At 39.2% G+C, this 144,179-nt stretch overlaps 2 protein-coding genes and 1 long non-coding RNA gene across 10 annotated transcripts; 1 reads left to right on the top strand and 2 right to left on the bottom strand.

Annotated features, from left to right (window-relative positions):
• The first annotated feature begins 38,563 nt into the window (after positions 1–38,563).
• LOC131254048 (uncharacterized) lies at positions 38,564–42,182 on the top strand. 2 transcript variants are annotated; one of them, XR_009175457.1, is made up of 5 exons: positions 38,564–38,683; positions 38,840–38,930; positions 40,985–41,162; positions 41,341–41,416; positions 41,960–42,182. It is a non-coding gene; the product is annotated as an uncharacterized LOC131254048 (long non-coding RNA). The 2 variants fall into 2 exon arrangements; XR_009175456.1 differs by having other exon boundaries at positions 38,568–38,679.
• A 17,452-nt stretch (positions 42,183–59,634) lies between these two features.
• Positions 59,635–110,605, bottom strand: LOC131253410 (LRR repeats and ubiquitin-like domain-containing protein At2g30105). 4 transcript variants are annotated; one of them, XM_058254391.1, is made up of 10 exons: positions 110,366–110,604; positions 97,948–98,042; positions 82,502–82,663; positions 81,270–81,377; positions 80,659–80,759; positions 79,185–79,322; positions 67,321–67,369; positions 66,722–66,787; positions 60,839–60,958; positions 59,635–60,348 (listed from the first exon to the last, which is right to left on the bottom strand). In XM_058254391.1, the coding sequence occupies exons 1-10, from the start codon at positions 110,532–110,534 to the stop codon at positions 60,229–60,231; spliced, it is 1,128 nt and encodes a 375-aa protein (XP_058110374.1). In that variant the 5' UTR covers positions 110,535–110,604; the 3' UTR covers positions 59,635–60,228. The 4 variants fall into 4 exon arrangements, with proteins under 4 accessions (XP_058110374.1, XP_058110377.1, XP_058110376.1 ...); XM_058254394.1 differs by lacking the exon at positions 82,502–82,663 and having other exon boundaries at positions 110,366–110,605; XM_058254393.1 differs by lacking the exon at positions 66,722–66,787.
• Positions 110,606–129,628: 19,023 nt separating this feature from the next.
• LOC131253409 (DExH-box ATP-dependent RNA helicase DExH12-like) lies at positions 129,629–139,888 on the bottom strand. 4 transcript variants are annotated; one of them, XR_009175152.1, is made up of 5 exons: positions 136,772–139,888; positions 134,369–134,758; positions 131,349–134,222; positions 130,784–131,245; positions 129,629–129,917 (listed from the first exon to the last, which is right to left on the bottom strand). XR_009175152.1 is itself a non-coding variant. In XM_058254390.1 (4 exons), the coding sequence occupies exons 1-4, from the start codon at positions 139,715–139,717 to the stop codon at positions 130,937–130,939; spliced, it is 6,519 nt and encodes a 2,172-aa protein (XP_058110373.1). In that variant the 5' UTR covers positions 139,718–139,888; the 3' UTR covers positions 130,685–130,936. The 4 variants fall into 4 exon arrangements, 1 of the variants encoding a protein (XP_058110373.1); XR_009175151.1 differs by having other exon boundaries at positions 129,629–129,866; XR_009175153.1 differs by having other exon boundaries at positions 129,629–129,866; positions 130,825–131,245.
• Positions 139,889–144,179: the final 4,291 nt, after the last annotated feature.

The following is a 144,179-nucleotide window of genomic DNA, read 5'->3' as shown; positions in this document are numbered from 1 at the left end:
GGGCGGTGAGATTAGAAGGGATTAGGTGGGTTGGGATTCAAAAAATATGTGGCCTCAAAGAAGTTTCCAATGATAAGTATTCAATCCCCATTGCTTTCTATGGTGGGGTCCACTTGAGCTTTAGATTTACCTGATTTTTTTGCCCATGCTCTAAAATAATCTCAAAAATGGGTGGACGGTGTGGATATAGCCCACACATCATGGTGGGACCTACACAACTTACTGACCTTGAGTGAAATTGGCACGGGATCCAATGCAATTCATCTACACCATTCCATTCTTCCCAAACATGGAGTGGAATTGGCACAGGACCAGATGCAATTCCATCCCACCCAATCCCTTCTACTCCCACTGCCCAAACACGCCCTAATCTTTTAGGGTTGGATCTATTGCAAATGTTTGTACGGTAAGTTTATCTTACAGATAATTATATGTATGGCATCGTGAGTCGGTTTTTAAATCCAATCCGTTCATCATATGCATCCCTCAAAGTTTTCCCTAAATGTAAGAAATAAATCTAATTCAGATCTCGGGTGGGCCACCCCACAATGGAAATCTTCCCCACCCTTCTTTAGATTTAGGTGGCCCTTAGGTCATATTGATAAAAAGAAGAATAACCTTGACTGGTACATACGGTCAACTCCTACACGCACAATGACAATGACAATGGATATTTCCTATGGAATTGGATTGCTTCCTACTCGTATCGGAACGATAATCTGTCGACAGGGCCCACCATGACGTACGAGTTTTATCTACTACATACATTTTCTTTATTTGGAAGAACTTTCGCGGGAACTTCTTTTCACCTAAAGCTAGTTAGGGCCTGCCCGGATGTTTTTTTGGAACGGCTTCTTCCCCTTGAAATCAGTGTCATCACCAAAGCGATGGGACGTGACAGGGTAACGGATTTTCATAGTGAGTAAACTCAACGGAGCCCACCATGTTTACTGTATTTTATCATTCCATTCATTTTTTTTAAGGTCAAGCTAGGTAGGGCCTGCCCGGATGTTTACTGTATTTTTTTTTTAGGTCATTCACAGTAGTCCCAATACAGTTTATTTGGTATGATAAGAATTGACTAAGTAGTCGGCAGGCAATCTCATTTCGTGTAAAATGGTCCAGATTGTGAGACTTCAGACCTACCCAAGACGGCCATGGGGCCACACCTTAAAGTATGTATTTTATACCTAGGCTGTTCATCTATTTTATTTAATTTTTTAATTAACTTATGGCATTATTTTCAAAATGAGGTCGACCATACCATTGGAAGCAGTGGCCATTGACCATTAAAAGGCCACAAAAGCTTTGGATCAAGCTAATATATATATATAGGGAAAAGGTACTATGCGGTGGAGCTCATGGGAACTTCCCATGAGGTCGAGCTGTGTGGGCCCCACCGTGATGTTTATCGAACATCTACCCCATCAGTTAGATGCACCATTCCATGGTGGGCCTAGGTTTCAAAAATCAAGTCAATCCATGACTTGTGTGGGCCACACCACATACAGAAGTTGAGAGGGGCTACCCTCCATTAAAAATTCATAATCATTTGTTGGGCCCACCGAGATGTGGTTTGCAAATCCAGCCCATCCATTATGTGTGTCCCACTTGGATAAGGGTTAAGACCAAGTTTCAAACGCATCCAAATTTCAGGTGGGCCTCACCAAGTGCTTTTATATGTTTTAGGCATGTCTTCACATACTTTTAGATGGTATGGCCCACTTGAGTTCCGTGTACGGCTGATTTTTGGGATATCCCATAATTTAAAGGGTCCCATCAAATGCACAGTGTTGATGGTCGACAAGCATCACAGCGGGGCCCACACAGCTTGACCTCATGGGAAGTTCCCATGATCACGACCTCATGGTACCTTTTCCCGGTCGAGCTCATGGGAACTTCCCACGAGGTCGAGCTGTATGGGCCCCACCGTGATGCTTGTCGAACATTTACCCCATCAGTTAGATGCACCATTCCATGGTGGGCCTAGGTTTCAAAAATCAAGTCAATCCGTGACTTATGTGGGCCACACCACATACAGAAGTTGAGAGGGGCTACCCTCCATTAAAAAATGCATAATCATTTGTTGGGCCCACCGAGATGTGGTTTGCAAATCCAGCCCATCCATTATGTGTGTCCCACTTGGATGAGGGTTAAGACCAAGTTTCAGACACATCCAAATTTCAGGTGGGCCCCACCAAGTGCTTTTATATGTTTTAGGGATGTCTTCACATGCTTTTAGATGGTATGGACCACCTGAGTATACGGCTGATTTTTGGGATATCTTATAATTTAAAGGGGACCCATCAAATGCATGGTGTTGATGGTCGACAAGCATCATGGTGGGGCCCACACAGCTCGACCTCATCGGAAGTTCCCAAGGGAGGTACCTTTTCCCTATCGTGCTCATGGGAACTTCCCATGAGGTCGAGCTATTTGAGCCCCATCGTGATGCTTGTCGAACATCTACCCCATCAGTCAGATGCACCATTCCATGGTGGGCCTAGGTTTCATGGTGAGGCCCACATAGCTCAAACTCATGGGAAGTTCCCATGAGCATGACCGCATAGTACCTTTTCCTATATATATATATATATATATGGGAAAAGGTACTATGCGCTCGACCTCACGAATCCGTCCCATGAGGTCGAGTTGTGTGGGCCCCATTGGGATGCATTTCGAACATCTACCCCATCAGTCAGATGCACCATTCCATCGTGGGCCTAGGTCTCAAAAATCAAGTCAATCCGTGACTTGTGTGGGCCACACCACATACAGAAGTGGAGAGGGTCCGTGCACCATTAAAACATTCATAATCATTTTTTGGGCCCACTGAGATGTGGTTTGCAAATCCAGCCCATCCATTATGTGTGTCCCACTTGTATGAGGGTTCAGACCAAGTTTCAGACGCATGCAAATTTCAGGTGGCCCCCACCAAGTGCTTTTATATGTTTTAATGGTGTCTTCACATGATTTTAGATAGTATGGCCCACCTGAGTTCCGTATACAGCTGATTTTTGGATATCCCATAATTTAAAGGGGACCCATCAAATGCACGGTGTTGATGGTGGACACGCATCACGGTGGGGCCCACACAGCTCGACCTCACGGGAGCTTATCGTGAGGTCGAGCGCATAGTACCTTTTTCCCTATATATATATATATATATATCTATATATATATATATATATATATATATATATATATATGTTGCAAAAATATTGATTTTAATAAAATATATTTTAATAATAAAAAATAATATATGATATATTATTTTTTGTTTTGAAAAAATACCGTTTTGTGGGTTTTCAGGAATAGTCCCACATGGTAAAGGGAAGAGAAGAAAAAATGGTTTAAATGAAAACAGTGAAGTATTATAATATTTACTCACCTAGTCCAAGGACTATGGACCTTGCGTGTTCCAGTGCGTAGCACTGGAACACCCGCGCTCGGGCTCGATCTCGGAGTCGGTCACGGTCACGGTCACGGGCTAGGTCGCACAGCTGTGCAGTCAGTGCAGGGTCCAACTGTAACTGCTGCATGGCTAGCCTAACAGCTAGAAAACAGCTAGCTACTGTCTCATAACAGTCAGCATGCAGCAGCTTAATGGCCCATACACAACAGTCAGAAAACGGCCATAAAATGGTTAGTTTTCTCCAACACCTAGAAAACGGTCATGGGATTTAATTCCCTGGACCATAACCCCTAGCCATCATAGCCTATAAAAGGAGGGTGTGGATGGATTTCCAAACCATCTCTCAACCCACTCTAGCAGACCCATACGAATTAAGACAAAACTCACTACTTCTTTCTAATACTCTAGTGGTTCTAGCACGACAGCAAGGGTTGAACCTTTCCTAGAAGAACAGACCAACAATGTGGTCTAGAACGGTTCACCTGAACCAGTGGCTGAAGAACTGACCAATGCAGTGGTCTAAATCAAAAGAAATTTCTTCTCTTTCTTTCTCTTTTGAGACTTTTTCTATATTGTAATTCTGTCAGATAGAGTGTATAAGAGTTCCATTTGATGGGCCTTCGTGTTTGTTGAACGCAGACCCACACTAGGCTTGTCGTATTGTAGAACCGGTTTGCCTATAACCTATCAGCATACTCAATTCACTTAAGTAAAGGCAAATAACGCTTTAAAGACAGTGTTTCAGACGTGCTTCAGCCTGTCCTGATTTCATATTATTTTGCAATTTTTTGGTTTTCACATTATACAGAAATATATTAATCTGTATAATTTCCAACTCTATATATATATATATATATATATATATATATATATATAAAAGATTGGATGGAAAATAAACACTACCCAAATGTTAAGTTCATCCTAAGAGTTTTTAATATAAGGGCATTCAATCCTCACTGTTCTATGCTACGGTTCACCTAATAATTGGATCTACTTCCTTTTTGGGATAACGTGTAAAATATTTAGAAAAAACGAATGGACAACGTGAATACGGAATAAATGCATCAAGGTGGGCCACGATAAGGGCTGCACCATCTTTTAATGAGTCTTGGGTCTCACCTAATCCTCTCATGTGTATAACAAGGAAGCAGATTGATTGTGATCCCGGGCATGGAGATATTCCTGCTATGGGGCTGTGGGGCCCACAGAGATGTCTGGACACTCCGATCACCTGTTTCGAAAGACCTTAACAGGAAAGAAATCTAATAATCAGGCAAATTGAAAACTTAGGTGGGCCACACCAAATGAAATAATGGAAATGGAAACGTCCACTATTGACACCTTCCCAGAGCTGATCATGATATTTATATTCCATCCAAACTGTTCATATGGTTATTACCACTCACATAAAATGTAGGAACAAATATCATCATACACAAAACTTTTGTCCCCCCGGACATTCAATTCCCGTTATTTGTTTGTGATATGGCCCACCTGATTTTTGGATCCGTCCAATTTTTAAAATGTTGTCCTATTGTGGTCCTGCAAAGCAGATGGACAGAATGAATTTGTCACGGATGTCTCTTTAGACCCTACGCAACCCCAGCCACAGGAATATCTATCTGCCCAGGTCACTAGCAAGTTACTTCCATAAAGCAGGGAGCGGGACTTGGTTGCAATTAGAGTTGGGCATCGAGTCGAGTTGAACCGAGTTATGGTTGATCCGACCCAGCCTGGTTTTGAAATAAACTTGACCTAAACTGTACTCGACTTGTTACCGAGTCCAACATGCCTGACTTGATCTGAGTTCAGGTCTGGCGTGGACTAACCTGTACAGAGTCAAGTCGTGTCGAGTCAGCATCAAGTCGGGTTGCGTTGAGCTTCTTCTTTTTTTCTTTGCTGACCTTTTATTCCATGTTTATAATCCAATTTAATAGTGTGGTTGAGTTGAGTTGTTTAAAGTATATATTATCAAAGGTGATTTGTAAAAAAAAGAACAAATTAAGGTGATTCTGCCGGGCTGGATCTCCAACATTTACAATTGCATTTAATGATTTTAGGACCAAACTGTACAAATTTGATACCCTGAGTTGATATTGTATAGCCCGAGGAACCTAGGTATGCTACAGATGTCTCTTCATTGAACACATGAAAGGATGATGAATCAATCGAGACCAAATAGTTTACCCTGCTTCAGATGGTAAAAAGCTTGGAAACTAACCTTGATCAAAGGGTCCTGTTAGATTTTTTGTGACGCATAGGACAACTAATGGGATGACGAGAGACAAACATTTGTATAACAGTTGACATTTTCCGATGCTAATGCCTCTTTAGGTGCTTGTAGAATAAGCTAATTCTATAGGATATTCTCATATGCGCAAATAATTATTCACTTGTTACATACTATTGCCTATCGGGGCCAACAGAGGTGCGTGTACCCATCGAAATAATGAGATGCATCAAACATCAGGCCTATTTGATGTAGAGCGGGTTGTGGATAGTTTCATGGGCAACATGGATTAGAAAAGGCTTGTCAATGACAGAAGTGATCCGGACTGTCAGACCTTAAATCAGGTGTATCTCGCATTCTAAATTGAGTTATCGGCCGTAAAATATATGATTTTGGGGTAGAACGAGCTACCCTAGCCTCCCAACCCAACCCAACCCAACCCCTTTACGTCAGGTTGCACAGGCCAGATTTGTGAAATACCATCAAATTGACAGTCATTTCCCTATTTTAATTTCGTTTTAACTATAAATGGTAAATTTTAGTTTAATTATAACTCTTCATCGTTGGGATTTAAGAGTTGCGCCCAATGTGAAAAGTGCTTAGAATAATTAGGAGAGCAGCACAGTGAAGCCAAATATGACACTTACTATTTTTGGCCGAAAACCTTGTACACTAGTAGACATTACGACCGTCTATAAATAGTAAGTTTACTATTTATAATAAGTTATGAATTCTTAGAGTTTTAGTCGTAGTTTGATTCTAAAATCTCTCTCATTTCCTCGTATCCCCTATTTAAAAGGTTGTGAACTCGTTTATTTCATTTCATTAAACAAATTATGAATTTTATAGAATTTATTTATATTTTTTTTGTTTTTTTTCTCGTAGATTCAAGAAGTCTCTACGAGAAGTTCAGAGAAGCTCCGTGAATTCTGAGTAGTTGTTCTTGAGAAAGACGGTGATCAACCTCATCACATTCATCCCTGCGTCACTATCTCACGTTTATGTGGGCCAAATCAAACAAAAAATGCACCACCACCTAAAAACCCTAAATTCACCTAGTGGCCGGCTCAATGGTTAGATCAGCCGGATTTTTGGGGCATCTAACTTTCAACATGGGGAGACGCTTATTGAGTAAAGCTTATTCTACCAGGGAGTTACCAAGGAGCCATCCTAGCATAACTAACACAATGATAATACCAGCTTTATATGATTAATTTTTTTGAAAATAAAGTATTAACTAGCATTGATCACCGTTCACATGGCATGTTCGTATGGATCCACATTCTTCTTCACTTGAGGGGCCCATTGGAGAAGAATTTTCTCAATGGATTTCGACTGTTGGCTGGACTTTGGTGTTGCCTATCTTCTCGTAGCATTGAAAAATACGTGTAAGGACAGAAGCCATGCCCCGTCTCCTCCGCCACATTGAAAAATATGTTGGCGACGGAGATGCCATGCTCTATTTCCATCCCATGAATTTAATCTTTAGGGGTGGATCTACTTTAAACGTTTGTAGGATAAGCTTATCTTACAACTGTGGGCCATGTAACTTTGATATCCTTTGAACCGTTCGTACAACTTGGAGCTCGAGGAACGTCAGTGCTCGTCTTCTCACGACACGTACCTATATAGCAGCTAGAGACTGGAGTGGATGTCAGATAGACATCATGGTGGGCGCACAGAGAGGGAAACAGACTGGCTAGGCTACTCCCCTGACATGGTCGGTGCTATGTTGGCCCCACCATGATATATGTGTTTCATCCATGCCATCCATATATTTTTACAGATCATTTTACGTTATGAATTTAAAATGAGGTATATCCAAATCTCAAGTGGACCACATTATAGGAAACGGTGTTGAATGAGAGTTGACCATTAAAAACATTTTGAGGGCCATAAAAGTTTTGGATCAAGCTGATCTTTGTTTTTTCTCTTCATCTGGGACTGTATGACCTAATCAACGGATTGGATGTCAAATAAACAGTACAGTAGGCCTTAGGAAGATTTTAATGTGGATATCCAACCACAATTGTTTTCATGTGGTGTGGTCCACCTGAGATCTATATACCTCTCATTTTTGGTACCAAGTCATAACATGAACTTTAAAAATGGATGAACAGAATGAACGAACCACATACATCTGGATCGGATCCAATCGAATCGGTCCGGATAGGCATGGATCCGAACTCGACCTGCAAAGCTTTCAGATCTAGCCTGACCTACTCGATCCACACCGATCCAGGCCGTCGGATCGGTTCGGATTACGTCGGATCCACAGGATTGGATCAGGATTGCTCAACTTTATGTAAAACTGGTGCAGATTCGGTGAGAACCCCTACCTACACAAGACTGTGTTGTGCTTAACATGGGGCCCGCACCTTAAAGTATGTATTCTAAATCTACACCATTCATCTGTTTTTCCATATCATTTTATGGCATTATTCCGAAAATGAAGCAAATCCAATCATCAGGTGGATCATACCACAGGAAGCAGTGGCGATTGACCATTAACAGGCCACAAAAGTCTTGGATCAAGCTAATATTTATTTATTTATTTTCCTTAATCTAGGCTTACATGACCTTAGCAAAAGATTGTATGGCAAATAAACACAACCTAAACATTAAGGTAACCCAAAGTTTTTAATAGAATGGCCTTCATTCATGGCTACTCTATGGTACAGTTCACATTTATTTATTTTTTTTATTTTTTATTTTTTACACACACACGCATACCCCTGCACACTCACGCTGTAGTGGAATTTCACCACCTATGGTACTCGAACCCTTGACCAAGTGTTGAAACTCGTACGAGTCTACTACCGGAGCAAGAGTAAGGACCCTAATAATTGGATCTGCTTTGTTTTTGGAATAACGCAGGAAAATGATCCAAAATAAAAAATAAAAATACAGAATAAATGCATCAAGGTGGGCCCTCGATAAGGGCTGCACCATCTTTTAGTGAGTCCTGGGTTTCAGCTAATTCTCTCTCGTGTGCAACAAGGAAGCAGATTGCCTGTGATCCTGGGCAATGAGATATTCCTGCTATGGGGTTGTGGGGCTATAGAGGTGTTTGTGACAAAGATACTCCCGTTCAACTGTTTCGAAAGACCATTACAGAAAATGAGTCTAATAATCAGGCATATCCAAAACTTAGGTATGCCACACCAAATGGAATAATGGAAATGGAAACCTCCACTATTGAAACCTTCCTGGAGCAGCTGACCATGACATTTATTTTCCATTCAAACCATTCATATGATTATTACCACTTAGATAAAATGTAGGAACAAATATCATCAATGCAAAACTTTTATTGCCCCCAGACATTCAATTCCCACTGTTTGGTTGTGGTATGGCTTACATGAGTTTTGGATGTCTAATTTTTAAAATCATGTCCAATTGTGGCTAGGGGCGTACATCGAGTCGAATCGAGTTGAGCTGGCCTCATCTCGACTCGGCTCGGCCACTAGCTAACCTCAGCTCGAACTCGGCTTGGCTCAGTCCTCGAGCCTGACTGGCCAGATCGGCTCAGCTCGATTCGGTCAGCAGCTCAGGCGAGTTCGAGCCGAGTTCGCCATTGCAGCATTTCCACAAACACCTGTACTATACCTTCAAAATCCCACTGTTTGTAAAACAGAAGCAATGGTTTTACAGGTATTTTATCAAACACCTTCTAAGCAACATAAAAACTAAGAAAAAAAAAAAGGATATTTGTTTCATGTACATACCTTCCTTGCCACCAGCCACCCTTCGTTGAGTCATTTCATCAAACACTTGGTGAGCAACATCAATAGCAAAGTAACCGAGTCACCAAACTGCTTCGATCCGAGTTTGATTCGAGCTAGATTTGATCCGAGTCGAGTTGAGCTGGGGCCAGCTCAAACTCATTTTCGAGCTCAAAAAATCAGCTCGACTAGCATCGAACTTAGCTTCGAACCGAGTCGAATTGAGCTTTTTCGAGTCAAGTCCGACGAGCTAACCGAGCTAGCTCTATTTGTGTACACCTCTAATTATAGCCTTGCAAAGCAGATGGACAAAATGAATTTGTCACCGATATGTCTTTAGACCCTACACTAGACCCTACACAGCACCGGGCATGGGAATATCTATGTGCCATGGTCATAGGCAATTTACTTCCACAAAACAAGGAGTATGACTTGGCTGCAATTAGAGTTGGGCATCGAGTCAAGTCAAACCGAGTTAGGGCTCACCCGATCAGTTTTGAAATAAACCTGACCTGAACTCCACTCGACTCATTACCGAGTCCAGCATGCCTGACCCAATCTGAGTCCTGGTCCGACGTCGACTAACTTGGACCAAGTCGGGTCAAGTCAGTATCAAGTCAGGTCGAGTTGAGCTTCTTCCTTTTGGTTTTTTTTTTTCCCTGTTTATATCCATTTTAATAGTATACTTGAGTTGAGTTGTTTATAATAATTATTATCAAAAGTGTGTGTGTGTGTGTGTGTGTGTGTGTGTATAAAACGAACAAATTAAGATACTTCTGTGAAACCCGATCTCCAACACTTATAACTGCATTTAAGTATTTTAGGACCAAACTGTGAAAATTTGACAACCCCGCGATGATATTGTATAGCCCGAGGAACCTAGGTATGCTACATAAGTCTCTTCATCGATCACATGAAAGGATGATGCATCAACCGCGACCAACTAGCTTACCCTGCTTCGATGGTAAAAAGCTTGAACTAACCTTGATCAAAGGGTCTTGTTAGATTTTTTGCGACTAATAGGACAATTAATGAAATTTGTACATAAAAGTCATTGGACGACCAGAGACAAACAATTGTATAACGGTTGACATTTTCCGATACAAATGCCTCTTTAGGTGCTTGTAGAATAAGCTAATTCTACATATTATTCTCATATGTGCAAATGGTTTTTCACTTGTTACACGCTATTGGCTATTGGGGCCAACATAGGTGCGTGTATATATGCATTAAGTGGGCCCACCGGAATAATTTTCTTTCTCAAAGGATTTCGACTGTTGGCTGGACTTGGGAAGAGGATTGGCTACTGAGTCAGAGGCTCTCCTGGACATGGCCTTAGTCAACATCGACGGAAGTCCACCGAGAAAAGTGAAGCCTGTTTTCTCATGGCATTGAAAAATAAGTGCTGGTACAAAAGCAATGCCCCGTCTCCTCGGCCGCCTTGAAAAATATGTTCATGATGGAGAAGCCATGCTCTATCTGCATTCCATTAATTTAATCTTTAGGGCTTGTTTGCCGCATGTACATGTTATTAGGTGGGATCATGTGAGATGGAATTATTTGAAAATAATCATTACCGGCGGTCAGGAATTGTCATGGAACTCAAGCAGTTTATCACATCCTATTCCATTTCATGTCTGGAATGTAAAAATTCTCTCATGTATATCAAAAATGAATCGAGTTACCATGTTTGGCTAATAGCGGTAAAAACCCACCAACGCTGGTGGAGGAGATACCATGGATTGTAACGAAGATGCACGAACTGCGTGTGTTTACCTCACCACATTATGTGGGCCCAATAATGAAGTATGTCTTACATCCACACCGTTTATCCATTTTATGAAATCATTTTAAGGCATGGGCCCAAAAAATGAGGCATATTTGAATCTTAAGTGGACCACACCATATAAAGTAGTAAGGATTTAACGTCTACCATTAAAAACTTCCAGGGGGCCACGGAAGTTTTGAATCAATCTGATATTTGTTTTTCACCTTCACCCAGGTACGTGTGACCTCATGAACAACTTACATGACAAATAAGAGCCCTTGGAGGGTTTCAACGATATTGGGAATCATTATCCTTGCTACTTTCTTTGGTGTGGTCCACTCGAGCTTTGGATCTATCTCATTTTTGGGTTCGTGGCTTAATATGATCTCTCAAATTGGATGGACGGTATGAATATAATACATATATCATAGTGGGGCCCATGAAACTTGGTGACATGCATACACCGCCATGCAATCAGCTTCCGAATTTTTCTCCCTTAATTTAAAATTTTTATCCGGCGTGGTTCGCTAAGTTTTAAACCAACACCACCAGAAGTAATAACCAAACAACTTGGTCTGCAAAAGTATATTTTTCTCACCATAAACCTCACCTTTTACCTACTGGCTTTTCTAAACAACAACTTTACTTTCTAAGATTAAACCACTACCTTTTTCTCGAGCGAAAATACTCTTGCAATATAAACCTATTTTTTGAAATCTTCTTTATTTTTTATATGAGAATATCCTATTACCAAAAATCCATTTTTTGAAATCTTCTCTCCTCATCATACGGGAATACCCTACTACTAAAAACCCATTTTCTTAAATATTCTCTCCTCTTTATACGAGAATACCCTACTACTAAAAACTAATTTTCTGAAATATTCTCTCCTCTTCGTACAAGAATTCCCTACTACCAAAAAGTCATTTTCTGAAATATTCTCTCTTCTTCATACGAGAATACCCTATAACCAAAAACTCATTTTCTTCATTTTCTTTTATTAACAAAGGATGGAAATGGTGCTTTGATCGAAGAAGTAACGAATTACGAATATATTTGAACAGTTTTCCTTAAACACTAAACCTTAAATTGAAAAAATTTACACTTGCAAGAGTTCTCAGTCATTTGCATGAGTTTTCAGTTAATTTGACCGAGCCCGAGATCTTAGTCAATTTCATCGAGTTCTCGGTCTATTTGCCTTGGTGTCCTCAGTGAAATTGCCTACGAACTCACTAAAAATAAACTGAGGAATACTTGACATTGACCGAGAACTCAGTGAAATTGATTAAGAACTCGTGCAATCTCACCGATAACACTCTGGCATATTGACCAAGAACTCGGTGAAATTGTTTGAGAAATCCTCCAAATTGATTGAGAACTCAGTGAAATTCACCGAGAACTCGCTCAATTTCACCTAGCTCTCGGTCGATTTCACCTAGTTCTTGATAAATTTCCCAAAGTTTTGTCAATTTTCCAAAGTTCTCAGTCAATTTCCCCAAGTCCTCGATCAATTTCATGGAGTTGTCGATCTATCTGCAAGAGTTCTCGGTCAATTTCACCAAGTTCTCGATCAATTTTCTTGAGTTCTTAGTCAAGTTCATCGAGTTCTCGGTCAATTTGCTCGAGTTCTCGGTCAATTTCACCAAGTTGTCGGTGTAATTCAGTTAATTCATAGTCAATTTTGCCAAGTCCTCGATCAATTTTTATGAGTTCTCAGTCAAATTCACCGAGTTCTTGGTCAATTATCACAACTTCTCAGTCAAATTTCTCGAGTTCTTGGTCAAATTTTCAGAGTTCTAGATCAATTTTCCCAAGTTCTCGATCAATTTCACCGAGTTATCGGTCAATTTTGCTAAATTCTCAATCAATTTTTTAGAGTTCTCAGTCAAATTCACCGAGTTCTTTGTCAATTATCGCAACTTCTCGGTCAAATTTTTTGAGTTCTCAATCAATTTCACCGAGTTCTCAATCAATTTTTCCAAGTTCTTGGTCAATTTCACCGAGTTCTCAATCAATTTGCTCAGGTTCTCGATCAATTTCACTGAACTCTTAATTAATTTTAGCGACTTCTCCATCATTTTCACCGGGTCCTCATTAAATTTCAACGAGTTCTCGGTCATTTTCACCAAGTTCTCGATCAATTTTACCCCAATTTTAACAAGTTCACAGTCAATATAACTTGGGCAAATTGATCGAGAATTCGTTAAAATTGACCAAGAACTACTACAATTTGACCGAGAACTCCTGTAAATTGACCGAGAAGTATGTAAAATTAACCGAGAACTCAACAAAATTTATTGAGAACTTAGCAAAATTGAGCGAGAATTTGGGAAACTTGATCAAGAAGTTGGAAAAATTGACCAAGAACTTGGGAAAATTGACTAGAACTCCATGAAATTGACTGAGAACTCGCCAAAATTTATCAAGAAGTCACAAAAATTCACCAAGAACTTAGGAAAATTGACCTACAACTCACTGAAATTCACCGAAAACTCGTCCAAATTCAACAAGAACTCGAGCGAATTGACTGAGGACTTGCTAAAGTTAACTTAAAACTCGGTTAAATTGACCAAGAACTCCGGCAAATTTATCGAGAACTTGGTGAAATTAAATGAGAAGTCCGTAAAATTGGCTGAAAACTCTGGCAAATTGACCGAGAACTCGATGAAATTAATTGAGAACTTATTGAAATTAAAGGAGAAGTCCGTGAAATTGACTAATAACTCGAGAAAATTGATCGAGAAGTCGTTGACCGAGAACTCGGTTAAATGCACTGACTAGCTCAACTGGCAGACTAAGTGGAGATACCTCGTTTCAACACTTGAGATCTTGGTATCGATCCCTGGCGGGGGTGGCTAACATGGAGTGTATGTACTGACATGGGTGTGTACTAACAAGCTAACCCAAAAAAAAAAAAAAAACTCATTAAAATTCACCGAGAACTCAAGAAATTGACCAAGAACTTTATGAAATTGACCGAGTACTCGTGGAAATTTGCAAGCGATCACTCAATGAAATTCACCTATAACTTGGGCAATTTGATTGAGAACTTACCAAAATTGACCAAGAACTTGTGTAACTCACACTGTACTTGATGAATTTTCACGTTCCACCCAGTGTTATTGTCACACCCCAAAATTTTGGTACCCGAGTAGGGCTACTCAATACCCAAATTCCAAGCACGTGAGTTACAATTTATATATTATCATTAATTCACAAGTAATTACTCGCTCCCACAAGGCTATGTGCATATAAAATAAAGGAAGACAACTATAAATTTTTAAACTTAATTAAGTAACATTATCCATACATCTATAACTAAAACAACTAATTAAATTAAGTAACTTAACTTATTACATTACATTAAAATATCAAACTAAACCTAATGCAACTAATAATATAGGCTCGCCTGCTCGAAATATTCCAACTCGGCACTTATATGGTTTAAATTTAACATGCGTACAATGACTCAGTAGGATCATCTCAAACACAAATCTAAAGTTCTAAATTTCATGTCTTTAAGTAAATAATATATTTGGAGTAAACATAACAATGAGACTTATGCTAACATCAAGGAAAATGAATGTAAAAATGATATGCATGCGATACTACTTAATGATTCAACGTAATTAATTAAATAAACATTCAGGATCAATTACAACACCGTACTCAGTGTATGGCCACGTTGCATTAATACCCACGCACCGCTATCTCGTGGTGAGGGACCCATTCACTACAAGAAATATGATTTTTACTGACGAAACTTTTACCTACGAAACTAATTTTCGTAGGTAAAGATGATTTTTACCGACGAAACTTTTTTTCGTAGGTAAAAGTAAACTTTTACCAATGAAATCATATTTCGTAGGCAAAAGTCATCTTTACCTATGAAAATTTTCGTAGGTGAAGTCTACTTTCAATTTTCTAAATTACAAAAAATCAAAAAGTTTACTTTTGCCGATGCAACTAAATTTCGCAGGTAAAAGTTATCTTTACCTAAGAAACTATTCGTAGCTAAAGGGCACGTCGAATTTTTTATCTTTACCTACGAAACTATTCGTAGCTAAAGGGTATTTTGAATTTTAAAAAATTGAAAAGTTTACTTTTACCTACGAAATTAGATTTTGTAGGTAAAAGTTATCTTTACCTACGAACATTTTCGTAGGTAATGGGTGTTTTAAATTTTTTAAAAAATAAAAAATCGAAAATTTTACTTTTACCTATGAAATATAGCTTCATAGGTAAAAGTCATCTTTAACAACCAAACATTTCATAGGTAAAGTGTGTTTTGCATTTTAAAAAAAACAAAAAATCGAAAATTTTACTTTTACCTACGACATATAATTTCGTAGGTAAAAGTCATCTTTACCTACGATAATTTTCGTAGATAAAAGGTGTATTTTCGTAGATAAAGGGTGTTTTGATTGTTTGAAAAACCGAAAAGTTTACTTTTACCTACCAAAGGTTTCGTAGGTAAGATGTGTGTATGAGACTTTTACCTACGAAACGTTTCGTAGGTAAAAATATAATTTTTCACTTAAAAATCGTGTACAGCTAGTTGAGACATTTATCTACGAAATGGTGCGTAGGTAAAAATATATAATATTTAACTTATGAGACTTTTATCTACGAAAGGTTTCGTAGGTCAAAATATCATTTTTCCACTTTTTACCTACAAAAGGTTTTGTATGAAAAAAAAACCTTACAAAACATTTTAGTAGGTAAGAAACGTGTATGAGACTTTTACCTACGAAAGGTGTCGTAGGTAAAAAGGTAAAAAAATAAATTTTTCACTTTTTACCTATGAAAGGTTTCGTATGAAAAAAACGTGCATGAGGGCTAACTCAGATGAGACTTTTACCTACGGCTATTTTTGTAGCTAAAAAACGTGTATGAAATAACTTTTACCTACGACTTTTACCTATGAAACATTCCGTAGGTAAAAAACGTGCGTTAATCAAAGTCTTTTTTTCTTCACCTGTTACAATATAGCTCTTCATATTCTTCCTGATATACACCTGTTACCTAATATATTTCATCATATTCACATTCACATCCATCTAAACCCAAACATATATACTACAAAAAATTTCTCAACAACTTATTGTCATGCTTGAGCAATCAATACAAGAATGTACAAGTAAAATCATAAAACCAAAGATACTCAACAACCTATAACTTCTATTCAGAATATAAAGTTCACTAACTTGGAAAACAAAACAAATTGAATCAAGCAACAAGCACAAACACAAGTAAATATGACTAACCATCCAAGTCCAACTAATCCAAGTCATCCAGCATCCACCTATACTGCCCATGAGTATGTGTATCAAAGCCAAGATCATGTGTATCAAAGCCAAGACAGGTGGATGTGCATAGACCAGCATCCAAAACATTGCAATGTTGTGTACTTTATTATGCGTTGTGGACCCGACTTTTTTTTCATCTGATGCCCATTCATCAAAGAAACAACGGATGATATTAAAAAATCTCAATCAATTGTTTCAACTTTCAACAAACATCAGTGTTTTCTAAACATAAATGAAGCTAAACAAGCAGAAAGAAACTTTGCTAGCTTGGTGCATGACTAACTAACAGATTCCGAGGACTGGGTCTTGCATGTGTTCCAAGTAATTTATCCAATTTAGCAACATACACAAGACTCTCAAGTGGCAAACTCAGAAATTCTGCATTGCCATCTATAATAGGTCATGAGAATCAAGGCCCAATAAGTAGGGGACTTTGCTAGCTTGGTGCATGACCAGCGTTGGTCAAACTACTGCTCCAGTTGTACTGCTGATGTATATCCACTCATACAATTGTACTCATACGCCGTACACAAAAGAGACTCTGAAGGATCCTATGGGTTCTAGGGCTTTCACCCAAGGGACACGATTTCTCTAATTGTTGGCTTTAGGGTCTCTCACCTAAGGGACACAATTGCCCTACTTGATGATACAGCTATAATTTCTTTTTTTATTATTAAAAATAAAAGAGCAGGAATGACATGAACAGTTATAAAATTAGCAATAAAATAATTTAATAAATCTAATTTCTACATTACAATACAGAATCTGTACCGATAGTAAATTTGAATTTTTTGAGGTACAGGTCGTATTTCGTAATAGTGTGAAGATTGTACCATAGCCCTTGACTTTTCTGAAAATTTTATTTGAGCTCTTAATTTGTGATTTTCTTTTTATATTTTATATATTGATATAACTAATTAATTTTTAAAATTTGAAATAATATAAAAATTATAGTATTAAAATTATAACTTAAATAATTATTTAACTATATATACTAAAGTTTATATTAATAGTTAAACACCAAATTCTATAATTCTCAACAATTCCATAAATAATTTTAATCTCATTTAATCAATTTCAAATAGATTTAGTTTTTAATATTTGAATTGAATTCGTATTCCAAGCGAGTGTAATAACTATTAATTTTAGAAATAGTAACTATAAATTAAATTATAATATAAATTTACAACTCAATTAAACATCTTAAGGTAATTCTTAATTTAGGTTAATAAATCAACTGATCTAAAGTCCTAAATTTATATTTGTATATGTTAGATTTATTGAATTAATTATTCCAAAATGTTAATCATACATCAAATTAAAATTTTAAAACCTTTAAGAGGATTTATGCTACTAAAATTTAATTTATATATATATATATATATATATATATATATATATATATATATATATATATATATATATATATATCAATTTGTTTATAATTTGTATTTAACATAAATTTTAAATTAATTTATTTTTTTATTTTACAAATTTCTAGATTAATTTGAAGTTAAATATAAAAGAATTTCAATTAATTAATAAATCTATAAACTTAAGGTGGGTTTTATATTATTGATGGTAAAACAATTCAATTCAAATGAGTCTATAAATTACAACAATTAAAACCATAAATTTACATAAACATTTTTTTTTTAGTAAAAATTTAAAATTAGTAATTCTTAAGAATTTTATATTTTAAATTAATTATATATCAGTTTTTTTATATGTATAAAAATTTAATAGACAGAAGCATCTAATTTTTTGTTATATATGAGTTAAAATCACACCAAGAATATAGAATAATTTATTTAAAAATTAAAGGATTATCTTGCCTATTATATGGATTTTAATTACTTAATTATAAATAAAATTACATGGAAATTCAAATTTAAAAACATAGAAATATAAAATTCTAAATTCATAAATATCACCATCGTAAAAGTCTGATGATCCGGCCATGCTCCAATCTGTCTCTCTTGATCTACAGAGTTCTCTTTCTCCCTCTCTCTCTTGATCTACCGGGTTCTTTCTCTCCCTCTCTCTCTTTTTTGATTTAATTGTATCTTTGTTTATATCTATCCCTCCTCCTTTTTAATGGAGGTGAGTAACGATGCAGAAAAATGAGGAATGTGGACAGTTTTGTTTAATGGAAGGGTTCGGTGCCCATTACCGTACGAAAAGGAAGGAAGAATGGAAAAAGTGGGTTAGTCGGTGGTGACATGCGGAAGGTAATTCATTCTCTTTTTTTTTTTAATTTTTTATTTTTAGATATGGTGGATCCTACTAACGATGATATAAATTTACTCCGTCCATCATCTCAACCTGGCCATGAGAGAAAACAAGGCCAAAAATGAGGCTGATTTAAAACTCAGGTGAGCCACACACAAGCAGACGGTGGGGTTCGTTCCCACCAAAAAAAATGGGTTGTTACAGTTATTGAACTATTTGTGAATTTTCACACTATGATTCATGAACTATTGAACTTTATTTTTGATATATTCTATAATTCATCCTTGTATATGACAGGTCTCTGCATATAGGAATTGATTCTGAAGTCTCAAACATGTCCTTTAAATGTTCACTAACATGGTGGTTTGAAATCGTGAAGAGTGGTTTGGAGAAGAACAATAACAGGTTTAAGTATTTTTATACAGTTCCCATTTTCTTTTTTTATTACATATTCCATCATTTAGATTTATAGGAGCTCTCTTTCACCTACTTTTTGTAAGATATAGAGGTGATCTTGTATTTGAGATATGGGGAGCACCTTTGAAATTTACGGAGATGGACTTCGCCCTTATACAGGGCTAAAGAATGGAGACCTCTATATACCCAAAATTCATCCTACCAATAAGAGAGAAGTACTTCAATGAATATCCCATCTTAAAGAAACATCTACAAGAGATATTTAATAAAATATTTGACAGCAATAAGCACGAATATGTCATGAAGGTTGCCCTAATAATGTGTATAAAGTGGTTTGTTAGGGGAACTGACACCAAAATTATGTGCAACATGAGTATATTGACCTAATCGACTCTTTAGAAGACTTCAATAGCTATCCTTGGGGTAGTTTGGCCTTCCAGACAATAGTCAAAGGGGTCGAAGGTGCCGTGAAGGCATCACATAGGATTCACTTCAATGTCTACGACTGCATCTTTCTTCTACAAGTAAGAATTCTTTCCTTTTTTTACTTTGAAATTAGAGTTTATATTAAACTATAATTTTTTAAGCCCATGCAATTTTATTGTAATAGATATGGCCCATAGAGAAAGTATCAGCCCTTAGAGAATGTGTGATTTCATATGTTCCCTCCCAAATTCCACGCTTCATTCAACATCAAGGCTAGAAGGGTTGGAGGTGCAATACAATTTACCAAATATTCGAGAGTGAAGATGTAAGCTAATGTATTTCAAGTTATTTGGTCATTTTAATATATACATTCCGTACATAAACATGAAAAAAGATCGAACGAGGAATTGAAAGAATTGGAGGATTGGTATGATGCGAAAAAAGAAAAGCCTGCAGGAGTTTGATTCAAATCAAAATGGGTGAAAGACGAATGGGTTAATAGCGTTGTAAGCAGATCAGGTCAAGACCTGGCACATCCCAATGGCTAAAAGAGGCAAGAAACCCGACGCTTGTCTAAGAGAAAGGTCGAGAAGACCAAGGTCATCCCAAGGGTCGGCACAAGTAAGGTTGTCCTAAAGGTCGACAAGTCTTCCTTCATATTAGGTTGGTCTTTATATAGAGACTATAGCATAGTTGTCCGAGCTTCGATTAAGGTCAGTTGATGGAAGTCACAATGTCATCCGAAATATAAGGTCTGCATCATTCGCTGACTAAACCGATTAAAGGTCCTTGTGATGTCCTTGTGATCTCCAGTTCATTTAGCCTTTAACTTCTTCATTGTCTTCCAGGAAGAATCCGTTGTGGGTTGTGCCGACCTTTGGGACGACCATGCTCTTCCCAACCTTCGATTGTCCACGTTCACCCCGGGTCAATCAGACTAATCTAAGGCGGCCGACCTAGTCAGGGCCACCCTCGTGGGTCTGCTGTTTGCCGGCCAACCCGATTACCCAAGTAGTCTCAGTCAATCAATAACACTAATAAATCAACTACACAACTACAGGAAATGATACAAGTAATAAATCAAGAAATTCTACTCTATTGGGCATTTTATCGAACATGGAAGCCATGTTACGACTAACATATAAATTCATGTGAGGTAAGGCAAATTGAGTGCATAGGCAGGTGAGTAATAGGAAGCATGAGTAATAAATTAGCGTATTCAACCTATTCTAATAACCAATCTAACATATAGGCTTCATTACACATTGATGGTAATTTATGATAAGTAAACAGGTCATATGAGTGTGCACGGGTTAGCATGCAATCATCTATTCATTACACGAATCATTAATCGTGACATGGGATTCAATAAATGGCAACTTAGGGGTAATGGTCCACACCTTGGGTTGGTATGTCGAATTCGGACTCGCGCCTAAGGCTAGGGTTCTGTAGGTCGACTTACCGGTGCCTTGCACCAGCACGATTAGCTCGCAAGGTTACATGCAATCGGCCTTCAAGGCCCAAATCTTAAGGAAAGTCTCGATAATTACCTCTATTTGTTGTCGGGGTAATTTTGGCAATGTGATGTGGTCATGGCTACATCACTTGCGAGCGGAGATGGGGCAAATCCTCCAATCAGCCACCTCCTACACTTCCTCCACCTCTTCTCTCTCTCTCTCTCTCTCTCTCTTGTTGCAAGTAAAAATTTGTATGCATGAGATTGAGATTTAGAAATGAGGGGCTATTTATAATGCCAGAATGTGCACAAATAGCCCTAGTGCCAGGGTCTTTCTGGGGCCTACTGGCTAATCTATGCCAAGGGGCAGATGCCCTGCTATGGGATCTATGTTTCATCACAACCGGGTGGTAATCAGATGCTTCGATTAGCCGTGGGGCCCCACTTACGATCGACCACCTACAATGGGTGTCAAGTCCAATGAGACAGACATTATTCTATAGTTTCGAAACTTGTGGTCCACTAATGAGCAGTCTAGACCTCGTTTGCATAATCAAGGCACTTCTAGAATGAAATAGGAATCAAGATTTCTCGTGTGCAATAATTAGGGTTTGGATTAGTTAAATTCATAGTGTGGCCTATTCGTAACTAGCGAAAATGATGATTCATTCATAATCACCAAAACCATCGGTTCTTAGGTTAAATGGATAATTTGGTCACTTTTCTTTGTTAAGTAAGATCCGACCCCTAGTTATCTTGGCTTTGGGTAGATTTCTAATTTAGTTGTGGTCGTCACGATTAGTCAGTATAAGTTGGTTAGATTTGAGCCCTATGTGAGCAAATCATGAAGCTAAACTCGATGCTTAAGTGACCGAATTGATTCGTTGGATTTCTGTTGTTGATTAATCTAATTTGTGTGGTTCTTTACCGGTACCGCCCACGTATAGGCTAACATCGAGTGTTAATGGTCAGTAAGTGACAACATAAGTTAATTATGTTGAAAATTTTCAAGGGTTTTAAAAAAATCCAAAATAGCGAAAATCTAGGACGTTATAATCATTTCTAACAATTCCAGAAAAATCGAGATCGGAACCAGGTCGTTTGCACCCTAGAACTGGACCATAAAAACTGATTCGGCTTCGGATCGGTTTTATGGTTATAGGCTTTTTATAATCCAGCCCAATTGCATGTTTTTTTTTATAATTTAACCCTCGTCCATTCGTGTTGTGATCCATTTGATGAATGGTCTAGATATTGTGTAAGGTGTGCAAAAATACATTTACGGAAACAATCAAATGACGCATTATAAATCATAAATCATGAGTCAAATAGACAACTAAAATATATTGTAAACTCATAAAATAGCTTTAAGAAAGTCCAATTAAGCATGATAATATACCTCGTAGTAGAGTAGCAAACTAGCAGTATGTTACAAAATATAAACTCGATATGGAAGTCCTCAAATAGAAGTTAGGGCTGCAAAAATATAATAATTTATTAAAATCAAGAAGAACACAATACCTAAAAGTAAATTATATGACAAATTCAAATTAATCAAATGAATATTTACATGATTTAAGAGCTTCAATTTTAGGCATATTTTCTTCGACTTCAATTGGGAGAGGTGAAGCATGTAACCAATCTTATGTACAAATTAAGCATTCCACAAGCTTAAGGGTAGGAGAACTACAAAATTGATCTAGGACACGACCTCCACGACCTCCAGTATAGGAGAACTACAAAATTGATCTAGGACATGACCTTTGATATAGGAGAACTACAAAATTGATCTAGGACACGACCTCAGGTATTAAAAGTGGATTCAGAAGAAACGTTAGATACGAGAATGACTAAAATATCTCCTACAACTTGAGAAAGAACTCTATACTTTAAACTACTCACCTTCCACCAACTCAAAATTTTAAAGTTTGGATCATCCTTTTCACAAGATTTCTCCAAATATTTGTCCACTTCTGACTTGCCTCCATTACTCACTTATTCTTCTAAATGTTTTTGAAACTTCGATTTGAGAGAAATTAATTGCTAATTGTGCTGATACTTGGTTGGTCAAGCTCCATGTCATTAATGGTTTGACTTGAAGAAGAATCAACTGACTGAAGCTTTTGATACTCATCATAAATATGATTGAATGTCTCTCTTACCTTCTTAATTAGCTCAATCACCATGGCAGGTTCGTAAACTTTAGAATAATAAAACTTCACATATTTTAATTTATAATGGGGATCCAACACAACAACAATCAATAACATCATATTCACTTTTCCAATACTTTTCCAATACTTATCAAATTAAATCTTCATTTTATTAACTATGGTATTTAAAGTAGAATCCAAACTGATTGACCATTCGAATAAGAAACTTTCAATGCCACAAACTTCATGAAATATAAATTAAAAGTGACATATAAATAACCAGACATGCGAACAGTGGCATCCTAGAATTTTTACAAAATTTTTGTAAAACTCGAAGCATCATCCCAATCACTAGTGGTAGGAGGTCCATCATGAAGTTATATGGTGAAATGTGGATCTTCCTCTTCTAATCTCTCAAATACTTTTTGAAACTTTGTTGCAGCATCTATCATGAGATATGTAGAATTCTACCTAGTTTGAACATCTAGGCACAGAGCTTTTATATGTTATCCTTTCTTTCTCTGCACATGCCTTGAAGCGTTTTCTCTTTGTGGAGAACTCCTAACATACGTCACTACTCCACGAATTCGAGTTAGTGAATCTTTTAATTCGATTAACCTATCTTTCACAATTAAATTAAGAATATGTGCACAACAACTCATGTGAAAGAATTTTCCACCTAAAATGAAAGTGTCACTCTTTCTTAGACATCTCTCTTCAAATATGAAATATCATTAAAACCTACATTATCCACAGTAAGCGTGCATAATTTCTCTATACCCCATTCCATCAAACATGTCTCTACCACTCAAATAATTTCTTCACCTTTGTGACTAGAAATCACACAAAATTTTAAAATTCTTTTATGCAATATTTAATCTCTATCAATAAAATGAACTGTAAGGCACATGTAAGAAATGTTATGCACTAAAGTCCATAAATCCGTAGTGAGACAAATTCTTTGATATGAGTTAACTAACAAATCCTTCAATTTTTTTCTTACTCACATACAATGCCATACAATCCCTTACTATTATAGTACGTGACACTATTTTAAAATTAGGTTGCATCACGCTACAAAAGTAATGAAAACCTTTATGCTCAACAAACTTAAAAGGCAACTCATCTACAATTATCATTTTTGCAAGTGCTTATCTGCATAGATCTAGGTCAAATTTTCAAACACCAAGGGTACTACCAACATCTTCTGAAATTCATTGCATTGATAAAAGTCTTTGTTTCTTGTCTTTATTATGAGAAATCTTAGGACACTTTGACATATGTTTTCTAAAAGAGCTAGTCGCATTCTCACTTGACCATGCATGGGCTGAATTACAATAGTTCATTTAGCACCTTTCGCTTTTCCATCCCCTTCATTTATTATTTTGGTAAAATAATTCCAAATATCATATTTACGACCATTTTCTTTAGGAAGACATACATTTGTATGAGATGGAGAATTAGTAATAGTGGGCTCCTAATGATTATTTGTCTCTCCGGTACATGACAGCTAATAAGATATACAAAAATAATAAAATAATTACCAAAAATCAATAAAACACCCAACATTCAATAAAATATTTATCAAAATTCGACAAAATTGATAATTACTATCACAAAGAATGATGATGAAGCTGTTGTTGAATTTCACAATGAGACAATAGAGAGATAAAAAGAATTTAGTGGCGGTAAGGGGGCCAATGGTGGCTGGCCAATGTGGAGAACGGAGAGAGAGAGATGCCGGTGGTGAATGGCGATTGGTATAAACGAGAGAGAGAGAGAGAGAGAGAGCCAGCGAGTGAGAGAGAGAATCAGCGAGCTAGAGAGAGAACCAGCGAGCGAGAAAGAGAGAGAACTAGCGAGCGAGAGAGAGGAGCACCAAGCGTGGCCGGTGGGCAGACAGTGGGCGGAAGGTGGCTGTCCTGAGGGAGAGAGGGAGAGAGAGAGAGAGAGAGAGAGAGAGAGAGAGAGAGAGAGAGAGAGAGAGAGAAGAATAAGAAGAATAAGAAGAAGAAGAATGGAATGGAATGGGGGTAGCACTGTAGCAAGGGCAGCGTGAGGACAATGAAGAGTTAGGGTTTTTTTAAAAAATATATGGTCTGGTTCCCGGTTCGGTTCCAAAATTGGTTCCACAGTTCAGTTCCATGGTTTGCTTATACGGTTCGGTTCAACATAACCCCAAACCAAGATCAAACCGAACTAATCAATTCTTTGATTTTTGGAACCAGTGCACTTTAGAACCTAACCAAACAGTACGGTTTGTTCGATTCCGGTCCAGTCGGTTCCGGTCCAGTTTATCGGTTCCATGTGCACCCCTACTTTAAAAAAGGGGCACGGTTTGGGTAGATCCCAAACTGTGGGGTACATTGTCATGTATGTGACTTACATCCACACCGTACATCAATTTTGAAAGCTCATTTTAGTGCATGAACTCAAAAATGAAGCATATCCAAATCTTAAGTGGACCATACCACAAGAACAGTTGTGATTGAATCCTCATCATTAAAAATCTCATAATGGACTCCGGAATTTTTACTTGCCATCCACCCTGTTGATAAGGTCACAAAGACTTGGATTGAGAGACCACACAAATATCAACTTGATCCAAAACTTTTGTGGCCCATGATAAGTTCTTAACCGTCGGTTACCACTATTTCCTGCTTTATGGTTCACCTGAGATTTGGATCCGCTTAATTTTTAGAATCATACCCTAAAATAATGGATGGACAGCATGAATATAAGGAATACGCATCACAATGCGCCCAATGGTAAGGGATCTCACCCACCTTGACGGATCGAGGATCGACGGCAGGATACTCACACTTGCTCGGGTGGTAGACTCTCAAGAGTTTCAACATCCGGTCAAGGGGTTCGAGTATCCAGGTGGTGAAATCCCACTTCGGGCGTGAGTGTGTGGGGTGTGTGTGCGTGCGTGTGTCAGAAAAAAAAAAATTAATAATAATAATAAAGGATCCATGGCAGCTGCGGATTGGGTACCACACCAGTAGGATCTAGCTTGAGACGGATGGGTGTCAAGTGCTCTGTGGGACCACTATTATGTGTATATTTTATCCACGCAGTCCATCTTTTTATTTATTTATTTTAAAGTTATTTTAGAGCATGAACTTAAAAATGAGACATGTCAAAGGCTCAAGCGGACTACAAAGAAAGCAGTAGAGATTGAAAAATTACTGTTGAAAACTTCTCGGGATTCACATAAATTTTGAATTCAGCCGATATTTGTGTTTTCCCTTCATCCATGTCTACCTAATTTTATGAACAGATGGTAAATAAACACTACTTAAACATTAACATGCCCACTAAGAGGTTTTTAATGGTACAAAGCCCAATCACTACCGATTCCTATAGTATGGTCCACCTGAGATTCGGATCTCTTTTAGTTTTTGTAAATTCACATAAAATATTTTGAAAAAAAGGATGGCAGAGTTGATACAGAATACATATATCAAGGTGGGGCCATGTGAAGCGTACTTAGTAACTTAGCACGCTAAGCGTACTGTGTAAACTCTGTGGGGTTTGCCATGATTTACATATTTTATCCACTCCGTCCATCCATTTTAACAGATAATTTGAGGGCCTTAACCTAAAAACGAAGTATATCCAAATCTCAAGTGGACCTCACCGTGAGAAACAGTTTGAATTGAAATTCTACAGTTGAAAATTTATTGGGGACCACAAAAGTTTTATATCCATCTGTTACTTATGTTTTCCCTTCATCCATCCATCTCTGTGTGATCTTATGAACAGTTTGGATGACAAATAAACATAGCTATGGGCCCTACCAAGCTTTCAACGGTAGAAGTCATTATTTCCACTGTTTCCTGTGGTGTGGTCCACTTGAGCTTTGGGCATGTTTCAATTTTATCTGTAAAAACGGATGGACGTCGTGGATAAGACACAAACAGTCACGGTAGGCCCAACTGAGTTTACTCAGTACGTTAATCCGATTTCTTTGGCGAGGGTAGCACCTCAGTTCCTTCATGTAACTTTAATTTTGGTAGACCTCACCTTCTTGATACTTATCACAAATCCGAACCGTCCACCATTTTGGCTTTCTCATTTAAGGGCGTGCGCCTAAAATTCAGGCTGATACAATGAAAAGGTCGATCTCATGGGTAGTAAAAGGTAAGTTTGTGGCTTACCACCGTTTAAATGAGCCCAATTTCGGTCTGCACCATTTTGACACTTCAAAGGAGCCTCGTTCGTTCTGGTCGAAATTAAACTGTCACATTTTGGACGTGGTCGTAGGAGGGTTGACACCAGTTTTGAGCCGAATCAGAACTGGTTAAGGTCATTGAACCCTTGGTTGACTATGCTTGACCCCACGTGAGTCGGAGTTGGGTCTATTCCGTTTCGGTGCTAAGAACGAACCCTGTTCTGGCCAAAAAAATTTCTGACATATGGGGTGAGCTCTTGGGAAGTTCAACAATAATTTTGAGTGGAATTCATGCCAGTTAAGGCCACTGAACTTTTGTTGACCCCACTTCACCACATTAAAGTTGGAATAGAGTCTACTCCATTTTGGAGCCTCAAACGAGTCCTGTTCGGCTCAAAATTTCCCTGAAATGTAGGATGTACTCATACCAGGCTTGACAAAAGCTTGGAGCTGAATCCAAGCAAATTAAGGCCACTTAACCATGATCGACCCCACTTGACTACACCCAAGCCCGAATAGGGTCTACTGCATTTCAGCCTCCCAAATGAGCCCCATTCGGGCCAAAATTTCTATGACACTTAGGATGTGCTCCTAAGAGGCTTCACGTAAGTTTTGAGCTGAACCCAAGTCAGTTAAGGCGATTGAACTCTAGTTGACCTTGGTTGACCCCACCTTAGTTAGTATAGGATCTATTCAGTTTCCATGCCTCGAGCTAGTTCCATGCGGCCGAAATTTCAATGAAACATAGACATGAACCTATGAGGCCCGACACCAGTTTCAAGCCAAATCTAAGCTAGTTGAGGCTGCTGAACCCTTACTGGCCCCGCTTGATACCACCCGAGCCGGAATAAGGTCTACTCCATTTTCGTGCATCAAACCAACAATGTTTAGGCTGAATTTTGGTAACACATCAGATATAATGCTAAAAGGGTCATGTAGTGCCCTGATTTCGTGTAGTCAGTTATATAAAATTGTAAACACCTAAAAATATATATCTACCTCATACATGATTCAATGGAAACTTAGGCACCATGAGTTAGTATATTCAGACTCGTATATATGGTCGAAGTAATTACATTTCGGGGGTAAAATTATTTCTAAGGGGGTAGATTATAATATCTCAGATGTTACCATTTTAGCTTAAGTTCATCATGTTGTTTGATATATGTATCTCTCCTTAATTAATGAGAATTTTAATTTGGTTGGTGAATAACTCTTTATCTGTAATGATTTAGATATAAGTTCTTTCGTAAGAATTGCTTAGAACCATGCCCATAACCACGTAAAACAATTAAATTTTCTAAAACTCCCAGATTAGAAATAATTATGAAAATGCCACTAACCTAAGGGCCTGTTTGATTTTTCATGATACCAGTAAATCCCTGGTAAATAGGTAATTATTAATTTTTCACTTGTTTGAAGATGAGTAAGTAATTCCACCTAAAAAATCGGTCCAAAAATGTTTGACTTAAATTTGCGGGCCCACCGTGATGTACATGATATATCCGCGTTATCCATCTGTTTTATTATAATATTTTAAGGCATGAGTCAAAAAATAAGGAAGATCCAATGCTCAATTGGGCCATATGAAAGGAAACAATGGACTTAATTTGTCGACCGTTGAAAGTTGATTCTTTTACTGGACACACATTGAGGTTTATTCATCATCTAACCCATTCATAGGGTCACATAGGCATGAATAAGTGAAAAACATAAATATAAACTTGATCTAAAACTTGTAAGGGCCCTAAAAAGTTTTTAATGGTAGGCATTCGATTCTCACAATTTTGTATGGTGTCGCCCACTTGAGCTTTGGATCTGCCTAATTTTTGGGCTCATGCCTTAAAATTCAGTTGGCATAATGAATGAATGGTGTGGATAAGCCACACACATTACTGTGGACCCCATATTTATTTTGCAAATTTCTCGATTTAAGTGTTTAAAAAGTAACCGGTCAAGTCAGCATTGGGAAAGATGAAGTAAATACCTTGGTAAGCAATGATTACTCATTTACAGGGTAATTACACTTGAGCAAGAAAATCAAACAGGCCCTAAACTCTTAATTTTTAGATCACATGGTTTCCAGATCCCATTGACCTGAAATTTTATCCCATGTATATGTATCATAAATTAACTTTACACGTTGAATTTTTACCCTTAGATGATTGTAAAAGTGGCCCAATTGACAAATCAGCACCTTAACCCTTAATTTTGATATTCATCAGGTGAGGAAAGTTCGTAGGTAGTCGTAGTACGATATTTATCTTCATATGAATGAATTGAATTTCCCATCATATGGATTGAGTACGACATGTGAGAACCCCACCTTGCTAGGTTTTTCCTTAGGCACAAAGTTAGCCATTTTACGCTTATCAACTCTTTATAAATTTGGACCTTCCGAATTACCCACTTTTCACCATACATCGTAATTCAAAATTTGGACCACACTTTAGCCTCATATGACTACAAGATCATACAAAATTTACACCCCAATCTATAATCTTACACCGCTGAATGATGACCACATTAAAGCCCATTCCTTCTTTTTAGTGCAATAGTTAAAGTTTTAAATTTAGGACTTTTCCACAATCGATCAACCATCAAATTTTTTTCTAATCGTTTTCCTATACTGAATACATATTTTCTCAAATTTTGGGCCCTTATCATTAAGCGTGGACCATTAGATCGAGATTAAGTCCATTTTGGCACTTGTCAATCCATTTTTTAAGATTGGTCAATCTAAGTTTCGGATCACTAAGAGAATTATATATTCCGGCTCTATTAGAGACATTAAATACTATGAATGAATTAAATTTAAAGAAAGATCACAAAAAAATATAGATTTGGAAAGCTCAATTCAAGTGGGATGCGACACACCCCTCTAACGCATACTCCATTACAAAAGGGGGTTTGCACCCCTTCTCTACTCAAAAATCCATGCACGCCCACCTTCCCACATCCAAGGAAGAGAGAGAGAGAGAGAGATAGAGAGAGAGAGAGAGAGAGACATCTAAGTCTAGACACCCATCCCTTCTCTTCCTTCCACACACGGGTGGTGTCTTCCTCTTGCTCGAGCGATGTCGTGGTTCATGTAGAAACTCTCTTACATCAAGATCTTCCTAGGGTTTACATCTAAGGCAAAAGTAAGGGATTCCTTTAAGCTTAATACCAATTTAAGTTAAATTTATATATAGTTTACTTATTTTCGCGTTAAATTGTGTATAGTTTGATTTTTACTATGATTTCCATGCTAATAAGTAGCTTGATTATTACGAATTTTTAATTCATATTAAATTTATGTTTAATATATGATTTTAATCATGTTGCACATATTTTGTGTATTGGATTACAAAACTATGCTTTAAATCACGAAACTACGCACATTCGGGCATTAAACGGTACATAATTTGCGCATTCAATGGACTGGATAGTTATGTCAGGAAATCTTATAATTTTACTGAAACTAATCCGACCTATATATATATAAATCAAACCTTAGGGTAGTGGGACTTATTTTTGGAGTAATTTGGACTTATCGGGTAACTCTTTTGATCCGAAATCGCATTGTTGTACCTATGGATTCACTTTGAAGTGCATAGAATATTTTCTACCCTATTAGGATTTATTTTATTATAATTCTAGATTAATTAGTCCATGAAAACACCACTAGAATTTTTATAAATTCATAAGGAGTGATGAATACAAGCCTTGCCGTTCGCCTATTTTAAGAGTCACGCATTTTTCATTCTATATGAGTTACCTTTTGTTCCTCTCTTCTTATTTTTATTGAGTTAACGTAATGATATTCTTCTCATTTATTGAGTTAGCTTATTGCTAATTTTCTCCTTTATTAGATTAGCCTTGTGCTACCTCCTTATTTTATAGCTTGGGCATATGTCTTGAAATTTTAAAACTCTCATGATTCGACTTGTTTCTCTATTTATGCAAGTCATGTATAGAATGTCTCACAAGTAGTGACTTGTATGTATTTACCATGGACGTAATGCACTCTGGGTAACGACCCTCTTGGTCGATGCGTAATTCCTTAGATTTGGTTAATGGTGCACATATCGATGTAAGTAATCCACAGGCACGTGTTACATCACTTTTCTGGTATTGGGTGTCACAATTAGTCGCTCCATGAACAAATCTTTTAATGTAATTCTTCAAATCCATAAGTTATGTCATCTCAAGGTGTTCACGTAAATCTATGATACTATCAGACACGCCGAAGAATCTCCGTAGTTATGGGATGCAGAGCAAGCCAAATTTTTATGAATTATATGTTACAATGTGGTAGTCACTATGTATGATGAGCCACACAAACTATACTAGGCATGCATTCATGTAGATTAGTTACGCATATCGATATCATTCGTTGTGGTGGAGTACGAAAAGTATCAAAACCTTTATATTATCTTACTTTGAGGAATTACTTAAATTGTGTTAATCTTAAAAGCTAACCATCACTATGAAACCATATAGATGATGCAAGTGATTTACAAGTTAAAGATCTTGGTGATGCATGATCCCCTATGAAAGACTACAAATGACGAGGGATTATGTTGTTGATGCTTTCATTTTAGTTTAGCTTTAGTTACATTTTATGACACGAATTTGGACGTTTGTAATAAGCTCCCACCTAAGTGAGTATTAAATGATTAGTGAAACTTTTATCTTTAAATGGAATAAGATTTATAGTATGGTTGGTTTTATTCTCGTGAACAGGTACCTTCATTAATGTGATATAAAAAAAATAAGGTGCAATTATGAAGTATTTATTCATTCATTTCACTAATTACCAGAATTCTCGGGCACGAGTATGTACTCGGGCTGTAAAAATTTGGGGCGTTATAGTTGATAGCAGAGCATAAGAATGAGATTAATCGGGCCTTAGGGCATGGACCATCATAAGCTTTATGCAACTAGGATAGGATCATGAATTAGATACCTAAACTTACGTGAATTCCTAAAGAAAATAGGAAGTTGAGAAACTAGAAACCCATATTCAAGTTCTCCATTCAAACTGTTGAGTTAGAAGTGTAATTTAGAGACTATGAATCTAGGTACATTGGTAATAAATTCTTAAAACTCTAAATAAATTTAAATATATTTCATGTCGGCTTATAATGGAGTTAAATTTTGGGGGAGAAATTATTTCTAAGGGGGTGGATTGTAACATCCCAAATGTTACCGTTTTATCCTAGGCTCATCCTATTGTTTGATATATGTATCTCTCCTTAATTAATGAGAATTTTAACTTGTTTGGTGAATAATCATTTATTTATAATAATTTAGATATAAGTTCTTTTCTAAGAATTTCTTCTAAATGTACCTATAACCATGCAGAATCATTAGATTTTTCAAAACTCTCATATTAGAAATAATCATGAAAATGCCACTAACCTAGACCCTTAATTTCTATATCACATGATTTCTAAGATTCGTTTGATCTGAAATTTTATTCCATGCCTATGTGTCATAAATTAACCATAGACGTTGAATTTCAGACCTTAGATGATTGTAGAAGTGACTCAATTGACAAATTAACCCCTTAACCCTTAACTTTGGTATCAGTCAAGTGAAGAAAGTTTGTACGCAGTCATAGTATGATATTTCTCTTCATTAAATGACTTGAATTTCCCATCATATGAACCGAGTGTGAAATGTGAGAACCCCACCTTGGCAAGCTTTAGGCGCCAAGTTAGACATTTTAGGCTTATCAACTCTTTCTAAATTAGGACCTTCCAATCGGGATAGATGACCATTACCTCCGCCTGCGCAGGATTGGGATTGGGACTGGGATCATGGTCAGAGTTGTACTCTGTTCCTCCTGAGTCACTAACCACACATTAAATTTCTTCTAACTCCTCGACTAGTTGTGGCACTTGGATATTAGACAAAACTAAGGTTGGCCATTTCCCTTTCATGGTCCAATGGATGAGCTCCATCTGCTTATGGCAGGATGTATAACGTCATGGCCCTTGGTTGTGGGCTGCTAATGTGGATGTGTTACGTTCCTAATTGGAAGGATGAGAGGGTAAATTGTGCCCCTAGCTAGCGGGAGTGGGCAAGTCATGCCCTTGGTTGACTACAGCTGAGATGGGAAGGTTGTCCCCTTGATGGATTAAGGTAGGAAGGTTGTGCCACTAGTTACTTATGACTGAGATGGGGAGGTTATCCCCTTGACTGGCTGAGGTGGGCAAATTGTGCCCCTAGTTAACTGTGACTGAGATGGGGAGGTTTTCCCCTTAATTGGCTGAGGTGGGCAAGTTGTGCCCTTGTTTGATTACAACTGAGATGGGGAGGTTATCTCCTCAATTGGTTGAGGTGGGCAGGTTGTGCCCCTGTTTGATTATGACTTAGGTAGGGAGGTTGTCCCCTTGATTGGTTGTAATGGGCAGGTTGTTTCCCTAGCTGACTGGATCAGGCAGGTCGTGCCCCTGGTTTGCAAGAAAGAAGGGGTGGTTATCCCCTTGATTGACTATGGCTAAGACGAGGAGGTTTTCCCCTTGATTGATTAAGGTGGGCAAGTTGTGCACCTGATTGATTGGATCGGGTAGGTCGTGTCCCTGATTGATCGGTGATGCAGTGAGGAAGGGTATTATGGCATCCCCATAATCTTCTAGATGTTGTACCTAATTTTGTCCCTAATTGTGCGCTTCCTCTTCTTCTATCAGCGGTTCTCTTCCCATTGGTCTGAGGATGGTCTCCCATCGGATGGGTGGCCATGATGCTCTACTTAAGAATAATGGGAGACCTTTCCTTAGCGCAGTCGGTCCTCCACGTCCTGACTCCTTACAAGGTATTCTCAATCTGACAAACTGGAAGTGCATGCACCAGAATTTTTATTTCCTCCATTTCTCTCTGAAAGTAGGCTGGTATCCCTGTAACACCTCGAACTTTCCAATGCTCGGGTGTTACCATATAATCTAGTTTAGTATGAATGCAAACCTAACCTACTTCAATATTCACATACGTTACAGCCCTCGTTCATATGTTAACCCATCCAACCATTGACATTCGAGACGAACCATCACATCATTAGCACAACCCGTCGTTAGGACTTCGACCACCTTGATAGATGAATCGAACCATCCAGTAATATATTTAATAAATATATTAATTTTTATTATTTATTATATTATAAATTTTACACAAACACATATCAAAAGAATTATGGATGTATTTTGATAATTTAATTATCAATTAAATAATGTATGAAAATGTATTGTAATAGAGTAATATGTATGTACTTAATGTATGTAAAATATTATGAAAATAATATTATAATAAATAAACATAATGAATAATAATTTTACAACATATAATTGAAGTATAAATATTAGTGTAGTATTAAATATCTTTTATAAATATGTATACAAAAATTATTAGATATTTTAATAAATTTGTATATTATTTAACAATGCAATTTTAAATATGGTGTTGTACAATTTCCAATTCATATATATGTATAGTATGATATTGTATATTATGAATTATACACTAGTAAATGTGTGGCCAATAACATGTATATAGTAGTAAGTTAATACTAAAATTATATTTATATAGGTATAAATTATTTTAATCAATGTAACTATAAGTAATGTACAATAGTAATAAATTTTATATTAATTGGCCAGTAATATATGATGCAAGCCTCACAAATGGCCCATTAAGATCTTTTAACCACATTTAATCTTGGAATGATCTGACCCTCAGATCAACGAGAAGCCACCGTTAGAGCTAGGAATCAACTCGTATGGCCCACCTGCTACCAACGGATTATGGGAGGCTTTAGCTACAGATATAAACCATAGCTATATTACTACGGATTTAATCCGTAGCTAAATAACCGTACCACCACGACAAAGGCACATCCGTTAAAAGTTCTATGGGGCCCACCACAATTTTTGTATTTAATCTAAGCCGTCCATCCATTTTAACATTCATTTTAATGCATTAGTCCCAAAAAGTAGATAAATTGAAAGCTCAAGTGGACCACACCATGGGAAACAATGGAGATTAGGTGCCTTTCGTTGATTTCTGGTGTGGTCCATGTGAGCCTTCTATTTGCCAAATTTTTCGGGATAAAGCCCTAAAAAATTATTTTAATTTAATGAATGGCACAGATAAATAACATATATTATGGTGGGCCACACGTAGCCCTAACACCTCACCGTCCGTCTCAAGTAGGCATCCGTGCGCACAAAAAAAACCTAATTTCATTCTCACGCCCACCTTTCATTCTAGCGCCCACAAACATAGCCCTCTCGCTCCTTTCTCTCCATCTTCTCCCCACCTCTCTCTCTCTCTCTCTCTCTCTCTCTCTCTCTCTCTCTCTCATTCGCTCTCCATCCCAACTCCCCATCTCTCTCAATCTCTCTCCATCTCGACTCCCGACAAAAACAGCCCCATCCTCGACTCCCCATCTCTCTCCCTGCCCATCCTCGTTTGGCCGAGCGGTGGTCCAAGGCCCTCCCTATCCACGCACCACCTTCATTCCTCTCTCAATCACGACCTCCTCTTCTCTCTCTCTCTCTCTCTCTCTCTCTCTCTCAATCTCAATGTTGATTTATGAATTTGGGGATTTAGTAATTTGTGGATTTTCAATTCGAATGTGGACCCTCATTTAGGGATTTGGGGATTTTAGGGCTTACAGATTTGAATGTGGACCCTGAATTTGGGTTTTTCTGATTTTACAAATTGGGGATTTTAGGATTTTAGGATTTTAGGAATCTGAAAATTTTTAGAATTAGGGATTTCACCTTCTCGACTCGAGAGAGTGATTTTGGTCTCTCAAGTATAGTTGGAATGGGGCTGGAGGAGTGGTTGCTTTGTGACATTTGTTTACTCCCTGTTTGTAATTGTTGTTAATTGCACAGATATGGAGACATACAGATATGGTTTAGGTTTTCTATTCTTTCAACATGCATGCAGGGCTCTCTTTCATCTTCCATAGATTCTATTGTCTCTTTAACTTATTCTAATATTTGTTAGACAGGAAGAAGTATAGCATGACTGTTGAGGGTCAAATATTGCATATTAGACCCCAGTTATTACCTGCTTTTACGAACATGATACTGTTTAATGCCCTATTTTACTCGTGTTTGTGTTGCAAGGTGAATTCACGAGCATGGACTGAAAAGAATGCTAAAAGCATAGATTTAACACTCTGATGTCACCAAGGTAAGGGATAGACTCCAAAGGATCGAGATCAAAGAACTTAACCGCCAGAGATCCGAGAAAATTGAGAAACTGAAGCTCAAGTAGCCCAAAATTCAGTCAGAGTACAAGATCACAGGGTTCCCACCATCCGTTGGGCTCAAAACTTCATGAATGACCTAAGGACCTCAAATTAACCGTACACGTCAAATTTCAGCTCCCGAATCTTGTGAAAGTGACCTAACTGACAGATCAGCCCATGAACCTTTAATTTGGGGCCCACCTGAAATCTGGATGTTCTTCACTTTTAGTCTCAACCCCTTAATTGAGGTGGAAAAGCGGTTTGATGGCGCAAATTTCACATATACATCAGGGTGGGACCCACTTTACGTAAGTGGTGTGCACAGAAGCCGTGCACTTGCCGTGCAGTGAACGGACCAAGTCGGTCAACAGGCGCTGACCCGACTTCCTTCTTGAAAATGGAAACTTCCGTTTCCTGCTGCGTAAAAACAACAACAGAGAGTTGCGGTCGACGTCCGGTGGGCCACCATCATCACACATATTGCTGATCTTCACTGTCCATTCGCACCAAGGGGATAAACAGATCGTACATTGCTGTGTGGCTCGATTCTCTCAGACATTAGATGTATATGAAGGTTTAAAACACAGAATGAATGGCAAGAAAGGAAATTCTGTGGGCCACTATGGTTTTGATCCAAAACCGATCAAGTTCGACCGGTTTGCCGTGCACAATCCAATGAACGGATTGGATCTTTCAAGCCACACCAAGAAATGGGCCTCACCAATGTCCAGTGTCAGTCCGTAAGGCCCTGTTTTGCATCCGGACACAGCCTGACTTTTGCGGGCTGTGGTGTGATATTGGTGATGATCAAATGGCTGATCTGGACCGTCCATCATGTAGGCCTTCCCAAAACATCCCAGGGGACGTTATTCCTTTAGGAAGAAAGGAAGGAAAATGGGTATCTTGGCCCTGTCTTCGTGACTACGTAACAAAGCTTATGCAGGGGAGTGCGGAACATTCCACCGACTCCAGCTACGTGAAGAAGGCTTCCACACCAACTCCAACACTTTTCGGCATGTGAGTAGGTTCTCCAACCGACCTCCTTGCTATATAAAAGGAAAAGAGAAAGAGAGAGGAGGGGATTCAATTCAAGGCAGTCGTGGAGCAGACAGAGAGAGAGAGAGAGAGAGAGAGAGAGAGAGAGAGAGAGTAGAGTAGTATTTATTTTTATTTTTTAATTTTTTGTTTAATTCTACTGCTTTTTATTTTAAGGATGTTTAGCCAATCATGTTTATTCTAGGCTAAACCTCTTAGCCAGGGCTAAGAGGTGAAGCTTGTAGCGTAATGGGAGACTTTACTTTATGCCTTTGATTTAATTTTAATTTATGAACTGAACTTGATATTAGTTTGATTATTAAGGGAATGTTTTTAGTTTTTAATAGCCTATTGTGACTAAAATTACAATGTGTCTGCAATAGCTGTGAATATGTTCCTTTCCTTTTTATGTTTATAACGTCAGGAAGCCCTATTGTTCACCATCGTCTCTTGGATATGGTTGGATGACGGTACCCTTCCTAAGCTTCATATCATGTTGTTTGGTTGCTAATTAGTTTAATTCTGTTATTTACTTTGTCTCCTGGGCATGGTTTGGTGATGGAATCCATTCTGATTCATATACCTTTCATCTCTTGAAAACTATATCAAAGTAAGTTCAGTTTGATTTTTATGGTTACACCCTTCAACTGGATAAAGATGGACTCTAAGTCCAGTTGAGTTCTTGAAGCAGGCATAAGATCTCCCTGATCTCTACAAGTGGATCATCTGAATCCCTAGTTTCCTTCCTCTAAATTCCTTAAGTTTTAGATTAATATTTTACAATTATTCCTCAATTATATACAATTTAGATTTCATCTTAATCTATTTCTAGTTCTACTTAGTTTCAAACTACATACAGGTTTTAGTCCCTTGGGATTCGACCTCGGTCTCACCGAGTTTATTACTACATCACAACCCTATACTTGGGGAGTGAACAATGACATGACTTGTTCATTATAACATGTGATGTTTACTGACCGAGGTTTTCATGTCCCAGAATATGGAGAAGATTGATTATTTCTACCCCAATTGCAAGGCAAAGTTTAATTTTGAACTATCAGACACTTAAAAGAGGCAGCCACAAATTAAGTATGTATGTTGACTTCTATTGATCCCTGTTTTGTTTTGCAGAAGTTGGTCGATGCCTGCATATGTGGGGATTCAATATGTTTGCTGGATGTTCTTCTCGAGTTCTTATTTATTTATTTATTTAATTTCTTACTAATAGATGTTTGAACTTGTAAAATAGATCTAATAACAACAATGGGCCATTCGTGCTACCCAACAAGATAACCGTTGTGTTTTGGTGTGGAAGGCACATGCTTTCCGAGTCTCCACTTGTAAGCTTCAAATGTTTCATTTTTTTCCCAAGTTCTGTGAATCCCTTTTGTCTTTTTGTACATGACTAAAAAGGAGAATTGCCTGGCTAAAATTGGATGATTAATAAACCTTTCTTTTGATTTTGGGAACAGTTGCACTTGGTGGTTTAAATGCTTCAAGGTAAGTGAACCTTTTTGCATCCTACCCAAAGATCTCGGATTTCCATTAAAGCACCTTTCTTAGAATTCAAATCTGCTATATGATGCTTGATTGAAAGAAATGGAATTTTCTTGTTTGGCCCAGCACTGTACTGTTGGGGCTCAAATTTGGGTAGGCCTTAACACTTTATCAGGTTGGCCCCACTATTCTTGCATTAAAATTTTTGAAAATCTATTCTCATGCATTCATATCTACAAGCCAAGATAGTAATCCTGACATGCATAATTTGATTTATACAGTATGTCAAGGCTACACATATCAACAAGGGTGTTGATATTCATAGACAGCAAGTAATGGGCCACTCGGTCTTTGTCGAGGTTGGGAATGCCAGGATGATCATGAGGGCGAACCTCGTGACACAGGATGGTTAGAGATGGGGCTCAATTTGTTCCTTTGTCATCTTGAATTTTGAATTTTGATTTGATGGGTGTTTTGTTTTGAATCAGATCTGTTGTGTATGTTCTCGTCTATACCACAGGATCTTAATTTCATTGATCACACGAGCGACATCGGATGGAAGGAGTATGCGAATTTTATTACTATTATTATTGTTATTTATTTATTTATTTCTTTTGAATTTGTTGGGCATTAAAATTGGATTTTTTATTTTTATTTTTATTTGGTCCTGTAGATTTCAAAGGGCAAAGCCCATTATCATCGATCCAGGGCTATATATGTCAAAGAAAGAAGATGTCATCTGGATTACCCAGAGAAGGAGCGTCTGCATTCAAACTATTTACAGGTGTAGAATGCAATCTTGCCATTGATTTGGATCTTATTTATCCTTCTCTTGAATTTTGAGGGTGCATTTGGATGCTTAGTTGCAGTTGGTTGTGAAAATTCAGTTAAACATAGAGGAAAGGACTAAAATGGAGGTGGTCTATTTCAACACATTGTGATGGCCGGCCCTTAAATGCAATTCCATGTGGTTTGAGTTCGGCTTGAAATAATCTGAATTGCTATTTGGGGCTGGATCTTCAATGTGGATGGAAGGGGGTTATTCCAATGACGGTCATTTCAATTTCATTGAATTGAATGATTTCAATTCAATTGAGCATCCAAATGTAGCCTGGTGAGTGCGATTTATGTTATTTCAGTCTTTCTTAAACATGGTCTTTCCATACTCAATTGGCTTACCAATCGTGGAAAAAAAAAAAAACTCAACTAGCTTACCCCATTTGCAACAAACGAGCAAACTGAGCAAATTGAAATGAATTCCACACTCTTGTATTCATCAAAATTTGCTTGTTGGTTTGGAGCTGCTAAGTCCTAACTAATAAGAAATTATGACTGTTTCCAATTCATGCACATAAGCACATTTGGTGGGATGTAGTTAGGCTTGGAAGATTCAAACAAGAAACATGTAATTGTGGACTAGATGAGTTAGATTCATGAATTGAACAAATTGAAGTTACAAAAAAAGGAAAAAAAAAAAGTAATAATGCCCTGAATTGAATGGACTTATTTTGCAAAGTGATATCAACAAATTGAATTCTATAGGCATCCCATGAATAACTGCTGACTAATCCCATTTCAAATCAATCATGAAACTGAAAACTATTAGCAATATTTCTATCAATCTGATGTGTACGTGCTTTTGTTATTTGTGTTGTTAGAAATTTTGACTATTGAGTTTTGAGCAGTAGAGTGTGTTTCGATCTAAATAGAACTGATCACCAAGAAATGGTCCTAGGGAATCTAAATAGAACTGATCACCAAGAAATGGTCCTAGGGAATCTAAATAAAACTGATCACCAACAAGTCATGGTGGACCATGGACGTTATAAACGTGTTAGATTGGCATCAGTCGAGATCTATTTGGCCCATCAGCTAATTGCGGATCCGTCTTTTACAGTTTGACCACTAGTCTTCCGATAGCTTAGATTTGCAGCATGGGAGTTCTGAAAGTTCAAATATGAGAGATGTTAGACAAGGTTCAAGCCCAGGTTCAAAAGTCACTAGGGGAGTATGTGCAGCATGCACTTCCATACAACAAGATTTTTCTAACCTAACGGTGGTTTTTCCTCCTAGATGTAAGTTTTGCTCCTGCCTCTACTAGTCTATTTGTACAAAACATACACCTACAATCCATGCCATTTGGATTTTTTGCTTCTTTTACCAATACATTTTCTTTTGGCAACATGTATACAAGCACTAGTGTAGTATCTAACATGCTTTTGAATTTTTGGCTGGAAAATTTTCTTCCTGCAGCTTTGCACGCTGAGTAATCGACCTCAGTCCGAGCTCTTCAGTTAGGCGGCAATGTAGTAGTTTGTCCTCCATGCTTGTAATTTTTACCACTTTTTCAAGGAAGATTCAAAAATTAAGCATTCATAGATAAAATTAGCATTCCTAAAACATTTGTGCAACATCTATGTAGTCTCTGTGTGGCATGAGGCCCATCCCACCATTTGTGTGGCATCTAATTAACCTATCCAATCTCTGCATCTAATTAACCTATCCAATTGGGTTATCTTTTCTTTTTTATTTAGATGCAAAGATTTCCAGTAAAATCCTTTTTTTTATTTGATTTGGTGTTTTAATACTGATTTTGATCTTCATCTTCTTATTATTTTTTAAATTTTCGTTTTATATTTGGATGCAGGGATTCCTTGCGAAAGTTCTTTTTCTCTTTTTTTCTTGTTCCTTCCTTTTTATTTGTTGACTTTGGATTTCAGTCAACTCACTGATTGGGTTTTGCTTTTCATTGGGGGATTGCTTTTTTTTTCCCAATTGGATGATTCTGCTTTCGCTCACCTCACACTTCAGATTATTGTTAGATTTGGATGTTTTAATGACCATGGATAAACGGGTCTACTTTTGGTTTCAGGTTTGTAGGAGATTGGTTTAAAGGCTTGTCCACAAAACTTAATGTAAGAACTTAAAACTTGACTCACCTAGAACGTCTGTTGAGTCAAGCTAAGTTTAGTGACTATGGTATTTGTTCTGTTCCATCTAAATTTAGAATCCAAGAATCTGCTTTTCCCAAAAGAGAACTGCTGAAGTGATCATTTGCATGAGGAGAGATTGAGGAGTGATCATCTGCAATTTCAAATGAGCATCATTCATTTGAAAATGGGTTGATGTTTCAAATGAGCATCTGCTGAATTTTTTTTTTTTTCTTTTCGGCGCTGAACTAGCTGCTCAGGAAGGAAGAAGTGCAGCCACTTCAGCTGCTTACAGAACATTGGCACAAGAGCTCACTGAACAGTGGTTTCCTGCTCCCCGTATCTTAGCGTTCAAAGTTTGTTTTCCTCCAATGTCTCCTTTAAAAAACTGCCAATGGCCTCACTTGTAAAAACTAAAAAATCCATTGTATATAATCTCCTGTATGTCATGCATGCTAACTGTTTGATAAAATGTCTCAACCAGGAATGTTTTGTGTGGATTGCATTTGAGTCCCATTTTTTTTCTCTACCCATGAGTCGACCCACATGGTTGTATGGTTGGATGACCTACATTGAAACTTGATGCTGCAGGACATGCCTCAACAATTGAAAGTGAGGCTTCTAGAAGAGGTGGGAGAGCACGATAGAGAACGGATTGTCTGTAAGCACGATATTTTCATGCCTTAACCTAATCTCAACTCCCTAACCTAAACCTAAACCTAAACTTGAAAACCCAAACCTAAACCCGAGCCCGATTTCCTAAACCTAAACCTTAACTATTCTTAATTCCCTAAAGCTATAACCTATAACCTAAACCTATAAGCTAAACCTAAACATAACCTAAACCTAAACCTTAACCTAAACCTTAACATATAACCTATAACCTATAACCTAAACTTATAACCTATAACCAAACCTTAACCTAAACCTAAAACCTAAATGTATTCTCAAATCCCTAAACCTAAACATACACCTAATCCTAATCTCAACTCCCTAACCTAAACCTAAACCTAAACTTGAAAACCCAAACTTAAACCCAATCCCGAACCCGAACCCGATTTCCTAAACCTAAACCTTAACCTATTCTCAATTCCCAAAAGCTATAACCTATAACATATAACCTATAACCTAAACCTAAACCTTAACCTAAACCTATAACCTAAACCTAAACCTTAACCTAAACCTAAACCTATAACCTTAACCTAAACCAAAACCTATAACCTAAACCTTAACCTATAACCTATAACCTATAACCTAAACTTATAACCTATAACCTAACATTAACCTAAACCTAAACCTAAACCTAAAACCTAAATGGATTCTCAAATCCCTAAACCTAAACCTACACCTAATCCTAATCTCAACTCCCTAACCTAAACCTAAACCTAAACTTGAAAACCCAAACCTAAACCCGATCCTGAACTCGAACTCGATTTCCTAAACCTAAACCTTAACCTATTCTCAATTCCCTAAAGCTATAACCTATAACCTAAACCTAAACTTATAACTTAAACCTATAACCTAAATATATTCTCAAATCCCTAAACCTAAACCTATAACCTACAACATTAACATAAACTTATAACCTAAACATATAACCTACAATATTAACCTAAACCTATACTTATAACCTAAACCTATTCTCAAATCCCAAAACTATAACCTAAACCTAAACCTATAACCTAAACCTAAACTTTAACCTATAACTTATAACCTATAACCTAAACTCAATTCCCTAAACCTTAACATATAACCTAACCTAAACCTAAACATATAACCTACACTTATAACCTAAACCTAAACCTGTAACCTTAACCTAAACCTAAACCTAAAACGTAAATGTATTCTCAAATCCCTAAACCTAAACCTAAACCTATAACCTACAACATTAACATAAACTTATAACCTAAACCATATAGTGAGACCATTCCTTGGGAAGTGGGTACTTGTGGCTACCGATGGTCCTCCTTGCGGAAATGGTCCAGATGTTTATTTTGGCCCTACAAACCATATGATGAGACCATTCCTTTTGTGTCAATTTCATTCCTCTTTGAGTTTTTATTAATTCATTAACAAAAAAATGGTTATACATGATGCACTTCTTTCACTTTATTTTTCTTTCTCCCAATGGTCTTATGATTTATGAATGCCATGACTATTTGTAGGATGATGGAATATATAAAGCTATTGCAGGAAGTGACTTTGTCATTACTAGAGTTGCATTTCGATACAACTCTTCAAAGTACTACATAAATGACCATGGAAGTAATTTTACAGAGGTCACTAAGAAATTGAAAGAAAAATGAGTGGACTTGGACAACAATCAATTTTTGATTCTTCAAGTGGGTGATGGCTGAAAAAGGCCTATTTACTTGTGAAAAAATATCATACCGTCAAAAGATATCTTCTCTTTCAATTCCTTATCATTGAAATTTCAGGGTGAAGTCGAACAAATTTCTCTAATGAAGCCAAAGATTTATATTTTCAGTATTATTGTAATTGTAATTGTAATTGATTGAATGAAGGATTGTAATTGATTATAATTATAATTGATTGAATGCAGGATTATAATTGATTGTAATTAAATGAATGAATAATTGTAATTGATTGTAATTGAATGAATGAATGATTGTAATTGATTATAATGGAATGAATGAATGATTATGCAGGTGGTAATTGAATGAACAAATGATTATATATATTTTTTTAATATACGAAATAGCTATGGATATTGACCGTAGCCGGTAATCCGATAGCTATAGCCATTATCAAATTTGGCATATTGCTATGGACTTTTAGCTACAAATAATATTCGTAGCTGTTTATACTTATCGTTACAGATATAATTGCTATGGATTATATCCGTAGCTGTTGTAACTTATAGCTATGAATTTAATCCGTAGCTATAGGTTCCAGACCTATTGTTACGGCACTTACGACTACGGTCGTGCTACGAACTAGATCCGTAGCCATAGGCCTAAGGCTACAGATTTTATCCCTAGCCTTTGCTCCTTTTTCTAGTAGTACCTTGGATCTGCCCCATCTTTGGTCAAAGGCTAAGATAAGGCCCACCAAGGCGGAATGGGCGGAGTGGATTTCGTCAAAACATCACAGTGGACCCCATTCAATGGGGTGCGTGTGCACAACTGGTGCAGACCCGTGGTGCACCAAATATGTCAAACCGGTCAACATGGACTGACCCATGTTTAGGCGTTGGCAGCGGACGGACACCGTCCAATAGATTTCGATCAGTGGCCCACCCACATGATCCATTTGGACAATCCAGGCCGTCCATCTTGTGCCCAGCATGGACCTAACCAAGACCATGCTCTCCATCCGCATTCATGCAACCATGCGTGCGCATAATTCTTGTTGTAAACAGGTCCTGGAAACACAAAGTTTCCCAAAATTGGAAACTGTTTTGGCAGGCCAGCTAGCACGATCTGTGTGAGAGGGGAACCTTCAATCCCAGCCCTCCATTTAGGCATATCTTGACTGTCCCAGCTAGGTCTTTAGAAAAGGAAAGAGGATGAGAGGGAGGAAACAATCGTTTCTCTCCAAGCTCAAACCCACCAACGAAACCTCCTCCAAACTTCAAGGGATCTTGTCTATGAGCTTCCTAGGGTTCCCACGAACAGTCTGAAGAAGGCAGATTGGAGGAAGAAACTCTCGTTTGACATCCACCATTAACGACAGGTCTCCTTCCTCGTCAAGAAGTTGTCACCGCTGATGTTGTGTGGCCGCTAGATTTCCATCGGGTGGGTATTCTTGCTAGCCAGGGTTAAAAGGAGGAAGGAGAATATGAGAGGGAGAGATGAGCTTCCATCTATTGCACCAGCCCGGAACGGGCCGAGCCGTGCTCGCAACTCAGGCTGAAAACAGACCAAACCCATTGTTGGGATCTGTCCGAGTCATCCACTCGTTGTCCCATGATCTAACGTTCAAAGATGGTTTAGGAATCCAGCAAGGAAAGAAAAAGGGAGAGAAAGTTGGGGTGGTGGAGTTGCACCACATTACAGTCAGCGGACCGAGTTCCGGTTTGGGGCAGGCCAGGTTCAGTCCTGCTATTGTTGGCCAAAGAAAGAGAGTAGGGAAGAGAGTGAGAAAGGAAAGGGAAAAGGAAGAAAAGAGAAAGAAGAAGAAGGAAGGAAAAAGAAAAGGAGAGAGTGGGTTTGAGAGTGACTCGACTCGCTATCGAGTCTGTCCCAACTCAGGGCGAGTTGGGCGTCCATTGCTAAACTTCCAACAGAAGAATGAATGAGGATATGGGGAGAAAGAAAAGGAGAAGAAAGAAAAGAAGAGAAACTAGAAAGAAAGAGAGAACCAGGTCAACTCGGTTTCAAACTGAGTCAACTCACCGATCGAGTCAGCCTGCAGACCCATTGGCTGGGTTGAGTCCAGGGGCCGCTAGACCTCTCCAAGTAAGTCTGTCCCAACTCAGGGTGAGTTGGGCGTCCATTGTTGAACTTCCAACAGAAGAATGAATGAGGATATGAGGAGAAAGAAAAGGAGAAGAAAGAAAAGAAGAGAAACTAGAAAGAAAGAGAGAACCAGGTCAACTCGGTTTCAAACCGAGTCAACTCACCGAGTCAGCCTGCAGACCCATTGGTTGGGTTGAGTCCAGGGGCCGCTAGACCTCTCTAAGTAAGGGGAAGAGAGAGAAGGAGAAAGGGAAAGGCGGGCAGTTAAGTGGAGCTGAGTCAACTCGACTCGAACCGAGTCAACTAAGGTGAGTCCATGTCTCTCGTCCATATCGAAATTCTTTCAATTGCAATTTCCATTTTTGCCCTTCTATCATTATTAGGATGATGAGTATTAGGAGTGAATAACAGTTAGTAAATTATCTATATCGATATTAGTGTTACATATAAAATAAAATTTTCATTATTAACTATTAGTATTTTGTCATCATTAATAATAGGTCTTAGTATTTATTTATTATCATTAGTATTACTATGATATTTGCAATTATATAGAATGATTAACTATTAGAAAATTATCCATGCTTATATTAGTTATTATAAATAAACAAAAGATTTTAAGGTTATTAAATATTAGCATTTTATCTATCATGCTTGAATATTATCATTGATAGTAGATTGTAAAATTTGATATCATCATGATGATTATCGTTGCTGCGATAGCTAGCGTTAATTGTAATATTGATGTTGATAAATATTTTATAATTATTAAATTAACATTATAATCAATTACACACCACTGGGGTTCAACTTAAAAGATCTACCCTAAACCTAAACTCTAGGGTAAAACCCTAGACATAAGCAACCTAAATTACAGGACAATAACCTAAACCTAGATAATGTGTGAGATTTGGATCTATAATAGTATTTAATCCATCATACAACAGTGATAATAATAATAATAATTCAGGATTCAAAACCTAGAATCTAAGTATAGGACTAACCTTTAGAATAAGACCCTAAGTTCTACATCAAAACCTTAAAAATGAGTAATCCAAACCCTAGGTTGTAATTAATCTTGACCATAAGTACTTTGTAGAAAACTTGATCTTATATACAACTTCACAATCCATGGTAGGATTCAATTCTAAGGGTGCACATGCTTCTTAGCGACAACAGTTGGTGATTCAAAGTATAAGGTGATGATTTCTTCCCCTTGAGCTTTCCATTTTATCATTAGCTTAAGTATAGTTTTATTTTAATTTAAATTGATAATTGATATTTCTATCTTATAATAACATGTATAATTGTTGGAATCAAATTGCTAGGTTTCATGCTTAATATTTGTCCTGCATATTATCTCATGCTTGTGGATTATTTGTGAATTGCTTATGGAACTTAAACTGGTATATTAGTGAAAAATGCCCACCTATAAATGTACACCCATACTTGGGATGTAACCTGACCAGTTGTAATTTTAATGGACCTTCAGCTTAGTGATTGAGTGGTGGTTTAAATTGATAAATGATGTGGGCCTACCATCCAGGGTTGTTGTGTCCAACGGTTTTAAGGATGGTTTCCTATCGCATGGTTTCGATATTGGCCTTACGTGGCTTAGTTTTACTAATTGCCATATGTGGCTTTATTTTGATATTCGCCCTACGTGGTTTTGTTTTAGTACTTGCCCTAGATGAGTTTGACATTTTATCCTATACAACCCTGCGGTGGTAAGCCCCATATACTGTAATATGATTGGCCACTAGTCGACGGGTTTCCATTAAACATCCTAGGATGGTAGTCTCATGAGCCGGGGATGGTGGTATGAGACTTATGCCCGAGTTGTTGGCCTACATTGGTGACAAGCCCCCGTAGTAACCTTTGAGCTTATTTAAATTGGTTGGTTGTAATTGAACTAATAACGGGCTGGCTAATCATGCATATATGGCACATATCTATTGCTATCGTACGTGATGAACGTATTTGTCCAACTGGATGATTTTTTCAAGTCGATGATTGCATGGGTAACGAGCCCAAATTCCGCACGGATGAGCATCCCTGAGGCGATGATTGCATTCACGCATCCATGCATCTAATAAGACTTACATCATGTATTGTTTTGTATGTTTTGCTTTATAACTATGCTTACCTAATGCGGCGGTGTGTAATCTTGAGGGAAATTCGCATTGAGTTGGCCACTCATCCATCAAATATATAATCGTACAGGTAGCACAGGTGGCTCAATTAAGTTTCAGGTTCAGACTGATGAGAAGCAGAGTACCACTGTTGAAGATGCATGATTGTATTGTCAAGAGTTGCTACATAGCTTTACAGTTCCAGATTTGTTATATTTTGCTTTGGTTACATGTAACATCATTTCACTTGTAATTGTATGTTTGGGACATTTGTTTGTATAAGTCATTATGGGCAACCTCTTGTATATTCTAAATAAAATGTAAATTTTTCTTTATACCGACTTGTCCATTGTACGCTTATCTATTAACTTTAATGAAGGAAAAAAAAGATTATATATGGGATTTGGCTCTTTATAAGTTAACACTCTGGTTTTTGGGAAACGAGTCGCATACTCGGGTCCTGAAAACACGGGGCATTACAATCCCAAACCCCCACTTTCTATAGTTGTATGTCGTCTCTACTGCCCTTGTTTTATAATGGTTCTTTGCACAATATTCGACACTTTGGCATTCTGCAGGCGGAAAGACATACTCAGCATTCATCGGTGAAGGATCAGCGATCACATTCACAGTTTTGAATTCAAAACTGTTGAAGGTGACGTCTTCTTCGAAGTACTGAATGTCGATAACTGGGATGCCCGGCTCTAGCACGCTATAACTTCCATGGATGATGATATCTGGTTTGACCAGAACAAAAATCACCTTGTTATTTAGGATGTACTTTACCCACTGATGGAGTGTGGATGGGATAGCTCCAACCTTGTGAAGCCATGGCTTTCCTAGAAGCATGTTGAATGAGGCGGCAACATCTGTGACTAGGAAAGTGATAACTGAAATGTCTAGGCCAATTTGTACTTTGATGTCTATGTCTTGTTCTACAGTTCAATGGAAGTTATCGAAGGCTCTGATGCTCACGTTACATGGCTGGAAGGAAGATGGCTCGATTCCCAATCACACAAACATCTGAAGCAAGCACATGTTCAATCTTGAGCCATTGTAGAGGACCAGTGGGACTTGTAGGTCCTTATAGCGCAAGGCTATGTTCAATGATCTTTCATGATTTTAGACTTCAAGAGGCAGCTCATTGTCAGTAAGTGTGATGGCCCATGGAGTAGGAAGTTGTCTAATCCTGGGTGCGATCCTCTCTGGTGGAGTATCCGAGGCGATGTGCACGTCACTCAGAGTTTTTATAAGTGCTAACAATTTAAGCACACAAGTAGATTATCAAATTTCGTAGATAAAATATATATTGTATGTAACTTCAGCTCACTTCAACATTTCAAGAGCAGAGCACGGCTCAACATCTTAAGATTAGAAGGATTGGAAGAATTTCAAGAGAAGAATCAATTGTATGTCAACCTGAATGTAAAGAAGACCTTAGGAAAGACCCTAAGTTAAAGCACATCTTAGTAGTTTTCTAAGTTATAACTTATTACATGTTTACATTAAAATTCAAGGTTGTTTGGCTAGCCCAACTCTATCTTCGACCAGTTAAACCCTGTCTCCGGCCAGCTGAAGGAATCGCAGGCCAGTCGAATCCTGTCTCAAGCCAGCCTAAGATTGATTCAAATCAGATCCCGTGAAATATGTTAGCCATTGAAACAAAATCGTGAAAATCTGGCCAACTAAAGAGATTCTTAGGCTAACTGAAACTCAAATCTTTTGTTATAAATAGAGCTCATTTCTCATTATTTTAAAACAAAAAAAAATGAGAGAAAATATAAAAAAACAAAAGCGAAAAATCTTCTTCTTTTCAAGCTATTTGCATTGTCATTATTATATTATATTGTAGCTTATTCAATTTTCTTCTCAAGTATTGTTAAATTCAAATAGAGAGTGGCATATACTCAACTTGAGAATATTTGATTGAATTTGTAGCTTTTAAGGTTTTTCTCTTTAAAAATTATATATCCCTAGATCCTTCTTAGTTGTGTATACATTGATTTATCTTCATCTAAAAAAAAGAAGGGATCACTGCATCTACTGAAGCTTCATCTTCAAAGGCTTCACCGATATTTTCACTTCGACTCATGTCTTCAAGAATATATGTTTTCATTCGGTAAATTACTTTTACTTTGGATTGATTGAGATTGTCCGAAAAATTCTCATCAGGTTGAGAAGTGATAAGCTCATTAAAATCACTTGAGGTTAGTTGTAATAGCATGTGAAAATCACAAACTATAAAAGGTTGTTGAGGTTAGCCTGTGAAAATATTTATTATAGTGGAAAGCTAAAATTACATGGAGAGGTAATTTTGGGTTTGTGTTAACACCGAACCACTATAACGTTGGTTGTCTTGGTGATTGATAATCTTTTCCTCGTGTTTATTATCTTGAAACATTGAAATCAAGAAAGTCGTGAAATAAGTTTGTCCTACCTAAGAGATTAGGCGAATGTTTTCCTACAACTCAGTTGAAATCAATATTTCAATATTAATTGTTGCTCTGTATTTATTTTTTGAGATTGATTATCAAAATTTGATTAAGTCCTATTCATCCCCCCTCCTCTAGGACATTGATAGCTCCACTTACAGTTTTGGCGAACAATTCTTTATGCATGCGCGATGTGTAGAGTAATTCTCAGATAGAGATTTGGGCCGGGATTGTCTTCAACTATGTGGCTACATCATATGTTGCCTCTCCTTTGTTGCCTAAACTAGACAGAGCGCTTTTCGAGTCACTTCAATTTGTCCCTTCTCTTTGAATGCATCACCCATAGGGGTTCATATTCCCCACTTCATCACATTCCAAGTAATGCCATGGCACTGCCTTGTAGGAAAGAGGTTCTCGCCCCTCCAAGATCATTGGTGCTTATAAAGATGCCATTGAGGCCTCGACTTCTGGGAGGGTTACCTTGTCATGGTGACCATGTGTCTCGGGGATAACCGCTCTTGATGATGGGGTCTCCACGGGATGACTATTGGCCCAATGAAGCATTCTCACATAGCCTCTCGCTGTTATCTTGTGAGTCTCCTTCTGTGAGCTAGTTGATGCGGCATGAGAGGAAAAGTTCTAGGGAAATCGTTGGCTCGTGCTTCTGTTGTCCCTTACAGGACACTGGCTCATATGTTGATGGATCTCCTTCTAAGATCATCGGATCTTCTGGTAAGACGGGTCCCCACGGGATGAATATTGGCCCAATGAAGCATTCTCGCATGGCCTCTCGCTATTATCTCGTGAGTCTCCTTCTGTGAGCTAGTTGATGCGGCATGAAAGGAAAAGTTCTGGGGAAATCGTTGGCTCGTGCTTCAGCTGTCCCTTATAGGACACTGGCTCATATGTTGATGGATCTCCTTCTAAGATCATTGGATCTGCTGGTAAGACCATTTATATGACCGATGGGAATGTTGTTGGATGCAAAAAGAAGACCCTCTCCAGGATTACTGGTTCAAGTGCTGGGAATGCCCCTTGTAGGATGACCGGGTCGAAATTGGAGGATGCACCTTCCAGCATGACTGGCTCCCATGACTCACTATTGTTGGGAGTTGGTGCGAGGAGATAACAGTCGTGTCTCCCTTGGAGAATTATTGGCTCGGATTGTAGAGGTAGGGCCTGTGGTGCCCCTAGCAAGACTAATGGGATATTTATAATAGTATGGATAGACTGGATAGGGGAGAAGAAGACATCGATTCTCTCCTCCTTAAGAAAATTGATGGCAGGGTTGCTTTATGTGATGGGGCCCGCTTGATGTTGTGGTAGAGGATTTTAGACGATGTTGGTGGGTGCAGCAGCAAGAATTGTTTCATGAGTTGAGATCACGATCTTTTGGTTATCGATTAAATCTTGGACTGCATGCCCAAGTGAAAAAGCATCGATTTGTGGTGTGACCTCAACCCTAGTGGTATGCACAATACTCGTGCTTGTTATATTTGGGCGGAAGATGATTCGGAGGTGGCCTAGGTTGTAGGGGAGACAAAAGTTACTTCTACACCAACATAGCCATGATCTGGCCGTATATTTATTTGAGCGAGGTGAATTTCTTATGTTCCCTTGTCATCTGTAGGTTTTGATTAGGGTTTGCATGTTACCCCTGAATTGTTGTTGTTGTTGTGGTTGTGGTTGCGATGGTGGTTGTGGAATTTGTCGAGGTGGACGAGGTTGATATCTTTGTTAGTACCATTGAGGTTGATATTGATGATGTTGTTGGCATCCTTGTTGGGTAGCATATTGACTGCCTTAAGTAGTAGCGATGATGTTATTGACCTCCTTCGAACATTGAATCAAACGATTTCCATTTTCATGTCTTGAGGGTTTGCCCTCGAGCTTGTTCCGTTTTTTTAGAGCGGTTTAATACGGTCAGGGCGTAATTGTTCCGGGCTCAATTTTCTCCCCTGCATAAATGAGTTTGGTAAAATTTTCATATGGGTATTAGTTCAAGTACACTGAAATACTCAGGTTCGTCGAGTGGACAATCATGAAGATTTTCTACTCTTCATCAATGGGGTTCATATTCTGGCGGCCATAACTCGCTAACATCCGACATAGGCTGACAATGTATCATCACTTTTCTACCTTAGGGCTACCAAATCAGCCCTCCTTAGTGCCATATTGAGATTGTATGTGAATCGATTGATGAAGGCCTGGGAAAGCTATTGTAACATCGTGAATTTTCAAAATGAACTGACTTCAACATTCAACAGTGTAGGATCATAGATCAGGGTCCAAATTTTGTATAATATCATAGTCATGTGAGGCCAAGTGTGGTCCAAGTTTGAGTTTCAATGGACGGCAGGAAGTGGTTAGATCTGAAGATTTAGATTTATGAGGAATTAATAAGTCTCGAAAAGATAACTTCGCACATAAAGAAAAGCCTACCAAAGTGGGGTCTTCATCTAAAATTTAGGAGTCTAGGTCAGTGGCATTTTTGTAATTATTGTTGATCTAAGAGTTTTGTGAAATTTAATAGTTCTACATGGTTATATGTACATTTCCAAACAATTCTTACAGAAGAACTTACATCTAAATCATTATGGATAGGGAGTGATTCGTCAATTCATTTAAGGAAAAGTACACACGTCAAATTACATGATGGATGGTCTTGTCTCAAAATCAACAGTCAGATTACTGGATATATGAATGGAGATCATTCTCAACGGTTATATTCGTGTCAAGGAATAGATGTAAGGTTAGGATAATTAGATTTGTATCGTACACATGTACATATTATGTTACTTTTCATGGTAACACTCGAGAACTTTTAATACTCAAGTATTGAAATATTCGGGGTGTTACAAACTACCCCCCTTAAACATAATTTCGCCCCCAAAATTTAATATTTTTATTATACAAGCCATGCCTCTAAGGATTCCCTACTTCCTGTGTTCGAGCTAATATAAATAGATGGTTGTAATGGGTTTACACCCAATACATAGATTCTTTGCCTGCACAGTACTGAGGGTTTACTGGTATCAATTCATAATCCTGTTAAATCTCGATCCTTTGCTTAATCAGGGCATTGGGATCATTTTGAGATTTTCTAGGACTTAGAATTTGAGTCAAACTGCGCAATTTCGCGTAAAACATGGTTCCATCAGTCCATAATCTTGATTGTTCTAAACTCATGCAAAAAGAAAATCACGAAATCTTATTTCTCGTAAGGGACAATTCTACGTGGCCCATTAAGCTTTCACTGTGTACTCTAATTACCTGGTAGTCTACCCGAACTTACTTCTATCATCCTCACTTATTCATTATGCTCAAGTTTTCAATATATTACTCGTTAGTGGGTATATGTCTAAGCATGCGTATAATTGGCTATCTGAAAATCAAGACGCTACAGCCTAACCCCCTTAAACAAAATCTCAACCCCAAGATTTGTTAATTGGATTAACCCACTTACGCCTTACCTGATTATGGTTCTATAAACCTGTGGTCTTGATCATTCTAAATTTTTAGAGAATACCGTGAAATTTTTCGTTTCACCATAAGAGCATCCTAACTGGACTAGATGATAATGGAAGTGAAATTTTAGAGGAATGTTGACGGAGATCTACGTGATCTATTGGAAAAAATTTCAGAATTTCCTGCTTCTACCTGTATCTAGTGGAGGTTTTGCAACATATCAAAATTTCATTGAAATAGTCATAAATTCTGGAACATTCAAGGAAGCCTCGATTCCTGGAAGGGAACCTTGTTCTTCCTGATGATGATCCTATCTAAGGATGATTTTTAATTCAGACAGGTTTATTCAGATTTTGGAGAATCTATTATGGGGGTATCTAGGTTTATGGTTTCTAGATTTCACGTCTACCTTAATATTTCTAATGGGGAACCTGAATATGTGCTTCTAATTTCTCAACTCCCTAGTTCCTTTGGGAATCCATTGAGTGTATGTATCTAATTCATTATATGTCCTAAAAGTTTATGGTGGTTCACTCCCTTAGGCCTAGTTAATCTCATTCTCATACTTTGATACCAACTGTAACATCCCGAATTTTTATGGCCAGAGTTTGTACTCGTGCCCAAGAAAACTGGATGTTAATAAATGAATGAATTGGATGCTTTAAAACCCGCACCTTATTTTTTTCATTTAAATCACATCCAGATACATTCATGAAGGTAACTATTCATAAGAATAAAATCAACTGTAATTCTCATTCTATAACAATAAGAGAATTTAGCAAAATGTCAAATGCCCTTTCAATGGGAGTTTATTATATTATCAGAGTTCACAGCAGAAGTATAAAACTAAGTCATAGAACTATCTTCTTATTCTTTCAACATAATCTTTCATAAGGAGATGGTCCTCTAGGTCTTCAATCTGTACGTCACATGCATCATCTGTACGGTTGGAGAGGGTCAACGCCCTACTCATAGTGATGGTTATCCTTTAAGATTAACAATAATTCAACAGATTCATAAAAGTAAAGTAAAGATTTTGATACGTCCCATACTCCACTAATACGAGGGTATCAGCATACGCAAACAACCTCTATGAGATGCATGCCTAGCAAAGCGTGTGCGGCTCATCATACATAGTGATCATTACAATGTGAAATACGATTCATAGAAAACCCGGATCGCCTCGCATTCTCACACTACAGAGATTCACTAGCATGTCCGACACTACCGTGGAATTACGTGAACACCTCAAGGCGCACAACACATGAGTCGGATGAATTATGTGACCCGATTTGTTCATATAGCGACTATTTGTGACATCCAATCACAGAAGTAACATGACACTATATTTGCAAATTACACACATTGATTTGTGCACCACTACCCAAAACCCATGGAATTACTTAACGACCAAGAGGGTCTCTACCCAGAGCACATTACGTCCATAATAAAAATATTTGAATCACTAGTTGTGATACATCTTAACACATTGCTTGCAGTTATAGAGAATATAGACTGAATCATGAGAGCTTTGAAATAACAAGTCACATACCTAAGCCTTTTAAAGGTAGATAGCACAAGGCCAATAACATAAAGAGAAGAGTGGCAATGGCCAACTCAACAAAGATAAAAGTGGCAATGGCAAACATAATATAAAGGAGAGTAGCAATGGCTAACTCAACAAAAAGAAGAGTGGCGATGGCCAACACAATAAGGAGAAGAGTGGTAACGACCGACTCAAAAAAGTAGAGTGGCAAGGGTCAACTCAACAAATAGATGAGTAGGTACGGTTAATTCAACAAAATTGGTAACGGCAAGAGCAAGGCCTATATCTATCACTCCACATAAATTCATAAGGATTACTTGTAATTGACGTCATATCATAATTCACAAAAGGGTAGATAACCGCTGATGATAAATTAAATAATTGCAAGAAAAAAATTATAAAAACATGAAAACATAATATGTAACAGGTGAGTCAAAGCATATCTACTTAAATTAAAGTAAGCTTAAGGGATAAAATCATCACCTTTAGTTATTTGATCAGCTATTAGTAAGGTTAAAGACTTAGGGTAATCTTAAGATCAAAACCAGTTCTCTTACCCTCCTTTGTTATGGAGGGATAGGAAGAGTTAGAAGAGAAAGGAAAAGAAAAGAGCTCGGTTGAACCTAAACTGTTTCTGAACAGCAATTAGGCAGACTGGTGCACTCCTTCCTTTCTTTTTCTTTTCTTTTCTTTCTCCTTCTTTTTTTTTCTTTCTTTCTTCCTTTCTTTCTCTCTTTCTTTCTTTCTCTTTCTCTTTCTCTTTCCTTTTTCTTTCTTTTCTTTTCTTTTTTCTTTTCCTTCTTTTTCGTTGTGTTTCTCTCCAGGACGAGGGAGAATTTATACCCGTGTGAACTTTCCAGACTCTTCCTGCGAATTCATTACGCGGCCCATGTTTTCACAACAGAGGAATCCTTGTGTGCGTAGCCAAGAAAATAGGACGACGAAAGCATTGTCTGCACTATCGATCTCTCTCTGTTTCCTCCATACATTTGGTCGGTTTTGGGCATGCCACCGTGTGGAAGTCTTGGATTTTTATGTTGGATCATAGGCGTAGAGCAGTTTCTTGGAACAACGGCTTCCTCCGGCTGAGTTTGCTCCTGTGGGAAACAGTGGAATACCATTCTCTGTTGTATTGCAAATTTTCGCCAGCTTGGGAAGGCTCGGAAATCCCTTATCCAAGGCTTGGACGGCTTGGATTAGAGCCTAATCCAGAATCGGAAGTTTCCTGGTGGAAAACTCCTCTTCCTACCGATTTTTTCGACCGTTGTTCCAACGGACAGAAATCCCATGGTTTAGACACATTTTCAATGGCCAGTTGGGATCCATTGTAATGTTTGTTATGAAATCTAGTCCATTCATTAGATTTAGTAGGTCATCGTGGGCTACAAGCCTAAATATGAAGCAGATCTGAGCATAGAGTGGGCTACACCATCAGACAATGTTCCCCGTTGAAACGACTTTCGTGTGGGAAGTCGGTTGCACCCGTTGCATGCGTTTCTTGGTCTAGTGATTGACTGAGGGAGGTGTGGTCCACTTGTGATGTCCCTCGAAAGATCCACTCCGTCCATTAGTTTTAGCTCGGTCATAATAGTCATGAGCTCGAAAGTGATGCAGATCCAACAAGTAGGTAGGTCACACTAATCTACACGATAGAGAGATTTGGAGAAGGAAATTTCCTCCAACACGTCTCTTACGTGAGATAGCTTGGATGCCGACAAAAATGGGGATAATGTGGGGTCCACTATGGTGTTTGTAAGTGATCCACCCCGTTCATCAGTTTCTCTGTGTCATGTTAGGACATGGGGTTAAAAATGAGGTAGATCCATTAATCAGATGGACCACATGATCTAGATTAATTGAAGATGTTCACAGATGGACCACATGATCTAGATTAATTGAAGATGTTCACCTTTTAAGGTTTGAAGAGCTTCTTTCGAGATTAGAAATTTTAGGGAAGGAAGTTTCCTTCAAACACGTTTTTATATGTGAGGGAACCTTATCCATTGGGTGCAAGTATAAAGTAGGATCCGTCATAATATTTTTAGGGAATCCATGACATTCATTGGTCTAAGCAGGTCGTGTCGGCCCATGAGCCCAAATATGAAGCATATCCGAACCTTAGATAAGTTTACCTTTGGAATTCTCCTATCGGATGCCCAAAACGAACTTGATCTCAATTAACAGTCAATAACTAATGATCAAAACTAAATTTTGGAGTAAATATGTAATCAAGATAGGTAAACGATTGGATAAAATTTGGTGGTTGATGGATGGTGGGAAAAGCTTAGATCTAAAATATCACCTTCTGTTTCAAAAGGAAGGACCAGACTTTAGCGTTCAACAGTGTAGGATCATAGATCGGGGTCCAAATTTTGTATAATATCATAATCATGTGAGGCCAGTGTGATCCAAGTTTAAGTTTCGATAGATGACAAGAAGTGGCTAGATCTGAATATCTAGATTTATAAGGAGTTGATAGGTCTCGAAACGATAACTTCGCGCCCAGAGAAAGGCCTACGAAAGTGAGGTCTTCATATTTCACACTTGGTCCATATGATGGGCAATACAAGTCGTTCATATGAAGAAAAATATCCAACTACGACTACCCACGAGGTCTCTTCACTCGATAGACACCAAAATAAACACATTGGATTGCACATACACAAACATGTTAGGCCACCATAGAAAAAACAATTTGTCAAACCACAAACCTCCAACTTCACATGGTTGATTACATAATGGTTAGATTGCATTGATTTTAGGAGGAAAAACAATAAACAAAAAAACAAAGGTTGCTACAGGCAGTTCAAATTCCAATCAACAATTGTTGATCGTAGCCTGCACATATCCCTAGACCCACATGATGGATGGTCCACATTAAAGGTCAACCCTAATGATGAGTGGCCCATACCCAAGGCAGGCCCCACATGATGGACAGTTCACATCAAAGGCGGGCTTTACATAATGAGCAGTCAATATTGAAAGTGGTCGCCACATGATGGACAATAACATTGATAGTAGGCCCCACATGATGTGATGGATGTCAAACATCAAGGTGGGCCAACATAATGAACAATAATGAATACTGCACATTGATGGTCAGCCGTTAATGATGAATGGCCCACATCCAAGGTGGGTCCCGCACAATAAATGGCCCACATCGAAGAATGGGATCACACAACCAACGACGCATATCAAAGGTAGGCCCCACATGATGGACGACAAATGTTGGAAAACTTTTTCTTCTTTTACATTGTTTACCAAATATTTATCCAGAAACCAAGATAAGTTACTTATGGCATAAACAGCATATCTAAACTAACTTGGGAGTTAGGATCCAAACGCCTCTTATCAAATTGACCGGTTAAAAAGTTTCCAATCTGGAATGTTATTCGTGCATGGGCCATCCAAAACTAGTCCAAATTCGAAGGGGAAAAATAGAATGCTTCCTATGAAGTGCCAGATCGAGAGGAATCATGAGTCTTAACGTGCACAAGGAATTAGAACTCGGCTCCCGGGCACAACTCATCCGAGTCAACATCATATTGACTCAGCTGCGTCTACTCTGTATAGGGCTGAGTTCAGATTCTTTTCATACCAAAAGGGGCAAGCAAGAAGGAAGAGGAGATTCAGCTGTCGCCTTTGATCGTTTGAACTAATTCACTATAATCTCATACACATTCAAATCGTACTGCTACTGGTGCATCCCAAATCCACTTCTTGAGATTCCAGTAGCTCAAAGCAGAGCAAATGGTGGCAATGTTTCGATGCAGTCGTTCTGAAATAGATGTCTATAGATTGGACAAATTACAGGATTCTGATACATCGGAACGTCCTCTTAAACATCCAGTTAAAGGCGAGGCCCCTGGACAGGTGATCATAACTGTTGATCTGATGGGTCCCATCATGGATGAACAATACCAATTGGAGGAGGGTTTTATCCATCCGACTATTTGTAGATCTTCAAACTCGTGAGATTTTCGAAGCATCCCCATCAACAATGTGAACCCCACCAGACCAATGCTCTGGATTATCCAACCATGGGCCCACTGGAATGAATGGGCACATCAAGACACCACAGGCGTTCATGCATTAGGACCCCATAATTTCTCCTGACGATTATACAAGTTCCGGATTTAACTATGATTGCAAAAATGAAGGCACCAAAGGAAGTATGGCCTCTCACAAAACTGGCATCCCAATCTGAAGGATTTAACGTCCCTCATTCTTATCTGCTCCTTCATCAAATCCAGCAGAGTGCCCAACACGGAAATCCAGTTGCTTCTGGTGCTTTGATCGGCGACGCTCATCAAATTCTTCCCACCCTTCAATCTGCAATAGATAGACAATCAAACGTGATGAATTTACTTAAATACTTTGGCCGTGTATGATAATCCAAAACTTATCCATGCACACAGCCACTTTACACTGTAATATGTGTACCTCAATCCAAACAACCAAAATGTTGGGCCCCACTGAAGATGGCCACATCTCCAAAATCACACGGAAGGATTGATCCAAACAATCAAATTTATAGCCGTCAGATGTAGGATTGGAATGAAACCAAGTAGACGGGTTCCACAGAAAAAGTAAGGTTAAGATTGTGTCTGATCTGATTTGGGGGCCATTTGCCATCTAGGTTCCATGTTTTAAATGTTTTGGACATGCAGCTGTGCGCATGTGGGTTGGTCGTTATACTCTGTGAGAGAATCAACAAGCCGTACAAGTGTTGAAACAAGAAAGCAGGCAAAAGCTAAATTCCGCCTGAAAGAGAGCTGGCTCAGATGGTATTGTAGATAAACGGCGAGGCCAAAGATGGTACCTGGCGAAGAATATCCATTGTAATTTCCGTGTTATGGAGATCAAGGGTTGAGAGCTTCGAGCACATTTTGAACAATGAAGGAGGGAGCAGTTTAAGGCCATTGTTGCTGAGATGCAATACCTGCATTGGAATTAAGGATTACTATTTTACGTACAAGATCATCCTAGAATTACTAGAGTTTTGAAGGAAAAAAAAAAAGTTATCCATGCGAAGTATGAAAAACTCAAAAAAGCAAAACTAAAACACAAACTTAGCAGTCAAATTATTGAAATGTTCCTGCATTTTCAGAGCACTATAAGTTACAGTGCTCCTAGTTGCATTTAGTTGCATTGAGACACTTGGGACTGTCCAATCCATTGATCTAGACTATTCATTAGGCTCAATGCAAATTTCGTGGGCAACCATGCAAGCATCACATCAATTTGACAAATATTAACCATTTAATCAAAAGATTATTTACACAAAAATAGGTCCAATCAACATTTTGATCCATCTATTTGTTAAATGCCATCATCGATTGCTTATGATTCTAAAGAATCACTTTTCTTAGGCGATAACAAGCATCCCATCCCTGCAATTGAAAAAGGATGGCCGTTGAAAATAAGGCCAAATAAAGGATGAATTGGATCATCCAATCAGTACAATTTTCATATGGTAGCCTGACAAATATGTTCTGGACTTAATGGGCAGTTCACAACAATCGATTGTATTGTCTAATTCAACTGATGCAACTAGGAGCACTATAACTTATAGTGCTCTGAGAGCACTGGAGCATTTCTCCAAATTATTATCTAAAAACCATTGTTACTACAGAAATGTATACTGACCACAAATCCTTTAACGAATTTAACTCAAAATATGCTCTTTCAACTTCCTGTGAGTGACTAGGACAGGGTGAAATTTTGATATAGGTACCTATTGACTCTCAAACTGTGATATTGGATCCCCCAAGTTCATCGTTGTTATCTGTTGTGGTGGATATGGCATGACATGGGTATTCGTTACTCATGGTGATATTGATACGGGCATGTGAGCCATGTCAGATATGGCTCAGCCAAGCCTGATGTCCTCAAAAAAAAAAAAAAAAAAAAAGAAAGGAGGGGCCTGATTAAGATATACGAGGCCTACTGATGCAAAGGTATTACATAATGGTAAAGGCCGGTGAATTGGGGGGAACTCAAAATTGAGGAGAAGGCGATCATGGAGGTGGCAAATGAAGCTAATTTCTTGAAATGTGATAGGCCTTGGCTGCCCCTTGAAAAGAGCTCTCTTGAAGTGTGATTAGTAATCAGAAAACAACATCGTCACTCTTCCAGATACCAAGGCTATCAATCTCTCAGATTCTCTTATTCGTGCATTCTTGTCAAATAGGAATTGCAGTTGTGTTGCTCTTAACTCTAAGCGGGCTTTTGGGCGTTTATCATATGGTGAATTCCCAAAATTGGGAGGTTATTGTGCAATGGTTGGAGAGAAGGTAGATACGGTTCCTGTGGTTCGTAGAAAATTGAGGGGGAACCATCCAGGGAATGATCTAGTTGCTACTGAGTTTCGTACCTGTTTGTAGAGAACTTTCCCCCGGATGAATGGACAGAGCCAAAGTTCAGTAGGGTATTTCCCAATAAGTTGACCGTGTTACACCATTGGGATAAATTCGAATTCATGGAAAGCACTTCCATCGAGCTTGATCACTTGCCTTAAAGCGGGGGTGTACATTAACGAAATTGTGTGATGGCCTAATGATAGGTGCAGCCTTGGGGAATCAGATGTTGTGCTTAAAGATTCAGGCGACCCCAATGTTTGGATTTCTTTCCATCCAAATGATGATTTGGATAGAATTATATTCACTATTCTAGTCTTGGGTGACAGACCTTTTCTTTCTGTTTCTCAATGGCATGAATGGTCAAAGTTCCTCAGAGGAGTTATGGATTCAGATCTTAGAATTGCCATTGGAATTTGGATTCAAGACATTTTCGTTGGTATTGGTAGCTGTGTTAGTGAGATTGTTGCGCACTCCTGCAGCCCCACTTTCAATCATAGTGACAAATCTTGTTCTCGGCAATTTCTTGGCATGGGGATTTCTCAGGAGATATTCAGATGTTCGCTTTTTCCTTTGGATTTAATCAGGAAAATCTGCTAAACATAAAATATTAAAAAGTACTATTATAAATTATTAATTAAAAAAAATAAATAAATAAATAAAAATTAAAATAAAAAAGAGGAGTAGAAATTTTAAATATTAAGCTATAAATGAATTATCTTAACTATCAAATGATTTCTACATATTGCAATAATTTCATGATAAAATGCAATAAATTGAAAAGAGCCGAGATTTTGAAACTATCATGAAATTATCCCGATAATATCATTTGTTGATTATTTCATGAAAATATCACGATATTTTGAAAATCTCAGTTGTATTTGTTACAAGGCTGTCAACCACACTTTTAATACTTTAACACCAAAAGTCCAATGCTTGCTTTTGTTCTCAATTTGGTGCACTAACTACCCTTTGACAGTAAAAAGTAAAGACATTATTCAACTACGACCAGTGATTATTATCAACCTATCGGCCAATGCTATCGATATCGCATGTGGCCAATACAATAAAAGGGGGAATTATTAAATTCCCAAGTATCAAAAAAAAAAAAAAGGTTTCATAAAATTCCACTGTATCGTTGATATTTATCAGGAACATATTGCGATGCATTACCCTACTGGAAATTTTTTTAAAAATTAAAAAATTAAAAAAAAATTAAAAAATTTAAAATTAAAATTAAAATTATCATTGATACTTGAGTTGTGAGCATGAAATCATGTCTCTTTCAACATGTCCTAAGTTGAATTGAAAAACACCATTTCCCCATGTTTATCTCAAATAGCTATAATTCCCCAATAAATGTGATACTAGTATGTTTCCATATCCCAAGGGTGCAATATGTGCATCAATACTGATATTTAACTGCAAACTGAATACATGATCACAAAAATCATGAGCAAGGATTAAATAGAAAAATGCTAGGTGAGTATCCATTGTAGAACAAGGATTAACGGGATCCAACTTACTATTTATTGTTTATTTTCTAATTTATAGGAGTTCATCAAATGACTTCTCTTCATTTGGTGTTATTCTTCTTTTTGGATTCTTCTTCTTTTTATTAAATTTCAGTTATCATTCAAAGAAAAATATTTATAGGAGCTCATGTATTTTGATTTCCCCAACCAGCACCTTGGAAGGCATTACTGTTCAACTTTCTTTTGGATAAGTTAATTCTACATGGCCTTTATTTTTCAACAATATAATTGCTCTTTTCATTCCACTAATCTGGTAATGCCTTTCTTAAATTTCAAGAATAACGTAGGGCTTTTGCACCGAATAATCAGAAACAGTACTACTCGTTCTCTCCAATGGAAGCAGTGATTGAATCCCTCGAATTACTTGCATTTAACAATTTGAGTAACAAAACACTTCGACTTTAATGACATTGATAGCAGACAACCAGCCAACGCACCAAAAGCTCCAGAGCTATTGAGGGAGCACCGATTTATCCTTATATTCCGGCTCTCTCAGGCAAACCCAAGTGAGTCCTCCCCATGGGAAACCCCCGCATCACACAAGTCCCCAAATTGCACGGTCCCACAATGGGTCCCAACTCGTGGGCCATCCCACCCCCAGTGTGGAGATACGGTGCATCCTTGGGGTCGCACCGAGATGCACCCATATCATCCACCTGCACCGGTGAGGAAATTTGATCCCTGAGCTCCCGCTCTAATACCACTTTGATAGCGGACAACCAATCAATGCACAAAAAGCTCTAGAGTTGTTGGGGGAGCATCAATTTATCCCTATGTTCTAGCTCTCCTAGGCAAACCTAGGTGAGTCCTCCCCATGGGCAACCCCGCGTCGCACGGGTCCCTAAATCGCACGATCCCACAATGGGTCCCACCTTTTGGTCATCCTGCATCTCACAGTCCTTGGAGTCACACCAAGATGCCGACGCATCATCCACCCACACTAGTGAGGAGACTTGATCCTTGGGCTCCTGCCTCTAATACCACTTTGATAGTGGGTAACCAGCCAATACACCAAAAGCTCCAAAATTGTTGGGAGAGCACCGATTTATCCCTATATTATGGCTCTTCCAAGCAAACCCAAGCGAGTCCTCCCGTTGGGCAACCCCCGCATCGCACGGGTCCTCAAATCGCATGATCCAGCCATGGATCCCACCTCATGGCCATCCTACATCTCACAGGCCCCACCTCGTGGGCCAACCCAACCCTAGTGTGGAGATACGGTGTATCCTTGGAGTGGCACCAAGATGCCCCTACATCAAACATTATTTTTTGGTGAGCCCACAGACAGCCACAAATGTTGACATAGCATGTGAGTTGGACATCTGACCATGTAGACAACCTTCACCAAAAGTCAGGTTGGTCCACTCGTCAGGATGCCACGTAATTACATTGAATGAACATTGTTGAACTCTCCGTTAACTCTCACCTTGCTCTTATGTGTGAAGCAAACCTAATTAGTTGATCCCTGCCTTTCAGCCAACTCAGTACACACTGAAGGTTGGATCCCACTTGATGCATGGGTCAGATGTCCAACACATGACAAGTTGGCATGTGTGGTCAGTGTAGAGTTCACATGGAAAGGTCAATGTGAGATTAGAAAAATCAATAAAGTTAAATATAAAGTAAAAACATAGGATACATACAATGGGAAGGATTCCTCCTTATATTGATAAAACTACATCTTCGTTTGGAGGAAAAAAAAAAAAAAGTAAAGTAAAGCAAGGGTGATTTGGGGGAGATATCTGAAGTTAAGATTTAACTGTCCTCAAATCATCACAGAAAAACATAGCAATCAAATACTTTTAAGTCCTCCTTCATATTCCAATTAATTTCACAGTTTATAGGATCCTTCAGTTCTCTAGAAAGCAATCAAAACCACTCACAGAAACAAGGTAGCAGCAGGAATAATAGGTAGTGGAAGGGTATGTAGAATGATGAAAGACAATAGTCTTTTGAAGTCTCACCACAAGAAAACACTCCTAAACGAGTCTCACCTTTAGGGATCTAGAAGAATCTCACTTCTAGATCTTATACGTATCTCGCACCTAGGGAACTCCAACCACAGGAATCCATTAAAGAGATTTTTTTAAAAAATCTATTTATCATACCCTTGATCAATTTATCATACCCATGGCTGTACGTATGCAGCTTTCTTTGCAATACTAATTAGAATTGAAGAAACCAAGCCTAGAAATATGTAGGTCTTGAACAAGTTTGCCCAAGATAACTCAAACTAATCATTAATGAGGTCTAATAAAAAATAAAAATAAAAAAAGAAGGGAAACTAAATAGGGAATTCCAATGGTATCCACCTGATAAAAATACTTGTACAACCATATAACTCTATTGGGGTACTTCCGGTATTTAAAAAAAAAAAAAACCGAAATACCTCATACAGACTTCATATAAAACCCCTGAAGACAGCTGATTGGGCATATGGGCGCCATAGATCAATCAGCCCATTAAATGGGCCATCAATTGGATTTGTGAGTCACCCAGTCCAAAATTGGATTGCTGAACTGGTCCATAACCAACAGGACAGTTGATAGAGTCTTGATCTTCCATTAGCTCAATCTAGACCCATGATGTGGTCCAGATCTTCAATATGGACACTAGGATGGTCTAGATCTTCAATATAGATGGTTAGATGAGCCTAATCTTCAATTTCCCAGCAATGGGCAACTGTTGGTTCCCATTGGATGATTGGGTGGCCTTGCATCAAAGGGCTTATTCTACGATAACATATCCACTCAAATGTATAAAAGTACAATGTATAGGTAAACAACTTCAGAAAATGAGAAGAAGATGGACCTTTAGATTTCGCAAATTCCCAAATGTCTCAGGTAACTCCACTAAAAGATTGGATGAAAAATCAACCTGCACAACATCAGAACCAAGGTCAACTTATAACAAACCTATTATATCCAAAGAAATGAGATCAGAATTCTAGTTTATAATTTAGAGGCTTAGAGTTAAAAAGGAAAAGGGGGAATAAAGGAGAAGAACATGAGAAAAGAAAAATCATAAGATCCTTGAGATGTGATAGCAGTATCTGTTTTCATTTTGCACAAGTGGAACCATGGTTGGGATCCAAATCATTCATTTGCTAGTCCCACCAAGGATGGATCATGCACTGAAAATCTCCCAGATTGTAAGATCCTAGCCATCGAACTTTGGTGCTTTTCAATTAAATGTAGAGTATTTCTCTGTTTCTTTTCTTAACCACCTATCTGCAGGCTACCAGTTCAAAGGTTAGGGCTATCTTATCAAGGAGATGTTTGGGCAAAGGTTCCATCCACTGAAAGTCATGTCGAGTCAATGGTTTGGATCACTAAACCGTCGGCCTCATACAAGCTACAGAACCAAGTCTCCTGTTGAGGATCACATAATTAATCAGAAAAGAATACTACCTCAATAAGAGAGTAACAATTCCCTAGGGATGAGGGTACTGAGCTTATCCTGAAAACGCAAGAAAATAATGTCAATTGAGAAGCAATAGAACTAGAAAATATCATGCATATACACAGTCTACTCGATTTATTTTTAGAAGACAATAGGATAAAAGAAACCAAACATCGACAATATTGGCCGATATATCTCACGATATATCTTGTATCCCACCTGTGCGATACAAAACGCACAATTAGTGCCGATATATCCCACATGTTCGATCCAGTGAGCATTTTCAATTTTCGATCCCTTCTTTTATTGAAATCATGTTAAGTCAGTGTTAAATGGTTATAAATCCATTGTTTCTTCATGTTTTGCATGAAAATCATGAATTTGGAGCTTTGATTTCGATATTCACTGATTCTTTATGTTCTCCATATTTTTTTCAAAATTTTCAATTGAGATTAATTTCAAAGTATTTAGGAGTATTTGATGAAATGATCATCACATACACTCTAATTTCAAATTTTGAGTGTAAGTGGTCCGATTTGGGGAAAATTGGAAATTTTCAAAATTTTCCCAATTTCCCCCAAATTGCTTGCAATATTGCACTCCAAATATGAAATCAAGCATGTATGATGGTTGATCTACTAATTTGTTAAGTCCTTGTTAATTTTCAGAAAATAAAAATCATTTTTATGTAACAATTAATAATAAAAAAAATTGTTGAAATATTAATTTTTTTTCGAAATTTCCCTTCAACCAGCTATCGATTAAGACTAATTTCGAAGTATTTAGGAGTGTTGAACTTTGATGAAATGATCATCACATACACTCTAAATGTTATGCATTCAATTTGAATATAATTGCATTAGTTCAGTCAAACAGCGCATAGCTTAGGACCCTATATAAAGGAAACCTATTATGTGCACTTCTTTTTTGAGATGTTATTATTTAAAAGTGTGTATTAAGGTCTTTTTTAACAATCCCTGAAGTTTAATTAAAAATTTTCAATCATTTTCCTAATGTTTCCCCATGTTTCTCAAAAAGTGAGGTAAATTACCCGATGTAAACAATATATCCCGTGCGATAACCGATACGTATCTATATCCCAAGGATGTGATACATAACACAATATCGATATTTCGAACACTGGTGAGGCCATGGTTTCCTGATCCAAACCATTGATCTTGTCGCTCCCATTGTGGATGAACCACACTTGGAAAGAAATCTCCTTAGTTGGATGATTAACCTATTCACTGTTGACCAGCATATACATGGTTCAGAAAAATACACCAAAAATCCACATTAAATGGGAAAAATGCCTAAGATTGGAAGAGGACCTTCAACAATTTGGGAGGCTTTGGGGACACAGTCCATCCATGTGAGGGCCATCAGATCAATGGGATATGCAACATGTGCAATGAGTTCCCTTGATGGGGACATCAGAGGACCTACTCGGGTGTACCAAAGATGGAGGTGACCACCCACATCAGCACAACTCTCTTTGTGGATAGGAAATGATTTCCAAATGGGGCCCATCGGGCCACTTTGAAGACCCCATATGCATTGGACGTGCATCAGGAAGACCCTACTTAGGGATGATGCATGTGGACTGCTTAGGGGACAATTTTAGTCATAGAATTTTTTTCATGTCGATCTGACAATTGGATCTTATCAATCAGGCCATCGGGCTACCAAATCTGGGCCCCTTGGACCCTAATCTTGTTTTATTTATGTTTTTTGTTATTTTTAAGATTTATTTTACAATTAAGATTGATCGTAAGTGTTTTAATTTGCCTATTTTCGATGATAGGCCATGTCACTTAAGTGAGTGGCATGTTTGTAAATTTTTTTTAGTTTCAACATAAAAGTGGGGGGGGGGGGGGTCCCAACCCGAAAGATTGAAAAAAAAAAGTCTTCCTTCTTTTGAAAAGGTGTTCTTCCTCTTCCTTTAGGGTTTATGAGAAAACCCTCCATTCCAATTGTATTGTGTAAGGGTATAAGCAGTGTTCATAATATCGATACCATCGGCCAATATTATTGGTATCGCAGTCCAAGGATACGAAACCCTTTGAAAGACATCAAGAAAGTAAAAAAAAATTTATACCAAATATCGTTCGGGACTGTGTCATTATCCAAAAAATTTGGGAAAAAAAATAGAGAAACTTTCAACATGTGGATTTCGGGACCTGCAAGAGAGATCGCCATGATCAAAAGCTTTCATTCGGTGGGCCATTCGAATCGAAGCGTCGTTCGTAGGTTTGTGCAAACAAAATCTTTGATTTGGGAGAGAAATCCATCGAAATCCAAGTATTTGGGCGAAATCCAGAGGAATATTCATTGAAATTTGGAGAAATCCTTGCCGAAATCTAAAGATTTGCGAGATTTGAGAGATTTCAGGGTTCCGGAAGGCCGGAACCCTCTCTGTTTCAAAAAAAGGAGCATCCAAGCCTTTTCTATGGGAGCACACCACCTAGCTGACTGGTGTGTTGACGTCACCAAGTTTTGTGGGTCCCATCATGAGGTATGTGTTATATCCAAACCATTCGTCCATTTGGCGAGCTCGTCATAAGGCTTGATCCAAAAATAAGACATCCAAAGATCAAGTGGACCACACTGCAAACAGCAATGGGAGATTGAACTTCTACCATTGAAAGTTGAAACCCTTTTGGGGGTCACAGAAGTTTCCGATCAATATGATATTTGTTTTTCCTCTTCATCCAGGTTTGTGTGACCTAATTAACAGATTGGATAGAAAATAAACATTATAGTGGGCCCTACGAATGTTTTAACGATGAGAATCAGTCCCCACTGCTATTTGTGGTGTGGTCCACTTGAGCTTTGGATATGACTCATTTTTGGGCTCATGATCTAAAATGATCTCTCCAAATGCATAAACGGTGTAGATATAATAAATACATTATTGTGAGGCCCATGTAACTTTGAACCGTTAGTACAACTCGAGCTCGAGGAGCGTCAGCACTAGACGCGGATTAGCTACTGGCAGGTTGAGTATCGAGACTCATTACTAAAGTGACATCACTAAGCTTTGTAGGTCCCACCATGATGTATGTGTTGTATCCACACTGTCCATCCATTTGGAGAGATTATTTTAGGGCATGAGCCAAAGAATGAGGCAGATCCAAAGCTCAAATGGACCCCACCACTGAAAAGAGCGGAGAGAGTGACGCCCACCATTGAAAACTTCCTAAGGTCCACCGTGATGTTTATTTGAGATCCAACCTATTCATAAGTTAACACATACATCAAAGACGGTAAAACACAAATATCAGCTTGATCGAAAACTTTTGTGGCCCTTATAAATTTTTAATGGTGGGTTATCACTCTCCACTGTTTTCTTTGGTGGGGTCCACTATAGCTTTGGATCTGACTCATTCTGTCTCATGCCCTAAAATGGTCTATCCAAATGGATGGACAGTGTGGATACAAAACATACATCGTGGTGGGACCACAGAACTTGGTGACATCGCTTTAGCAAGTTTCGCTATCCATTAGCGCCCGTCAGACCCCGGCCTCACCCAAGTCGTACAGCCCCTACAGTGGAGCCCAACTTGGATGTGATACCCACTCCGTCCATCCGTTTTTTCAAATCATTTTAGAGCATGATCCCAATAATTAAGAAGATCCAATTATCGGGTGGACTATACTCAAGGAAATAGTGGTAGTTGAACACAGTACCATTAAAAACTTCTTAGGGTGCACCTTAATTTTTCCTATATTTTATTAAGCATCCAATCTGTTGATAACTTCACATAAGTTTGAATGAAGAGAAACAAACAATTATCGGCTTGATCTAAAACTTTTTGTGGCCCACTAATGGTCGATCACCATTGTTTCATATGGTATGGTTTACCTGATTATTGGATCTACTTCATTTTTTGGATAATGTCCTAAAATGATATGGAAAAACAGATGGACAGGGTGGATATTGAATATAGTTGTCTTAGTTCAATCAGACAGTGCATAGCTTAGACCCCTATACAAAGGAAACCTATTATGTCCATTTTTATTTTTATTTTGAGATTTTATGATTTAAAAGTGTGTATTAAGGTCTTTTTTTTTTTTTATAATCCCTAAAGTTTCATTGAAAAATTCAACCATTTTCCAATGTTTCCCCATGTTTCCCAAAAAGTGCGATAAATTACACGATACAAACGATATATTCCGTGCGATAACCGATACGTATCTGTATCCCAAGGGTGCGATATATTACGCGATACCAATAATTCGAACACTAGGTAAAAGCTTTCTTAGTGGTGGATTCCTCTAGGGTGTCTTTCTTCCTCTTTCTCTTCTTCGACAAGGTACACCCTTTCTTCACTTTTCTTCTTCTCCTTCATTTACAACTCTAAACTCATCAAAACCCAACCCAATCCATCTCCTTTCTCTTTCCCCCTACCCATCCACACGTGAACACGGACGCACGTGCGTCCATACAGGCTACCACGTTTGGGGCCCCTTTCGGTACTTTTCCTTCCTTGAGTCCCCTCAAAACCCTACCTATAACGAAGCCCTAATTCCTAGATCCCTAATTCCCAAAATCCCCAAACCTCAATCTCTAAACCCCAAAACCCCCTAACGAAAATCTGATTTTTTTTAAAAAAATAAACTCATTCAACATATCTGATTTTATTGGTGTCATTGTTTTCTTATGTGGATGTTGCACTACCCACGCTAGATTGGAAGTAAGGTGTTCCAAAACGGTAACAGTGGCCGTAACGGCCACCATCGTTACCGTTATGATACGGGCCGTAACGGCCGTTACAGCCCCGTATCGGCTGTTACAACTGTTTTTTATTTTTTGAAAAATGTTGTTACTAGACCGTTACGATCCGTTACGGACCATTTTTCTGTAACGGCCATTTTGACCCCGTAACGATTATAACTTTTACCATTACGTAACGGCCATTACGTAACCGATTTTGAATGCCTTGATTAGAAGTCCCTATTTCCAAGTATACTACTCTCGTAATACTTTATATCTTGGTGCACTACGTATGTGCTAGCCTAGGCCCTTTACGTTCTTAATCTGAATTTTTTGAATTTATTATGTGGATGTGTTTGATTTTATATGTTGAATGCTGAATTGACGCGTATTTGATCTCACATCTTACATCCTAGGTTAGTTCACTCAGCCTACATCATCCATATTAGTCACAAATAGAGAACTCTGCAACACATTCATGTAACTCAAAACCCTGAAGTTCCTAAGAAATTTATTATGTGGATATGTTTGATTTTATATGTTGAATGCTGAAATTGATGCGTATTTGATCTCACATCTTACATCCTATGTTAGTTTCACGCATCCTACATCATCCATGTTAGTCACAAATAGAGAACTCTACAACACATACATGTAACTCAAAACCCTGAAGTTCCTAAGAAATGTATACCATACATCTAATCCAATCTTAACACTAAAAATGCCAAAACAGTTTTAGCTAAACAAAAACTAGCTTCATACTATTTTATGAAACCAAGAGGCAACACTAACAAACTTGTGACTAAAGCTTCTCAACTAAATTAGTAATGGGTAGAGACGAATTTGATTAAAAAACAGAACAAGTTAATAGCACTCCTTAAAATACCAAGATACATATTCCTAGAAATCACACAAGTCCTATTAACCCCTTACAAAATTGTTTTAAATATAATAAAGAAAAACCTAATTAACCATGGGACTAAAACTAAAACCACAACTTCTTAACAAATGACGAATATAACCTAAATCCCGTCACAACCTTATATCACTAAATCATTTGAAAGCTAACTCAAGGGACTTCAAAGCCTGAGCAATTTTGTGTCATTTGGATGCTGCTTAGCATCTGAAAAGTGGTCTCTAAAAATAATTGATGAAAATAAGGGATCTGACAAATTGTTGTTAAATAATCCTATGTGACTCCCAAGTATGGATGGGGCCCATGAAATAGACTAAAACAGCCCATGGGTTCATCAAGGCTCACTACAGGGTATATCTTGGTCTATCCCATGTTACCTAAATCATTAACCTTTCCTTTTTATCTGGATCCCATGATCCAGTTTGTGGGATTGCAATCCGGATCACAGATCACTACTTTTAGTGACCTGCAATAATGGTTCCATACTGTTAAATTAGCAAATTAGATTTAAAAGCTAGAGACATATAGATCAATATCTGCAGTTTTTGCAAAAAATAAATAAATAAATAAAATAAAAAAGAGCAATATATGCATATAGTAGAATGCAAAAAAAATAATAATAATAAATAAATAAATAAATCATTAATGCATCACATCAACAGTTCAGATGATACTATGCTTGTAATATTTGTGCTAATAATATTCAATTCCATATATTACAAGTTTAGAGCAACACTTGATTATCTAGATATAGTGCACACTAAGTAGTTTCTATTGGTGTGACCTGAATGATCCTACTCCTAACAACCATGTACCAATGTAGTTAAAGGCAAGCTAGGCATATGCCTCAGGAAGTTAGGCCATATGTCTCGTTGGAGTGCTAGGAGGGAAAACAATCATAAGCACTTTTTTTCTAATGGGTACAACCCTAGGCATGTTGTCAGAGACTGACCGTTTCCAGGAGGCTATTCCAGGGGCACAGAGAATTTGGCTCATACACTAACATGAGATCAAGTGGAAAGGGAGAAAAAGTAAAGAAATTGATGGATATAAATTTTGGTGTATAGGAAAGGACAACAATAGAAATGGGGTAGAGATGGTAGGCAAAGATTTGAAGGATAAAATTGTAAATGTTAAGAGAGCAAGTGGCAGGCTTTTATAAATAAAGCTCGTGTTGGGAAAGGACATAATCAATGTAATTACTACATATGCCCTGCAAATGGGGTTAAGAGGATAGGATCAAAAGACAATTCTGGCAAGACATGGACTGACACAAGGAATTCCAAATGGAGAGGATATTTGTAGGAGGAGACTAAAATGATTGTAGAGGATATGAAGGATACATAGAGGATATGGTTTTGGGAGAAGAAATGAACAGGGGAATGCTATCCTTGATTTTGCTATGGCTTATGATCTAACTCTAGCAAACACATACTTTACAAAGAGAAATGAACATTTAATACCTCTCAAAAGTGGATCGTATGCAAGCCAGATAGACTTTTTTTCTACTTAAGAAGCAAGCCAATCAATATGTAAAGACTGCAAATTTATACAAAGAGAGAGGTTGACCACACTAGTGTTCCTGGTATCGCCAATATAATTGACAATATTGACCAATATTATCTGCATCGCAGGCCAGATACAAATACAGAATGCATTTTCAAAATTTATGCCGTATCAATCGATATTATCAGCACTATCACCCTCCTCTCGCGAAAAACAAATATCACAAGATATCAGCTAGTTCCCTTTACTATGTATATGCAGTGTAACAACAACAATATCGATATTATCATGAAATTGATACAGTGTGTGTAAATGCTGAAAATTTTGAGAGAAAATCAGACAAAATCGGAAAATTCCACACACAAAAAAAAATATATTGTTGGTGAAGGAAGATGAGATCAATGAAAGGTGAGAAACTATTTATTGAAGTTGTTAAGGATGGCCACTAAAAGGGCTTAGGTATAGAAAGAATAATAACTAAGGCCAAAGACCATCGGTACTGTGGTAGGATTAGGATTCTAAGGTGAAAGAAGCTTTGAGAAATATGAAGACAGGAAACACCCTAAAAGACCAGATGGTATACCAATAAAGGTTTGAAAGTGCACTGGAAAAATTGGTTTATTTTGGTACTTCTACAAGATTATATAATGAAGAAAATGCCAAAGAATGGATAAGAAGTACTATGGTATCTATTTATAAGAATAGGGAGACATACAAAGCTATACTAACTATCGTGAGATTAGACTTATCGGTCATACTATGGAACCTTGAGAGGGATTGATTGAGCACAGATTAAGGCATGAGACAAATGAATCAAAAAATCAGTTTGGATTTACGCTAGGAAGGTCAACCATTGAAGCTATTTTCCTACTTAGAGAGATGATGGAGAAATTTAGGGAGAGGATCTCCAAATAGTCTTTATTGACTTAGATAAAGCATATGATAGGGTCCTTAGAGAGAGAATCTAGTGGGTATAGTGAAATAAATGAGTCTCCGGAGGTTATATTGACATGATTAGGATGTGCATGAGGAAGTGGTAACAATGTGAGGACTACTAGTGGAAAGACAAGTGAATTTCCAATTACTATAGGCTTACACTAGGGATCAGTATTGAGCTTGTATTTTTTACATTGGTTATGGACAAGTTAACAAGGCATCCCGTAGTGTATGTTGTTTGCAAATGCCATAGCTTTGATTAACAAAAGGAGGGAGCAGGTAAACAAAAAGCTAGAACTATGGAGGGATGCTTTAGAATGTAAAGGTGTTAAAATAAATTAGACAAAAGCAAAGTGTATGGAATGCAATTTAGTATAGGAGTGGAGATGAGGATTTAATTAAGATTGATAACCAAGAAGAACCATGAAATGACCATTTTTATATCTTTAGTTGATAATTCATGAGAGCAGAGGGATTGAGGAGGATGTTGCTCAATGAATTAGAGTTGTGTGGATGAAGTGGAGATGTGCCTCTAGATTTTTATGTGATCACCACCAGTGTTTAAATTATCGGCGATATTATCGAATTATCGCCGATAATTTGAGTATCACTAGAGTTGCGACACCGAAACTCCCTTTTTTCGTTTCTCTTCCTAATATCACCGATTTTTCGGCGATTTTATCAATTTTTTGCAAAAGTCCAGTTGTCACGCAGTGTTCGCAATATTGGCCAATATATTGGCCGATAATGTCAGTATCGCAGTCCAACGATACGAAACACGTCGGAAGAAATATTCCGAAAAAATTGGAAAGAGAGAGAGAGAGAGACAATAGGGTGGATTTCCACACCTGTAGAATAGATTACCCTGATTGGAAGCTGTATTTGGTGGGCCATTTGAATTGAAGCTCGCCATTCGTAGGTTACCGTAAAGAAAATCTCGATTCCCTTTTCTTCTTTCTTCTATTAGATTGTTAACGGAATTGATTTAGGAAGAAAATGAGAAAAAAAAAAAAATCTAGAGAAATCCGGAGATTTGGGGAAGAATCCAGGGTTTCAGGGTCTCTCAGATGAAAAATGGGTTCGGAGCCCTTTTTTATCGGGTGCGGATGTGCTACTGACGGGTTGAGTAGCGAACTCGCTACTCAAGTGACGTCACCAAGTTCTGTGGGTCCCACCATGATGTATGTTTTGTATCCACACCGTCCATCCATTTGAAGAGACCATTTTAGGTCATGAGCCAAAGAATGATTCAGATCCAAATCTCGAGTGGACCCCACCACAGAAAAAGTGGAGAGAGTGACGCTCACCATTAAAAATTTCTAATGGCCATAAAAGTTTTCAATGAAGCTGATATTTGTGTTTTACCTTATTTAATGTTTGTGTTAACTTATGAACAGATTAGATCTCAAATAAACATTACGGTGGACCTTAGGAAGGTTTCAATGGTGGGTGTAACTCACTCCACTGTTTTCCGTGGTGGGGTCCATTATAGTTTTGGATCGGCCTAATTCTTTTGATCATGCCTTAAAATGTTCTCTCCAAATGCATGGACGGTGTGGATACAACACATACATCATGATAGGATCCACATAACTTGGTGACGTCACTTCAGTAGCGAGTCTCGCTACTCAACCTGTCATATAGCTAATCCGCGTCCTTTTTCATTGGGCCCGGCTACATGAGGCACGTATGCATCTTTTCACACATGTAGTGGGCCTCCAATCTGAATTGTTCATGTGATGTGGCATCCCATGAAACTCCCAGGAACCAAATTTTACCCTGATCTAAAACTCTGGTGGGCCATAGCAAAGAAAGATGCAAATCAAGGGAGAAAATTGTTTTCTTTTATAATGGCCCACTAAAGTCTTAGATGAAAGCAAAAGTTGAACCATAAAAGTTTCATGGAGTGCTGCATCACTTAGACCGTTCAGATTTTGGACTCACATCACATATGATGAGTTCTTAGAAAGTTCTCAGGTAACTCTGCTGCTGGGAAAATCTGCGTTGGCGCGGATCAGGAGCCTAGAGATGGATGGTCTGTTAGGGCTCTGTAAGGCCCACCATGATATATTTGTTTTATCTACACCGTCCATCCATTTTGATATGTTATTCTAGGGAATGAGCCCAAAATGTAGCCAGATATGAGGCTCAAGTGGTCCACACCACAGGAAGTTGTGGTGAGAATGATATCCACCGTTGAAGCTTTCCTGGGGCCCATCATGATGTTTATTTTCCATCCAATTTGTTCATAAGGTCTAATAGACCTGGATGATGGGAAAACATAAATATTAGCTTGCTCCAAAACTTATGTAGCCCCCGTATTTTTTTTAATGGTTGTCATTCAATGATCACTTTTTCATGTGGTGTGGTCCACCTAAGATTTGGATTCATTTCATTTTTTGGCCCATACCATAAAATGATTTGTCAAAATGAGTTAACGGTGTAGATACCAAATAATTTTAGCTTGTTATCCAAAAAATAAGTACATCCAATTATCAAGTGGACCATACCAAAGGAAAAAGTGGTGATTGACAATTAATGGGCCACGAAAGTTTTGGATCAATCATATATTTGTTTTTTCTTTGAGTTCATTTACTTTTATGTGTTTTAATTAATATATGCCAGCTGCATTTGTAATATATAAACTCATTTTTGTTGCTGTTAAAGTGATTTTTTATGGCATCGCATGCTTTTTGGGTCCCATTAAATGAAAACTTATTATGTAATGTATTCTTTTCGCAATTTTTTATTCCTAAATATGTAAATATGTGTATTTAGCCATGTCTTCAAGTTTCACTGAAAAATTCCATCATTTTCCCCAAGTTTCCCCCCTTTTCCCTGCATTTCCGGTTATCAATGATATTATCGGCGATAACGATATTATATCTTTATCTCTGGCCAGCGAAACTTGTAGCAATACCGACAACTCGAACACTGATCACCACATACCAATCAAACTTAAAGGGGGAAATTTTAAAGTATAACAATAAGATCAGCCATGCTTTATGGGACAAAATGTTGGGCAATTACGGAACAACATGTTCATAGGATGAGTGTAGCTGAAATGAGAATGCTGAGACAGATGAGTGGGGACAAGGATAGAAACATAAATGAATTCGAAGGAACTTAGGAGTAGCACCAATAGGAAACAAGAAGAGGGAAAGTAGACTTGGTCGGTTTGGCCATGTGCAATGGAGAACAAGGATACGGAACCCTACAAGAAAAGTTACAACTGAAATAAAATAAGAGTTTTGCCAAGTCCAGAACCATATCTACACAGCCACATGTGCCAACCTAACCAATGTGTTGGACATCAAGTAGAGGGTCAGTGGGCCCGAAGTGTAGATAACCTGGCTCAAAAATCAGACCAGTCCACTAATCAGATGGGCCAAAAGTGTATGACAAATGTGGACCATGGGAAATCCTTTTAGAACCCATTCACTCTTTGATCAGCTTAATCTTTTCACAAGATCAATTTCATCATGGAGGTCACATAATGCACAGCTTGGATTTTCACTAGTTGCCAGGTTGGCACGCATCACTACATGAACAGGTGTGTGTGCAAAGCGGCATGAGGCTTTTCAAAGATAAATATAAAAGTAACATCATGCTAAACATGTGTCTAAATTAAGATGCTACTGGCATCAATGAATTAAAAAGGTCTAGAGAACAACCAAAAAGGGCATCAGATACCAAAATTAACGTGGAGTAAAAACATCAAGAATGGAACTGGTGACAGACTATTCTACCATTAACACTGATGTCCCTTCAAAAATAATCACCTAATTCAATATTACCTGTTATTGCTTGCTTTCAAAATTTGGAGTTGACTCAATAGTCCTATTTCAGCTGGCAAGCTTGTTAACTTGTTGTTAGAAATATGAAGTTGTTGCAGAGAAGTTAAAGCACCAATTGCAGGAGGCAAAGTAGCTAAACTGCACAAATTATGCAGTGACCATAATTAGGTAAAAAATGTAACAAGACAAAGTATATGCGCTAATAATTTAGTCTAGAAAAAGTTAAGAATCAGTAACTATAGGTTTGCTAAACCCAAATGAGCGTATAAGACAACCACTCTTCACACCACCAAATCTGCACAAGGTTGAGAGATCCAACCTGTCCATCATGTGGGTCCCACGGCGGAGATGCCCTTGCCCGAAAATCAGGTCATTCCATTCATCAAGCAGGCCACAATGTTTTAAATAAATGGACTACTTGGTAAAACTTAGACAAGCCCACCTAATGAGTGGAACAGCATGAGTTTTTTCCCTGGACAACTATAGTGTGGGAGATGAACGTTTTAGATCTCAAACCAGGGTGCCGCATTGGCCCATGTGGTGGAGTGTGGGCTTCGCCAACCTCCAGTACTTAAATCAGGCATTAGGAACTACTAGATTTTGCCTCTCTCCCTCCCTCCCTCTCTCTCTCTCTCTCTTTTTGTAAGCTTGGCTTCAACCTAGGCCTCAATGTTGAAACAATAACCCTCTTTTTCTGTCGTCCTTGCTGATAACTTTAATTGTCTTTGGAATCACAAGATTTCAAGTGAGAAAGCAATGATCAAGTAACAAGAAGCTCATTATCTACTTCATATTTGGTCATTGTTCATTGAAGTTAGAGCATTTATGTATTAGAAACTGGAAATCAGTTTGGAAATCGTCCAGTGATCCAAAAAAATAACTCATCCAAGCAGAGGTAAAAAGAACTAAAAAGAAATAATAATAATAATAATAATGAAATCGAGCAGAAAAACCAGTACCACGAGTAACCACTTATATTGCAGTAGAGAAGGAAACTAAGGTAGCTTCAGCGTTTTAATAATAAATGGAAATAAGAATAAAAAGGAGGAAAGAAGACCCCTGCAAGTAATATTTAGTGTAGCATTTTAAGCGAAGAGAAAACGCTGTGATTTATTCAATAGGACCAACCGGACAGAACAATACAAAAGAAGAATCTAAATTTGGGGAAATAAATAATTAGGAAATTTTATTTAATAAAATCGAAAAACCAACTGTAAATAATCAATAAAATGGTTTCCCTGTGATTTTTTGAAGTTTTCCCTGCTAGAAACTTAAGTAGACTTCAATACTTAGCACACCTGCCATGTATACATGTAACAGTGCCCAAAAGCTATTTCCAATCATATCTTGCCATTGATTCAACAAATTTAGGGAAAAAAAAAATCAACATGAATATCATAGCTATCTGTTAACTCCACATTGAGATGACAAGGATGCATGCAAATAGCGTACAACTTGTATAACTAGTACTTACTGATTTTGGCTTAGAGACAGAACTGTTAGAGACTTGAGTGACGTTATGCCTTCCCATTTAATGCTTTCATCTGATATATCATTTGCATTCAGGAGCAATTTCTACACGATATAAAAATGGAAGATCCGAACCGCGTCAAAATGCTAATATACATACAATAACATTTTTCCAGTGCCGTAGCAGCAAAAATCACAAGGGATATTCATCTAGACAACTGAATTCTCTTCATGGCACACAAATGCCAGCTTGCAGATCTGAGTCATCAGGTGGCCCCATCATCAACAAAGGACAGTCTTCTCAACAGGTAGTGACAAGTGTGCATTTAGCATGAACTATTTATCAATCTAATTTAAAACATCCATTTTTATTATAAAATTGTGAGTGTCACCCAACTGCTAATGACCAGCCTCGATTGGACCAGGCATGTTCACTAGGAGGCATAGCTGATGAATGCCCACGTCATATCTATGCTCACAAGTGTTCCATGAAAAAGTATTCGTGGATATCCTTAGCAGAGATCTAGCAAAAACATTCTTCAAGTATTTAATGATGACTGTAAGGAAGAAAAAAAAAAACCAAAAATATAAATGAAAAGTGATGAAAGAAGATACATGAATAGATCTCAAAGAGCCAATTTTAGCTGGTATTTCTTGTATGGAATTGTTGCTGATATCCAATACCCTGACTTCTCCACAAGCCCAAATTTCCTCAGGTACAACCTTCCAATCCACAAGCATAATGATAAGATTTCATGCCACAGAATTGAAATAATAGTCACTAATTCAACCAAAATAGAAAAATGAAATTAATCATTATAGAAAAGGCCTAACATTTAATACTAAAAGGGAAAATGTAGCATGCAGGTGCAGAGTATGTACTAAGAGTCAGTGTTCACCAATCTTCCAACAGGCAAAGACTGGGGGCAAGAATCCCAATAACTGCAAAATGGGATTTGAGAATCCTATTTTGAAATGTGGTGGATTCCCTCCCACCATCTTTGGATGCCAGGAGATGGGTGTGAACTTACTCTAGATGTCCATTGTGAGTGCTGAGATCGAGCCCATAATAAAAATAAAGAGAAGTTAGCGGATGAATACTTTTTATATAACATGGTTGAAATTTGAAAGAAATATTGTCTTATTATTTAAAATTGAAATTGTTATAATCTACATAATTACAAAAGCTCAAATTCTGAACTATTGGATTGAACAAAACATTAAACTCGCTCACACTTCCTTAATATAGCATATAGTTTTCCTGAAAGGTTTGTTGGCCCTAAAAATAAAAGGAACGAGAAAGAGATACCAATAAGAATACCGTGTGGGGTGTGTCTTGTGTGTAAATATGAATGAAATTCCATGAAAAAAAAAAAAAAAAAACATTCCAACATGAACAAAACCATCAATTAAAAATATGACTTTGCAAAGATTTGGCAATTGCAGAAGGAAAATTAAGATATAAAAAGATACAAGACAGAAATCCTACTTATCTCTTCTCAACTACAGATGCATTTTTTTAAATGCTGAATGGACCTTTTTAAGAATAACTGGAACAAATCAAAAACATTGAAAGGACCCTCGAACCTTGCTACTGCAAGTGTTATTGGGATCAATCTTTCAAGCAAAGGAATATGTTAATATGGAACTTTTGCTACAAGTCAGAGATGAGAGAATAAAGCTTAAGGGATAAACAAAAACTATTACACAAAAAACTTAGTATGGTATGGTAATATTAGATAAGAGTATTTTAGCTAACAATTCTAAATCTTATGGCTACATCAAATACTAGGGCAAGAACCCTTTCATGCTTTAGGTAAAAATCCTCTTTTAAGTTGCACTGATACCTTCAAGTGGCATTCTGACAAAGCTACCACACCAGTCACCTTCCAACGATCTAACTGACTCATTTCAATGGATATTTTTGGCTTCTTCTCCTCAGTTCGATTAGCTTCAACAATCCTCCTTGAGCTAGATAGTGACGAAGCATCTTTAGTGATGGGACCATCCTGTTGAAGGACACTGTAAAATTAAAGGTTTCTGAATGTTTCAAACCAATGTAGAAAACTAGATGAATTTTACTGTATGTTGCTGCAATTGGGAGAATAGACCTCGTTGAGTACAGAATTTGGATATTTTGCATCAAATGGAAATAACAAATTTCAGTTAATTATGAGAAGCTAGGTTAAATTGTATTGGTTGCTGATCTCAAATTGAATCTGCTGAATTCATGGCGAATGATGAATTGAGTTGCAACGAGAAATGCCTCAGCTTGATTTCCTCAGTTCAGACTTCGGAGCACAGAGGGGAGTTCAGCAAACACGGCTAAAACTTTAGTTGCCAATCTATGATTTATTTATTATTTTTGGCTGAATAGTAATGCATCTTTCTTTAAACAGAATGAAAGAGCAAGCAAGCAAAGAGAGCTAGGGTTGATTGATGATGAGAAATCAAAGCACGACCCCGACCACCCAAAGTTACATCAGATTAACCCAGCTCCCAGTAAAATCATCTCATTTAAAGTCCAAGGAAAGGGGTAGCCTACAACCCAAGAAATTAATCTGCTTTTAGCCCTCTGAAATTAAACACGCTAGCATGACTCACATAGGGATGCACAAACATGCCTACCGCTAACCAAGTGTGATGTGAAGGCCATTGCGCGTGAGATCCACCCCATCAATCATGTGCACTTCCTCGTTTTCACTCTGGAACCCAAATATCAGGCTGGAGCAGACCTCAAGTAACTAATGCAGGGACATGAGATGACCTAACCCTAGATGCATGTATAATCAGGTTAAAGAATATTCAAATAAGTACACCAATTAACTAACCGTTTCCAATCAAAAGGATTAGGTAAATTTCAACACAAAGATAAGGTTATTCCGTCAGGATCATACCCCTTAGCATAAGATCACGTAAACAGTAAAAAGGGAGGACCTCGGGATATGAAGATATCCCAGATCTAGCATAAGTCAGTCCACAATTAAGCTTGGATCTGATTCTACTGACTAACCATCCCTCTTTTTCGTTCGAACTAGAAAGAGGATATCCAGAGAGGAACGAAAAGGGTGAAGGATGAGAGGTTCGAGATGAAGAAGATATAGGTCATTTTGTCGTCAAAAGAAAAGAAGGATGATGATTCTTACATTTTCCTGCACCTCGAAGATCTTAGAAAGAGAAAAACCTGAAATCGGGGTGGAATCCTCAACACCCAAGGGTCAATCATGAAACTCTAATATTTTGAATAAAGAGGAAGAAAAGAGACGAATTTCTATTCATTCAATAATAATGAAAATAGGGTTTCTCACAACGTATATATAAGCTATAGAAAAAGTAAAAGTGCATTAAAGGCTCTGAAAACCAAAAAAATTACAAAAAAAACAAAAAAAAAATGAAAAGTAAAGAAAGTGCAATAAAGCCCTTAAAATAAGGAAAAGAACAAAAAAAATGCCTAAAACTAAAATACCTGTGTGGTAAGGTGTGGAATCCGACCCATGGATCTATGGTCAAGGTGCGGTCATGCCGCTCCTACACTCGTAGCGCGTCAGAAAATGGGTCTGATGGACCCAACGTGCATCCACATCAACTCCTTTGCTCCGGTACTCTGTCGGCGACGCCTCCTCCTCTGATACACTCTAAATGGTGCACCACTGATGTCCGCATCAGTAAGCACACCATATGAAACAGTGGGGATGAGGACACCTACCATTAGTTGTGTGGGGTTCACTGCAGTGTTTGTATGCCGTCCAATCATTCATCTAGCATGCCTTACCAAGATGAAGGGACTCCCCAAACATTATGCTATATTGCTATTCCAAAAATCGTGCACCACGCGTTAGAGGTTTAAGACATGATTTTACACTATTTGATGTGTCGTCCACCTGAGTTTTGGATCGGCCTGGTTTTTTGGGACCAAGGCCAAACAAATGGCTCACCTAATGGACGGGGCGGTGGATCACATGGACAGAAAGTCATCCCTCCACATATTAGTGGTAGCCAAGCTGATGCGAGACAATTAACCACTTGCACTAAAAGCTTGAACTGATAGAGCATGGCGAATTAATCCATTTATCTCATAGCCCAAGCCCTGCATCGCATGGATTAGGACCTCAGCCGAACCCCCCTCGTAGGCCCCAAATCACATGGGTACCGCCTCACACGAGCCACCCGCCTCACACGGGTCGCCCACCCTGAGTGTGCCCCTGCATCCCACAGGCAACCCCCTTCGAGCCCGGTGTGAAAATGCCCTTGCATTAATCACCCCCGGTAAGGAGTCTCGAACACGAGACCTCCTACTCTGATACCAATTTGATGCAAAACAATTAACCGCTTACTCTAAAAGCTCAAACTGTTAGAGCATGGCAAATCAATCCCTTTATCTCATAGCCCCGGCCCTACATCTCATGGGTTAGGACCTCGGCCGAACCCCCCTCGTGGGCCCCAAATCACATGGGTACCGCCTCATACAAGTCACCCGCCTCACACGGGTAGGGCCCGCTTCACACTAGCCACCCGCCTCACACGGGCCGCCGACCTGAGTGTGCCCCTGCATCCCACGGGCAATCTCACTCGAGCCCAGTGTGAAAATGTCCTGCATTAATCATTCCCGATGAGGAGTCTCAAACATGAGACCTCCCACTCTGATACCAATTTGATGCAAGACAATTACCACTTGCTCTAAAAGCTCGAACTGATAGAGCATGGCGAATTAATCCTTTTATCTCACAGCCCAGGCCCACATCACATGGGTTAGGACCTTGGCCGAACCCCCCCTCATGGGGCCCAAATCACATGGGTACCGCCTCACACGGGCCGCCCACCTCCAGTGTGCCCCTGCATCCCACAGGCAACCCCACTCGAGCCCGGTGTGAAAATGCCCCTGCATTACTCCCCAAACATTATGCTATATTGCTATTCCAAAAATCATGCACAACGTGTTAGAGGTTTAAGACATGATTTTACACTATTTGATGTGTCGTCCACCTGAGTTTTGGATCGGCCTGGTTTTTTGGGACCAAGGCCAAACAAATGGCTCACCTAATGGACGAGGTGGTGGATCCCATGGACAGAAAGTCATCCCTCCACATATTAGTGGTAGCCACGCTGATGCAAGACAATTAACCACTTGCACTAAAAGCTTGAACTGATAGAGCATGGCGAATTAATCCATTTATCTCATAGCCCAAGCCCTACATCGCATGGATTAGGACCTCAGCCAAACCCCCCTCGTAGGCCCCAAATCACATGGGTACTGCCTCACACGAGCCACCCACCTCACACGGGTCGCCCACCCTAAGTGTGCCCCTGCATCCCACAGGCAACCCCATTCGAGCCCGGTGTGAAAATGCCCCTGCATTAATCACCCCTGGTGAAGAGTCTCGAACACGAGACCTCCCGCTCTGATACCAATTTGATGCAAAACAATTAACCACTTACTCTAAAAGCTCAAACTGTTAGAGCATGGCAAATCAATCCATTTATCTCATAACCCCGGCCCTACATCTCATGGGTTAGGACCTCGGCCGAACCCCCCTCGTGAGCCCCAAATCACATGGGTACCGCCTCATACGAGTCACCCACCTCACACGGGTAGGGCCCGCTTCACACTAGCCACCCGCCTCACACAAGCCGCCGACCTGAGTGTGCCCCTGCATCCCACGGGTGTTGAGACTCAAATATTGTATAATTTTCCCCATTTATATCTTTGTTTTATGAACATAAATCATTTTAATATTCTATTTTACTCATGTATGTGTTGTAAGGTGAATTTAAGAGCTTGGATTGAAAAAGGGTGCTAAAAAGTAAGAATTTGATGCTCAAAAATCACCAAGGCAAGGGATGAATCTTAGGAAACCAAGATTGAAGAATTCACATGCCAAAGATCCAAGAAAACCAAGTGAAGATTGAAAAGAATCGAAGATTTGAAGTGAAGAATCCTGAAATAGTCCTGAAAAGTGTATTCTAAAGCTCTGAAGTCTATTTTGAAAAACTGCGCAGCAGGAAGTCTGTTTTAAACAAACTATGCAGCGAGAAGTCTATTTTGAGAAAATATGTATATATGAGGCATTTTCTAGGGTTTTCAACTTTGTACGAAAATTGGAGTTCCCTACTTATAAATACGGCCTCCTAGGGCATCCTTAAGGATGATTAGAAGCATTCAAGAGCAATATTTAGGGTTTTTTAAGAGTTTTTAGTTTTATTAAAGCTTTGTAAGTTGTTTTTTTTAGATCTTTTCTATTTGCAATTTTTTCTTTATTTCTTGTTGTTTTTTATTTCTACAATTTAATTATGTTTTTCTAAGTTCCCGCTAGCCCAAGCTAGAAGGGAAGCACATGAGTTTATTATTTCTTTAAGATTATGATGATTGACTGTTTTAATGATGAGAAGAATGGTGTATCCATGTTATCTATTATTTAGGTTTTGCTTTTTTATCCTCTTGTGAGATCCATATGTTTCCATCATATGAGATCCACATTGATGGATAGGCTTACCCTAGATTAATCAGATTTCCTAGATAGGAGATGTTCTCAACCTGTTATATTTCTTTGATATTCATTATCCTATAGATATTGAATACTTAAAATCACTGGCGCTTGAGAATATATGTCAATGGTGCAAATCCATTATTTTCTAATATTTTATATCATTTATTAAAATATTTAAAGTGTTTTATTTTCCGATTAGGCTGACCATAGTGGTCAGATCCTAGTTGTGTTATCCAAGTCATCATGATTTTGGAACATTAACCTATGTGTGGAACTTTGAAGCTTGGGTGTTATTTTATTCAGTTGAATTACATCCATTCAAAAATCCCAAAATCAAATCATCAGTTTAGTTTTTATTACTTAGTTTGTTTTGCATTTGATTTTTTTTCTTCTCGCAATTCATCTCCCTGTGGGATCAACTCTGTATTCACAGGATATTACTTACGAACCTCTGCACTTGGAGGCAAGCAATTAAGTTTTTGGCGCCGTCGGGGAGAGACCGAGATAGATCAGATCTGATGAGGAGTCTCAAACATGAGACCTCCCACTCTGATACCAATTTGATGCAAGACAATTAACCACTTACTCTAAAAGCTCGAACTGATAGAGCATGGCGAATTAATCCCTTTATCTCACAGCCCAGGCCCACATCACATGGGTTAGGACCTTGGCCGAACACGCCCCCCCCCCGGTACCTACGTGACTTATGCTAACGTTTTTGTTTTTGGAACATCACATCAATGGACTGGGATTGTTGAATGTGTTATTGTTGCATTCTTTCCAAATGGTAACACTACTAATGTATGACTAAGTGATCAACAAACTCTACATCTTTAAGATACATAATGCAAATATTCATAATCATGATCCATGACCCTAGTGAGCATGTGAAATTTATGGGAATATTGTCAACTTTAACATGGTTTAATGAATGAATCACCAAACTAACAATTATCTTGATTTAACTATCAGAAAAAATATATATTAATCTTGATTCATGGATCTACCCAATGAAATTATTCTTTAGTGCACTCAGCAACATAAGGTATGATACTAATACAATGCTTTGCCAAAGAAACATAAGGTATGATACTGATACAATGCTTTGCCAAAGAATTTCTATAGTATGCGCAGGTTTTCAGAATGTACAAGCAGGGGCCCATAGTTCAGTCATCAAAACATTTGACTAGATCAATCTTACAGTTACACAAAGTGCCCCCCCAACAATTTTTTTTTTTTTGAGGGTTACACCCACCATTGAGCGAATTGTGACTTTACGTTTTTCCTTATGTAATATGTACAAGTACACTGCTAATTTTTCATATTTCTTTCCACAAATTTAAGAAGGTTTGGCAATAAATCAAGAAATAGTAAGTATGAAGTAGACTTGAGGCTCACACCCTCAATAGTCCAAGTTGGATTTCAGGCCTTGAACACAAATGAACCAATGATAGACCAATTCCATTTCCTCAGAACTACTGGAAAACAATTAGCAGCAGAAAGAGGGTTGTCTTTGAGAACTCAACAAAAATAGTATTGCAAAAAGAAGCAAGAAGTTCTGATTCTAGATCACACCTAAGATTGGATATTTCTAGTATCTGTCAATGGCAAGGTGTCCCGTATGGGTATCGGTTGGTGTAACGGTGCCCTCCGAAACCGATACGGATACGGGGGCGTAACGGCGATACGGGAGCGTAACGGCCCGTAACAACGCAAAATTTTTTTTTTCACAAAAAATTATGAATTAAATCCGGAATATTTTAAGCATTCCAAATATGCATTCATTTATAAATTGGAACATGTTTATGGTGGTATAACAGTCCACTCTTTGGTGAGAAGTTGTATAGGACTGTCTGATGAATTTATGAACCAGATAACCTGAATTTGACTACAAAATTCATATATTTAATTTTCTAACTATCTGCTATCAATGATAGATATATTAGAATGAATGTAATATGAAAATATCTTACATTTAGGTGTTTGCAATTATTTTTGAGGGCCAAAATTCATGCGTAAATAGAAATATATATATATATATATATAATGGCACCCCAAATATGTAAAATGCACATTAACATGTTCTACTATGATTAACACATCATATGGCATCATTAAAACAACAAAAGAATCATTAAAAAATGATTTTTCGAATTTTCAAAAAAAGGGTCGAAATAAATGCGTAAATAGAAAAAAATATTTAAAAATATTAAAAAAATATAAAATGGCACCCCAAATATGTAAAATGCACATTAACATGTTCTACTATGATTAACACATCATATGGCATCATTGAAACAACAAAAGAATCATTAAAAAATGATTTTTTGAATTTTCAAAAAAAGGGCCGAAATAAATGCGTAAATAGAAAAAAATATAAAAATATATAAAATGACACCCCAAATCTGTAAAATGCACATTAACATGTTCTAATATGATTAACAAATCATATGGCATCATTAAAACAGCAAAAGAATCATTAAAAAATGATTTTTCGAATTTTCAAAAAAAGGGCCAAAATAAATGCGTAAATAGAAAAAAATATTTAAAAAATATAAAATGGCACCCCAAATCTGTAAAATGCACATTAACATGTTCTACTATGATTAACACATCAAATGGCATGATTAAAACAGCAAAACAACCATTAAAAATTGATTTTTTGAATTTTAAAAAAAGGGGCCAAAATTCATGCGTAAATAGAAAAAAATATAAAAAATTTATTAAATGGCACCCCAAATCTGTAAAATGCACATTAACATGTTCTACTATGATTAACACATCATATGACATGATTAAAACAGCAAAACATATTAAAAAAAGTATAAATACCTATTTTGACGAATTTCTGAAAAATGGCCCACCGAGCTTTGATTTAAGAAAATCCGTAATATAATGTATTTTTATCTCAAATACCTAGCCAAGGTTGGTCGAAATTAGTAGTAGAAGGAGTGAGAAACAGTTTGGAAGCAAGAGGTTTCAAAAAAACAGCAAAAACAGAGCTGAAAATGGAAAAAAAAAAAAAAAAAGTTACTGTTATTCGGCCCATTACGGCCGATACGGGTACAAAATCGGGTAACGGCCGATACGACCCCGAAACGCGTAACGGTTCCCACCGTTACCGTTACGTATCGGCCCGTTATGGCCGATACGTAACCGTTTTGGCAAACCATGGTCAATGGATTGTGAACCACAACTAAAGAATGGTGCCACGTAACTCGGTGATGCAGACACAGGTGCATTCAAGGTGTACCAACGAAGAAAGCGCTAACCACAAGTGCCGTCCTTGTGGATAGGCGAATATTGAGGAGCTGAAGACCTTTCACATGTGATTGGACATATAGAAGACCCCACTTAGGGAAGACACATGTGAAGGAAGATTGGAGAAAGAAGACCGAGCGCCCAAACTTTCCCATATTTATGTTATTTGCACGTTTTTTGGACTTAGTTAGGGGTCTTTTAGTAATCTTATATCTTTATTTGCTTATCCTAGGGGTATTTTAGTAATTTTATGTCTTTATTTGCTTATTTAAGTGGGGTAAAGCCCTAAACACGAATTTCAACTAGTGATTAATGAAAAGCAAACCCTTTGGTTGCCTCCTTCCTCTCTTCTCTCTAATGGTGCTTCTTCTCTCCCCTTGATCTTCTTCTTCTAATTTCTTCTTGTGCCCCTCCAACTTCCTCAAGGTAATAACTTTCTTTCTTCTATTTTTCAGTTTTGGCTAATTCCTCTTCGATCAAAATCTTGAGAACCGATCTAAACCCTAAATCCCCAAATTCTCAAATCCCTAATCCGAGAAACTTCTTGGTTTTTCAGACTAGTGATCTTCATTGATCGATTGGGTGTAACCATGCAAGATCGGGAGGTCTCATCCCTCGCCGGATCCAACCTAAGTAGTAATTGAATTCCATACTCCATGGTTGTAGTGATGGCCCGCTCCATTGCATGTTTCCTTTATGATTTTCTCAGTTATGATGATTACTGTTAGAATTTTAGATCATTTATTCCTTTTATTTCCACTGTTTAATTATCTCCATGAGCATGCATCATAATTAGGGCTGTCCTGCGTCAAATTTGGTATCAAAGCCAAGGCTTGCATGGTTTTTGTCTAGATCGAGTTATCAAATTAGGGTTTTGATTTTTAGGTTTAACTTAGGAAAGTTTCAAGTTTAGAAAGTTTTCAATTTTAGAAACTTTCCAATTTTAGAAAGTTCCTAATCTGGAAAATTTTCAGATTTGAGTTGTTTCCTGTTTCAACTTAATTGTGTCAGTTCATAGTAGTTTTGCATTCATCGCATTCATCTTGAAAGTCATAACACCTAATAGTCTAGTTAGGTAGAGTTTGGTTCAAGTCTTCATTGTATGCCCACGAGAAGAGGTAGAGGTTTCGGACTTCAACCTACCATGAATAACGAGCAGTTATCTGAGCAACTTGCTCAATTGATACAAAAGATAACCGCCCTAGAAGCGGGTCAAAGGCGTGAGTTTGCCCGCCTTGAGAACCAAATTACCACTACCATGACTAAGGTGGAGCAACTAGAGGCGTCCCAAAAGGAAAACCCCGCTATAGGGGAAGATGCGCACTCTCAAGTGGAAGGAATCATTGAAGAACGTGCTGCCACACGTGGTGGTAGTGAGGATAGAGATCGTGGTAACGGTCGTGGTGTGGTGCGAGAGGCACGAGCCACATGTGGTCATCAAGACCGTTATGATCCAGATGAGCGTGCGATGAAGAGTGTGAGAGTTGAGGCCCCGAGTTTTGATGGACGCTTGGATCCCAAGGCATTCCTTGACTGGGTTGCTGACATGGACCACTACTTTGAGTGGTATGGCATGTCAGAAAACCGTCAAATGCGGTTTGCTAAGATGAAGCTTGTGGGTCAAGCCAAGCTCTTCTGGACCAACACCGAGCGTAGGATAGAGAGAGTTGGTAGAGCCCCTATCACACATTGGTATGAGATGAAAGAGAAATTGAAGGAGAAGTACATTCCTCCCTCATACCGTCAGAAGCTCCTTGACCAATGGCAATCCTTACGCCAAGGGTCAATGCCTGCCGCTGACTACATCGCTAAATTTGAAGAGTATGTGATGCGATGTGATATCCAAGAAGACCCTCTAGTAACGCTCTCGCGTTTTAAGACGGGCCTTTGTGCGGATCTTCAGCGCGAGCTTATTACTCGGCCCTTAACGGACTTAGATGAAGCATATCAAGTCGTGCAGGAGTTAGAGCAGTATCTGAAGGCTCCTGTCTTTCGTCGTTTCGAGTCCCGAGACTCCAATGCTAGATCTAGTTCCCAAGGAACTAGACCTAATATTGGTAATCAACCTAGGGCACAGGCGACCATTCCGCCTAAGCCTAGGGAGGACAAGGGCAAAGGGGTTCTTGGTGCCGGTCCTAGTAACATGAGCCAAGTGAGGTGCTATGAGTGTGGCAACCTTGGCCACATGTCTAATCAGTGTCCTACGAAGAGCCATGGGAGAGCCTTAGTTATAGGTGAGTCCCACGAGGGTGGAGATGACCAGGGTGATTATGAAGTTGAAGAGTATCACCCTGAAGGAGGACTTACTGATGAAGAAGTGGATGGAGAAGCAACGCTTGCAGTAGTCAGGCGTGTGTTAGCTCAGTCTAGAAGTAGTGCTGACTGGCGTCGAAGCACTATCTTCTACACTATTGCCAAGTGTGGTGAAAAGAATTGTAAGGTGATAGTGGACAGTGGAAGTTGTCAGAATGTGATTTACACTAGCACCTTAGATCACTTAAAACTGAAATCCACACCTCATCCAGACCCGTATAAAGTTTCTTGGGTTGACAAGACATCCCTAGCTGTCACCCAGCAATGTCTAGTCCCCATCGAGTTTGGGTCATACAAAGAGTCCCTGTGGTGTGATGTTTTACCTATGGATGTGGGATATGTTATCCTAGGTAGACCGTGGCTATTCGATAATGATGTCACGATCTTTGGCCGTTCGAATGCGTGTACTTTTATGTATAATGGTAAAAAGATCAAACTTAATCCCATGCCACCTGAGAATACACTAGGGAAGAAGAAGGATGAGAAGGCAAGTGAGCCTAGAGAAATGGGGAAATCCAAACCTAAGTCTTTACATATAATCAGCGCAAGAGAGTTTGAAAAAGAGGCTAAGGAGGATTCTATGGTGTATGCCCTTGTGGCTAGAGAAATTACACCTGAGGTTCTAGAGTTGCCCTGTGAGGTGACTTCGGTCTGAAGGAATACGGTGATGTATTTCTGAAGACTTACCGAATGAGTTGCCACCTATGAGGGACATACGACATGCCATTGATCTTGTCCCGTGGTCTACTTTACCGAACCTTCCTCACTATAGGATGAACCTGGCAGAGCATGCAGAGTTGAAGAAGCAAATTGATGAGCTTCGCAAAAGGATTTCATCCAAGAGAGTATGAGCCCGTGCGTGCCTGCATTGTTGACGCCAAAGAAAGACGGCACGTGGCGCATGTGTGTGGACAGCCGTGCCATAAACAAAATTACTGTCAAGTATAGGTTCCCTATACCTAGACTTGATGATATGCTTGACATGATGGCCAGGTCTACTATATTCTCTAAGATAGACCTCAAGAGTGGATATCACCAAATTCGTATACGCCCAGGAGATGAGTGGAAGACGGCGTTTAAGACGAAAGATGGGCTATATGAGTGGTTGGTCATGCCATTCGGCTTGACTAACGCACCCAGTACTCTCATGCGGGTGATGACACAAGCTTTGAGGCCGTTCATGGAAAAATTCCTAGTGGTGTACTTTGACGATATTCTTATTTATAGTACCACTAAGGAATCACACCTTGAACATTTAAAGAAGGTCTGTAGTGTCCTTAGGAAGGAAAAGTTGTACGCTAATCTTAAGAAATGTGCATTCATGTCTAACCAAGTTGTGTTCTTAGGATTTATAGTGTCATCTGAAGGGATGCGGGCAGACCCTGAAAAAGTCAGGGCCATAGTTGAGTGGCCAGAACCAAGGAACATTCATGAGGTGCGAAGTTTTCACGGCCTAGCAACTTTTTATCGTCGGTTCATTAGGGGTTTTAGCACGATCATGGCTCCCATTACCGAGTGCATGAAAAAGGGAGAGTTCATGTGGTCTAAAGCCGCCGTCAAGGCTTTTAAAGAAATTAAGGGCAAGATGGTGGAAGCACCTGTCATGCGTCTACCTGACTTTTCTAAAGTCTTTGTAGTAGCGTGCGATGCGTCTGGTGTCGGTATAGGTGGAGTGTTGAGTCAAGAAGGACACCCAGTGGCCTATTTCAGTGAGAAACTAAATGAGGCAAAACAAAAATACTCCACTTACGACAAAGAATTTTATGCGGTAGTGCAATCCCTGAGACATTGGCGACAGTACCTCCTACCGCAAGAATTCATTTTGTTTTTTGACCATGAGGCTTTGAGATATTTGCATTCTCAGAAAAAACTCAACCCAAGGCATGCCAAGTGGGTAGCGTTTCTTCAGGAATATTCGTTTGTTTTGAAACACAAGGCCGGGGTTGAAAACAAACCAGCGGATGCCCTTAGTAGGAGAGTGGCGTTGCTCAACTCCTTGAGTGTAGAGGTAGTCGGATTTGAGCAACTGAAAGATGAATACACCATATGTCCTGATTTTGGGGGTACTTACGCGTCGCTCTCTAATGACCAGCATATTATGGGTGAATATGTTCTTAAAGATGGCTTTCTTTTCAAGGGAGAGACTTTGTATTCCCCGTATGTCCCTTCGTGAATTCCTCATCTGGGAGCTTCATTCAGGAGGGATAGCTGGCCATTTTGGTCGTGATAAGACCATTGCCCTCGTGGAAGATCGTTTCTATTGGCCAAGCCTCAAGCGAGACGTAGCCAAAGTTTTAGGGCAGTGTCGAACATATCAGCTGGCAAAGCAAAGAAAGCAAAATACCGGGCTGTACACGCCATTGCCAGTGCCACATGCTCCGTGGCAGGACATTAGTATGGACTTCGTGCTCGGGCTTCCCAAGACTATAAAAAAGCACGATTCCGTTTTTGTCGTTGTGGACCGTTTTTCTAAAATGGCGCATTTCCTCCCATGTTCGAAGACGTCAGATGCGTCTCATGTTGCTCGTATCTTTTTTGATGGTGTGGTGCGTCTCCATGGGTTACCTAAAACCATAGTGTCTGATCGTGATGTTCGATTTACTAGCTATTTTTGGAAGACACTGTGGCACATTATGGGAACTCGTTTGCAATTTTCTATTGCTTACCACCCACAAACAGATGGTCAAACTGAAGTGGTAAACCGTAGCCTTGGAAATCTTCTACGTTGTCTAGTGGGTGAACATGTTAAGACTTGGGACCTAATTTTACCAACTGCCGAACTTGCTTATAATGGGTCAGTTAATAGATCTACAGGGTTGAGTCCTTTTGAAATTGTAAGTGGTTATAAACCTAAAATGCCCATAGATCTCTTACCTATGTCTGTTACCCAAAGGTCTTCTGAGTCAGCCGATGCATTCGCACGCCATATTCATGATTTGCATACACATATTAGACAGCGGTTAAATAAGAGCAATGATGATTATAAAGTTTCAGCTGATTCTCATCGTAGAGTGCAAGAATTTCAAGAAGGAGACTATGTAATGGTGCGAATAAGGCCAGAGCGATTCTCTCAAGGATCTGCAAAGAAATTACAAGCGCGTAGTGCTGGACCATTCAAGATATTACAAAATGTTGGGTCCAACGCGTATCGGGTTGACCTTCCATCTGAAATGAGCATTAATCCAACTTTTAATGTGGAAGATCTAGTCCGTGCCTATACTCCCATTGTTGATGCATCGTCCCTTTCATGGCCTTTTTCTGAGTTTGCTACCCAACCCCTTCCACCCCCTCCTCCACCCATTACCCATAAAGAAGCAATTGAGGAAATCTTGGATGACGAGATAGTATCCACGAGAGATGGGGGTTTCCAAAGGTATCTTGTCAGGTGGAAAAACAAACCATCGTCTGAATCTACGTGGCTGTCGGGCGACGCATTGCAGGGTATTGATCCAGATCTACTTGAGCGCTACAAAAGTTTCAACTCGTCGGGGTCGAGTTTTTCTCACCCGAGGGGAATTGATGCGGACACAGGTGCATTCAAGGTGTACCAACGAAGAAAGCGCCAACCACAAGTACCGTCCTTGTGGATAGGCGAATATTGAGGAGCTGAAGACCTTTCACATGTGATTGGACATATAGAAGACCCCACTTAGGGAAGACACATGTGAAGGAAGATTGGAGAAAGAAGACCGAGCGCCCAAACTTTCCCATATTTATGTTATTTGCACGTTTTTTGGACTTAGTTAGGGGTCTTTTAGTAATCTTATATCTTTATTTGCTTATCCTAGGGGTATTTTAGTAATTTTATGTCTTTATTTGCTTATTTAAGTAGGGTAAAGCCCTAAACACGAATTTCAACTAGTGATTAATGAAAAGCAAACCCTTTGGTTGCCTCCTTCCTCTCTTCTCTCTAATGGTGCTTCTTCTCTCCCCTTGATCTTCTTCTTCTAATTTCTTCTTGTGCCCCTCCAACTTCCTCAAGGTAATAACTTTCTTTCTTCTATTTTTCAGTTTTGGCTAATTCCTCTTCGATCAAAATCTTGAGAACCGATCTAAACCCTAAATCCCCAAATTCTCAAATCCCTAATCCGAGAAACTTCTTGGTTTTTCAGACTAGTGATCTTCATTGATCGATTGGGTGTGACCATGCAAGATCGGGAGGTCTCATCCCTCGCCGGATCCAACCTAAGTAGTAATTGAATTCCATACTCCATGGTTGTAGTGATGGCCCGCTCCATTGCATGTTTCCTTTATGATTTTCTCAGTTATGATGATTACTGTTAGAATTTTAGATCATTTATTCCTTTTATTTCTGCTGTTTAATTATCTCCATGAGCATGCATCATAATTAGGGCTGTCCTGCGTCACTCGGTCAAATGCATGTTCAATGTTGGAGATGGTCAGAGACAAAAGGTGTCAGATATGGTATACTGTAGTGTGCGTGGGTGATCCATGGTTCAATTCCTAGTAGTGTAACCTTTCGAAATAAAAAAGTTGTCAGATATGGGAACCTTTGAAATCTGAAATTTAATGGTATTGAAATATGATGAAACATTATGAAAATTTTTGAAGAATGAAAGAGTTCAATGCTTATAAGATTCTAAGGCTGAGAGCAAGCTCTCTAAAGTCTGAACAATTTAGGTGAAGAAACTGAAACTGGTGGTTACAAGATTCTAATGCTAAGACCAAGCTTCTCTAGACAGTTGGGCAACGAAGGAACAAACCTGATGTTTTTATCTATTTGCCGTTTTTCTTTTTATTTTGGTTGGAAAGGTAACTAAGATATTTTAGAATGAAAAGCAAAACAACACAAACCCAACAAACCAGGGATCAAGAGTAGATAATGAAGAATTATCTATTAATAACGGCAAAACCCTCCACCCAGCTCTCATCTACTTGCTCTCTAGTCTCTACTGCACCCAGCTAACGCCTTGCTCTTTTGAAGGTCATCTCATGCATTCTGCTTTATTACAAGAAAATCCTAGTGTTATGTTCCTTCCATATTGACCACAACCAGCAAGTAGGGCCAGGCACACAATGACTATCTACCACTCATACCTTTCCCTCGATATTGGAACAAAATCAGTGATAGCTGTTAATGAACATTAAAATGTTATATTTCAACATCCTATATGCAATTTGTTTATAAGGCCATTGAACAATTTTGTATATAGCAATAACTCAAATCCAAAAACATTTTAAAACCAACACAAACAAAGAAGGAAAGAAATTACCCCTTGGTGCAAACCATGAGAGGCAATCAGCATAATCTTCGACCCATCTAACACTTCTGATGACTTCATGGTCATTGTATCGACGAGAATCTTTCCTGTTGTAGACTAACATTAGTAGGTTCCCATTAATCTCACACATGCAGTCAAGCACTCGCATGAATTCTTTTTTCTCAACAGGGCATTGGAGCAATTGCCTCATTGAACACCCGTGGTAAGACTTGATCCAGGGCTACACCATGTCATGAGCAGTGATTACAGTATCAATAGTATTGGCCAATTCAATATCCACAGTACCAATATGAAACAGGGCTGTAGTTGGGAAACTTCACATCATCAGTTTATCTATCACAATATATCACAATGTATCAATAATGTACCGACACTTTGCGATATTCCCAAAATATCATTGTTACAAGTTCCCCGATATCGTCAATACATATTGCATGTATCAGTCCCCTTCTGAAATTTTTGGGAAATTTCCCAAAAATCCACAAATTAAATATATATATATATATACACACACACACGCACACACATTTTTTTCTGAATTTTTTGCTAGGATTACATTGCTAAGATCAATATTGACTGTTCATTTCTTGGCTATTCATCGGGTGGTTAGACTTTAGGGTTGTCCAATCAAAGTGATTCCTGAGAGTTTTGTGTATGAAAGGTGGGGCCTATACTATGGAAAGTCTAGATTGATGGTCGGACCTTCCTTGTTATAATTAATCCAGGACATCTAATTTCCTTGCCGAACTAATTCATCACCATCATATAAGCCTTATCCCAACTAAGTGGGGTGTAGCACCCCGTACTGTTCAGTACTCGGGTGTTACCATATAACCAAGATTTAAGATAAATGCAAACCTAGCTTAGTGAACATTCACGTGCATCCTAGTTTAAATCTGACCGTCGAAAGTGATCCTCATCCCCATAACAAACCACCTAGTAGTCAAATGAAATATACAAAGTATATTATCTTATCTATTTATTATATTATAAATTTTACACAAATGTGGATCAAAAGAATTATGGACGTATTTGGTAATTTATTTATCATATGAATAATGCATGAAAATGTGTTGTAGTAGAGTGATATGTATATAACTAACATATATAAAAATATTATGAAAATAATGTTGTATTAAATAAACATAATGAATAATGGCTTTACAATATATAGTTGAATTATAAGTATTAAGGTAGTATTAAATATCTTTTATAAGTATGTATACAAAAATCATTAGATACTTTAATGAAATTTTATATTTAACAATATTATTAAATACAAATATAATTTTAATTAAATATGATATTGTATATTATGAATTATGTATATTAATGAATGTGTGAACAGCAGCATGTAATTAGTGGTATGTTAATATTAAAATTATATTTATATATATGTGTGAGATTTTAAATATTGTAATTATAAGTAATATACAAAAATAATAAAAATTATATTAATATTAGTATTGGTTAGTAATATATAACGAAAACCTTACAAATGGCCCATTAAGATCTTTTAACCGTTGACGTCCAACTTCGGAATCATCCGACCATTAGATTGACGAGAAACCCACCACCATGACCTAAATCAAGTTGTGGGCCCCACCTACACCTGAGATCTGCCTGATTTTGGGTCAAAAGACCTGACTACGCTTCCAAGGAGAATGGACGGTGCGGATTTCCCACAAACATTACCACGGGGCCCACATTAGGGTGAGTGTGCACCAGTGCTAAAGCACCTACGATGCGCTGGATCATCCAGCTCAGTCAAATGGGTCTGACCCGTGTTCTCCCGCAATAGGAAAGGATTCCCTTTCCGTTTGTTTTCTTCCAGCGAACGGACTGATGTCCGTTTGTTTCAATGGTGGCCCACCAGGGGGACCCATCTTCATGATCTGAACCGTCCATCTGGTTTGGACGATCCTTCTGACCAAACCCTAGGTGATTTTACCCGTGGCTGCATGCACGTATGAACACAAGCTCAGGCACATCCAGTCTATGGAATACCAATTTTTCTAAAAACAGAAACTTTCCGTTTCTCTTGTTGCTGCTAGACAGGCGATCCATGTGAGGATCTTTCCTCCAATCACAGCTCTCCTCCTTGGACGAATCCAAGCCATCCACATGGGATAGGGTTTCCGCCCACAGCAAACCAAAACCTGGACGATTTCGGCCTTGCAAGCGGTTTCCGTCAGAGCAAATCCGAGCCACCTGTTACTGATCCGACGGTGCTGGGACGTTAGGGTTAGCAAATAAAATGGGATGGATAGAGCAACAGGAGCTCGCCCTCCATTCTTACAACTGTCCAAGCAAAAATCGGCCGCAACCTCCCAAACCCGAACCCACCGACCTTATCACCTCCAACCTTCGAAAAAGCTCACCTATAAGCTTCATAGGGCCCAAACGGACCGTCCTGAAGGGTCGGATTGGAGGTAGGAGCAAAGAGGGAGAGTCTGCCATTAACGGCTGAGCCTTCTTCCCCGTTCGCCTGCAGCTCGAACTGAGCCAAGTCCGGGCCGAGCCTGAGTCAGGCCAGGCTGGCATTTCTTGCTGGGCATTTCCAATAGCAGGAAAGAGAAGAAAAGAAGAAGGAAGAAACAGAGATGAGTGAGAGGAAAGAGAGAAAACGAGGAAGAGAAGCAGGGTGAGTTTCGCCGCTGCCTACTCGACTCGGCTCGACTGAGTTGAGACAACGGTCCAATTCATTGCTGGACATCCCTGGAGGAGAAAGGGAAGAAGAGAAGCAGAAAGAAAGGAAAGACAGAGAAATGAGAGAGTGACGAAGGGTGCACAGCCGCACCAACTCGAACGAGCCATGGACCGAGTCGGATCCGAATCCGTTGGATCTGGGCCACATCTGAGTCGAGCCTAAACACTGTGGGCTGCTACCAGTTCAGGCCATGCTGAGATTTCAACAAAGAAAGAAGAGGAAGAAAGAGAAGAAGGAGAGAGTTGGGGCTGCTGCGCATTCAAGTTGCACCGAGTCGAGCTGACTCGGTTTGAATCGTGCCCTTAGGAAAACCCAAACCCTGTCTGGTCGTAAAAACAGGTCAGGGAAAAGAAGGAAAGAAAGAAAAGAAAGGAAAGAAAGGAAGGAAAAGAAGAAAGAAAGAACGAAGGAGAGAGAGAGAGAGAGAGTGTGTAGATGGTGGTTGTGTTGAGTCGAGTCAACTCGACTCGAACTGAGTCAACTAGGTGAGTCAACCTGTTTCCCCAATCCAGATTTGTTTCAATGCATCATTATTATTGCTAACAATGTTATTATTAGTATTGTTAATATTACCAAACCCTGTCTGGTCGTAAAAACAAGTCAGGGAAAAGAAGGAAAGAAAGAAAAGAAAGGAAGGAAAAGAAGAAAGAAAGAATGAAGGAGAGAGAGAGAGAGAGAGAGAGAGAGAGAGAGAGAGTAGATGGTGGTTGTGTTGAGTCGAGTCAACTCGACTCAAACCGAGTCAACTAGGTGAGTCAACCTGTTTCCCCAATCCAGATTTGTTTCAATGCATCATTATCATTGCTAACAATGTTATTATTAGTATTGTTAATATTACCAACGATTAACCGCTAGTAGGATATTTAGGATAAAACTAGTTATGATAAACAAATTTCAATTATTAAATCATAGTGTTTCATTTATCATTCTTAAACCTTTGTTAATGATAGTGGATTGCACTAAATGATGTCATCATAATGATTATTAACAAATACTAATTATAATATTAGCATTGATAAATATTTCATAATTGTTAGATTAACTCTAAAATTAATAATACACCAAGTAGGGTTCAAACCCTGAGAAACCTAGCCTAGACCTAAACTCTAGGATAAAATCCTAAAGCTAAGTAATCTAAACTCTAGTTCAATACCCTGGACATAGATAGTGTGTTAGGTTTGAGCTAATTATAGAACTTCATAACTCATGGTAGATCACAGTGTCTAGTATCATGGCTAGATTCACTATTATTGACTATTAGCATTTGAAAATACTTATCATGGGATTAGTATGATACTTGTTAATGTAATTAGTCCTTATTGTATATTCTACTAATATTACCTATATTATCCAAGAGATTATTAGTCATTATAAAAATATTAGATAATGTCGGTACGTGCAAATATGAACTTATGAAAATATGGATGGATTAAAACTCCTATCATGAATAGTATTTGGCCCACGGAACAATAATAATAATAACAATAATAATAATAATAATATTAATATTAATCTTGGATTCAAATCCTAGGATCTAAGCATTTAACTAAACCCTGGGATGGAACCCTAATTCTATATTAAAACCCTAAGATAAGTAAATTCAAAACCCTAAACCATGATCTTAAACCTAGGTAGTACATAGAACGTGGATCTAATGGTACAAGTTCATGAATTGTGTTAGGATTCAATTCTAAAGGCGCAAGCGCTTTGCAACCCTAGTAGGCGATTCCAAGTATAAGGTGATGATTCTTCCCCTTGAGCTTTCCATCTTCTCATTAGCTTAAGTTATAGTTTTTATTAAAAATTATAATTGACATCTCTCTCTTATAATCACATGTGCTAGCTGGTGGAAATTGAATTGCTATATTGCCTGCTTAATGTTCAACCTGTATATTTATTCATGCTTGTGGATTATTTGTGTATTGCTTATGGACTTTAAACTGGTACATTAGTAGGAAACCTCCACCTATAAATGCACACCCATAATTGGGATGTAACCCGACTGGTTGTGATTAAAATGAACCTTCGACTTAGTGGTTATTGAGTGGTGGTCTAAATGGATCATTGATGTGGGCCTACCATCCAGGGTTGTTGTGTCCAATGGTTTTCAAGGATGGTATTTTATCGCATGGTTTTGACACTCGCCCTATAAGGCCTATTTTGATAATTGCCCTATGTGGCTTGTTTGATATCGCCCTATGTGGCTTTGTTCTAGTATTTTCCTTATATGGATTCGATGTTTTATTTTGTGCAACCATGCGATGGTAAGCCCCATATACTGTAATATGATTGGCCACTAGCCGACAGATTTCAATTAAACATCCCAAGATGGTAGCCTAATGGGCCGGGGATGGTAGTCATGGGATACTATGCCCGAGCCGTCGGCCTACGCTGGGCCCTGCGCTCCTCGTAGTGACCGTGAGCTTATTCTAAAACGGCTGATTGCAATTGGACTAATAATGGGCTGGCAAATCATGCACGCATAGCATACTACAACGGCTTGGATCATTATGCCCATACGATTACGCCGCGTGTTGCGCTAATGACCAGTCGATCGATTTATGATGATAACTTGGTTCTTCACGCCTATGCGATTACGCCAAGTGTTATGCTGATGACCAGTCACATCCTTGGATGACGACCCCATTGCCTGTCTGGATGTTTTTCCCGGGGCACAGACCGTCTGGATGTTTTTCTCGGGTCCATGATTGCATTCATGCATCCATGCATCTAATAAGACTGCATTTACTCTATTTTGGTTGTCTGGATGTTTTATATTATTTCTTACCTAATACGGCGGTGTGTAATCTTGAGGGGAATTCACACTGAGTTGGTCACTCATCCATCAAATATACAACTGTACAAGTAATACAGGTAGCTTAAGTAATATGCTTGTTCAGACTTGATGAGTAGGGTACGATCGCCAGGGATGCATGACTGTATTTGCTTGGAGGAGCTGCATGATCTCGCGGCTTATGTTTATATGCTTTCTGTTATTCTTCATGTATTAAATCATGTAAATCGTGTACTTGTTTAAATTCAAAGACATTGGTTTGTATAAGTCATTATGGGCATCTTCTTGTATATTTGAACGATAATGAAATTTTCCTTTATGTCAACTTGTCCACACTAAGCTCATTTGCTTACTCTAATGAAGGAAAAAAAAAATGTACACTCGAATTTGACCATCCTTTAAAGTCAACACTAGGGCTTTTGGGACACGGGTCATATACTCGGGTTCTGAAAAGTCGGGGCGTTACATGGGGTCAGCTGCATGAATCTTGTTCTATCATTTCACTCTATCAAGAAACATATCCTCAGTTAAATTATAGGCCAAGGAATCTTTTCTTATTAGCTCCACCCACTTCCCTTTTGACATTCTCTTCGCCGTTTTATAGCCTTCAAACTTGAACCAACTCCTTGAAGCGTCCAATTACCAATAGCTCCTCTTTTAATTGCTTGTTCCTCTAAAGAATCACTCTAACATGATAATGTGAACCATCCATTTAGTGCCAAGAAAATGGATGATCCACATCAATTAGACTTAAGTGTGAATATCCATCACACAAGCCCCACATTTGATTGCCTATGCATCTAGAAATGTTAAGGTCATGCATCATGCAGGGGGGGGGGGGGAGCCCTCTCATGTAATGACTTATGATTAATTCAAATCATCTTTTTATCCATGCTCAATTTAATGAGTTATCAATGTCTTGTATAGGCTTAGCATGGAGGAGGGGACTCATATGAGATCTGCAGATGGAGGATTGCTTTATTGGTCGTTATGCGGTTGGTCTAACTTGAGAAGAATAACTAAGCCTTTCAGAATCTGAGTAGTTTTGTGCTGGTTTCTTTTTAGCCAGGTTTCTCAAATTCTATTTGATTGATTGCCTGAGGTTTTTTGGGTAGGGTTTGAAGGGGGTTGTATTTTCTCTTCTTTTTTTTGCTTTTTTTTTTTTTGTGCCTTAACAAAGTTTTCATCTTTCCAAAAAAAAAAAGTTATTGATATCATAATTCATAATAGTAAACTACCAAACGTTATAGATATCACAAAATATTATAATTACAATGCATGCAGCAAAACCCTTTTTGGGGTTAATTCATTATATATATCACTAATTCAATTCATACTCATCATATGCACTTCTTTGTTGCCCATAAAAAAGAGGGGTGATGAGGTCATCCGAGCACCAAACTAGAGGAGGGGGGCTAAGCCAGTCTCCTTATGGCTAGACGACAATTACATGGGGCCCACTTGGCCCAATTCACATTCTTAACCACGTTGAAGACCTCATGTGCATGTCCGTGCATCTTTGAAGACCCCACACTGGGAAGATGCATGTGAGCTGCATATAGGAGCTTAATGGACATGATGATCGGACCGTTGGATCATCATAATCAGACATCTTGATCATGGGACCCCATGGGCCACAAAATAGTTTAATTGTTTAGATTATTTACCTACTTCATTATTTTTAGTATAGCTTATATTTGTGTTGACATCAGGGAGTTGGGAACAACTTTTAATTTATTAAGCGTCTTTATGTTGAGAATCTTATCTGAGAGCGCCTTTTTGTAAAATGTCTTTTCTGAAACTATAAAAGAGAAAATGGGGTGTGTGAAGCCCTAAAGTCATTATTTTGAAAGAAAAAAAAAAAAAAAACTGTGTTTTCTCTTCTTCATGTGATTTGAAGAATACTCTATATGATTTGGAGCTTGGGTGTGATATGATTCCATTCATCGTTCAACAGAGGTGCGAGGCTTCCATCTATCATCTTCCTTCTTTCTTCATTTCTATTCAAAATAGGTATTTTCCCAAAAACTCCATCTCTCTCCTTCCCTTCCTATCCAAAACCATCTAAATCATCTTTTTCTTCAACTTTTCATCATCTAACTTCAATCTTAATCAAAATTAACCATTGAGGACCCCCAAATCCCTAACTCCCTTCATCCAAAACCTTAATTCCCCTCTACCAATACCGGGCCTAATATCGTCGCTATTGTTCAACCTGAAACAATTGTATGTAGTAGAGAGCACCTGAGGAGTTTCTGCCGCTGATGAGGTTGATGGCGCTTGAGGTTCTGCAGTAAATGGTGCTGTCGCAGAGGCCCTGGTGCCTCAGCCACTGGGGCTACTGGAACGATAGGAGCAACCGGGTGCTGCTATTGAAGCTTCTGCAGCAAGAAGCTTTGCCTTGGCAGCAGTGGCTTCGGCTTCTAATTTCCATGCGCTACCGGAAATCCTTGCCTTGATTGTTTTTGGAAAGCGCCTTCTCACATTTGGGGCGAGAGGGGGCATGGAACTACTACGGAGATTCTCATTATTCTCATTTCGGTTTCTAATAAAAAGAGGAACACGCGAAACGCACTGGGTTTTTTGTGTTTCTTTCAGTTTCATTGATAGCAGAAGAGCCTTACTAATAGGGTAGGCAGCGGTTAGCCTCTATTACATAAGCGCTAGATAGGGACCTGAAAAACTAGCAATGCCCCATCGTTAGTTTGCTCGAGTATTTCACAAAGAGCCGGCAAGGGATTCCATTAATAATTGGCTGTTTTGATCCTTTGGCACAACTTGATTCATTTAGTAGATCCTTTTAGGAGGCCTCAATGACCATAGACCGAACTTATCCAATTTTGACAGTGCGATGGTTGGCTGTTCACGGACTAGTTGTATCTACCGTTTCTTTTTTAGGGTCGACGATTAGGACCTTCGTGATCGAGACCTAGAAGCATACCCCATAGCATAGGCAGCTGTTCCAACTTCTGGGCCTATATACCAGGGCATAAACAGATCCATCCATTAAAGCAAGGGTAGATACATCATAAGTTGATACATTACCTTCGTTGGGTTCCTTCTATCTGTTTAAGCACCACCAACACCACCGAGCCTTCTTGTACCTGCACCAGGCTTAGTAGGTATCTCCCTCTATAAAGATCCATATCCATATCTTATTGAGCGGGATCCTGATCCAGCCCCTAGTGATCCAAATCTATATCCAGGGATCAAAATCCAGTTATAAAAAGTTGAACCGTACAACCACCTTAGTTTCGTAGATCCTGCTACAACGTATCCCAATCCGGCTTTCCCACTGCCACCCCGCCCAGCGTCCCTACCTGTTCCAACAAGTGATCAACAACAACTAACTAGCTTTCCCATCGTCGGTTACTCCTGTCCATGCATTTGGATTCGCAATTGGAAGTGGGATTGAAACGGGCTGTGCCTCCCCCACTCGCGTCATTTTTCGCTCATCTGTAAAGCAGGTAGTCCCCAGGCGAGTGTCGTAAAGCCTCGCTCCGTGCTTATGAGCGAGTGGAGTCGCTTCGCAACTATCCAGAATAGCCTTACTAATAGGGGCACCTTATCAATAGAAGGCTGCTAGCAGGAGGGCGAGAAAGAGTAGAAGCAGCAGCACCGCCACTGCCGCAACAACAACAGACGTCGCAGATTCGTCGTTCTTGCGCCGTCCATAAAATAAAAAAATAAAAGATTGAGCTGCAAGCATCAAGGGCCCGAGATTATATTCTGCTGCACAAGCGGAATCGAAGGGGTTAGTTGAATCTATCATAACCCGAAGGGCCTCAAAATGTAACTTTTTCCTCTTCTGGGCAGTGGAAGACCTACCAAACGACAGATGAGAGGGATTAATGAGTTGCATACCTGAAATGGTAATTAGGTCTCAATTACAACATAGGAGATTTGGGAAGACTCCCATGATTGCTTGGACCCAGAGGTCCCAGTTCCAACCACTCTTTTCCATCTTGATCGAGCAATGAACCCGCGGGCTTAAGCACTCGACTGCACCAGGCAAATGAAATGGTTATCAACCATCGAGGCGACTCTATTGACTTCTTCAGATGGTAGCTCATTTTGACTAGAGGAGTTGACTTATCAACCAGAAACAAGAGTGATACCCGCCAAAAAACGTGAGCATCTTAGCGACAGACGACCGCCCGTAGGGGGTTTTCTACACAAGGCCCCCGCAGAGGAAAAGCTTTATCCCAGCGAATAGAAGATGCTCAGCTCTACACAACATAGGGATTGGCACGCTTTCAGGAAGAACATAGAATAGTAGAGGATCCAGCATACAGGACACAGCGATCATTAGAAATTCATGAATTAGAGATGTTGTAATATACTCTTTCCCATAACTTCTCATACCAGACCAACCAACTGAAATGCAAATAGGGATCAGAAATGTGGTCAATATCACGACTAAATTCATCAATCTCCTTTAACCAATTCACCCAATTTATTCATAATTTCATCTTTTTCCCAAATTCTAAAAAACCCTAATTCCAAAATCCCCTATTTTCATGAACCCTAATTTTCAAATTTCATATTTCCCCCTTCCTAACCCTGATCATAGAACCTACAAGTCACCCCCTTAAGTGTGGATCGTGCCTATACTAAATTGGAAGTTCTATCCTTCCATCGAGCCTAGTTTTAATTGATTTATGTGATTTCTTAGCATGCGGAAATGTGATTTAGATTAAATCATATTTTATTTCTTATTATTTACTCTTAATTACATGGCGGGTTAGCATCTTTTGTTAATTGAATTACTTTTATGGATTCTTTCATACCATGTTGTATGCTTGGATTAAATCATGTGTCCTGCATCCAGGGGGGTAATATGGTAGACTAACGTTGTTCATATTGCAAATTTGGACTTTACTCAATGTTTAAGAACTTCTAGCATATTGAATGTCTAAAGGAATTAACTTCCAGATATCATATTAGAATTCTTTGTATCTATGATGTATTTGCTTCACATAGAATAGGTACACTACCCTCTTGAGTATAAGAACTAAGAAGACCAGAAAAAGTTACATTGAAACATCATTCACTTCTCTCTGTATCACTACCCTCTTGCTTGACTTCCAAAATTGCTTGCCTTCCGGGAAAAAATAAAATACGATTGAATTGTTTCCTGTCAATATATTACTAACAGGTAACAACATGGGCATGCAACTCAGTGCCTGACATGAAAACTAGCTTTAAAACACAGGGAACCTGGTCAACCGAGCATGCCAAAACATCCAAACAAAAAAATAATGATATTTCTAATGTATTATCTGTAGGTCATAAATGCATGATATATAGCAAAGAAGAATAATCACCTACCAGGTGCAAGCAACCTGATCCTACTCACATGCCAGAGTCTCACGTGCGTAGGAAATCCAAGCCGTGCAAAAGGTGGACATAGCCATGAAGATCGCCTGGGTGATAATAGTCAGATTGGTCCACTTATCAGGCAAGCAAAACAAGTACATTGAATTAGAATGTGATTAGGTCTGATCCATGCATTGTTTCAGTCCGAGGTGGCCCAACCAATGAGTGAACCACCTATTTTTGTGCCAGATGATCTTCATGGTAGGGTCCATCTTATGCATGGCTCAGATGTCCTACAAATGTGACTTGTTAGAATGTCAGTTTATGGAAATGTCTCCACCATGTCTGCCAATTGAGAGATCAGATTGCAAATTTGGTCACTAATACTACAGCACAAGAAAAAAAATCCTACGTCAACATATTATCAATGCATAATTGTCCATCTAAACAAGAGACTGAATGTTAGACATCCCAACTTTTCACATTACATTGAAACAAAATCAAAATTTTATCCAAAGAACAATGTCTGGGTAGAGCGTAACCAAGACAGCGTAACTGTGTATCTTGCTCAACCAGCAACAGTACAGGTGGGGCCCACCTCTTCTGATCAATATGGTTTGCTTATCTTAAATAGGCCATACCTCAAAAAGTCTTGTCATCCACAGTTGGAGATTTTTTTTTCCCTATTGAATGTGAACCATTGGTAGTAAGAGATGAACTGGACAATTAAGACTATCCATGGAGGAATTTCTTGTAGCGTGGCCCATCAATGAAGGGCCACAGATGAATGATCAGGATCACTGAATGATGGGAACCACCATTATGGTCGCTAGTCCAAGCAATGTAATACCTCTTTTTTCTGATCTTTGCCGACGAGGGTTGCCAAATGAAACGAGTAGCATGCTTTCTCATTCTTTTCCATCTTCATTGTACTCATATCAATAGACAAGTTTGATCAGGACCATCAATCTAATGGGTCGCCCCATTGATGATCCATAGCACAAAAGTCAAGACAACTGGACTATCTCAACCATTGATTAGTTGTCAGAAAATTTGCAGTCAAAGATTAGTCAAGAACATTTTAACATCCCAATACCATAACGGGGCCAAATTATGGGATTGTTCATTGCCCAATATCTCCTTTATCAGATGATCCCATCCATCCAACTGGCAGCTTGTAACCAGACAATTACAACCAATTATAACTCTGACAGATACGATCATCTGAGGAATCCAGATTTTTCAGGCATCTCCGGACTCCTATCCACGACATGGCGCAAAATAGTAGCAACAGTTCAGATCATCACAAGGTGGGCCCACGTGCACAGCTTGCCATATCCACCAAATTTCAAGATCAGACAGTAAAAATCCCTGGCTAACAACATACATATGTGACGATTACGTATCAATACCGAATCGTGAGTAGTAACGATTCCGATCAAGAAATCATGCAACACAATTAGAATCTTGGATTTGGGTGATTTTGGAAGAGCGTTTGGCTGATGATGGAATTGATGATGAAGATGATAACGACAACGAAGATATTGATGGTGATGGTGGTGCTGGTGTTGGTGTGGTAGGATTACCTTTGTAGATGAGTTTCTGGCCTCTTGGGAGAACATTCGTGAGGGGTTGGAGATGGGATTTGAGATCCCTGACTGTGGCGTCTGGGGAAAGAGAGATGGGAATCGATCTGCCGCTGAATTTCACATGAACGGTGATGGTGGTGGGACCACCACCTGATTCTGTCGCCATCGTTTCTTGCCGCTGCTGCTTTCTTCTTCGTTTTTATATAAAATGGTGTTTTTTGAAAGGGGGGAGTTCTTGGATATAACTCTGGCGGAAGAGTTTTTTTTGCCTCCATCGCGACTCAGGTTGAAGCGTGTGTCGCCGCTGCTAGGGCCCACATTCTGAGTGTCCCGTTGATCGGGACTGTTCATGTTGTGGAATCTATGCAATAAGAGCCCCAGTAAGTAGAGAGCGGATTGGCTACTCCCCTGCCACCAGTCAATGGCTGATGGTCGGTGCTCTGTGGGCCCCACCATGATGTATGTGTTTATGCCGACCATCTATTTTTATAAATAATTTTATAATATAATGCCAAAAATGAAGTTATCCCAATCTCAAGTGGACCACATTACAGGAAACAGTGTTGAATGAATGTCAACCATTACAAACTTTTTTGGGGCCATAAGAGTTTTGGATCAAGCTGATCTTTGTTTTATCCATTCATCTGGGTCTGTAAGACCTAATCAACAAATTGGATGTCAAATAAACAGTACAGTGGGCCTTAGGATGATTTTAATGGTGGATATCCAATCACTATTGTTTTGCTGTGGTGTGGTCCATCTGAGATTTATATTCCTCTCATTTTTGGGATCAAGCCCTAAACTGATCTGTAAAAATGGATGAACGTAATGGATGAAACACATACATCATGGTGGGGCCCACATAGGACCGACCATCACCCACGGGCGGTGGCGGGGGAGTAGCCAATCCGTTACTTTGAAATTGATGTACACCCATCAACGGCTGCCCCAGCTCGAAAATGAGTTCGAGCTGCCCCAGCTCCACTCAACTCGGATCGATCCAGCAAGGTAACTTAGTTACTTTGATATTGATGTTACTCGATATATATATATCAATGAAACCATCACCTTTTTTTTTCTTGATTTTTATGTTACTTAGAAGGTGTTTGGTAAAATATACGTAAAACCATTACTGCTATCTCAAATACAGTGAGATTTTGAAGGTGCAATTCAGGTGTTTGTGAAAATGTTGTAATGGCGAACTCAGCTCAAACTTGGCTCGAACTGGCCTAAGCTGCTGACCAAACCAAGCCAAGCTAGTCAGTCAGACTTGAGGACCGAGCCGAGCCATGTTTGAGCTGAGGTCAGCTAGTAGCAGAGCCGAGTCGAGCTGAGGCCAACTCAACTTGGTTCGACTCGATGTACACCCATCAACGGCTGCCACGACATCGGTATCACGCTCAACACAACCATGGTCAAGTCATCAATATCGAACCCCGCTAATGCAAAGCTTATGCCTATCTTGATCTCATCGTCTGATAACCGTGGATTCAAAAACGATGGTAACAATTCCTCAATGCCCAGCTCGAAAACTAGCATATCAAGCTGTTCGTCTGAGAAGCGACCCGTGGCCACATGATCAGAATAATCCACACCGTACGGCGAGTGATTGGACTTTTAAAAAAAAAAAAAAAACACATGCACACATACCACCACACACTCACGCTGTAGTGGATTTTCACCACCTATGGGTGCTCGAACCCTTGACCAGGTGTTGAAACTCCTGAAAGTCTACCACCGGAGCAAGAGTAAAGGCCCACTGGACTTAAACAATGTAACAATGTAGTTGTTGTTGCCAATGTCGACTGTGGAATCACCGAAGATCAGAATGGCGCGGAACTTTGGCGGAGAAGTATCGTGGCCGTGGCATGTGATGATGGTGATGCACGTGTATAAGAGGAGGAGGGAAATGAGGATTCTAGCTATTGTGATTATATTTTACAGTGTTTGTATGCAATATATAACCAAATCCTAGAACAAATACTGGCTACAGTTACACCACTATTTTGGTAATCTTGGTGACTTAGCACGTGTGGCTATCCACATCGTTAGAATGGTGGGGAGATAGTGGATAGAGCATATCTGTAATTTTATACTGATTAGACAATCATAGCTGTCCAATTGATGGTTGTCAAACGGATGGTTGAAATAAAAATAGCCAGTAATCCCAATTCTAAGGGAGAAATTTGACGGTCAATAGCTTGCTATCAGTATATATCTTATGCTACTCCATGTGTTAGTGATTGGATGGTCTGGATTGTCTTCAATGATGGCAAGCGTGAGATGATGAGGCCTTAACAATGGTGGTAAACTAGCATAAGAATCTACCAAGCGTGAATATGCAACACGACTGACGTGGATTTCCTGCATAAGCCTCATGCAGGAAGTTCCTGCGCAAGGATTCAGGGTGGGGCTTACTACAATGTATGTGAGAAATCCACCCTGTCCATTCGGTTTTTGAGATCATTTTAAGACTTGTTACGAAAAAAATTCTATATATCCAACACTCAAGTAGGCCACACGAGAGGAAACAGTGGGTATTCAGTAATCACCGTTGAAGCATTCTTATGGCCATAAAAGTTTTGTATCAAGCTATATTTTTTGTGTTTTCACTTCATTCCATTTAGAATGACCTTATAAACGGTTTGAATAGCATATAGACATTAATGTGGAGCCAAACAAGGTTTCAACTGTAGGAATTTCTTTCCCCAGTTTTCCCTCCAGTGTGACCCACTCAAGTTTTTATGAGAAATTTGCGACTGTACGACCCATTTATGGCCCATTTAGGAAACTACGCCCACCTCATTTTCTTTTGCGAGAATACGCCCGAGCTGTACGAAGGCTTGCCAAAGGTCGAAAATGCCCCCTGCTTGTTCCTTCAGCGGATATGTGGCGCTCGAAGACAAGCGCTGACACTCCTCGAACTCCGAGTTGTACGAACGGTTCAAAAGATATCAGAGTTACATGGCCCCATAGTTACGTATTTATTATATCCACAACGTTCATCCATAGTTCGAGATCATTTCGGAGCATTATCAAAAAAAAAAAATCCTATCCAAAGATCAACTGGACCACACCACAAAGAGCAACGGGAAAATTGATTTTAACCGTTAAAAATTTTATAGGGCCCACCATAACATTTATTTTCCATCCAATATATTCATAATGTCACAAAGACCTGGATGAAGAGGAAAAACAAATTTTGTAATGATCCAAAACTTCTGGGACCCCTAAAAGGGTTTCAATGGTAGACGTTCAATCTTCCACTGCCTTTTACAGTGTGGTCCACTTGATAGCTAAATCTGTCTTATTTTTCTTCCCAAGCGTTAGTACGAGTTCGCAAAATAGATGGACGGTTTGGATATAACACATACCTCATAAAAGGACCCACAAAGGTGGTGGGGATTACAACAGGGAAAAAAAAGAGCTGGTATCTTTAGCTACGGATTATAACCGTAGCGATAACCGCAGCCAATGCTTTTTCAATATGTCCTCTACTATACATCGAAGGTCTTTCGATATATACTTCGATATATCAAATGTCTTTCGATTAATCGGAAAAGGTCCAAAACTGTCCAGCAACTTTGCATAAAAAATCCTGCAATTTTCGATTAATCGAAGTGTATTCGATATGTATCGAAGATATAGCTACAGATTATAGCTGTAGCCATAATTGTAATCATTAATAGTCTATGCAAATTTTTTTATTTTTTTATTTTTTATTTTTTAGTTTTTATTTTTTACATGGAGAACTTTATTCTACCTACAATTTTCTCTAATACATATTTATATAAATATGAATATATAAGCATATAAAAAAAAAATTTCTCTTTTTTTCATTTATTTCTCTATTCATTCAATAAGAATATCTTACAAACCAAAATTAGTTACTTGATGTACCCTATATGATTTTGGGGTAGGAGAAGATACTTTAGCCAACTAACCTAGTTATTTTCTAAGATTCCATCAGGTCGATGGTCAAAAATCCATTTCATTCACTTTGCGGTCAATTTCAATCAGTTCGTGGTCATTTCTATGCATTTCACCGTCAATTCCTTCCACTTCACGGACAATTCCATGCATTTCACGGTCATCCCAAACTATTTCGTGTTGATTCACGGTCGTTTCGAGGCATTTCGCGGTCAATTCCCTTCACTTCACGATCATTTGCATGCATTTAAATCGCTTCAAACCATGATCATTCCCATGCACTTCACGGTCATCCCAAACAATTCGTATTGACACGACCGTGAATCAACACGGAATTGTTTGGGATGACCGTGAAGTGCATGGGAATGATCATGAATTGATGCGATTTGAGCGCGAAATGCATGCAAATGACCGTGAAGTGAAGGGAATTGACCGCGAAATGCCTCGAAATGACCGTGAATCAACACGAAATTGTTTGGGACGACCGTGAAATGCATGGGAATGATCATGGTTTGAAGCGATTTGACCGCGAAATGCATGCAACTGACCGTGAAGTGAAGGAAATTGACCGCGAAATGCCTCGAAATGACCGTGAATCAACACGGAATTGTTTGGGACGACCGTGAAATGCATGGGAATGATCATGGTTTGAAGTGATTTGACCGTAAAATGCATGCAAATGATCGTCAAGTGAAGGGAATTAACCGCGAAATGCCTCGAAACGACCGTGAATCAACACGGAATTGTTTGGGATGACCGCGAAATGCATCATGGTTCGAAGTGAATTGATCGTGAAATGCATGCAAATGACCATGGAGTGAAGGGAATTGACCGCGAAATGCCTCGAAACGACCGTGAATCAACACGGAATTGTTTGGGATGACCGCGAAATGCATAGGAATGATCATGGTTTGAAGCGATTTGACCGCGAAATGCATGCAAATGACCGTGGAGTGAAGGGAATTGACCGCGAAATGCCTCGAAACGACCGTGAATCAACACGGAATTGTTTGGAATGACCGCGAAATGCATGGGAATGATCATGGTTTGAAGCGAATTGACCGCAAAATGCATGTAAATGACCGTGGAGTGAAGCGAATTGACTGTGAAATGCCTCGAAACGACCGTGAATCAACACGGAATTGTTTGGAATGACCGCGAAATGCATGGGAATGATCATGGTTTAAAGCGAATTGACCGTGAAATGCATGTAAATGACCGTGGAATGAAGCGAATTGACCGCGAATGCCTCGAAACGACCGTGAATCAACACGAAATTGTTTGGGATGAAAATGCATGGGAATGATCATGCCGCGAAATGCATGCAAATGACCGTGAAGTGAAAGGAATTCACATGAAATGCCTCAAACGACCGTGAATCAACACGGAATTGTTTGGGATGACCGAAATGCATAGGAATGATCATGGTTCGAAGTGAAATGCATGCAATGACCGTGGAGTGAAGGGAATTGAAATGCCTCAAACGACCGTGAATCAACACGGAATTATTTGGGATGATCGCGAAATGCATAGGAATGATCATGCGATTTGACCGCGAAATGCATGCAAATGACCATGGAGTGAAGGGAATTGACCGCGAAATGCCTCAAAACCACCGTGAATCAACACGGAATTGTTTGGGACGACCATGAAGTGCATGGAAATGATCATGGTTTGAAACAAATTGACCGCGAAATGCATGCCACTGACCGTGAAGTGAAGGGAATTCACTGCGGAATGCCTTGAAACGACAGTGAATCAACACGGAATTGTTTGGGATGACCGCGAAATCCATGGGAATGATCATGGTTTGAAGCGCTGAAAATGCATGCAAATGACCGTGAAGTGAAGGGTATTGCCCGATGCCTCAAACGACCGTGAATCAACACGGAATTGTTTTTGAAATGCATGGGAATGATCATGGTTTGAAGCGATTTGACCGCAAAATGCATGCAAATGACCGTGAAGTGAAGGGTATTGACCGCGAAATGCCTCGAAACGACCGTGAATCAACACGAAATTGTTTGGGATGACCGTGAAATGCATGGGAATGATCATGGTTTGAAGCGATTTGAGCGCGAAATGCATGCAAATGATCGTGAAGTGAAGGGAATTGACCGCGAAATGCCTCGAAACGACTGTGAATCAACACGAAATAGTTTGGGATGACCGTGAAATGCATGGAATTGTCTGTGAAGTGGAGGGAATTGACGATGAAATGCATGGAAATGACCACGAACTGATTGAAATTGACCGCAAAGTGAATGAAATGGATTTTTGACCATCGACCTAATGGAATCTTAGAAAATAACTAGGTTAGTTGGCTAAAGTATCTTCTCCTACCCCAAAATCATATAGGGTACATCAAGTAACTAATTTTGGTTTATAAGATATTCTTGTTGAATGAATAGAGAAATAAATGAAAAAAAGAGAGAATTTTTTTTTATATGCTTATATATACATATTTATATAAATATGTATTAGAGAAAATTGTAGGTAGAATAAAGTTCTCCATGTAAAAAATAAAAACTAAAAAATAAAAAAATAAAAAAATTTGCATAGACTTTTACGGACTACAGTTATGGCTACAGCTATAATCTGTAGCTATATCTTCGATACATATCGAATACACTTCGATTAATCGAAAATTGCAGGATTTTTTATGCAAAGTTGCTGGACAGTTTTGGACCTTTTTCGATTAATCGAAAGACATTCGATATATCGAAGTATATATCGAAAGACCTTCGATGTATAGTAGAGGACATATTGAAAAAGCATTGGCTGCGGTTATCGCTACGGTTATAATCCGTAGCCAAAGATACCAGCTCTTTTTTTTCCCTGTTGTAATCCCCACCGCCTTTGTGGGTCCTTTTATGAGGTATGTGTTATATCCAAACCGTCCATCTATTTTGCGAACTCGTACTAACGCTTGGGAAGAAAAATAAGACAGATTTAGCTATCAAGTGGACCACACTGTAAAAGGCCGTGGAAGATTGAACGTCTACCATTGAAACCCTTTTAGGGTCCCAGAAGTTTTGGATCATTACAAAATTTGTTTTTCCTCTTCATCCAGGTCTCTGTGACAATATGAATATATTGGATGGAAAATAAATGTTATGGCGGGCCCTACAAAATTTTTAACGGTTAAAATCAATTTTCCCGTTGCTCTTTGTGGTGTGGTCCAGTTGATCTTTGGATAGGATTTTCTTTTTTTTGATAATGCTCCGAAATGATCTCGAACTATGGATGAACGTTGTGGATATAATAAATACGTAACTGTGGGGCCCATGTAACTCTGATATCTTTTGAACCGTTCGTACAACTCGGAGTTCGAGGCGTGTCAGCGCTTGTCTTCGAGCGCCACATATCCGCCTCAAGGAACAAGCAGGGGCATTTTCGACCTTTGGCAAGCCTTCCGTACAGCTCGGGCGTATTCTCGCAAAGGAAAATGAGGTGGGCGTAGTTTCCTAAATGGGCCATAAATGGGTCGTACAGTCGCAAATTTCTCAGTTTTTATTCACCTCATTTTTTGTTATACATTGTGATCCACTTAAGTTTTTATTCACCTCATTTTTTTGTTATACATTCTAAAATAATCTCAAAAAACGGATGGACGGAATGGATTTCTCACGTATATTCTAGAGGTCCGACACCGTATCTTTTGCAGGAACTTCCTGCGAAAGGTTTTTGCTGGAAATCTGCGTTGCGTTGCAACGAGATTTATTACAACACGAGGTCGGAACGTATTTCCTGCCGAATCAGCGGACGCGGATTTCCTACAAAGACTTTCGCTGGAAGTTCCTGCACGGGAACTCAGACAAAGCTCACTGTGATGTTTGTGAGAAATCCTTTCCATCCATATGTTTTGTGAGTTCATTTTAGAACATGATGCCTAAAATGAACTGCTTCCAAAGCTCAAGTGGGCCGAACAAGTGATAATTGAACATCCACAGTTGATATATTATGAGCCACAACTGTTTGAATCATGCTAAAATTTGTGATTTCAGTTCATCCCATTAATAATGAAGTTAATAACGGTATGGATGGCATGTAACGTTACTGTTGAACTCAGGTAGGTTTCAACAGTAGAAATTTCCCTAACCACATTTTCCTTTAGTACGGCCCACTTAAACTTTGGATACGGTTCGTTTTTTGCATCATGTCCTGTCCTGAGATAAACTCACAAAAGGGATGCAAGAGGAGGATTTCTCACAAACATCACAGTCGGCCCACCTGGGTTCTCAGTGCAGGTACTTCCTGTGAAAGGCTTTCGCAGGAAATCTGCGTCCGAAAGCAGCCGTCCGAACGTATTTCCTTTTCCTGCCAAGCAGATGCCTTCCACCCTTCCTGCGCTGGAAACTTAGGTGGGGCCCACCGAGACGTTTGTGAGAAATCTATCCCATCCATACATTTTGAAAGCTCGTTCTAAAACTTGAGATCAAAATTAAACAGGATCCAAGACTCAAGTGGGCAGCACTAAAGGAAAAGATGGGTAGGAAAATTCCTACAGTTGAAACCTCCCTGGGCCTACAGTTATGTTTAAATTCCATCCAAACCGATCACAACGTCATTCCCTAAGATAAACTGAGAACACAAATATTACCCTGATTCAAAAGATAAACTGAGAACACAAATATTACCCTGATTCAAAACTTTTACGGCCCCATGAATATTTCAACTGTGTTTGTATGGGTTTTATCGTTCATGAATATCTAAATCTCAAGTGGACCACACCACAGTATGCAACGGTGATAAGTATGTTTACCGTTGAAACTTTCCTAGGGCCCACTGTGATACTTATCTGCCATTCAAATTATACTACTCATAATGTTACATGGACTTAGATGAAGGGAAACACAAATATCAGCTTGATCCTTGACTTCCCCCAAGAAGTTTTCAACATTAAAAAATTAATTCTCACGGTGTGGTCCACCAGCATCTTGAATCTGTCTCAGTTTTGGGTTTAATTCCTGAAATGATACGGAAAATGGATGAACAATGTGGATAAAACCCATACATCACGGTGGCCACTGGGAGCCACTGTCAGTTCCCAGCTGGAGATGGCAGGAGGTGGACGTTTCATATTAAAATATTTCAACCCTTACACCGTTCAAAGGTTAGGAAGATGGTCCATAAGAGGATAAAATATTTAAGGATTAAAAGGTTGAAATATTTCAATGGATGATTTTTTTTTAACTATGAGTTATCCACCATCAGAGTGTGGCCTGGCTTGGATCAGTAAAAGATACCAATATCATATGGCAAAAGTTCCAACATTATTAATTTAAAAAAAAAAAATCTTTTATAGAAAATGAAATCATCTTTGGACATGGGATTGCCTTTTTTGTTTAGTAAAATAGCTAACCAACCCATCATATTGTATATGTTAAATCCACTCCATCCATCTGAAACACTCCTCGATGCTGGCCCGAACCAAAATAAATAAGCCAGATCGAAAATAGAGGTGGGCCATGCCACAGTGAAATGTGAGGATGGGATGCCAATCATATGTTTGTGTGGGACCACCATGGTGTGTATACCCTTCATCATCAGGTTTTACTCACCAGGATGAATGGAAGATACCAAAACAAGCCGATCCAAAACTCAAGCATGTGACAACGCAAGAACTTGTAGGTTTTAGGCATAGTTTTACATTTTTCCACTAGTGTGGTCCACATGAGATCAGTCTGATCTTTTGCATTTATTGTGATCATAAGGTTTTAGACTAGATATACGGAATGGATTTTACTTATCAATATGGTGAGCCCATATACCTTAGAAGCTTTTGACTTTGCGTAAAATAGGTCTTGTATCTCAAGAGAAACTAGAGCCGTACATCCAGTCGAGTCCAGCCAAACTGTTCCAAGCTCCTAATTCAGCTTGGGCTAGCTCGGATTAGCCTTCAAGCTCAACACACTAACTTGCCTCTACCTAATGACTCGAGCCGAGTTGAGCTCGGATCAAGTCGAGGCAAGTGAACTGTTCTGGTCGAGGTGAGTCGAGTCGAGTTGAGCTATATTTAGTAATAGCTAAAAGCCTAAAAATAAGATATGAATGATATATGTAATTTAAGGAATATTAAATTCAAAGTTGTAATCCATTCAACACCATTAATATTTTAGAAACATATGTTTAACAAAATACAACAAATGTTAAATTAGTAATTTAAAAGCGTAATCCATTCAACACCACCAATAATAACAAAATATGAATAGTTGACCTACTTCAACCAGATGGGGGTGCACTCTCGCCTATACTCTTGATCTTGTCCTATTTTTCATCCTAAGCATCACAAGTGCTACTGCCCCCATCCCAATTGAAAGGGAGATGGGGATAGATTTTTAGTACAGAGAAAGAGAGAGGATTTTGAACTTTTGAGGGAGGGAGGGAGGGAAGGGGAGAGAGAGAGAGAGAGAGAAAGGAGGCGAGCTCTACTTGCGTTATAAGTGTGAGCGGGAGGCGATTTGAGTCGTCTTTAATTCTTTCAATCCAACAGTTCCTTATAAACAAGCACAAATGGTGCGCAAGACATATACATAGGCAAAAATTTCACATTATATATATATATATATATATATATATATATATATATATATATATAAAGAGACGAGGTCTAAGCTTCGAGCTTAGCCAAGTCGAGCTACTTGCTTGTTGACCTCAGCTTGTTTTTTAACGAGCTGAGTCAAACAAAACTTGTGTAACGCCTTGAAAATCGACACTCGTGTACATAGACTCCGATCCCGAGTTCCCAGGTGTTAACCTAATAAAATGCACATGTATCCTCATTCAGATTCACATTCATTTCACATACAAATAATTAGAGTAACGCATTTCGACTTAGCGAAACCAAAGCAAGGTAAAGATAACAAAATCTGAAAATATAGGGCTAATACCACAGTTTCAAAATTAGTGACCACCCATGTGAGAATTATACAAATCACGATAATTCCAACATGAACAAGAGAAATAAGCTAGGGATCTACTCGCCCCGAGCATATCACCGACTGGTCCTATTCTTGAGTTATCTACATATGTTAAATAGGATGCGCCAAATGCCAACATAGTGAAGAAATATCTCTAATATTGTTACTTGGGACATTTTAGTAATTAACATGTTCACAAAAAATACATATTCATACATGTAATAAACTCCGGCGTGTTATCTTTAACGCACAACTACTAAGCAAGTTACACATGTTATTAATACAACCAAACACAAGTAAAGATGACATAACAAACAAACAAATTTCTAATATATTTGGTAAATATATTAATGCTTGAAATGATGCATGATCATAACAATCCAACACTCCCTCACAAGCGACTTCCACACCTATTTCGCAAATGCCAACACTCCCTCACAAGCAACTCCAACGTCAAATCGCAACCTATCCTATGATATGCATAATCAACCAAGTGATTATTAGTCTCAATTCATACAGTAGGTTGGCGAAACTAGGATACCGCCATTATATGACAAGTCATTATCCGGATCACGTGACTCGTTGCGGCACGTGACGACTCCTCACTAATGTCCCTTTATCCAAATTAAGGCATCAACAAGGTACGGGTCGTCACTCAATACCGAATATGAACCATTAATTCAGAGGTATAGGCTTGTCACTCAAAACTAAATTAATATAAGAAAATGGCTCGTCACCTAATTACATTCACCCCCGGTTGTTCAAACAATACTCTGGCACGGAACCATCACCGGTTAATTTGACGGGGGCCGTTTAAACAACATTCTATCACCTCTATCAGTGCTCAATGATCACTATAGAGAGGCTAGTCACCCCAACATAGGCCAACAGCTTGAACACGGTATCCCATACCACCATGTTCGATTCATGAGTCTTTGAAGATCGTAACGCACTAATAGTTATGAGTAGACTAAATCAATGGTAATGGTGATATCCAAGATTCTATTGAATGTTATACAATCACCAAGCACAAGAATGATCGAGCTTGCATTAGACTAATGCGATCGACTATGGAAGACCCCGGTGCAAACCGGCATTGGATGCAAAGCATCCCGTGTAGCTCCAACTACTGTTAATCATCTATGTTCAACTCTAGTCGGCCGTATAAGCTTGAGATAGCCTCCCTAAAGTGGGTTATTCACATATTTTGATAATTTGCAAAGCTCAATCCACCATAACAACACAATTCAATCATCCTAGTATTTTTAAGTCGTTTGTCATCGAATGATTTTAATATTAAGAGTTTCCTATCATTCAAGTATTTCATCGAGCATGTTATTAATTAAATAGCAAATAGATGCGTTTAATTATTATAAAATGCCATGTGGAAGCTTAAGGGTAAATCTTGACTTTAGAATCGAAATCATTGACTCGGATGCGGCCTTAACACCTGAAATTTGGAAAAAATGATCTAAATCCTAATTCATTGGCAATTTCATCGTTAGCATTGTAAATTCTAATATAATTAGATTTTAATTAAGGGTTACGGATTCTACCTAACTTAGTTTGAGCAAACTCTAACTCAATTTAATGAGTCATGGCTCAAAATTGGCATACAACGGCATCCACGCTTTCATAATAACACGAGTCACTCTTAATTAATTGTCGGGACCTCGAATCTTAACACGAACAAACTCTAGAGTTGTGGTTTTAGGAGAAAACACCAATTCCTAAATCAAATAAAAGAATCTATGTAAGATACATGGAATTCATCACTAAGGAGCTTATATTGGAAGGTGAGATGCAAATCTTACTTTCGATCACGAGTGGAAGTGGATTTGGTAGAAGAAACGGTACCTCCAAGGGTTTTCGTCGGGAGAAATCCAGTGAAAGTAATATCAAAAACCCATTTCTCTCTCCCACTCTCATTCTCTTCATCTCTCTCTTCCTCTCATTTACTAGGGCAAATTCTATTTATAGAACGTGGATTTCCTGCGAAACCTTTTGCAAGAAGTTCCTCCGTTGGGAACACAGGTGGGACCCACTGTGATGTTTGTGAGAAATCCTCACCGTCCATCCATTTTGTGAGTTCATTTTAGGACATGAGGCCAAAAATGAACCGTATCCAATGCTCGAGTGGGATGAAAATGTGATAATTGAACGTCCACGGTTGAAATGTTCCTGGGACCACAAGTTTTGAATCATGTTAATATTTGTGTCTTCAGTTCATCCCAATAGGAATGACGTTATTAACGGTATGGATGGCATGTAAACATCACTGTTGAACCTAGGGAGGTTTCAACAGTAGAAATTTCCCTAACTACCTTTTCCTTTATTACGGGCCACTTGAGTCTTGGATCCTACTCACTTTTGGTCTAATCTCCTAAAATAAGCTAAAAAAACGGATGGACGAAGTGGATTTCTGAAAAACATCATGGTGGGCCCAACATAAATTTACAACGGAAGAACTTCCTGCGAAAGCGACTTCTTACGAAAGGCTTTTGCAGGAAATCCGCGTCTATTTATAACACCAGATTTGGTGCAAATGGCCCTAAGGGATGAGTTTTTACAATACTAGCCTTAGGGGAGTGTGTTTCTACCCTTTGGGGACCACTACGGGGTGTAGGGATTGACAACCACCGTATGATAGTTAGTCATAGTGATGATCTGTGCATAGACACAATTAGCCCGCCATTTGGACGCGTCGATCGACGGATATGATCAAAAGTCAGTTCAACGGTCACCGACCATCGATCAAGCCTGCAACTATACAGATTTGTTAAGGACATTACTATAGGTTGTTGCCCTAAATTTGGTCACATTCTAACGACCCAAAAGCCACAACTTTGGCAAAGACAAGACATAGACAATTAAATTAAGTTATGAATTGATTTTAGGAATATTCACACATCTCATACACTTACCTTATGAGTCCAAATTGAGCAATTCGAGACACTATCTGAGCTCAACATTCGAGATGGACATCAAGCCCCGTAAGATGGTCGTTATTCTATAATGTCGAGTTTAGCAGACCACTAACGTGCGCTATGTATCCAATTCGGTGAATTTGAAAATTTTCAGGAAGAATTGCACAACGAGATTTCTCATGCACAATGATTAGGATTTGGATTAGCTAAATTCAAAGTATATGGCCTATTTGCAATTAGCGAAAATGGTGATTAGGCTCTAATCACCATAATCAAGAACTCTAATTTAATTATGCTAGAAACTACTGCCCATCATGTAGGCCCCACCTTTGATCTACATGCACTTGAATAACTATCTTGGAAAAAAATAAATTTTTTTGGATGATGTAGATGAATAAGTTTCATATGTAGGCAAGTGAATAAAGTTGCATGGGAGAGATCTCTATCAAGCCTGATTGTTTAGAAAAAACATGTATACTACTATATTTAAAGCTATATTTTATAATTTTCTCACCTTATTAAAACATACCTTTTGGTGATCATTTAAGCATTAAGATTGATTGTAGGTGGGAGGTGTTTTATGGTTTTTAGGCAATGACGAAGTTGGATACAAACATCCACTGCCCACATCTTAAAACTCTTAATGATCTCTCTTACTTCGAACATGAATCCATCTCCTTTTTTGACTTTTATGAAGTGTTTGGTTTTCCAATGAAAATAAGTAATGACTACTTACCTTGAAATTACATTCGAATGTAATGATTACATTCTACCATTTTTATTGATAATTTCATAATGTAAAAATGTAAGATTACAATTTCTTTCACCTTTTTACTTTCCATTTTATTGAGTTGTAATTCTCTCAAACAAATACCATGAAATGACAATGATGTCTCATTTTCTTCAAATTACATCAGAAATTGCAAAACCAAACAAGCTCTCAATGATCCAATGTTGAAGACATTTCTTAGACAGCCGACATTCACAGCGAAGATAATCATACAGACAGTTTGAATCGTTGGGAAGGCAGCTAAATCCATTTCCATTAGATAGGCAGCGACCATAAGAACCCCACCAAGGGAGAGTGCGTAGAGCCAATGGTATTTAATTTAATTTAATTAATTTTTTTTTTTTTTTTAAAGAATTAAAGCAATCACGCTTCTGTTAAGCATAGAGAGGAATGCTATGTGCACTACTCCACTGCCAGTCTGCCAGTGAGATGGATATGGACAGAGAAACCTGCAGCACACATGTAGGGTGTGTGTGTGCAAGATCTGCCCCATTCGTTAGGTAGGGCACATGACAAACATGCATTGGCCCAAAAAATTCGGGTAGGCTGACTCATCAGTTTGTTCACATGATCACGATAAATATGGACCATTAGTCCTTTCAAACCATTCTTCCTAATGAAATGGCAGCCTGACACACACATGTAGGGTGTGTGCGCGCAAGATCTGGCCCATTCGTTAGGTAGGGCACATGACAAACATGCCTTCGCCCAAAAAATTCGGGTAGGCTGACTCATCAGTTGGTTCACATGATCACGATAAATATGGACCATTAGCCCTTTGAAACCATTCTTCTTAATGAAATGGCAGCCTGACCAATCAGTGGGCGAGATTGATGTTTGTGAACTGCATCTGACCGATGGTGTTGATGTTCGACACGCATCGCGATAGGGCCCACACAGCTCGACCTCATGGGCTGTTCCCATGAGGTGACCGCATAGAACCTAAACCCATATAAATCATTTCACTATTTTACATCTAGGGCCAGGGCCAGGGCAGGGCCATTGCCACCCCTACTATACCCTCCACAAAGCATTTTTTTAAGGTAAGCGAAGAGTATATATTACCAACAACAACAAGAGGCCATAGCCCTTTTCAGAAGTTAAATGACAACCACTCTAAGAGCATTAAGACAGAAGGAACCATAATCTCAAATGATGTTGGAGACTATAGATAATTTCGTAGGATTAGGATATCTGAAGTAAAAGAAGCTTCGAGAAAGATGAAACCAGGAAAGGCACTCAAATCATATGATAGACCAATAGAGGCTTGGAAATATAGGGGAGATATTGGGTTATTGACAAAGTTGTTTAACAAAATTGTAAGACGGAAGAAATTCCTGACAAATTGAGGAAAAGTACCATAGTAACTATTTATAAAAATAAATGAGATATAGAGCTGCACTAATAACCGTGGAATTAAATTTATAAGTCATACTATGAAACTTTGGGAGAGTGATTAAGCAAATACAAAGGCATGAGGCGATATTTCAAAAAATCGATTTAGTTTCATGCCCATGAGGTCTACCACTTTAAGCTATTTCCTACCTGGACAATTAACAGAAAATCAGTCTGGTTACATGCTTGTGAAATCTACTAATGAAGCTATTTTCCTACTTTGATAATTCATGGAGAAATATATGGAAGAGAGGAAGGACCTTCGCATGGTTTTTATTGACTTAAAGAAAGCATAGATCTGGCGGGTATTGGGAAAGAAAGGAATTTCGAGAGTATATATTGACGTGATTAAGGATATTTATGAGGGAGGTAAAAATGTTAGGGCCATTAGCGGAGAAACAAGTGAGTTCCCAATTATTGTAGGCTTGCACCAGGGATCAACATTGACCCCTTACGTTTCGCATTGGTTGTGGACAAGTTTAACTAGGCATTCGCAGGAAAAAATCCCATACGTGCATGTTGTTTGCAGATGACATGGTATTGGGAAATTAAGGAGTTTCAGTAGTATATATTGACATAGATTAAGGATATGCATGAGGGGGGGTGCATGTTGTTTGCAGATGACATGGTATTAGGAAATAAAAGAGTTTCAAGAGTATATATTGACGTGATTAAGGATATGCACTGGGATTGTTAGGGCTGTTAGTAGAGAAACAAGTGAGTTTTCAATTACTATAGGCAATTTTTATTGAAAAAGCTCCTCGACAACTTTTGCAGGAAGAGATCCCATCATGCATGTTGTTTGCAGATGACATAGTTTTGATTAACAAGATGAGGGAGGGCGTCAACATGAAGCTAGATTTATGGAGGGATGCTTTAGAATCTAGCGGATTTAAAATTAGTTGGACTCAAACAGAGTATATGGAGTGTGATTTTAGTAATAATAGGAGTGAAAACAAGGAATTAGTTTAGATTGTCGACTAAGAAGTATCCCAAAATGACCACGTTCGAAAGCTTTGGTCAATAATTCATGAGTGAGAGACTATGAAGGATGTTGCCCATAGAATTCAAGCTGGGTGGAAGAAATGGAGGAAGTTTTTGTGGTCATCGTACCACTCAAACTGAAAGGGAAATTTTATAGGACAGCTACAAGAACGGCCATGCTTTACGGGGAAGAACATTGGGTAGTTAAGGAACAACATGTCCGTAGGATGTGTAGCTGAAATGAGGATGTTACTATGTATGAGTGGCAAGACAATGATAGAGTTAGAAATGAATGAATATGAGGGAATTTGGGAGTAGCATCAATAGGCAAGAAAGATGAGGGAAAGTAGAATTAGATGGTTTGGTCATGTGATTGAGACCAAGAACTGCACCGGGTAGGAGCGAGTTGGTGCAAGTTGAAGGCTCTAAAATGGCAAGGAGAAGGCCCAAAAGGACATGGATGGAAATAGTATGAAAAGACCTAATGGCCTATGGTCTAACTGAAGGTCCTTGATTAATTGGAATGGTAGATAAGGATTCATGTAGCTGAACCCAATTAATTGGGATAAGGTTTAGATGATAATGATGATGATGATGAAACTATATGGAGTTTCAGATGGAGCTTGGCTAACTATAGTTCTAAGAATAACATTTGGTTGGAATTTCAGGGCCTAGGTGTACAACAACAACACCCATGCTCATTTCACAACCCTTATTTATCTGAAAACTGATGTCAAGAGATACACAACCAGGTTAGAAGGGAAGGATGATGCGAGTGGAAATAGAGATCATTCTAAGGTCTCAACTTCAGAATGAAAGTGATGCATGACAATTAACCACTTGCTCTAAAAGCTCGAACCAATAGAGCATGATGAATCAATCCCTTTATCTCATAGCCCAGGTCCCACATCCCATGGGTTAGGACCTCGGCCAAACCCCCCTGGTGGGCCCCACATCACATGAGCCACCCGCCTCACAAGGGCCGCCCACCCCGAGTCTGCCCTTAGGCTACTCCACTAGAGCCCGGTGTGAAAATGCCCCTGCATTAGGAAGCCAATGAATCGAGTGAAACCAAGATTTTTAAAACTTAGTACCAGAGTGCAACTTGTCCCTGTGTCAGAACGAGTCACATTGCTGTTACCAATATTTTTTTGAAAGAAGATAATTTTATTGGGCCAACAGCCAAAAAGGAAAACAAAAACAGAAACAAACACAACAGAGAAGAAAAGTGAGAGAAAACAACAAACCAATATGACTCGTCCGATACAGGGAGAGTTGCCTGGACAAAACAAAAACTAAATATTTATGATTCAGTGTGTATTGGTCAGACTTGTTTTAGCAAGATACCAGTCCATATTGGTCTGACTTGCTCCGGACCAGTCTGAGTCAGTCCATATTGGTCAGATTCATCCCAATTATGTCCAACTTCCCATGATTCAGAGTGAACAGACAGTCCCTCAATTTGATGTATAGGCAGGCCCAACTCAGACAAATTGAACCACTTCCCACCAAGACTGACACGAGTTGGTCTGTAACAGTCAGACTCAACTCCGCACCAATCTGACTCAGTTCATAATGGTCAGCTTTATCCCAATTATGTCCAACTCCCCACAATTCAGAGCGAGCAGACAGTCACTCAATTTTGATGTATATGTGGGCCCAACTCGAACCAATTGGACCACTTCACACAGGGACCGATATGAGTTGGTCAATACCGAGGCGTATCAAGCAGTACTTAAAACCAAAGGTGAAACATACCTACGTAACAGCCTGTTTGGACGCACCCTCCAAAAGGGCGTTCAAGGCCTAAATGCAGTTTCAATCCAAACAGCATTTTATGTTACGTGCTTGGATGCACAAACTCCTGTCTAATCTCCTGCTCAACAAAATAGGAGCTAAAAAGCCGACTAGGCAAACTGATCTTTTCCCGAGTCGACTGATAAAGCAGGCTTGTGACCCCATTTCTGGGGAACTCCCTTCTGAGGATGGCTGTCCAAACGAGCCCTCAAGGTATTTCAAACAAGGAGAGAAATAAGATTATGTACAGGTACATAAAACCAAGAGAAACAAACCTATGTGAACAGGGACATCAGGCACCACAGACCAATGTTACCTAGATCACTGCCCCCCTATGTTTTATGTCTCGAATCATGCAATCCAAATTACAGTCTTTTGCAACCTGGAATACCATTGTCCCTAGATCAGACGATTCTCAACTCTTATGATTTGATTTAGTCATAATGTAATTTTATACTGCAACTGCAGAGATTTATGCAACAGTAGGCAACTAGGCATGCAAAATACTATCATATACTGCAATCGGAATGTTCATCACTTCATATATAATCTTTTTAAGGGTAACACGATTTTTTTTCATATATAAATTACAATATAATTTGTATATATAACTATATAATGTATACTTGGTACTGTATATTGGAGCAACCAACATAAGAATACCCCTACTAGCGTACCATGTACAGGAGGGAGTAGCGAACAGCATACCATTCTCGTACCATGCACCAGGAGCACCCCTCGATCCAGGTAACCTTGCCACAAAGAGTAATCCTCAAAAATCAGACCAGCACATTGATATAGTTCTGTGACAATATAGGAAGGTATAATACAAGCGAACATTAACCCATGGATGTTTAAACTCATAGAAGCACAAAAATATCACACAATCATGACCAAAACTGGGGCAAAAAAACTCAACTACAGTCTTGATTCAAAAACTGTGGACCATGGTATTCAAAAACATTTTGTTATGGGTGTAATGGCCGTTACGTGATGGTAACGGTGGTGCCCGCCACACGATACATGGCCCTAATGCCCGATTTGGAAAAAAAAAATGGAACGTAACAGGCTATAATGGCCATCAGGCCAGTTAGCCAGTTACAGGGCCAATAAGCAGCCATAATGGAGGATACAGATAAATAACTGGCCAATACAGGGCCAATATGGTGCTGATACATTTTTCCCATTAAAAAAATTCAACCATTACAAGGACGTAACAACCATTGGGGCCCCCATATTTGTAACAGCCATAAGGCTGGGTGTTACAGCCACTGTTACCATTATTGAACACCTCAGTGTGCACGTGTGCTATAAAATGGTGATGTTTAAAAAACTTTGGAGTGCTCTAGTCATGTGGCATAAAACCAATGGCCATTCAAAATTCCAAATTTTCAGAACATAGAACCATGCAAAGTCTTAGCAAACAGACCACATCAGTATATCCAATGTTGACAATCATACCAAAAGAAAAACAGGCGCTATCGCAATGAAAAATTATTCTCATCCAGAGGGAAAGAGTGAAAACAGTTATGTTCTAAAGCATCCAAAGCAAACAGTAGCAACAGATAACTTTGGTCTATGGCTGCTAAATGCTAGAGTTAATGCCGTTCCTTGTGTTAAGTTACAATCATTGAGGAAAACAGAAAGCAACGTCAGAAACAGTGTTTACCTGATGCAAGGGAAAAAACTGCATATGGAAAGAGATAATACCAGAACATAAGTGCAAAATCAGCAGATAAACAGAGGCCCACTTTGTACATCAAGCATGCCCTCATCGCCCAGGATCAAAAGGCTGCCATGGCAATTGACTCAGTCTCCCATCTCAATCACCTTCTGCTGCGTCTCTGACATCAATTGTAAAACTGTATTCCTGGTCACATCCTAGATACGAATCACACATAAAATACAGCATATATGACTTCTTTCCAACTTCTGCAGGAGCAGTGAAGTCAAGCTTGACTTTTGCCCTCCGTTGCAGCGACACCCTCTTTATCGCCAGCAGCTGCTGGCTTTTGCTGTCACCAACCACAAGCCACCACCCCTCTTCTTTGGCTTTCGGGTATCTGGGTGCATCAACTGGTCCAACCTCTGAGCGCCCCTCACGCCCCTCAAAGTCTCGCTCAAGGGTGACCTGCAAAGCAACATTTTTTTTTTTTCATTTTTTTAGAACACCAAAATGAAGATTAAAAGATAAACAAGGGGAAAATATAAATTAAAAGCTAAAGAATGGTGACCTGCAAGGTAACATTTTCCCCAGGCCTCAAATCATCACTATCCAGCACCTCGTACACCATATCAATGTTAGGAAAGCGGTTGCAAAAGTGGATGATGTCCTGCAGCTGTGACTCTGATATCTGGAGCAGCTCATGCCTTTCATCATTCTCCATCTCCATCAAATCAAAGACTGTTCCAATACTCTTCCCTGGATTTTCTTCACACCTCTTTGCCAGCTCCTTTGTGAAGTGTGGAAGTTGCAGAAGAATGGAGTCACGCTCCCACATGCCTTGAGTCACCATCTGACTCACTTCCATCGCGAGAAGTGCTAGATTGAGCCACCCATTGCTGGAAATAACATCAACCATAGCCTGAAGCAACCTGTTAGCAGAGAGGAGAACCTCTCTCTGATCGGCTGCTAGATTTCCTACCACTGTGTGTCTTGAGAAGTGGGCTTGTAACAACACATTTGCCTTCTCATGCGGATCTGTGCACTTGGGGTTTTCAACAGAAAACCTCTGGTGGTTGATCAATTTTCTTATCAGCTCTTCCTCACCTGGTCGAATTGGAAGCTGAGCATATTCAGAAGCTGAAGCCAAAATTTCCAGAAGACCCTTCATCTTTGTTTTCGAAGTCAGTGATGAACTGAAGCGCTCGATGGTAGTGTAACTGATGTAATAGTATGATGCAATCATGCCAAGGTTCAGAGGAGAGAGATACATATCTTCTTCTATGGCCACGCATTTACTTGCTTCCAAATCACTTATTGTGTTCTCAACGAGCTCGGAAAGGTGATCCGAAAGATGCCTATGGCTGACGCCCTGGAGATTGTAATAGTTTGGGTTTTGGGTAAGCCTCCGGTACATGAATGTCCATGTCAAGTAGTCTACAGCATCTTGCTTGTTCTCAATAGTTCCAACAACAACTTCAGCATTCAAATTGTCATGCAGGAAGTGTTGTAGATGACTTTCCACAGGCAGTGCCTCATAGACAAACTTCTTGTAGTACTCTTTACGGGGAGCATGACACAGGATGACACATTTCCCAGCATTGTCCAACAGAGGTCTGCTTGCATGACCCATCATCTGCAAAAGATCAGTAATTGGATAATCAGTGTGAGCATTTTCTCGCCCATCATAATATTGGGTTCCCATAACCACCACCAAGTGAGCCGATAACAGCATTCCCCAGCACAGTGAGCTGCCCGCAACACAGATCTGGATCCATCCAGCCTCAAACAACTGCGACACAACTTCCCGATCCATGTTGCTAAGCCCTTCATGTAAGTAACCTATACCATGACGGAGTGTGGCACTCAACGTAGGTTCCTGGACCTTTGAAATGAAAGGCTCCAACTCTTCCACTGACTGACGAAGAAATGCAGGCTTCTCTCCACCATCAGCACTTGAATAAGTCATCAAATCAAGTGCAGTGAGCCGAGCATGCTTCCTTGTAGGAACAAATACCAAGGCAGGCTTACCATTCTTTGCATGTTGAATGATAGCAGTGTATGTCGGCTTTGTCATAGCTTGCATCCTTGCTTCAAAATTAGCTATATCCACGCCTTGAATGTGTATCTCTAAAGGAACGGGGCGTACACCCGGTGGGAAATTGAAAAGGCCATGGGAAGTAGCACCCATCCACTCCCCCAGATCTTTGGCATTTGCGAGAGAAGTTGAAAGAGCCACTATACGAATCTTGTTCTCAACTTGACTCGAGATGTACCTCATCCTGGAAACTATTACCTCCAAGACAGGGCCCACTTGTCCGCCAATCAAATGAAGCTCGTCAATGATGAAAAGACTGACCTGCTGAATGTGCTTCCGCTGCTTCCACCGCCGAGACAAAGCATCCCATTTCTCAGGGGTACTGATAATCACTTGACCTTTCTCAAGCAGTTTTAAATCGGTGGCCGTTTCACCAGTCAGTTCGACCACTCTCATGCCCAGACCCTTCCCAAACTTCCGTTCCCAATCACGATACCGTTCCTTGGCAAGAGCTTCAATGGGAGCAATATATACAGCGCGCATGATGTTGTCTGATCCTTTCTGATGGTTCCTCAGCAAGGAAAACTCTGCACATATGGTTTTCCCACTGCCTGTCGGCGCTGCAACAAGGACATTGTCGTCACTGTTGTATAAGACAGTAAACACCTGAGTCTGGATGGGATTGAAATGCTTGAATTCCTGATAAAGAGCTTCATACGACGGATTCCTCAATGCAGTCACAGGCAAAGGTTGCAAGTCCAGCAATTCAGTTGGTGGAGGATATTTTTCAGGTAAAATGAGATGCCTGAAAGAAACAGGCAACACAGTTTGAGACCCAAGCCACCTATCTGATACGACACGAATGAAGTACTGTGGTGGCAGTGGCTCATAAATCGGCACTGTAAAATTCAGGGTGTGATCTTCATCAATGTACTGCTTCTTCAAAATGAAATATTCATGATGAAGAATATATTCACCATCATTATCCTCAACTATAACCCAAAAAGGCTCAACATAGCCATGGACTTTATCATCCCACTGAAAATCCGGTGTTATTGTTAGTTCAACCTTTAAGACGGAACGCGTAATCGGCTGAACATGAGCTGCCAGGTTAAGCTTTGGGAACTGGTGAATAAACTTGTGTAGCGTTCTCCCCATCTTCGGGAAACGAATGAGCTCTCCAATCTCCTGGGAGGAGAGATCATAGTACCTTTCCCAAGCCAAATCTTTCTTCTCCATTTTCATTAAAATTTCATTTGGAATGCCAGTGAATTGACGCAGTGGGGTCTGGACACTCCACATGCGCTTATTTACCATTTTGCACAGATTCAAGGCCTTTTCAGCTAAATGGGCCCATCCTCTTTTTAATACAATCTCAAAAAGAGCTCGTAGAAGACGGCCCGCACTCTGCAATAAATAAATAAATAAAATCAGTTGATAGTTTGCCCAGGATTAGAAACCGTTGGATGTATTACCACACTGAAATTTGAAATATGATGAGCGAACTTATAATTTATAAATAAATTAATTTTATAAATAAATAAAAAAAAAACCTGGGTGATGAACACCATATCAGATGTCAGGGAAAGCCCCTCAAGCTTCAGTTGTGAAATGTATGCCTGAAGTAAAACATTGATCTTTGCACTAGGCTCTTCCAAGCTTTCTTTGACAGGAATAGGCACACGATCTAGGAGCTTCGCCAATTCCATCTTCTCATCTTGTCTCACTGTGACGTATTTGAATTCTTCACTCAAAGAGAACAATCGGCAGAGTTCAATATCACCCATTGTTGGCTTCAAATACTCATTGTAAGTAGATATTGTTCCATGAGAAATATAGTAGTAGCTGGCAATACGACCAAGGTCAGTCACCTGAAAATAACCACTCTTTCTGTCATACTTTATCAAATTATTCTTGTCCAAGATAGTTGCAGCTGAATGGATCTGCAAAAGAACATAAGAACATATCAGGATCATAGATTAAATAATATCATCAGCAGATTTCTATCACCCAGTAGAAGTTCAAGGACCATGATAGAGTGAACAGTGAGAACAAGGAACATATCAGGAATATATCGACAATGAGAACATCAGAACACATCGGGATCATATAGTAGTAAATAATATCATCAGCTGATTTGTATCACTCAATAGAAGTTCAAGGAGCATGATAGATTAAGCAATGAGAACAAGGAACATAACAGCAATGAGAACATCAGAATATATCAGGATCATATGATAAATAATATCATTAGCAGATTGTATCACTCAATAGAAGTTCAAGGAACACGATAGAGCGAGCAAGGAGATCAAGGAACATACCAGCAATGAGAACATTAGAACATATCCAGGATCATAGAGTAAATAATATCATCAGCAGATTTGTATCACTCAATAGAAGTTCAAGGACAGTGAGAGTGAGGAATGAGAACAAAGCCAACATAATATCATCAACTTTGAAGGAAGCCAAATGAAAAATCACAACAAAAAGTTCCTTGTAATAATGTTAGATGTTAACTGCTTCTATTGTTGTGCCAATGAAGTTTCCCTTGCGAATATGATGAGAGAGAGAGAGAGAGAGAGAGAGAGAGAGAGAGAGAGAGAGTAACATCAGCCACTCAAGTATATGTACAGTATCAGCATGTCTTGAGTTTGCACAAGTGTGGTCCATGAGCCAGTGATCCAAACCCAACCTGCCGGGCCCAACTTGATAGACCAGACAATAAAGTTTTTCAGATGAAACAATCCTTAGCTCATTGATTGATAGTGCATAAATAGATGGATAGGAAAAAATACGGTGATGTCTGTATTCAACAGAAGACTAAGACTGTATAACTAAGATCCTCCAATCTGGGACATCATTGACACAATTGGCTATCCACACATGGCCCTCAGTTCAGCAGTCCAGAGTGAGGAAATGATCCCACGTGAACAGACTCAAGACCCAAGCATGCATACATATCAGTGGCTAAAATCCAGACTAGAGTGGGGATGAACAAATTTGGACCAAAACCAGCCCTGAAAATAGTCTGCATCACTAAAACACTGGTTATAGCAAATGGGTTGTGGCCTGCAGTGGTAGAAGGGGATTCAAAAAATGTCATTAGATGGGTGTTGAATGGACAAATGCCCATGGAAGTTTTCTGGAATGATTAGTTAAGTAATAGACCTGTGCAGAGGTGTTCCCATCAATTTTCAGCAGGTGGGAAGAGAAGCCAGTGACACTGCAGATAATCTTGCCAAGGAAGGAGCCTCACATAGATACTTAAGAATTTGGGACTATATAAGAATCAGGAGGTTGGTGCCTACAGTGGAGCATGTTTTCTTGGTGGTTCCTTTTTGTAATTTTCTCTTCAGATGGAGGTGATGTCCTATCCCGGCAGTGTATTTTATATTTGGTTTGTTCAATAATATTTTCAACACCCCTAAAAGAAAAACTAAGGTAGTCAACTGTTTCTAAAAACTACACCAGGTAGAATTTGAACCCATGACTTCTACCTCTAAATGAACGCCACCAGCTATGTGTATTGTTAACTCATTTTATTTTAATTAACTAAGCTTTTCCTGATGATAATTGAAAAAGAGTGAACCAAGAAAAGCAAATTAAACAAGGGTCGAGGAAGCACCAATAACAGTGCGTTTGGATATTTCGATATGCCCCCACAATGAAACTTAATTTCCACCTGAATCTCAAGTGACATGACAACAGATCAGACACATTTTCATGTCAATCGTGATTTGAGGCAAAAACTCTTAGGAAGATGGGTTATTGTTCTTTCCATTCAGGATATTTGCTTCACCCTTGATTTCGGTATATCCAATACAAGAGGCACATGAATGATCAAATAAAACTAGAACTCCATGCAAATGGGAACAGAAATAAACAAACTGAATTGGGCAAAATGGAAACAAACACAGAAACAGATGCACAAATGAAACAAATGATTTGATACTTACCAAATCAGCCCTCCTCTCTTCCAATGATGGATCTCTTTCCAAGACATCAGCTGATATACCGTAGAGCGAAGGATTTCTCAGCATGCGGATGTACAGGTAGGTGTACCCAAGCCAAACACATGCTTCTCTAGCATTCTGAACTGTTCCAAGAACAATCTCTGCATTCAACTGATCGGCCAATCTGGATACGAACTGACTCTCAATGGGAAGCTGTTGATTCATGAGCGAGAGATAGTATGTTAATTCCGAGTGGCCAGTCAAAATTATCCCTTCCCCATGGGAATCAAACTGAGGCCTCCCTGCACGACCCAGCATTTGCATTACATCCAGCGGGCTCAATTCAGTCCAAGCTCCTTTCTCTGGATTGTAGATCTGGGTGCCCTTTATGATCACAGTATGTGCAGGCAGATTCACACCCCAAGCAAGAGTAGCTGTGGAAACCAACACCTGTACATATCCATCACCAAAAAGCTCCTCCACGAGGTCACGGTCCACCCTAGCCATCCCAGCGTGATGGATTGCAAACCCGTACGGCAAGAGGTCCTTAAGATCATTGCTCTTGACAATCTCCGCATGGCTCTGTAGAATCTCCCGGCTGGCGCTGTCTTCCTTCAAGAACCGACCAAGGGTGTCGTTAGCGAGAGCTGTGTCCCTAATTGCGCGAGCTGTCTTAGCAGTCTCCTTCCTTGAGTGGACAAATATGAGCACCTGGTGCTTTCCAGCTGCAGCCATGACCTTCTCATAACAGAGATCATTCATCAGCTGAAATCTCTGCAAAGGCTTCTTCACCGTAATTCCAATATACTGCTGTGCAAGAGGGCATGGTCTGTACCGATTGTCGAAATGGAACAGACCTTTTTCCCTGTTGACGCGTAAAAACAAGGCCACATCTTTATAGTTCGGAAGTGTGGCTGATAGCCCCACCAGACGGATGTGCTCCCCGGTAGTCTCGATCTGTCTAACGGTCCTTGCAACAATACTTTCAAGCACGGGCCCTCTGCTATCGTGAAGGAGATGGATCTCATCAATAATCAGAAGCCTAACAAGCTGAGTATACGTCCGGTCCCCTGACTTCCGAGTGATGATATCCCACTTCTCAGGAGTTGTAACGATAATCTGTGTCTCTTCAATCTGCTGGCGGGACAGTGTCTGGTCCCCGCTCAACTCCTTCACATTGATCCCATAATGTTTCAGACGATGGGACAGGTTTCCGACCACTTCGGCCACCAGGGCTTTCATCGGGGCAACGTACACAATCTTGTAGTCACTTTGATTGATTGTCCCATCCGGGTTCCTATGAAGCGCAATCTGCTGGAGTATGGTCAGCATTGCAACATTGGTTTTCCCAGCACCAGTCGGAGCGCATAGAAGAATATTCTCTGCAGTGAAAAGGGCTGTTTCGTAAACCTTGCTCTGCACCCTGTTCAACTGCTTCATGCTCTCAAAAGCAGGCTGTGCCCAGTCGGGCATCACAGAGATCTTTATAAGCTCTTCGCCCTCAGCAAGGGGCGGCTGCTTCATGTATGGCACATGGACTTCCTCATATCCTTTCAAGGACTTCCTAAAAGAGTCCTTTGGAAGATCGCACTTCTTGTTTGCCATCAAAAGACTGCCCTGGTGGAACGAGATGCTGTCAAGGTCAAGCAGCTGGCGCTGCCCCTTCAGCCAGCCATTCTCTGCCTCTCGATCAACAGCCCTCCTATCCCTATCCCCATCACCACCACTCTCATCTTTCAACCGCCTGGCCTCTTCTCTTATACTCTTCTCCAGATTCTTCTGCCGCTCCTTTGCAGTCGCCCTAGTGGCATGCAGCTGCTCCAGGATGGCGGCCAATTCGGGGCCCATATCCATCATCTCTTCCTCGATCTTCTTCCTCTGCTCCTGATCCTCCGCCCTCGCCAGCCGAGTACACCACACGATCTTCAGCCGGTTCCTCAAGAGCAATTTAATGAGGTCAAACTTGTCATAATCGAGCAGCATCACAAGCCGATTCTCAACATCCCGGTCATCACCCTCGGCAAGGATCTTGAGCACATCCTCAGCAAGCTTCTGGCTGTGCTGTGGATCGATCTTCTCGTAGGCCTGGGAAATCTTCCTCTGAAGCCAGTATGCATCAATGTCCTGAACATTGAGCATCATGCCCTCATTGGCCTGCTCTGCGTCATCATCATCAATACCGCCCATCTGCATCGCATCTGCACCGTCCGCATCCAGCCCGTCATTGTCCTCGTCCGACTCCTCCTGCACCTGATCAAGATCACTCTCCTCGTCCTCCTCTTCCTCCTCAAACTCCACGGCCACACCAATATCATCGTCGAGTGCCTCCCCAGCTGCGGAACCGTTGGCAGCAGAACCCACAGCGTCGCCCCCATCCTGGTAATCGGTGATGAGCCGCCCAATCGAGACCAGCTGATCAAAGAGCTGGTTCGAGATGGGATTCAGCAGCTTCTCAATCTCTTTCTTCTTATCGGGGTTCTTGACCTTCTCGTTCTTGAGGACCCCCAGCACCTCATCAGCAGCGCCGCTGAGGATGTCCTGCGGCTGCCCGCCAAACTGCTGCTGGATGACGCTGAGCAGGGCCTCGTACGCGGCCCGAGTCTCCTTCGTCTTCGGCTGGTACACGCCCTCGCTGGCAAGGGACAGGACGCTTTCTTCCTTGATTCGGCGGCGCTTCTGTGGGCCCAGATCGGAGGAAGAGAGGGGATCGCGATCCTTCTTCTTTTTGGATTTCTTAAGCTTCTCTTCTAGCTCGGGAGGCTTGCCGCGGTAGACGCGATCACCGAAGCTCTTCGGGTCGATCTTCCCCCAGAGGGATTCGGGCTCGCCGGTGGGCTCGTGTGTGTCGCGAGGGCGCGAGTCGGTGGTCAGGACTAGGCTCGAGTTGGCTCGGTACTCGTACTGCTTGAATCGGGCGTGGGCTTCTGCACCCCCTCCCAAATGCGCCATGGCTACTGCAAAAACCTAGAGAGAGAAAAAGAATAAGGAGAGAGAGAGAGGAGGGTTTTAGTGTTAGGGTTAGGGTTTTCTAAGAGAAGGAGAAGAGAGAGAAGGGGAGAAATGAGAAGAAAAACCTCAGCTAGGGTTTTGTTTTGTTATGGAAGGGAAGAGAGTGCCTCGCGAAGGACTTCTATAGCTTTTTCCCTCGCCACGCCTCGAAGGAGAACGCCGTACGCCAACCTGATCCAATACTAGCGTGACCCCAAAGAAGATTTCAATGGTGGGTTTTCAATCCTCACTGGCGTGGCCCACTCCAGTTTATCATCTCCTTCATGGCTGATTTAATTTAATAGAATGATCTGATGAAACGGATGAACGGATTGGATCTAATAGAAACATCATGATGAGCCCACAGAACTCACCTGTAACTCGGGGTTGCAGGAATCCTGGAAACTCCGCGCGCAGATCAGTTACTGCCCCCGCCTGTTCGGAGATCGGGAAAGACGGAGGCTCAAGGGTCATGAGAAATTTGGGACTGCCGACCCGACCTTTTATCCAGCTGTTTTTACGAAACAATACAAACTTTCTCTGAGAACTTACACCTCCACGTACCGACAGCGAAATTCAGGATGAAAATACCCCTGCTTTTTAAGTAGCCGGTTATGGAGAGATGGCTGCCATCTATGGCCACGAATTATAACCGCAGTCATAGGTACCCTACCGATCTAACCACGATTTAATATTTTGTACCACGGTTGCGGTTGATGCCAGCCGGCTACGGCTCCTACTGCTACGGTTATAATCCGTAGCCATAAGTCTACGGTAATTACTTCATAGTTATTGATTTTATCGATCATTTCTCGATATTATCAATAACTTATGCTCGATACTATCGAACCAATCCCGATAATATCGAAAATTCATCTATTTTTTGAGTTTTGTTGCTAGACAATTTGGCATTCATCTTCGATATTATTGAATTATGGTTGATATTCTCTACAATTTGTAGCTACGGTTATAATCCGTAGCCATAGGTCTACGGTCATTTTCTCCTCTCTTTTCCCCACAAGTACTCTTACTTAATCAACTTTCTTCTTCACACCTTATGCAAAAATAAATAAATAAATAAATAAAACAAAACAAAAAAAAAGAAGAAAAGAAACAAAGAAACAAATAAACAAAGCATTAGGATACCATATAGAATGTAACCTTGAAAGGCAATGTTTTGCCCGTCTAAGCTTCATGGGCAACATCTTCCTGCAACATGAGAAGGCTCAAATTATGAAAGGAGCAAGTATCAATAGGATTCTTGTCCTATTCCAGAACAGGATGGTGCAGTGATGAGAATACAATCAGACCAATATTTGAATTACAATATAATATATTTTATAATATAACTCATGTAATCTGAAGTCTGGCTTAGTTTCTAACTTCCATCTACCTGGCTTCAATAAATGCCCAATGTGATGAATGTTGCTCTAGTTGCTTTGGTAGTTCACATGGTTGGAGTTGGTTATAAAGAGTGTTCCATGTAGAAACCTCTACCATGTATTTCCTAAAAGCCAACCCAAATTCTTAGGAGAAGACTAAGATAATAATGGTAATGATGATGCATTTGTAAATTCATACACATATACAAACATACATACTTATAGAAATATATAGATATGCGTATGCATATATAGATACAGATACAGGCATGTGGTTTTGATTATATATGGCAATCACACAATGCAATTCTTGAGATTTCGAAAAAGTCCATCTTTTTCATAGCCAACAATCATGGCCACGTAAGACTTATCACTTGCCATGAAAGAGAAAAAGCCCTCAATTTATTTTAAAAAATGCAACAAACTCAAGACATCATTTTAGTAGCAATAGTGTAGGATACGATGTAAAGTAAAAGCCCACTACACCTCATGAATCAATGTAATTTCAAAATGAAATTATGCATGCATATAGGACTGATTTAGATAGTAAACTCAATCCAATTCCAAACAACATATTCCATTCAATTCCATTGCAAAATTCTTTTAAAAAATTCCAAATCAAGTTGAGAAGTATTAACAATATCCACTAATCAATGCAAAAATGATACTGTAATGTCTCGAAAAAATCCGTACAAATACCCGAGTATCACCTCAGGCAGAAATCATACAAGACCAAATCTTTTAGAAATTAAACGAGAGTTAACCAAGTGCTAAACTAGATTACCTGTAAAATTAGCACTAATCACTTTAAATATGATCTACAAGACCCAAAATGTGTAGAATCGTTAATGCTACATTACCTTAAAACTTAAGATCCATCTCAAAACCCAGTTGCTCTTGAGAGCACTTTGAAACTCCGTATCGAACCTGGACCGCACGTTGAAAGTCCGATTACTGCGAAACTATACGGTTATGACCGCCTTGCTGGACTTGACAACTACCTCGAAAATCAAGTCCTAATTGTATCCAGAAACGCACAACTTAAGCTCAGAGCGAAGTGTGTGAGAAACGCGAATATATTTAGAAAATGAACTGGGACTTAAGTGAATTGAGTTGTTTCACTTGCAGGCCAAATCTAAGGATTCAGACCGTCGGAATCTGACCCAATTATACCCTCGGATCAGGAAAAATTTCCAACATATGTCAGTACACTTGTGGCCCTGATTGAGCACCGGTGACTGTTGAACTAAAACTGGTCCGCCACTATAGATCTGTAAATCCCATCGGACTAAAAACTTAACTCGACCTAGATCCAATGTCAGAGAGCTTAAGTTCGATCGCACGCAGAAAAGGGGCCTCCAGAAGTGCTCCGTTGGACTGAAATAACCATTATTTGGCTATAACCTAAGTATACCATGGCCCTGTGGCCATTCCCATCAGTTCTGGGCCTATATAAGTGCCTTAAACCCTCTCTCTCATTCCATACAAATTTGGAAAATCCTAAGAGAGAGAAGAGAGAAAAGAAAAGGAAAGAGAGAGAAAGTGAGAGAGGGAGTCGGCGTTTCTTCCTGGGATTTAATCCCATCACTCCACGTGCTTAACCACCACACCTGTATCGCTTTTCCGGCGATTCCAACTCCGTACTTGGGTAAAAAAACCTAACCCTAATCTGTTTTAGGGTTTTCAATAGTGTAAGTGATGAAATAACTAACTTATTTCATGCTATAGGTTGTCATTCTACTGTTAACAAAGACTTAGTGATTAAACTGAATTCGTTACGCGTTTACCGGCGTAAGGTGCGGATTATATATGTTTAAGTTATGGTTTTCAAGGCTTTCAATGCCAGTTAATAATTTATAACTGTCGTGGGTGCCATTTCACATGCCAAATGCGATGTCTGTTTCGCTTTACGTATATATGTGAACTATATTGAGTATAGTGTATTTCATGTGGATGTAGAGATATTTGTATTATCATGAAATTTGGATTTGTGCTTGTCATGATTATCTGTCGTGGTTATGTGCTTGTTGTATATGAGACAACTCTTTGGCAAAAGGATTTGCCATAATACGTAATATCACCAACATACGTCAGGTATGTTGGAATGTGTAGTCTATGTGTTTGTAAAAATATATGAATGAGTAAGTAGTTAGTAAATTGTAATTTATATGGGTGTTGAGATATGATTCCCAACTACCTTAACTATGTGTATGGTTTCCTCCATGTACCGTATATTTTTTATTTATGGAATGCATACGTGTAATTTCATGTTTAAGTTGTATTCCATAATATGCTCCAATGACTGTAGGATTTGAATTATTTATTCATTACTGCTTTGATTATCCCGTGTGATTACTTGTTGTAATTGAACGTGGTTGGGATTATGTTATAGTCCAGGCAATCGGTAACAAGCCCTGATTTGGAGGCTGAGGTTGTTTTTGCCACACAGGACGTGTTTGATGAACCTGAGTCGTACTTCGGTTGTCAACAGTGGTTAGGCCACACGGAGTACTTACGTGCTCCATGTCGATCAATTCAACGTACGCTCATACTAGTCGAGCTTGTCAAGTAACCTGATTGGCCCAATATATGTTCACCATGTATGGATGCTACTGCTTGAACCTAAGGTACCAAACTCACCAGTGGAAACCATGTTAACCTTGGTACCTCGATCCGCTAAGACTCATGAGCCGGACATGGTGGTATGGGACACCGTGATTGAGCTGTCGGCCTATGCTGGGGCGACAAGCCTCCCCGTAGTGACCAATGAGCAACACTACCTCGTGAGCCGAATACGGTGGTATGAGACACTATATTTGAGCTATCGGCCTACACGGATCAGGTGATGAGCCCTTTGTAGTGACCTCGAGCGTACTTTGAGACTACGTTGAGGCGACAAGCCTTCCATAGCAACTAGAGTATAAACTAGGCCTACATTGATTAGGTGACAATCCCTTTGTAGTGACTTAGAACCGTAACATCATATGTGATTAGCTAGGACTAACGACCTAGAATGGATCATTGTTTGGGATTGATATAAG

The sequence above is a fragment of the Magnolia sinica genome, chromosome 8 (assembly GCF_029962835.1).
Source record: "Magnolia sinica isolate HGM2019 chromosome 8, MsV1, whole genome shotgun sequence".
NCBI lineage: Eukaryota > Viridiplantae > Streptophyta > Magnoliopsida > Magnoliales > Magnoliaceae > Magnolia > Magnolia sinica.
Note: the sequence above shows the minus strand (reverse complement) of the source record. Positions and strands in the feature narration are given on the sequence as shown.

Bases quoted from the DNA above. Each gene is read 5' to 3' on its own strand.
- LOC131253410 (XM_058254391.1), bottom strand. From the start codon at position 110,534: ATGGCGACAGAATCAGGTGGTGGTCCCACCACCATCACCGTTCATGTG. The intron at 82,664-97,947 runs GTAATTTCTTTC...GTCCTTCAACAG, and splicing joins CTCATGGTTTGCACCAAGGG to GATGGTCCCATCACTAAAGA. The intron at 60,959-66,721 runs GTCCATCTTCTT...ATTCCAATGCAG, and splicing joins GGAATTTGCGAAATCTAAAG to GTATTGCATCTCAGCAACAA.
- LOC131253409 (XM_058254390.1), bottom strand. From the start codon at position 139,717: ATGGCGCATTTGGGAGGGGGTGCAGAAGCCCACGCCCGATTCAAGCAG. The intron at 134,223-134,368 runs GTTTTTTTTTTA...TATTTATTGCAG, and splicing joins ATATGGTGTTCATCACCCAG to AGTGCGGGCCGTCTTCTACG. The intron at 131,246-131,348 runs GTCACCATTCTT...GTTGCTTTGCAG, and splicing joins GGGAAAATGTTACCTTGCAG to GTCACCCTTGAGCGAGACTT.